Below are 144,179 nucleotides of genomic sequence, written 5' to 3' on the forward strand. Positions count from 1 at the left end.
GGACAAATGAAATCTGTCCCTTATTACAATGAAAGAGACTGTCTCATGCTCATGCATTTTCAGTTGATATCAGTTCATTGAGTCTTTATTAATATAGTCCATTGCTGTTTTCTCTCATTCAATTCTGGACTCTTTCATACTTTTACTCCAGACCCATCAGTAAGACAAACTAATAGGAAAACTACCATATGTGCAAAACAGAATGGAAAAAGAGTTGAAAGGAACAGAGTGAGGGGACAGACTGATAAAAACAAATATGTATTTCATTAAAATTGAGTGTAAATGTTGCAATCTTCCATACAGTATGTCCACCAGCATGTATTCTTGCTATTATGTGGTATGAATGTGATTCATGTCCAGAATGATTGATTTATAAAATATTCCAACATATTATGCCAACTCTCCACACAGTAATAGGTATGTGGGCTGTGGTCCATAATGCCCTGCTGCTTATTTTGCAAAAGGCTATCGCTTCCATTTTCAGTTCCTCTGATAATTGGCAGTGTTTGCAGAAGCAGCCAACACTTTACATTAGAGGTTCCGGAGGATGCATCATGTGCTGATTGCTTTCTCTGTCAATTTGTTTTGTTTGCACGGTAATGAAATAGAAATGAAACTATCAAAAATATTCAGCTCATAAAATTTGAAGGAAGATGGGCAGCCCATTCCAGCTGACTGGCAGTATTCCATCTTGATGGGATTAGTTCACTGCTTCCCAATATATCCCTCTAGTAACAAGACAAGATAAGAGGATGACATGAGACAAGACTGTGGGTGACCCTTTCATAATCTGAATGCTTCTGGGTGTTGGAATATTGTCCAGCAGATCAAGTGCTGGGATAAGTGTTAAATATTTTTTTGGTATAGAGGGCAGTTTTGCAAATACCAAGGTGCTTTACAAAATTATCAATATACACCCAATCCTGGAACTTTAACATTTTATCTTCCATGCAGAGTGCATTCCACTGAATAACACTGAGGGCCTGTAATAAAGACGCTCCCCCTTTGCTGAAGGACATTGACATTTTAAGGGTCCTGGAATGTGCAGAGACCACTTCATCTTGCATTGAAATGGAACCTGTGGGATACAGCAGCTAGAATGATGACACTAGTCACATTGCAACAGTTAAGGAAAAAAGAGGTGAAGAAGAGTAATTCTGTTGAAACAGCAAGGGGATTCTAAATGAACAGAAAATAATGATCAGAGTTGGAATCTGGTCAACACATTAGGTTCAGATTTACACTTTGTGTGAAAGGTGGCACATGAAGATGCACAGCACCTTCCCTAGGGCCAAGGCTCTGGTTCCATTCTGACTTAGAAAGAAAAATGTCATCTACTAAATCACCCATACCACTTGCTACAGAATCCTTGTTTTCCCCCTGGAAGAATCCCATGTCCTCACCTACTGACTTCAATTCTGGAGACTGTGATAGATTCCACCATTTCTTTCATGAAATGATTTCACATCCTAATAGATCTTGCTGTCATCATTGGCTGAGCCTCGCCGGCCAAAGAGATGTGATTTGAAAAAATCAAATTCATTTCTCAGCCCTGGAAACAGCGGTTAAATCTCGCCCTCCCCACACCCATCTCCCACAAAATACCTTAAAAAGAACACTGTTTCCTGCAAACACATCTGACTGAGTAGAGACATTGATCGACCTTGTTGGAAAGCAATAAAATGCAACACTATTCATGTTGGGGAGAAATTAACATTGTCATTAAACAGAATTGAGCACGTTAGAAGGTGTGGATTGTGAGCCAAAAGAGAATTTAAATATTCCCAGAGTTGCCTACACCTTCCTCTCCTCCAGGGATTTATTATCATTTGCTGTTGTGCTTCCATCCCTAATAAATTGAATAACAAGCTCACTAAATGCAGAGCAATCAGTTGCTCCAATTATTCATATGAAATGTTATCCTTCCAACAAAAGGATGTTGGCACTCTATTACTTGGCAAAGTTTGCTTTCACAGTGTTTTCTATTTTTTTTCCTACCTCAGTTTGAACTGAATTCAATCACTTAGCATGCTGCTTAAATGGGCCTGCTATATGAAGCAGTGAGAGTGCTTGCCTCCTGGAATGTCTCAGACTTGGCAAAACCAGTTCCAAAGACAGCACGTGAAGGCCATTCATCAACTTTATTATCATTCTGAAGCCTTGTCTACATTGGCAAGTTTCGGCACAGCAAAACAGCTTTGTGCGGTGTAACTCCTGAGGTGTACACATGGACAAGTCACATAGCATGCAGAAACTGCGCAGCTGCAACGCTGTAAAAAAACGCTCTAAAAAGAGAGGCGTACGGTTTTCTGCACAAGAGCTACAACCAGGAAGAGGAGGAACATGGATGGGGGAGGAACATGGATGGGGGACAGACACACCATTGCTGCACACAAGCAATTCGTTTAAGCCGCAGTCTTGGAGAAGACCTTCCCTTGATTCCCTGCTCACCCTCAGCAGCGAGATATCTTCCACAATGAACACAGCCTGTGGAAAACGTGGGGACAAGAATGATTATCAGGCCCACCATACAGTGCTGGCTCTCCCCAAGAGCCACATGCCCACTCTACAGTAGGGTCCAGGAATACTGATTTACCCTGACTCTGTGGCTACTCACCATTTTGGGGGTCTTGTGGCCCATGTGTGTTTGCCTGGGGTATCTGACAGTTAGTGACAGGTATGTGAATAGTGACTGTGTTTTAAAACACTGAATCAGTGTTATGTATGTTGCAAACAATACTGCTTCCATAAAATGTTGCATTTTGGCTTCACAGAGATGACTTTGGGAGCCCTGCCTCCCTCTTTGTTATCGCCACCTGATCATCTGCGCAGAATTAGAAAGTGGCCACAAAGAACTAAAGAGGACTTTCTACATGAGGTTATGATGCACTCCGCGGCTGAAAAACAGGAATTGAAGAAGTGATGGGACAGCGAGAAGAGGGACCTAAAGGAGAATGTGGCGTGCCAGAATGAAGCTATGAAGCAGCTCTTAAACATTATGGAGCGCCAAGAGGATATTAGCACTGCAAACTGGGCACCTCTGGGCCCACCCTCCCCTGAAGCTGCTGCCGCAAAACACTTTTCCATGTGCCCCCCCAGGCACCGCCAATACACTCTTATCAAACTCCTGGCTCCAGTATGTACCTGTGGCATTCCACTCCTCCCCCACCACAGCAGACTCCCAGTACCCACTGCACTCAACACCCATTCCTCTGAAGTTTAGCCCTGTTGAAGTACAGTACCCGCTGCACTGTACTCCAAAGAGAAGGTTGAATATGATTCCTGGACATACACAAATCTTTAACCATCCTGGGACCCCACCTCTTTCTGGGACCTTTGCTTCCCCCAGTCCTCTCAGTGCTGATGTGTTTTGTTTTTTCTGTCTCTCTCCTCCGGATCTTGTTTTTTAATAAAAGAATTGTTCTGGTTTGAAAACAATCTCTCTTCTATTAAGTGAAAGCAAACATAGCCCTGCAAAGCAACAGACAATTATCTTAAACCTTTATATTGCATCGTCTGCGCCTATCACAATCACCTCCTAGCATTACAAGAACTGCACTCCCAAGCATAGCAACAAATATTAGAGGCTTTCAGCTTCAAATTGCTGCCTCAAGGCATCCCTGATCCTTATGGCCCTGCGCTGAGCCCCTCTAATAGCCCTGGTCTCTGGCCGTTCAAATTCAGCCTCCAGGTGAGCTCCAGGTGAGCTTCAGCAGTTCAGCCCTGAATGAAGCGTTCACCCTTCCCTTCACAAATATTATGAAATGTACAGCACGTGGCTATAAGCATAGGAATATTGTCATTGGCTAGGTCCAGTTTCCTATATAGGCAGCGCCAGAGGGCCTTTAAACAGCAAAAAGCACACCCAACAGTCATTCTGCACTTGCTCAGCCTGTTGTTGAACTGCTCCTTGCTGTGTATGGCTTCATAAGCCATGGCATTATGGGGTAGGCGGAGTCTCCCAGGATCACAATGGGCATTTCAACTTCCCCTCTGGTGATCTACTGCTCCAGAAAGAAAGTCCCTGCTTGCAGCTTCCTGAACAGACCAGTATTCCAAAAGATGCATGCGTCATGCACCTTTCCAGACCATCTGCGTTAATGTCCGTGAAACGCCCACGGTGATCCACAAGCACCTGGAGAACCATAGAGAAATACCCTTCCAATTAATGTACTCAGTGGCTAGGTGGTCTGGTGCCAGAATTGGAATATGTGTGCCATCTATTGCCCCTCCACAGTTAGGGAAGCCCATTTGTGCAAAGCCATCTACAATGTCACGCACGTTGCCCAGAATCACAGTCTTTCAGAGCAGGATGCGATTAATGGTCCTACACACTTCTGTCAACACAAGCCCAACAGTCAACTTTCCCACTCCAAACTGGTTAGCAACTGATTGGTAGCAGTGTGGAATAGCCAGATTCCACACTGCAATCGCCATGTGCTTGTCCAATGGCAGGGCAGCTGTCATTCTTGTGTCCTTGCACCGCAGGGCTGGGGCGAGCTCATCATATGTCCCATGAATGTGGCTTTCCTCATCCTAAAGTTTATCCCATACATGCACAATGATGTGATCCCACCACTCAGTGCTTGTCTCCCGAGTCCAAAAGCAGCATTCCACTGGCACCTCCATGAATGCCACAAGCAATCTCATGTCATAGATTCTATGCATGGTAAGATCAAAGTCGCATTCCTCTTGCCCTTGTATTTTAAGGAATAACTCCACTGCCACTCGTGATGTGTTAGTCAAAGCAGGCAGCATAGTGGTCAACAGTTTGAGATCCATTCCTGAAGACTGAAGAGGCAGGGCGCACAATACACAAACTGTTGAAAGATGGCACCAAATGCGGATGAAAGCACAGGGATTGCTGGGATGCGAAGCAATGCATCACGGGGCATTGGGACAGAACCCAGGATGCTCCGCAACCCTCTCTGCCTTCCCACAACTCTTAGCGGCAGAAGAGGAAGAGATGCTCTGTGGGATGGCTGCCCAGAGTGCACCGTTCCGAATACCGCTGCAAGTGCCTCAAGTGTGAACACGCTATTGCACAGGCAGCTGACAGTGTGAACACACAACAGCGGTTTCCCTTCGGTGCTCGATGAGTGGCACTGTAACTCCCGGTGCCGTAACTCTGCCACTGTAGACATACCCTTAGATACAAGCTTCTTGCTCAGAGGGGTAGTCTTCATAGATACTATATTCAGTAATGCCAGGGCCCTGACATATGGCTCCCTTCTTTCAAGAAGGGCAGACATTCCGAGAAACATCATTCTCTTTTCCACATCCTCTCCGCATAAAGTAGAAACAGAGGAAGGAAGCCTTTCATGATGTAAACACCAAAGAAATTAACTTTGTGGGTTTTTTTTAAAGTTTTACTTACTGTACTAAAGATTGTAAAGATATTATTCCGCACAGCAAGCTAGACAAGTGGTCTATGTGGTGCTATACTGTGCCTCTGTTATAGTGATACTACATGCTTCAGAGTAAGATGGTGATTCCCTTTAATTCAGCAAGCAAATATTACAGTTTTCTGGCTGAAATCTGAGCTGAAAGAGAAAATATTGGAAAACGTTTGCAATAAGAAATTTGTAATTCATCTACTGTGCATATTCACACTGGAAACATGATTCCAGTAGTAATACTTATCCAATCAAGGAACAGAAACAATTCCATGTGACCTCTGAGCCCAATCCAAATTAAGCAAAAATCAGTCTGCAAATAATTTCAAATCAATATGTTCAAGAAAATACAAACCTACTTGCAGCCTACAGGTAGAAAAAAAAAGAGGTAAAGTTTGCTGAATAATTTCCTATGAATTATTTACCCAGCTCTTGTAATCACATTCTATTTGCCCATTACAATTGAAAGAGAAAACTACCAGGGCAAAACATAAATTAGCTCATCATGAAGAAGTACACGGTAAGGATTGAAAGTATCAATATTTTCTCCAGCACATGAATCTGGATTTTCCAATTATGAATTAAGCTGGGAAAAAATTGTAGTATGCAACAGTATGAAACTTCAGTGGCTTCACATTTCTCTGCAAACCTGAAACTCAGCCCTGCTTTTTCAAGTTTTGTGAAACGTCTGAGTAAAACTGGGCCCAGTTTCATACGAAGGTAGATCCAATTTATGGTTCTTTTATAAACTAGATGAGGCTCAGTAGTTTTGGCGGAATTTTCATTTTAATATGCATTTGTCTGAACCCCAGACTCCAAGTAAGCTTATGGGGTGCAAACATATAGCGATCAAAACTGGAAAAAAAAAGCCTAAAAACCCAATTTTGTCTAAAATTATTTGAATGAAACACACAGAGTTTTGAATGACAGTTATGCAAAATGTAACTGACGTCAGTGTTTAGTTCTGAGATTAACAGTGATGGGACTTACACCAATTTTCATTCTACTTTATCATAATACTGGTCCCAACCTGGCAAAGCACTCAAGAAGATGAAAAGGAGTACTTGTGGTACCTTAGAGACTAACCAATTTATTTGAGCATAAGCTTTCGTGAGCTACAGCTCACTTCATCGGGACTAACCAATTTATTTGAGCATAAGCTTTCGTGAGCTACAGCTCACTTCATCGGATATCTGATGAAGTGAGCTGTAGCTCACGAAAGCTTATGCTCAAATAAATTGGTTAGTCTCTAAGGTGCCACAAGTACTCCTTTTCTTTTTGCGAATACAGACTAACACGGCTGTTACTCTGAAACCTGTCAAGAAGATGAGTAATCTCATTGCATTCAATGGGACTATTCATGTACTTAAATTTAAGCATGGAGTTTGTTGGATCATAGTCACTAGTGCAAATGCTAGCTCTAGTAAATAGAGAATCTAGTAAATGGAGCAGAAGCCCAGGGTTTCCAGTAAAATCATCCATGCAATGATGCACCTGGAATAAATGAACAGTTCATACAGTCAGAGAGAGTAGGGATGGGAAAAGACCTATTAGATTATCAGGAATATTTTGCAATATTGTTATCTATAGCTACCTCCATTGCACAGACACAAATCAGTACAGCTGGCTGAATTTTTTCAAATGTTGATATTTCAGCAAAATTTCAAAACTAGAAAAAATACAAAAGGAAAATATTTTATTTTTTTTCCTTCCCTCCCCATCTACCCCTTTAATTTTGTGACCAGCTTCACAACTCAGGTACTTGTATGCACAGATATCCAGCCAGGCATCTTTACTCAAACATTATGTACGTGAACTTCTGGGAACTACACATATGTGTGTGTATTTCACCATTGACATCCAAGGACTTCTGACATCTGGAAAATCAAGCTCTATATCTACAATGATTTAAGATATTGTAAGGCAATAGACTATGACACTATCAGATCTTGGCACATTCTACAAATTGGAGCGCTTTAAGGGGCTTTCAGAAGTCTCAAATGATACAAATTAGTCTATGTGAAAAGGAATTTCAATTCTACTGCTAGACAGCCACACATCTGATGCATGAGATACAGAAAGAATTTATTTGGTCTTTCAAACCAAAGAGAATTCACAACACACTTGGAAAAGCAAAACCTTTAAAAACCAAACCAAACCAAGATAATCTCTTTGCCCAGAGAGTAGTTTAGAGGACTTAATATATTCATATTGTTTTCTGAGTCTGGATGAGAACCATACATTATTACCAAGGAGGCACCTTTGCTGCTTTAATTAATCCAAATGTTGTGCAGATGCTGGTAACATTAGGACATGAAATATTGTAATTGACAAATTTTGGAAGTATATCCCTAGATAGATGAAAGGGATCAATGTTAGTTGTTTCTCTCATGCCCGGCAAAGTGTGTGTATGTGTAACAAGTATGATGGGGACATGCCAGATGGCTACAGGAGAGTGATCCTATTGGGATCTGGGAAGTGGGTGGGCAAAGCTAAAGGATTCCCCCCCCAGCCTAAGAGGGGGATCTACAGGACCTGAACACCAAATAAATACGGGGGACAACTAATGGAATAACAGGGACAGGAGTGTGGTCAAAGGGTCAAACAAAGGGAACCAGATGGGGACACCGAGCAGAGAACCCTGGACAGCGCCCACTGCTCCTCAAAGGCGTCAAAGGAGTCAATGGACGCCATCCAGAGGAACTCTGCCGGATATGTGAATGGATGGAGGATCAAAAATAGGCCCCACAGTCACAGGAGACTCCATTGGCCAACCTCCTCACTCTGGTTTTATAGATGGCCATTTTAGCCAGGGCAAGGAGGAGGTTGACCCAGAGGTCCCGTGACTTTGTGGGGCCACGGATAGGGAGTGCATAAATAAGAAGGTTACAGGAGAGTGATAGAAGGCAGCTATATTAGCCCCAGGTTAAGTAGGTCCCTTTTCTGGGTAAGGTAACAGGGAAGGTTCCAGAACAGCCAGGAACTTTCTGGAAACAATTAAGGCAGACAGGCTGATTAGAACACCTGCAGCCAATCAAGAAGTTGCTAGAATCAATTAAGACAGGCAGGCTAATCACGGCACTGGGATTTAAAAAGGAGCTCACTTCAGTTTGTGGTGTGTATGCGAGGAACTGGGAGCAAGAGGCGCAAGAAGCTGAGTGTGAGAAGGCGTACTCCTGGAAGACTGAGAAGTATAAGCATTATCAGACATCAGGAGGAAGGTCCTGTGGTGAGAATAAAGAAGGTGTTGGGAGGAGGCCATGGGGAAGTAGCCTAGGGAGTTGTAGCTGTCACACAGCTGTTACAGGAACCACTGTAGACAGCTGCAATCCACGGGGCCGTGGGCTAGAACCCAGAGTAGAGGGCGGGCCTGGGTTCCCTCCATCTCCCCAACTCCCTACTTGATACCGGAGGAGTTGACCTGGATTGTGGGTTCCAACACAGGGGAAGGTCTCCGGCCTGTTCCCCGATCCACTAAGTGGATCAGCAGAGACTGCGGGGATTGTTCTTCTTCTTTTTCCCCATGCTGGCCAGTGATGAGGTTAGCTGAGTGAATGGCAGATTTGAGCCACGAAAGTGGCCAAACTGAGGGCTGCCGTGAACCTCTGAGGCGAGCAAATCCGCCAATAAGCGTAGGACCCACCAAGACAGAGGAGGAACTTTGTCACACAAGATATACACTGAAGATGATAGATGTGGGATGAATTTATTCCCTGATTGCTCATTTGCAATAGATTATTTATCCCAGCTGCCACTTGAGTTTTTAAGTGTCCTAATGATTTGTGTATATCTTTGATACAGATACTTTCAAAACAGAAACATCCACTCTGGAGACAGAAATAGCCATTGTCAGTTAGGCTTGTCTGATGCTATGAACTCCCGAGTCCAATGTGAATTTCAGTCAAGGCTAAAAAACAAACTCAGAAAGCGGAACAAGCCGGAAGGAATCTTACATGATTCCAAGTATCTAGATTTGCAGAATCAGGAAACTACAGTGATTTCTAAAGACATATGCTACCTGAGATATGACCTAGGCTTTTAGTGGAGGCAAAGCCCAAGCTTGTCATATTGATCTTCCTGTTTGTCATCATCTGGAAAAAGCCTATCGATTTTCATTTCCAGTTGCCCTTGAGATATTTAAGTTCTTTTGATTGATTTGGGTGCACTGTATTCATTTCTGAATTTCTTACAGCTAAACGCATTCTTCAGGAATGTAATATTTCAATATACTGGATCAAAGGAGGCCTGCAAAACTCATCAATTTAATGAGGACTAGTTTATTTTTGAGTTTGCTTCATTCCTATCAAAATGAGCAGGAGTGCCATAGATTCATAACAAAAAGGGGGAAGGGGAAAAAAAGGCAGGGCTAAACTAGTGGTAGAAATTAATTTAATCGCTAGTACCAGATCAAACTACGCACATCATTCAAAGAAAGAATTAATCATCAGCAATACTTTTGGTATTTAACCTTGAAATATGGACAAGTTATTTAAACAAATCCAGCAAGCAAATTCAATCATTATAAAGAATTCATTTAATGTAAGAGACCAGCCTATTACCCAAACCAAATATAAATGTCATTGCAAAAACTAAGCTTATAGCTGAAGCTCAACAGGAGTTCTAAAGTGTGTGTATGTGTGTGTGTGGGGGGGGGTGTCAATTAATGTTTGAAACAATTATGCCTAAGATTCAGAGATGAAAGCCATTAACAGTGAAAACCATTAACAACATAAACCTGCAGCTCACAACATGCAGAATTAAAAGTCAAGTCTTCAGGAAATGCTGCAATGAACTTCCTGCAGCCAATGTCTCAGGTTAAATTTGTGATTCAACATGGATGTTTGCAAAGCAAGATGTAAGTTTCTAATCAACATTCAGTTAGATGAGCCAATATCCAGCAGTTGAAACAATGCACAATACTGCCAACAGAAATAAAGAAGCAATGGACTTGCAACAACTTTTAGATTACTGTGGAAGATCTGCTAAATAGGGAAGCTCAGTAGTTGTATTTACTTGTGGTCAGAGTATGGACATGACAGTTGGCAATAGTGGATTTTAATCCCATGGTTACCACTGAATTGATCTGCAGGCCTGAGGTATATCACTTATGCCACATTTCAGCTATCTGCAAGTCTGAGATATTTTATTCACATGTGTTGTGAAGCTTAATTCATTAAGGTTAGTCACCTTCTTTAAGATGCTCAGAGGAATGGTGCTATAGCAGTGGCAACTGTTCACAGGATTACAGATGTCAGACGTGGGGAAGGGCTGGAGCTCAGAAGTTCAGATTAAGTTTCAGGGTGTCTGTATTTCAGGCTCCAGTTTATTGTGAATATATGCTCTACACGCACAGTATGGATCCAGATTTGGGTCCTAAATTCCCTTATGTTCTATGGGGCTCAGATCCCAGGATCCACTTCTAACTTTAGAAAGGATCAAATAAATAATTCAGTCCATCTCTGAGTCATTATGAGACTACTCCCTGCCATTTATTTTCTAGTGTTTAATGTTCCAACCAATAGGGAGACTATTGCAGAACATGGTAGATCTCACCGTTAAGATGTTTTGCCTGGTACTTTGGGCCTGACTGTCCAGAGCCTTGCACGGGTGTGTATGTGTTTTTGGTCATGGTGGTGTGGGGGGAGGGTTAGCACAAAATACCTCTCACTGCTCCTTATTTCCATACCCTATACAAGAGCCAGGGACAATCAGAGTCCTTGCATTCAGAGGAGGGCAGGAAGTGCACTCTCTCTCTCTCTCTTTCTTTGCCTCTTGAGACACAAATCATCGCAAAAGGGTCAAGGATGGGGGATCATGTCCCTACTCAATTCCACACCAACCCATGAAGCTTGTCCAGCATGCCAGGAGAGCAGGTTACAACACTCTAGGGTTTCCCAAGGAATGTTGCACTGTGTCTTATTCCCAGCACTGGCCCAAATCAGGGCTGCAACTAACTGGCACATTTCAGCCCTTGGTGTAATGCAGATGATGATAATGTCTTTCCCTTAGATTCCTTCTCCCTAACTCAATCCATCATTAAGATAAACTATACAGTATATATTTAGCTCTTTTAATCTTTGCTCATAAATCATTCCCTGCAGTCCCTAATCATTCTTGCTGCTCTTATCCACTTATTACATACTTTCTATTATCTGCCCCCACCATCTCATAGATTTTCAGGTTTCATCCTGAACAAATTCAGCAAATGGAAATGTATGTCACAAATCTGAGGATGTATACTTGACATGAATCTGGGAAGCAGAAATGCCGATTTTCCATCCCAACTGCAATCTGATAGCGGAAACGACACCTCAGGTCATGAACAAGGAGATCTTAACTGTATTAGCAGTACAGTAAAGATTAGAATCAAAATAGTCCATAACCATTCATGAGGTTTGTGGTTTGCAATAGAAAATAAATAGCCAGTCATTTACTTTTTATTAGTGTTATGAAAAGCCAGCTGACTGTAGCTGACAGGTATCAATAAAATGTGTGCCAGGTTCCTTCCACCAGTGATCTGTAAAATACAGAGTAGTAATTGTGGAATATCATGAAATGGTATTTGGTAGTCATTTGAATGAATCATAATAGTTAGCACTCCAACATGCTTTTTAAACATTAATTAATCTTTTTTAGGTTGTGAGCTACTCAGAGCAGGGGATGTGTTTCAACTTATATTTGAACAGCATCCAGAATATTGTTAGTGCAATTAATATAAAATAATCCTCACAGCACCACTCTGACACTGTCATTACCTACCTTTTAAAAAACAGACAAACGTAAACTGAGTCCCAGAGAGGTGAAGTTATTTGTTTCACAACAAAAAAAGAAACAGAGTTGGTTGCCATAGCCTTCAACTCCCCATATGATGCCCATATCTTCCAGCAAAAAGAGCATACAACTCAGCTTAATATGGGAGTGGTACCCTAAAAAGGAAGTCTTTGCACACACCCACCCATCTTAGCCTGGGCTAGCTGTTCATAGGATGGTCCCTTGGTGTACCTTAACTTAGCTTGGGGAGAAGAGGATGGAGGGAAAGTCCTCTTATAAGTAGCTGCTCCACTGAATTGCAATACAAATTTGAATGATGAAAACTTTGAATTAGGCAGATTCCAGTAAACAGGTCAGACAGAGCAGCTGCTTAATACAAATGTATGTATTTTGCCATATACAGACAGAAAGAGTTATAACAAAGGTTTAAGGGAAATTTCATAAGAAATCACTTATCTACTTGAATAGCTCATCTCTAGAAATTATGGTCAAAGGCATTTCAAAGTCCTGAATAAATGAACCCTTTAGTTCTTTTAAGACAGAACTTCCCTGATAAGATATACTTAGTGCTGGTGGAAAGTGAAAGACTAACAGCAGGAACAATGTCTGCATAAGCTTGTCCACATTACCTTGCTAATGCACCTGAGCAATCTGAAAGTGAGGGAAACTCAGGATGAATTGAGAAAGATTTCTTGAAAGAAAATTGTCGAGCTGCCAGTCAAAATCACCAGCTGAGTAGCCAATTATTTACACACAGAGATTATAATACGTGTTTGGAGATACAAAAAGCTGCCAATTTCAGGAACTGGAAGATTCTAGATGCAAGCATGTTGTAAAAGAAACAGAGGAAACTCTTAGGAAGCTGTGAATTGCAGCAGCAAGGACTGGAGTAGCTACTATTCTCCATTTGTGTAGTGACTAGCACAATGGGGACCCATTCTCCAATGGTTCCTAGGCATTACTGAAGTAAACACAAAAACCAGGGCTTTGGAGTGGAGCCCAGAGCTGTGGAGCTGCAGGTTTTTGCCTGGAGCTGGAGTGGAGCCGGAGCACAGCTCCAAAGCCCTGACAAAAACAAACAAACCAACAATAGTAATAAATAATTCTAATATGGTTTCAGGAAATTAAGAACTGAGTGAATTATGGTTATGGTACAAGTGCCAATCAGGGAAGATTATCTCTACAGAAAAATTGTGCAACTCGTGATAACATATTTTAGTGTAGAACTTTGTAATTTTATTTGATTATTTTTACTTTCTACACTTTTCCAATTATTAAAGTTCAGATTTAAGGTGTAGGATTCCTTCTCTGATTTTAGTCACAAAGGATATTTGAGCACTACCAGGGGGAAAAAAACCCACTAAGTCAAGGAGAAAGAGACTACAAACTGCTGGAGGGGTAAAGTTCAAATAGAAAAAAAATCTTTGAAATTAAAAAAATATGAAAAAAGTATTGATATTAGATTATATAACCCCATTGCCTTTTATTCTGTTACTCCACAAAACCTATATTTTAGGACTGACTATTTTATAGTGTGACTGAATCAGATAGAATTGTGTTCCTCCATCAAAGAAAGCTGCAAAGTTAAAAACTGACTGTATTACACTTGGTCATTTTTGTTTGGTTCAGTTTCACTAAAATCTACGCTAAGTAATGAAAGGGCTGAAGCTCCTACTCCAGTGCAGGCAGTGGATACATTTTCATAGCTTACAGAGATAATAATACATCATCTTAAAGTCCAGGTTTATTAGAAATGACTGAAATACATTACAGGGCAACAATAACTTCAATGGTTGGTTTACCAACCAGTGGGGTGGAATTAAAAACGCATTAAAATTTATACAAAGGAAAGTAAATAGCAGAGAGTTTAGATTGTCTTTGACATAGTTAAATGAACCATTATTTCTCTTTTTGTGGCTAATAAAATAAAACCCTATAAAATGGGAGAAACATTCTATTTTGGAAGCTGAGAGGTGCAAAAATCCATTATTAATTAAATTTACTACTTGTTCCCCCCCACTGCACATCAGTGATGCATTTCAGACAGGAGAGTCAGTGAAAGTTTCTTCTTTCTGCTCCCCTAGAGAATTAGCTATTCCCTTGGATTTCAGGAAATAGATTTTGTTCAGCCTTTTTAGGAGCAAGTGTAAAACAAAGAAACTCATCTGCACAGGAAAATGAGTTGACATACTGTAATAATAATGACATCTCACAATTATATAGCTCTTTGCTTCCCGAAGGATTTCAAAGTGTGTTTCAAACCACGGGCCACATTCTCTTTCACAGCCGGAGGTGCATAAGACAGAATGTAGAGAGTGAACTGAAGGAGTCAGAGATATTTTGACTGTGCAGGGAGAATATGTTAGGGAACACTGGAGACAAACTATTGCTCTCTAATAAACCTTTAAGTCCTAATCATCCTATTAGGCAAAGGCCCATATTGGAGGTGAAACTACACCATCTTTTGAGAGAACGATGGGATTCACTGTAGCTCAGAGAGCCTCCAATAGCTGTTCAGCACATAGAGGAAGCATATTAGTGTACCACTCCTTAGGAGGCTGTAGCATGCACTCTCTACTCCTCTGGAGATGCCTTGCAACTCAGAGATGCTATAAGACAGTATATTGGCTGCCTCATGTATGGGTATCCTATATGTGGGGAAAAGAAGCCATCTGTATCCTTTCCCCTGCCGGAGCATCTGCACATGTGTAGCCACACTTCAGCTCATTAGATTTTCAGGAGTTGTTTCAGCTGCCTCTGGGGTAGAACATGGAAACTGTTTAACACTTCACATCAGACAGCACTTAGGATAGAAAATGTGGGTCTGATTCTTCATTACCCTGCACCTAATGTAGTCACTTACACCAATGCAATGATAAAACACTACGCTTCTGATTTGGTAGCATTTCCACATTCACTTTGCACTGTGTAAATCACTACACAAAGTGCAGGGCAACAGAGAATCAGGCTCACTATATATAGTGGAAAGAGCACGGCAATTTAGAGCAGCGGAATGTAATTAGCCAGTTCAAATTTGGCCAGTACACTAAGGCATCATATAGCACCATATAGCACCAGTGGATCTGTAATGACCACAAGTTGTCAAGACCGTCTCTGTCTTCATTTCCAGCTGCACATCACCCTCTACCAATATGTTGGTGAGTTGGTTCATACAGATTCAAAAGGAAAAATGTTACCTATGACATCACCATTACCATATCTTCTAACAACCTGGGTTCCCTGGAAATCTCCCATCCAAGAATTGTTCAGGCTTGGGCTTATATTGCTTGCGAGATTAGGCCTGGTGTATAAGAAAACAATGTGTTGACTTTTTAAGCTCCAGAAGCCTGAATGAAAAACAGATTGCCAAATAATAAAAAATACACCATTTCCAACAAAAGTTATCCAGAGTGCAACAAACCCTTCTTGCAGGTAAAGAAATTGTTACAACTGAGTATAATAATGCATCTGTCAAAACTAGATCAGACTTTACTACTTAGCAGAGCCCCTTCTAATCCAAGTCAACATGTGTTTGTCCTCCAGGTTTCTGTAGCCAAGGCTCACTCAGGAAGCTGTAGGCAACAGCTCAATTAGGCGAGTTAAAAGGAAAGTGCCTTGCACAGGCTGAATTAATGAAAGCTATGCTTCCAAGCTTGTCAACAGTACTAAAGAGCATGGGATGCTTTTGCCAAGGGTCTGCCCTCCACAGAGTCCAATATATTTTCATTTTGTATCTCAGCTTAGATTCCAAACAGAGCAACTCCCATCCTTAGCACCAAATAGCAACACTTATATATTCCATGTTAATATCTAATGGGTGACTCACTAATTTTTTTCTCCCACTCTCTCTCTGACTTTCCTTTGGCAAATGAGCAAACACGGACAGTTGTGAAAATTCCGACACAAAACAAGACCTGTACCTTCCACTAATAAAACCAGCTCCACTGATGCAGAGGACAGTGTTTGATCAAGAGAATCAATGACGTGAATATTGATGGTGTGGAAGATAGGATCTTTTACCCAGAGAAAGAGTAATGGATGAGGTGAAAGCCTGCTTACTGTACATACACCTACATATATTAATACACACACCAGCATAAATACACACAAGAATTCGTTCTCTTCACTACTGGAATGCATCTACATAGTAGTGCCCAAAGAAATTCAGATAAGGCATGAAATGCTGCTACTGGTCAGCAGTACCCAGATCCTTAGAGATTGATTTAACATTGGGAATATAATCAAAAATAGTAACTGCATGTTTGTTTTGTTTTTGTTTAATTTCATTGCAAAATCTGTAAGTATAGCAACAATAAAAAGGCTATATTTAGAGACACAATTTGTAGTTGCCCTGCAGAATTCAGTCTCCTGAAACAGATCTACCAAACAAGGCTTCTGAATGGAATGTTTAAAAGAAACAGATAATTTAAAGACTTTTCATATGCCGGTAGCCATACTAATGAAGATAGTGATAAGGGTCTTCTGGCCACTGTTGGAAGACTGGATACTCGGCTAGATGGACGATAGATCTGACCCAAAATGGCCATTCTTATATTTTTAACTCATGTTTCAGGATATAAACTGATTAATCTGAGGAACTGTCTCAGATTGATATGTCAATAGAGGTGGTTTTGGAACAAATAAATAAACAGTAATAAGTCACCAGAACCAGATGGTATTCATCCAAGATTTCTGAACAAACTCAAATATGAAATTGCAGAAATACTAACTGGAGTATGTAACCTATCATATTTTGTATGTAACCTATCACATATCATAACCTATTTCTATTTCAGATAACTGGAGGATAGCTAATGTGACACCATTTTTTTTTTAAAAAAGGCTCCAGGAGCAATCCTAGAAATTACAGTCCAGTAAGCCTAGCATAAGTACCAGGCAAATCAGTTGAAACTATAGTAAAGAACAGAATTATCAGAAACATAGATGAACATTATATGTTGGGGAAGAGTCAACACTGTTTTTGTAAAGGGAAATCATGCCTCAGCAATCTATTAGAATTCTTTAAGGTTATTAACAAGCATGTGGGCAAGAGTGATCCAGTGTATATAGTGCACTTGAACAAAGTCCCACACCAAAGGCTCTTAAGCAAACTAAGCAATTATGGGATAAAAGGGGAGGTCCTCTTATGAATCAGCAACTGGTTAGAAGACCGAAAACAAAGGATAGGAATAAATGGTCAGTTTTCAGAATGGAGAGAGGTAAATAGTGGTGTTCCCCAGGGATCTGTATTGGGACCAGTATTCAACATATTAATTAACAATCTGGAAAAGGGATAAATAGTGAGGTGACAAAATTTGCAGATGATACAAAATTAATCAAGATAAGTTAAGTCCAAAGCTGACTGCGAAGAGTTGCAAAAGGAGCTCACAAAACTGGGTGAGTGGGCAACAAAATGGCAGATGAAATTCAATGCTGAGAAATGCAAAGTAATGCACATTGGAAAACATAATCCTGACTATATATTCAAAATGAAGCAGTCTAAATTAGCTGTCATCCCTCAAGAAAGAGAGCTGGGAGTCATTGTGGATAATTTTTTGAAAATGTGCAGTGTCAGTAAAAAAAAGCAAACAAAATGTTAGGAACTATTAGGAAAGGGATAAATAAGAAGACGAAAACCATCATAATGCCACTATATAAGTCCATGGTACACCCATACCTTGAGCGCTTCATATAATTCTGATCACCCCATCTCAAAAAAAGATATATTATAATTGGAAATGGTACACAGAAGGGCAACAAAATGATTAAGGTTATGGAACAGCTTCTGTATGAGGAGAGATTAAAAAGACTGGGACTTTTCAGCTTGGAAAAGAGATGACTAAGAGGGTATATGATAGAGATCTATAAAATCATGATTGGTCTGGAGAAAGTTAATAAGGAAGTGTTATTTACTCCTTCCCATAACAAAAGAACCAGAGGTCACCCAATGAAATTAATAGGCAGCAGGTGTTAAAGAAACAAAAGGAAGTACTTCTTCACACAAAGCACAGACAACCTGTGGAACTCATTGCCAGGTGATGTTGTGAGGGCCAAAACTATAACAGGGTTAAAAAAGAACTAGATAAGTTTACTGAGGATAGGTCCATAAATGGCTATTAGCCAAGATGGTCAGGGCTACAACCCCATGCTCTAGGTGTCCCTAGCAACTGACTGCTAGAAGCTAGGAGTGGACAACAGGGGCTGGATGACATGATTGCCTGTTCTGTTCATTCCCTCTGAAGTACCTGGCATTGGTCACTGTCGGAAGACAGGATATTCGGCTAGATGGACCACTGGTCTGACCCAGTATGGTCATTCTTATGTTTATGGTTTTTTTTATTAAATCAGTTGATGGTTTTAATCCAGTTGCATCTTAGCAAGAATCCACAAGACATCCAGCACTCTTATGGTTCAAGGGGTAACTATAACAGGACCGCTTGGAAATAGTGACCATAATATAACAACATTTAACATTCCTGTGGTAGGAAGAATACCTCAACAGCCCAACACTATGGCATTTAATTTCAGAAAGGGGAACTATGCAAAAATGAGGAGATTAGTTAAACAGAAATTAAAAGGTACAGTGACTAGAGTGAAATCACTGCAAGCTGCATGGATACTTTTCAAAGACAACATAATAGAGGCTCAAGTTAAATGTATACCCCAAATTAAAAAACACAGTAAAAGGACTAAAAAAGAGCCACCATGGCTTAACAACCACGTAAAAGAAGCAGTCAGAGATAAAAAGGCATCTTTTAAAAAGTGGAAGTCAAATCATAGTCAGGTAAACAGAAAGGAGCATAAACACTGCCAAATTAAATGTAATAAGAAAAGCCAAAAAGGAGTTTGAAGAACAGCTAGCCAAAAACTCAAAACGTAATAACAATTTTTTAAGTACATCAAAAGCAGGAAGCCTGCTAAACAACCAGTCGGGCCCCTGGACGATTGAGATACAAAAGGAGCACTTAAAGATGATAAAGTTATCGCAGAGAAACTAAAGGAATTCTTTGCTTCAGTCTTCACAGCTGAGGATGTTAGGGAAATTGCCAAACCTGAGCCGTCTTTTGTAGGTGACAAATCTGAGGAATTGTCACAGACTGAAGTGTCATTAGAGGTGGTTTGGGAATTGAGAAAGTTAACAGTAACAAGTCACCAGGACCAGATGGCATTCACCAAAGAGTTCTGAAAGAATTCAAATGTGAAATTGCGGAACTATTAACTTTGGTTTGTAACTTGTCCTTTAAATCAGCTACTGTACCCAATGACTGAAAGATAATTAATATAACGCCAATATTTAAGAAGGGCTCTAGAGGTGATCCCGGCAATTACAGACCAGTAAGTCTAACATCAGTATCGGGCAAATTAGATGAAACAATAGTAAAGAATAAAATTGTCAGACACATAGAAGAACTTAAATTGTTGCACAGAAGTCAACATGGTTTCTGTAAAGGGAGATCATGTCTTACTAATCTATTAGAGTTCTTTGAGGGGATCAACAAACATGTCAAGGGGGATCTAGTGGACATAGTGTACTTACATTTCCAGAAGCCTTTGACAAGGTCCCTCACCAAAGGCTCTTACGTAAATTAAGTTGTCATGGGATAAGAGGGAAGATCCTTTCATGGATTGAGAACTGGTTAAAATACAGGGAACAAAAGGTAGGAATAAATGGTAAATTTTCAGAATGGAGAGGGGTAACGAGTGGTGTTCCCCAAGGGTCAGTTCTAGGACCAATGCTATTCAACTTATTCATAAATGATCTGCAGAAAGGGGTAAACAGTGCGGTGGCAAAGTTTGCAGATGATACTAAACTGCTCAAGATAGTTAAGACGAAAGCAGACTGTGAAGAACTTCAAAAAGATCTCATAAAACTAAGTGATTGGGCAACAAAATGGCAAATGAAATTTAATGTGGATAAATGTAAAGTTATGCACAATGGAAAAAATAAACCCAACTATACATAAAATATGATGGGGGCTAATTTAGCTACAACTAATCAGAGAAAGATCTTGAAGTTATCATGGATAGTTCTCCGAAGACGTCCATGCAGCATGCAGCGGCAGTCAAAACAGCAAACAGGATGTTAGGAATAATTAAAAAAGGGATGGAGAATATCTTATTGCCCTTATATAAACCCATGGTATGCCCACATCTTGAATACTGCATACAGATGTGGTCCCCTCATCTCAGAAAAGATTGACTGGCATTAGAAAAGGTTCAGAAAAGGGCAACTAAATTGATTAGGGGTTTGGAACAGGTTCTATATGAGGAGAAATTAAAGAGACTAGGAAAAGAAAAGACTAAGGGGCATATGATAGAGGTATATAAAATCATGAGTGTTGTGGAGAAAGTGAATTAGGAAAAGTTATTTACTAGTTCCCATAATATAAGAACTAGGGGCCACCAAATGAAATTAATGGGCAGCAGGTTTAAAACAAATAAAAGGAAGCTCTTCTTCACTCAGCGCACAGTCAACCTGTGGAACTTCTTGCCTGAGGAAGTTGTGAAGGCTAAGACTATAACAGGGTTTAAAAGAGAACTGGATAAATTTATGGAGGTTAAGTTAATTAATGTCTATTAGCCAGGATGGGTAAGGAATGGTGTTCCTAGCCTCTGTTTGTCAGCGGGTGGAGATGGATGGCAGGCGAGAGATCGCTTGATCATTACCTGTTAGGTTCGTGCCTCTAGGGCACCTGGCATTGGCCACTGTCAGTAGACAGGATACTGGGCTGGATGGACCTTTGGTCTGACCCAGTATGGCCATCCTTATGTTCTTATGGGCAGTGTCAGAAGGCAGGGCTATCACTGAAATGGTTGTGAGGTCCCTGAGAGGTGGCTCCTCCAGGCCATAAATGAGGCTCAATTTTTTATTTGGCCCTTTTAACAATGTCTTTTTCACAAGAGTGATTTTTCCATCTCCGTCTCTCAGCATCCTTAATATTCCCAAATAAAAATGAGCATTTAACTTTTGATTGAATGGCAAGGTCAGAAAGAATAAATGACTCTATGAATAGTCATTACGTTTTCTGTTATCAGACCAATTAAGATTTCCAGCTGTCACTGTCTAACATTGCTGCTGTATTTAAAAAAAAATGGATACTAAGATGCACTGATCTGTGTGAGAACTATTTCAGATGGAAAAACTGGGCAGAAACAATGATAATTATCATAGAATGTCAAACCATTAAATAAAAATATAAAAGGAGGAAAAGTTAAGAATGTCCCCCGGTCAGAGTCACCTTTCTACCTACCTCATTAGAGCCAAACAAGCTAACGGTTGACATCACCTTCTATTACTTAGACCTCTAATCAGGTAACCCATCTTTGATCAGAAAAGGAAGACTTTGTAGAATAGCTAGAAAGCTCACAAATATGCCACCATACCAAATGACTAAAAGGATCTGGATGCAATGATGGTACACAGGAAGGTGGGTTCTTTCCCTTTTACATTATTTGAACAGAGACAAAGAAAATAAACAATCAAAAAACCCCAACACTGGAAAGTTGTTTGAAAAACTGCTTGAAAATATAAACTAGAAAATACTCTGAGGGACTGGGAGTTGAGGGTACTCAGCATTTTCCAGAATTAAGCAATAATAGATTATACAAATAAAATATCTAGGTAAAGTTCCCTCTGCAATCTTGCAATAAAATTATTTCATTTTATTTATTTATAAAATTATTTATATTTCATTTTACTTTATTTTGCAAACTTTGTAATCACCTTTAAAAGGACACCAGATTAAAAATCACATCTCTGTGCAACTATTATTAGTAAACCTAAAATTATTTAGACTAACGCATTTAAAAAAAAAAGACAATTTGCTTTCCTTTTCAGCTTGTTTAATTTACATATTTGATAGCGCTTTTTTGTGTTGTCAGTTTCACTTCCCTTCCCCCCCTACCACCCATATGTCAGTCGGTTGGTGAGTTTCCCCCTTGTTTATATGGATTTTTTTACAGGGAAAAGAAAGACAGGAGAATGTGGCTGTAAAACCACAAAATTTGTCCAGAAAACTTGGAGACAAGTGTAAAATCACTTAACTGTAACTACTGACTTACATAAAGACAATAGTGTCTTTTTAAATACTGGAAATAAATACATTTTAAAGCAAAACAGATCAAGATCGTGCCCAAGTCTTGAACTCACAAGTCGTTGTTTCCCCTACAACAGTTAATGCCATCACTACACTTCACCCAATTCAGAGCAGCACTCTCCAGTTTCTTTACATTCCTTAGCTACATAGCGAACAATGCTCAGGCAGGTTGAGAATTGAGAATACTGCTTTTTACATGAAACATCTGCATTGTACCATAACTTTGTCCTCCCACCCCTAACCTGAAGTTTGTCTGTTCTGGTGCATCTTGCCATAAACCTGGTTTATGAACTCTCTGATGCAGGGACTCATTTTCTATTACTTGTTTGTATAGTGTGTAGCACAAGGAGTCCCTGATCTTTAATTGAGGCCCCTAGGTATTACTATAATGCAAATAAAAAAAAAAATCCTGCATTCATTTAGCTGACTTTAAGAGTTAGGTAGCAACAATAGAAGACACTCCGAATGCTAAACTCTATATTTGCCAGGGGTAAACTTCTTGCACTTCAACTTGATTGAAATGGGAATAAGAGTTCAAATCATGGTTTTGACTTTAAATCAGAAAGAAATGTATTTTTGAGTACATTGAACAGTCTGAACATTAAAACATTCAATCCTAATTAATATAGTCTATTTTCTCTTTTTGGGGAAAAAAAACCCTGAGAATAAAAAGAGAACAATCATCATCATGTTCTTCTAAGCAATCCTTTGATGAATGCAGTAAAGTAAATCTTCAGTATCGCATGGGAATTGTCCGCAGGACTCTATCTTTGGTGAAAATGTATTAAAAATTTAGGTCTTTACAAGCCATGACAATTAAGGTTAAGAACAATCTTCGAAGGTTTAGAGTTCCAATAACCTAAGGAAACAGGACTGCCTACACCCAGAGCTCAAGCCAAAGGACTTCTTGCAGACAAGGGATAAACATTTCAAAACTGCTTAAGTGACTTAGGAGCATGCGTCCTATTTTCAAAACTGACGTAGACACTTAGGAGCCTAAGACCCATTGATTTTCAGTAAGACTTGGGCTGAACTAAGTGACTAAGGGCCAAATTTACGAATTATTTAGGCATCTAAAGATGCAAATAGGCACTTAGTGGGATAAACAAAAGCTCCAAAGATGGTTAGGCACCTAACTCCCATTGAAAGTCAATGGGAGTTAGGTGCTTAACTGATGTTTTTGCAAACCCTACTAGGAACCTATGTGCATCTTTAGGCCTCTCAATATTTATGTAACTCTGGGCCTAAGTCACTTCTGAAAACAACTTAAACTTCTACATAACTTAGGTACTTCTGAAATTTTCCCCCCAAGATTCAAAAGTTGGACTTTTCACAGCCAGGATTTACTCAAAGTCTATAATTGCTCCTCACAGCCTACATGTCCCCTCTTTTGGTTGGGTCTAGCTTAGTTTGGCCCACATCACAAGTTCTTGCCTATTGATCAGTAAAGCACTGAAAACCCCTCGGAGGCTATGTTAATTGTAATAACAAACAAATATGAATCCTGACACAGAATGTAGAGCATGTATTTAAAGTTTGTTGGATATGCTTTACTGAAAGAGGACAGGGAATTTCCTACTATGCCATAGTATTTTCTATTACTTCAGGATAGGTATCCTGGCTCTACTGTCAAAACAATAAGCTACAATGTACTAAGGCTCTGTCTCCTCATGTTTCTGCAATAGTTATCAAAGAGAATTTATTTTATCATGTTAGATGCACGCTAAACTTCACTTTGATGAGATAGATTTGAGAAGCTCACGGGGATGGTGGAGGATCCAAAGTTTCTGGGCTTGGTGGTGCTAGTGTAAGACTCCCAAGGTCCCTGCTACTCTTTCTAAGTAAAGGTTTTAAGGAGTGGGGAGTGATGCTCTCATTTTTGTGACACATGGTTCCCACTCCCTCTTTGTTTCTAAGTGGCTAAGCTACAAACCTGCAACCCCCCATGTTCACAAATGTTTAAGTAAATGTCTGTCACTCTCTGTTCCTTATTTGGCAGAATGGTCCTTTAATGAACCACTAATAATCCCTTGATAAGGAAATATTCTGTAATTTGTCCTTCCAAATACAGCAGCAGCATCAAGCACTGACACAGGTAACATAACTTCACTTCAAGTGAATTGCAACTGGATACGCTTGGCAACCAGACAAGAAGAAGCCCCGCAGCGCACACCTCTCTCCTCATCTGCCATGTATTTTTTCACGAGTAATGTCAGATATTTCAATATGTCTGCAAACATTGAATATTTAGAGTCTTTCTCCTGAAATCCAAGATATGAAGTTGTCATAAATATAAAGGGAAGGGTAAACCCCTTTGAAATCCTTCCTGGCCAGGGGAAAGCTCCTCTCACCTGTAAAGGGTTAAGAAGCTAAAGGTAACCTCGCTGGCACCTGACCAAAATGACCAATGAGGAGACAAGATACTTTCAAAAGCTGGGAGGAGGGAGAGAAACAAGGGGTCTGTGTGTCTGTCTATATGCTGGCTTCTGCCGGGGATAGACCAGGAATGGAGTCTTAGAACTTTTAGTAAGTAATCTAGCTAGGTATGTGTTAGATTATGATTTCTTTAAATGGCTGAGAAAAGAATTGTGCTGAATAGAATAACTATTTCTGTCTGTGTATCTTTTTTGTAACTTAAGGTTTTGCCTAGAGGGGTTCTCTATGTTTTTGAATCTAATTACCCTGTAAGATATCTACCATCCTGATTTTACAGGGGGGATTTCTTTATTTCTATTTTTATTAAAAGTCTTCTTGTAAGAAAACTGAATGCTTTTTCATTGTTCTCAGATCCAAGGGTTTGGGTCTGTGGTCACCTATGCAAATTGGTGAGGCTTTTTATCCAACATTTCCCAGGAAAGGGGGGGTGCAAGTGTTGGGAGGATTGTTCATTGTTCTTAAGATCCAAGGGTCTGGGTCTGTAGTCACCTAGGCAAATTGGTGAGGCTTTTTACCAAACCTTGTCCAGGAAGTGGGGTGCAAGGTTTTGGGAAGTATTTTGGGGGGAAGGACGCGTCCAAACAGCTCTTCCCCAGTAACCAGTATTAGTTTGGTGGTGGTAGCGGCCAGTCCAAGGACAACGGGTGGAATATTTTGTACCTTGGGGAAGTTTTGACCTAAGCTGGTAAAGATAAGCTTAGGAGGTTTTTCATGCAGGTCCCCACATCTGTACCCTAGAGTTCAGAGTGGGGGAGGAACCTTGACAGAAGTAAAAATAATTTCTGCTTCCATTCAGTCATTGCTAATTGGACTTGGGTTTTTTGGCAAATATGAAGATGGCAGCCAAGCTGAAATCAGATTTAGAAGACCTGGTCTGGTAAAAAAACCCTCACATCTTCATGGTAATATTACTGCTCTATGTGACACTCCACATAATACTCAATTCACTATGATAAACCTAGAAAACTTGCTGACTTGGTTATCTGACAGCAGGCTCTCTTTCATCATGATTAGACTTAGAGCTGGTTGGGAATTTTTCAACAATTTGTTTTTGTTAAAAATGTCTTTTGTTAAAGACTCACTCCAGAAGAGCCTGGTGGTCAGGGTACTCAGTGGGGATAAAGAAGGTTCAGGTTCAAGTTGTTGCTTTGTCTGATTTGGAGCAGGCACTTGAACCCTGGTCTCTCATATCCCTGGGGAGTACCCCAGCCAAGAGGCTGTGCAGTCAGTCTCTCTCAATGTCTCCTGTTGGAGCTGATCCACTTTGTATAATTAATTAAACATTCATTAGGCAAGAGACACTGACTTTGTAGCCTTTGTAGTTAGGACCCACATCTGGGATACAGAAGACCTGGTTTCAAGTCCCTACTTCAAATCAGGCAAAGAAGAGACTTGAAACTGCATCTCAACATCCCAGGTGAGTGCCCTAGTAGCTTTTGACTAATCTATGGTAGGTCTCTCTCTCTCTCTGTTTTCTTCACAAAAAGTTCTGAAAGGGCTTGGTTTCGTCCCAGTGTGGAATAGTGAATAAAACTGAAATCTCAATACTTTTCATGTGACAGAAAAAACATTTCCTGGTCAGCTCTAGTTGTGTTTTAAAATGCATTTAATGCTCTTAAAAAGATAGGATTTTGAGTGAAAGACCCTCAGGACAGGGACTTGGTCTTCATAAAAGAGTGCAAAGTGTCTAGAACTGCACTGGTGCTACACAAATAAAAACAATAACACTGAAAAAAATAATACTAAGCAGACTAATAGTAATAATAGATTTGGTGAAATGAACGGGTACAACATGGTTAACCATATAGTGAGCTTCTGTTATGCCTCAACCCTGCATTACATGTATGACATTTAGAGAGTGAAAAGATCTTTCAGTATCCATGGCCCATTTAGTTCTTGGTGGTTTCTGTGAGAAAGGTAGTATGATGCCACCTACAGATGTTAGGGAGAGCATCACTGGAGAGATTTGGTGAATAAGTCTATTTATTTTCTTTTTGTCCCGTTTTGGAAATCTGAACCTGATCACGGACCATCACACTGCTGTCAAACCCAACATATCAGCTGATTTCTATTAAATTTAAAACAAAAAAAACAAACAAAAAACAGACAGACAAACAAAAGACAACTTGTCTAAGTCTCACATTGGAGAGGATATATGCTATACAAATTAATGTAAAAAATATCGGGGTTGTCTATGTCTTTGTGAATGCACTGTTGGAATGTAGCACAATATAATGTATACATTTCACATAAATATAAAAAGCTACATAGTTCGTCCTCCAGGTTTTTTCCACATTTGTTCTTTGGACAAGCTGTAAAACCTAAATCCTGACAATTAGTAGTTTTTATCAAATTCCACAGTGCCTTTGGCAAAGCATAGCAACTAATGTCCTCACCGGTTTCTAGAATGGATGGATATATTTTGATAACCTATATTCTCTCCCTTCCCTTCAATTTTTTTTTTCAGCTGGAGACGTTATTCACTTCCCTTCCTAAACCTTGTTCTGTAGTTGAGTGGAATGTGGAATTTGTTTTACTGTGCCCAGCAGAAATAGTTGAGGTCCTGCTCCTTGCTATGGTCTGGCCATTTTGCACAGCTCAATACCAACAAATTGGCCCTGAACCCAAATGGCTATGGGAGGATCACAACTTTTGAGGCAATACCAGGCCATTCCCCATATCCCTGGGTTCTTCTGTTGCTATAAAAACCCACTGGGGCCTTTGACAGCCAGTACAAAATAAGGCATCCTCAAAGTTGCATTAATTTATACTGGCAGATCGGTCTAGTGCACAGCTAATCTAGGATCAAGCTAGTGCCTAAACTTTGCATGATCCCTAGTTGCCTGGATTATGCTCTGTGTTTGTCTTGGCCACCATGAGTACCTCTATACAGCAAACAGAAGCCCACAGCAGCGAGTCTCAGAGTCTGGGATCTGAAGTCCTGGGCTTGTGCTCTGGCATTAATAATAGCTGTGTAGACATTTGGGCTTGGGCTAGAGGTCAGACTCTCTGACATGGGCTGATGCTTGTTGTGTAGACATCCCGCATAACTATAATATGTGAAAGTCTCAGTCTTAAATGTATTTATTCTCATAACTTCCCTGTGAGGTAGGCAATATTGTTATCCATATTTCATAGAAGTGAGCCACAGAAAGACTAAGTGATTCACCCAAGGTCATACAAGAAGCTTTTGGCAGAGCACAGAATTGAATTTGGGTCTTTTAAGCCCTCAGACCCCAGCAGTTTAACCCTGGACGCACCTTCCTCTCCAATGCCATAGCCTCCTTGGCCTCAGTCAAGGTTCAGGGTCAGAGTCTGTCAAGTCACTCAGAGTAAGAGTGCTATAGTCAATATTATTATCCATAGCAATAATTACATTATTATATGTACTAATAAGAAGTTCTGTGGAATATAATGGACAAACCCATCTTTTTTGCTATTTGGCTTCTGTACCATAGTCAATAGCCAAGTTGACTTGTGGTTTTCAGCATTTCAAGGCCTTGTTTATTGCCAGACATACTCAGCATGCCATTATGGCTCTTACTATTTTTCAAGGTGGTGTGAAAACAAAAGGCAGCTGGATGATAGCAGTATTATTTGGTTTATTCATTTTTTCCACCTTCTGTAAAGGACATGAAGTGCTACCAAAGTAACCTGAAAGGATACTGACCATCTGTGCTAGTCTTTCCTCACAATTTTGCCCCAAAAATAACCGTAAAGGAGCAATTACATGAAACGGACACCTTCTTTTTATCTTACATGCTGAGCATGACAGAAGCTTTCATATCAGATGGAGATGTATTGTCCTGTGGGCATGCTGGCAGAAACCACATTAGCATAAAGCGGAGTCATCCCTACACTTTGGGAGGAGAAATTTCACAGCTTGACTGTGAGCATAAGATTGTTCTAATATAAGGGGTGCTGTTTTGGGGAAAGCAAAGGAGGTTTCAAAGATTATTTTAAAATAGTAATATGGGGAGACGAAGGGGGGTTAATTGGATATACTTTGCACCTCTTTTTCTCAAATGCAGAGCATCTGCCACTCCCATTGACTCCAGCTAGAGTTGTGGGTGCTCACCAACTATGCAAATAAGTGTGCCTGGGCACTTTTGAAAATCTGGACTTCGATCTCTTGTGGGGGAAAATTCAGCCCTGTGAAGAGGGCAAACGTAAGAAACTCATTCCACTTAAGTCCCAGTTGTGAGTTTGAGTGGTGCATAGTGCTTGTGTGGATACTTGTGTGTGAATTTCACCCATTGTGACACATTTGATCTGTGTGCAAATCAGGTGTAAATAATTACCTTGCTGGGCTGTGGTGAAGTTTCCTCCTTTAATGTAGAAGTGCTTTGAGGTTCTCACATAAAACAAGCTATCTAAATGCAAAGGATAATTATTAGCTATATACCTAGAAAATTAAGGCTCAGTTGTGGGTTTGCCATGAGCCTCGTGAGTGTGGCCACTGGTCCAGCAGCTGACCACCAGGTAAGATTCTGACTCAAGAGTCATGGAATTCCTTTTTTGTTAAAAAATAATCTTTGAAAATTCAAAGGTGGTTTATTATATTTTAGTAAAAAGTGTATCCTTCCTCCAATACCTCACTCTCATACCGCCCTCATATTAGTAATGAGTTCATAGCTGCATACATGATCATCAGTGGGGATAGAAATCAGGATCTTTTGGCCCAGGATCAAAAGCACTTGAGCTAAAGGACATTCACCATAACACCAGTCACTAGCTATCATAGTTCTAGGGCTTATATCGCCCATGAACTACAGCCACTACAGGGCATTATGATTTGATAGTGTTTTACTTCTACTTTAATTTCCTGGGCTCTGTGTTGCCCCCAACCCTCTTCAGTATGATGTTCTTCGCCATGCTTACAGATGCCTTTTTTTTTCCTGTGACACCAAGATTGGCATCAGATACCAGACTGATGGCCAGCTCTTCAATTTGAGGCGACTACAGGCAAAGACAAAGGCATGGAAAGTGACTGTTCATGATCTTCTGTTTGCTGATGACTGAGTCTGACGGGCAGCAGAGTATGGACTATTTATCTTCAGTTTGTGACAACTTTGGTCTCACAATTAACATCAAGGTGACAGAAGTGATGTATCAGCCTGCACCAGGAAAACTTTGCATAGAGCCTACTGTCACAGTATATGGTCAAACCCTCCAAGCAGTGAACAAGTTCACCTACCTCACCAGTACACTATCACATTCAGTTCACATCAATGATTCAAAGATTCATAGATATTAAGGTCAGAAGGGACCATTATGATCATCTAGTCTGACCTTCTGGACAATTCAGGCCACAGAATCTCAACCACCCACTCCTGCAATAAACTTCTCACCTATGTCTGAGCTATTGAAGTCCTCAGATCATGGTTTAAAGACTTCAAGGTGCAGAGAATCCCCCAGAAAGTGACCCATGCCGCATGCTACAGAGGAAGGCGAAAAAACCCCAGGGCCTCTTCCAATCTGCCCTGGAGGAAAATTCCTTCTCGACCTCAAATATGGCTATCAGCTGAACCCTAAGCATGTGGGCAAGATTCACCAGCCAGATACACAGGAAAGAATTCTCTGTAGTAACTCAGATCCCACCCCGTCTAACATCCCATCAGAGGCCATTGGGCCTATTTACCATGAATAATTAAAGATCAATTAATTACCAAAATCATGTTATCCCATCATACCATCTCCTCCATAAACTTATTGAGTTTAATCTTGAAGTCAGGTAGGTCTTTTGCCCCCACTGCTTCCCTTGGAAGGCTATTCCAGAACTTCACTCCTCTGATGGTTAGAAACCTTTGTCTAATTTCAAGTCTAAACTTCCCGATGGCCAATTTATATCCCATTTGTTCTTGTGTCCACGTTGGTACTGAGTTTAAATAATTCCTCTCCCTCTCCGGTATTTATCCCTCTGATATACTTATAGAGAGCAATCATATCTCTTCTCAACCTTCTTTTGGTTAGGCTAAACAAGCCAAGCTCCTTGAATCTCCTTCCATAAGACAGGTTTTCCATTCCTCGGATCATCCTAGTAGCCCTTCCCTGTACCTCTTCCAGTTTGAATTCATCCTTCTTAAACATGGGAGACCAGAACTGCACACACTATTCCACATGAGGTTTCACCAGTGCCTTGTACAATGGTACTAACACCTCCTTATCTCTACTGGAAATACCTCGCCTGATGCATCCCAAGACCACATTAGCTTTTTTCACAGCCATATCACATTGACAGCTCATAGTCATCCTGTGGACAACCAATACTCCAAGGTCCTTCTCCTCCTCCGTTACTTCTAATTGATGCGTCCCCAGCTTATAACTAAAATTCTTGTTATTAATCCCTAAATGCATGACCTTACACTTCTCACTATTAAATTTCATCCTATTACTCCAGTTTACAAGGTCATCCAGATCCTCCTGTATGATATCCCGGTCCTTCTCTAAATTGGCAATACCTCCCAGCTTTGTATCATCTGCAAACTTTATTAGCACACTTCCACTTTTTGTGCCGAGGTCAGTAATAAAAAGATTAAATAAGATTGGTCCCAAAACCGATCCCTGAGGAACTTCACTGGTAACCAACTGGTAATGGTAATGATGAACTGATAGTGATGAAACCAACACCAGAATTGCCAAAGCAAGCATGGCCTTTGGCAGACTATGTGCAAATGTGTGGGAGTGTAGAGGCATTAGTCATCAACAAAACTGAAGATCTACAAAGCCATTGTGTTGCCAACTCTGATGTATGCTTGCAAAACATGGACAGCATACAGACGCCAGGTTATGAAGCTGAATCACTTTCACATGGGCTATCTGAGGAAACTGAAGAGGATAAGATGGCAAGACAAGGTTCCAGACACTGAGATTCTCATATGGGCAGGCAATCTGAGCACTCACACTCTGTTGATGAAATCACAGATAAGATGGGCAGGCCATGTCACCAGAATGACAGATAAGCACCTGCCAAAGAAGATCTTTTAGGGTGAGCTAAAGGAGGGAAAGCGCTCCCAGGGAAGTCAGAAGACACATTTCAATGACTCCCTCAAGTTATCCTTGAGGCATTTCAACATTGACCTAGAGTGTTGGGAAGATCTCATTAATGATCGTTCTACCTGGTGAAGCCTTATCCATACTGGAACTACAATTTATGAGCAGAGAAGAACTGTCAAAGTAGTGGAGCAGCGCCAGCAGCGTAAATCTCACAACAGCACGTCTGCTGTTAATCAAGTAACCCATATCAGCGTCTCTTGTTTAGTGTGCCACCGACAGGTCAAAGCTCAAATTGTCCTGATCAGCCACTCACGTGTTCACAGAAACCAAACCAACCAGTGATCATCTTCAAACTCGAAGGACAAACAACAATTCATTTTACACTGGTAGAAAGGATTACAAAAAGTGTAGCCCAATAGAGAATAGGGAATGCAGAACCCCCTCTGGAGAGGCAAGGGTTGAGGAGCTGCTCTGGGCTCAGGCAATTCTGTCCTGCCACGTCTGCAATACATGCACAGGCTGGAGAGGAGCTTAATAGGGGAACAGAGTAGTTCATTTGTAGGCAGCCAGTAGAGATGATCAGATTTATGCTCTAAAGCTCTCCAAAAGGAGCACTATGGGAGGCCCAAATTCGGGGCCCTGTTTATTGATAATCTACCAGACCTGCTCAGGGAAAAACACTCTGGACTTCTGCAAGGCTGGAGACTCGTTCTTTGATTTATTTTGTTTACATGCCTTTGCTGTACTTTCTTGTATGGGGAGGGTGGTAGGAAGTGATCTAGGGAGACAGCTGCATAGCACTCCAAGGTACAGGACTTAGCTGCCTACCCTTTGGGTTCTGGATTGGAACCCGGTGGAGAGGGTGGGCCTAGGTTCCCCTACCTACCTCCTGATATGGTGAAAAGCCTATACTTGATATCAGAGACCCAGGGCTAGGAAGACCCCATATCACAGACAGTCCTGACATTGGAACTTTGGCCAGGTGAGGCCTGAAATGGAACTAGCCTTGGTTGGATTCTTTGGGTACCCTTGAATGGGTCGATGCAACTTGTGGCTCAGCTGGAGGGCTGAATCACAGAAAATGGGACCACTGCAGGGCAGGGATGACTGTCAACTGGTGGCATTAACACTGAAGAGCACCTAACACTTCCTTGCCTAATCACTTAGTGGTGCCAGAAGCCCTCCCCCTCCTTCACAGCCATATTCCACCAAAGTTGAAATACAGGCCAAACTTGGGTGAACAGCACACAGCAACACTAAAGAACCATTAAGGACCTAAAATGAAGCCATGTAGGTTTCCCACTGGAAAACACAGAAGAATTTTTTTTAGGATGTCAGAATATAACTATTAACCGAAATGGAATTTGGCCAGGACAGTCGGACTAACATTATTAAAAATGCCATAGAATCTTTAATGTGCTCAGATGGTGGTTCAAGGGCTTGGTTTTATGTCTCATCCAGGAGACACACATTTACTAATATTTAAAAGAGAAACTGTTTCATAAAACCACAGAATATTTCTTTTTAGTCATGTAATTTAACATTCCAGAGCATCAAATATGAATCAAACCTGCTTAATATCATGAATCTTCCACAGAATCTCATATGCTTGAAGGAAGGGCTCAATCAGAACGAATTTTCTGGTTAAAATATAAATAATTAAAATCTGAATACCTGGCAATCCAACCCCATATGTTGTAACAAAATGTCAAGGCCCATCAATCACCAGCCAGCTTTATTTATGCAGCACATTAATGGACAACTTCACTGTAGCCAGGCAGCAGATCAGCAACATATGCTGCCCGATTGCTGCCACATTGATGCCAGGATAGAATGCGGCATGCATACACACATGTAAGCTGTGTCCGATCTACTGATCAATATGTGCATCAAGTAATTAACCGATTAAGGTCACAGGGTTTTCTAAAAAGGAAATTATTCCACTTCTTATAAGGAAACCTGCAACATTCTTCTGTCTTTTTTTGGGGCGGGGGAGAAGGGGGAGGGAAGGAAGAGGTGGAATGTGTCTTATGGCTCTCAGTTCACTATTTAACCTCTTGCATGCTTTGAGGAATATACCGTATGCACTGTTCCTTTAAAAAAAAAAATAGTTGTGATCCTGGATGTGAAATAGCATGGTGCTTAGGTGCCTGATTTTGTAGCAGTCCCTCTCTGGTATCATGATTAACTTAATGTTTTTTTAATTATTATTATTTCTACAGAACAACATTTTCCTGCCTGAACAGCTAAGTGAATGTTTTCGAAGACTTTGAAGACTCGGGGACCTCTTAGAGAGGTCATAGGGTTAAGATTGTACAAGATGAGCTTTGAGGTGTATGAGAGAGCAGAGATGACAGAGTAGATAAGAGTGAGAAGGAGACTCAGACGTCATATTTGCCCTCTTGAAAAATATAGTATTGGAGGTGGAGGGAAACTGGGATATTGTCATATTTGAGCAAGGATATCTAAGTTACAATTGAGACTTTGCCAACACAAGTAATAGCATCTAGGCCAATTAGATAAGAGAAGAATAGAAAAATGGAAACCATTAATATAATCTAACTTTGAACACAACTTTGTTCTCAATTGTAGGAATCTAAATCCTGTTGCAGCTAAAGGAGGGTAAAACATGAATGGAAGGGGCAGGGCATGAGGAGTCAGGAACTAAAAATGGTCTTTTTTTCCCCAATGCCTCAGTGAAGCTAAGAGAAGAGGACAAGACAACTTTTAAAGCGTGGTTATAATCCATAAAAATGACTTTGAGTCTGATCCAACTCCCAGCGGAGTCAATGGAAAGCTTTCAATAGGAGCTCAATCAAACCCACTGTGAGCTTCTATATTATAAGTATTCTCTCCCAATGAATCCCACTAAAAAGTCTGCTCAGTTTTCAAGTGGGAAGATGATTTCTCTACCTGTAATTATTACAAATCCCACCTATGATCTGAAAATCTGTGCTCACCTGTGTTCTTTCTACTACTTACTACTTCCCTGGTACCAAATATTCTGCAATATGAATTTAATGGATACTTTTCTTAGTACATCAGATAGAATAGAGCCCAGTTCACTGTCAAATAACTATTTGCTATGCAGAACTAGCAAGAATGAAGACTTGCATCAGTAAAATGCTGACAAAGAGAGATGACTTCAAGATGCACTTGGAACAGTTTAGTTGAGCAAAGAAAGTTTCATTTTTACATATTCTTTTAACAATAACCATGTTTTACTTGGCTCCGTTCTTTTAGCATCAAAAAGGTGGAGGAACAGCATGGACAAAGCAATGTGTTGTTCACAACCTTCCTTCACAACCTCCAGTTTTTGACTATTTACTCAGTTTGGCTTGTATTGAATTTACTGAAACGGAGTTAATCTGTATATGTCTTTAATTTGGTCTTTCAGATTTGAACTAGATATGCTAGATGGGGGGGGGGGGCACAAACAAGATTCAAACCAAAATGGGCTTCCCCATCAAGAAGCAATTTTCCCTTCTTTTTATTACATACTTGTTTTCAACAACATTTCCAACACAAGAGAATGCCCTGAGTCTGACCAAGTGGAAGCTGTTCTTTAATAACATATAAAACACCTGACTATCATTAGTTCACCAATACCATTACAAAGAATCATCAAAAAGCTACACAATTCACTACTATCCTGCAATGGGATGCTGGAATTACTCTGATTTTAAAGATGCTGGAAAAATAACATAAATAATTCTGGATTTATAGTTTCTAGACTTGTATATAATTTCTTCCAGGATATATCCTCTGTCTTCCCCAAGCCTCAATAAAAGCCCATAAATAGGATATGATTTATTATTATTTAGTACAATATTTTGGGGGTGATACACGCTTGTTTAGCATACTTTAAACAGTTCTTAATCTGTGGAGTAAAATATCCCAGAGTCACCACTATTTATCTGAGGGATTCCCAGCCAGATCCAATACCCTTGTCTCTGATATGCTGTTGAAGAGGTCTTGCTGAGCCACTTGACACAGTCATCCTCAGAATAACTTATCTCCTCATATATCAAATCACCAGGTCCTACAAAAGACTCCTAGGAAATACTGCAAGAACTAATGGTAAGGGTTCTGAGGTCACTCTGAGGAGGAGCTGATTGTAAGTGGTTGAACTTGATGCCTTGGAATGAAAATGTTTATGAACCTTTAAGATTCAGCAATCAATAGCATTATGGATTCAATAGTAGTTCAGTCTCCATGTGTATGAAATAGGCTCACTTATTTGGGGGGTAATAGAGGCCAAACAGGGACTTGTTAAGATGCAGAGCCAAAATAAGAAGGTACAAAAGAAAAAATGTTACAAGTGCATGAATTGAATATTATATACATGCAAAAGCATGTGTCACTTCCACATTGACCAGGATTAACTGAAAAAGGAGAAAGAAGGCATAGCTTTTCTACTTAAAAGAAGCACAGTAATGATGGATGACTTGCATTAACATATGATTTTCATCTGAATCCTAGAATGTCCTGCTGAGCCAATTGATTTGAAATGTTCTTCCTGCCTTCAGTCTAGCACTGACATCAAAGAAAAGGGCAATAACCTTTGGCCTGAAGAAGATGACATCCTGATAAAAGGTCTTGGCTGCTCCTTAGATTCAAATGCCTTTTCTAGACAGACAGTACAAGAATGCCATGAGTCCCCACTGAAGAGACACTTTGACCTACCGCAACATTGCTATGCAGTGAGGTTATCTCTCCAGTTAGCAGAGGGTAAAGGAGAGGAAGGAAATCTCAGAGGGGAAAAATGTTATGAGAACTTTAGCTTCCTTTCCTTCAGGAAACTCCCCCTTAGCTCCCCATCAAAGAAACTGGAGCATAACTGGCTGCTCAGTGTTGAGGTCTGTTAGATAACCAAACTCAGTAGAAAGGAGACCAACATTTACACTAAGGTATCAAGATAAAGGAGGGATAAGCTGAAAAAAAATTCTCCTGCTTTACTCCTGTGGGGATGGCAGAGTAATAATAGGGCCTTTTAATAATTCAGCAGCTTTCTTGTGCTATTTAGTAGCTGGCTACATCTCTGCTAGTTTCTAAGGCTCATTCTCTTTCCCACACAGGTCCTTGAGTATCAAGACTTTGCTTCAATTCTCTCTATTCCAACATCATTAAAACAATAGAAATCTTTCAGGGGAAACAAAATCTAAATCCAAACATATTAGAGCTTTGCAGTGAAAATTAGAGCAACAAGTTTATTTTTGATTTACTGGTAGGTAGTCTAAGTATACAGTTGTGTATATACCTGGCAGAATACAAGGTGAATACAAATGACCACCACAGTTTTGTTTTTAACTTAGCAGAAGAAAGCTATAGGCTGACAAACTGAAGACCTCCTGTTTATCTTGCACGGATACAGTACAGGCAGTTACAGTGCCTCCTTTCGGGACAAGAAAGTTTATTCATTGTCCGTGGATCAATCAATCCAGGTCTTTCAAATGATAATGACAAGAAGGGTGCCAGTTATGACTGAAATGTATGTTTGTGTGTGCATACGGTGTAAGTGTTGTTTTTTTGTTTTGTTTTAATTTTGCAACGTGGATACCAGTCCACTACAAACTGAACTGCAATCACCAAATCACTACACATACTGTATGACATGAGTCGGCTATCAAATGATGCTTTTTGGTTACTCTACACCTGGATGAGATTTGAACTAGTGGCACGTAAGTAAAAATCTCCATATAGCCCATTCCCTACCTTTGAGCATTTATCCTACAAACCCCTTCGCTTACATACCTTTATACCCATATTTCAAAAAGTACATTGGCCTCCCATATGACATTAAGTTGAAATTGAAGGTGATGGTTTTAATATATAAAGCCACATGGAAAGACCTAACTACATTAGTGACTATCACTCTTCCTGTTACAGAGATAGAGTGAGGAATTTTTTTTATTAATTAGAAATGTGCTCTGAAATATTTAGTGGAATATCCCTGACTGTGAGCCTCCTCAGAGTCATCAGAATCTATTTGTTTATTTTCAAAGTTTGTCATGAGGCACATCTTTTTGGTTGTTTGACTATGACTCATAGGTAAGGACAGGCCATAAATAGAAGTGTTTATTTGGGGGATTTCAATTGTTACATTTTTATGATTTAAAGTGATTAAAGGATTGAAATGGATTCTAAATATTCAGTGACAGAAGTTAAGCCATGAGGTTTTGAACACGTGGCTTTCTCCAGAAAAGATCCTTTAAGGAAAAAAGTTATAGAAGAGGTGTTCAATTGCTGGGTCATGTTCTACTGACAAAGAACCCTAAAATGAAAAACACGTTTTCTTAATTTTGTTGTATCACATTACCTGATACAGACACTGTACTTTTTTGACTGGGGTTCCTAGTTATTACCACAATATAAAAAAAAATAATTATAATAATCGTAGAAACCATCCTTATTTCCACTTTAACTGCTTCTAAAAGCTTATTCTAAATGGAAAAGAATGAGAAAATAAATGAAGAACAATGGCTATGTAGCAGACGTGATGAGTTCCATAGTGTGATGAAAGTCAGGCTCAGAGAACCCTCATAACAAAGAATCTAGGTACAATGATTAGCTCTTTCAGATCCCAGTTCTCAGTATAACATTATGTCCTACCCACTGTGAGCAGTGTGCACTTGTGATTATTACCACCTCTGAGCTAGAGTTCCATGCCACTGGATTGTGGACAAGGAACAAAGCTACAGGGTAAACCAAAGAAAGGTACTATATAGTGATGTATTTAGATGCTCCTGAGGGAATTCTGCACCAAAAAATAAAAATTGTGTGTACAATATTTTAAAATTCTGCAAATTTTATTTGTAAATAAACAAATGTGGCTCCAGCATTGTAGTGATGAGCACAGGCCACTGACTGCATTGAGATAGGAGATTACCATGAAGCCCCCCACCTCACCTGGTACAGGGACTTGCAATGAGGCTGCACCTGACCCTGACACAGGCTGGTCCTGCCCCAGAAACACCCTGGGGCCCTGCCCCTCTGTACCAAGTGCACCAGATGTGGGTGGGCAGGCTCAGCCCATCAGGATCCAAGTATGGAGGGGTTTAATGTTGGGGGATCCAGTATGGGGCGAGAGGTTTCTGTGTGGGGCAATCTGCGTGCAGGCAGCTCAGTGGGAGATCTGGATGTCCAGGGGCTCACTGGGGGATTCTGAGTGCGGGGGCAATGGGACTCTTCAGGGGATCCAGATGAAGGTGGTTGGGGCTCAGCAGGGGTGGGTCTGGGTTGTCTGAGTGCTGGAGGAGTGGGGCTTGATGGGGCAAGGATAAAGATGGAGCTGGTTGGGGATCAGTAGGGTGGGGGTCTGGCTGTGGAGGGCTCATCAGAGAGGTCCAAGTGTAGATGGGTACAGTTACTCAGGATGAGGGTTTGATGGGCCTGCTTAAGGGCTGCCAAGGGGATTCTGCATGCCGGGCTCCCACTTCCCCCACAATTCCCTTGTCCCCTTTTCTTCTCCATCCCATCCCACCCACTTCCCTCATTTCCTCTGCCCCCCCGCCCCACCGTGGACACTCACTGTTGCACCAAAACCAGGAAGGCTCCCAGCACACAGAAGGGGAACACGACCAGCACTACGACCCAGAAGGTGTCGTTCAGCTGCAGAGTCAGCAGAGCCCAGATGCAGCTGGGCAGCTCTGCGCTTGCAGAAATGAGGGGGGGCAGTAGCACGTAACCAGTGGTGAACCGGTTGTTTTTAACTTTTGAAGCAGTTTTAAAACCGGTTGTTAACCCGCTTCCCTGCAGGGGGCGCTGAGGCTTTGATGGGCTCCGGCCGGGAAGTGATGTAATTCCTCCTCCGGCCGCCGGGGGCGCTGTGCTGCGGGAGCCATGTGGGCTGCCGCCTGGCCCTGAGCACGAGCCCTGGTGCTGCTGCTGCTCCCCCGACCCCTGGCCCTGGGGCTCCCGCTGCTGCCTGGTGGGTCCCCGGCTGCTCTGCTGGGCCTGGGCTGCGTCCTGCTGCTCGGGCTGCTCCGAGCTGTTCTCCCCGTGAGCACCCACCACCCTGCCTGCAGCCAGCCCCTGTCTCCAGCCACCCACGCACCTCATGCCTGCAGCCAGCCCCCGTCTCCAGCCACCCCTGCTCCCCCTGCCTGCAACCAGCCCCTGCCGCACCCCCTGCCCTGCCCGCACCAGCCCCTGCCTCCAGCCACCCCCGCACACCCTGCCCGCACCAGCCCCGTCTCCAGCCACCCCCTGCACCCTGCCTGCTGCCAGCCCGTCTCCAGCCAGCCCCGTACCCCCTGCCTCCAGCTAGCCCTGCCCCGCTCCCCTGTCTGCAGCTGGCCCCACGTCCTCTGGTGCCCTGCAGTTCCCAGGGCATTAACCCTGCACACCTGCTTCAATGGGGGGGGGGGGGGGGGGGGCATGGAGCAGCTGGGACCCACACATGTGCACACCCTAGGGTGACCAGACAGCAAATGTGAAAAATCAGGACACAGGGTGGGGGGTAATAGGAGCCTATATAAGAAAAAGACCGCAAAATCCGGACTGTCCCTATAAAATCGGGACATCTGGTCACCCGAACACACCCCCAGGGAGTGGCGGGGACCCACACATGTGAAACGGAGCTCATTTCTAGTTCAGGTCCATCTTTTTAAAAAAGAACTTTAGGCAGGGTTAACATACATCCGTATTTTCCCAGACAGGTCAGGCTTTTTGGTTCTTAAATCGCCGTCCAGGAAAATACGGACGTATGGTAACCCTGTTGGTACAAAAAATACATACTGGGGCACATCCCTTAAATCAGAGCTTTTTATAGGGAACCGGTTGTTAAGATTTTGGCAGCTCATCACTGGGGGTATCCCATTCAAGACCAGAAACTCAGATGGTATGACACATCATAACTCTGTTACTACAGTAGCTTCCTTTAATGTCAGTATTTTGTGTTTATGATATCAGACGCCAAAACTAATAGTTTGGTTATAATGCATTGTTTTTCAGTCTCTATTTGGTATCAGCTAGGAGGTGGAGTTGGACTTTCTTCCTTTTCTTTCTAACCTCTTTTTTTTTTTTAAGGCAAAGTTACAATCAAATGTTAACAAACTACATCTTGCATACATTACTTATTCGGGATCAAGTTAACATTCAGAGAACCTGACTAAAGATTCTGGCTTGTTAGCAGGGGAGCCCGTCTCCTCTGAATATGCTAGAAAGGGAGACCAAATTTCTAAACACCCCTTCCCCCCATTCTGGCACTTCTCTTGTGTATGTATTTAGTGTGAAGGCTTTTCCATTACATAGATGGTCTGACTGTGGGTTTCTTAAATATTTGGTCCTATTTAACGCTTTGGTTATATTTAACATTCTTCATTTCAGTGTCCAAGTCCCATCCCAACTCTAACAGAAGTTCAGAACGTGCATGGCAGCCACCTTCCAAACATCCTATTTACAGTGTGAATTCAATTAGCATACATCTAAGGAGTATCAATAGTCTACATACACCCACATACATTCCTTTTGATTCAATACTGTTGTCTGTAGTCTAGAAAGAATCATCACACCTGATTACACACCATTGACATAATGATCTTCGGGAATCTGTAAGTCCTTAAAGTACCTCTCCACCCAGTAGGCCTTGTTCTCCATTGCCCTGCATTATGTAGAGTCATTTGTAATTGGACACAAAATATCTTCTCCTCCACTCCGTTATATCAGTTTTATGCTAGTCTAACTTTACTTTTAGTATTACATTAAGATATGGAGTAATTGTGAGTGCAAAATAGGTGCAAATCCCTACTACTGGTGCAAGTGAGTAGAGAATTTTGGTTTGGTAGCATTTTACACCCAGTCTGCACTCACCTTGCTATGTTTAGATGACAACACATGGTTAAGTGGACAGAGATTTAAGCCCAGAATAACCATTTGAGATAGGAAGAAAGAGTGGTCTAGTGGTTATGGCAGAAGTCTGGGAGTGAGTCCTATTCCTTGTTCTACCAAAATTCAGGGTGATGACTTTAGCAACTTGAGGGTTCTAGCCCACGAAAGCTTATGCCCAAATAAATTTGTTAGTCTCAACGGTGCCACAAGGACTCCTCATTGTTTTTTCTCCATTACTAAGTTTTCCTATAAGCAAAATGGGGATAATACCATCTATTTTGCAGGGATATTCTGAGTCTTAATTAAGCATTTCAAAATCAGTGCAGAAAAGATACTATATGTGTGTAATGTTGACCCATAGGTCAGATTTGTAGTAGTCATAAAGCCTACTGGTGAACCAAACTCCCAAGATGTTTTTAAGAAGGCTGTTGATTGCTGTAAGATGTGGAAATGCCAGATTGTGAAACCTTTAGTCCAGTACCCTGTTGTTTGAGTTACAAAATGATTTTGCAAGGAATGTACTAATCACAAAAACGCACAACTAATACACTAATGGTAAAGATTATGATTAAGCAACAGATGTGTGATCACAAACTTGGAAATTTATTAAATATACCAGACAAACATATATTTTTATTCTTATGACAGGAAAGAGGAAGTTGTAAATGGTAAACAAGCAAGCTATAAGAAGTCCAAGAAATATGCAAGCAGCTGAACTAGACAGAACCGAGATCAGTCTGTCATCTTTGCCATTGTCTACAAGTTTTGTTTCCACAGACTTGGTAATGTATATACCTTTCTGTTATGTGCTGTACTAATAATTGATTAATAAATATCATTCAAGCATAGGTATCAGAGGTCTCCTTAATCATGAAACAAGATTAAACCTGAACTGGTAAAACATAGGCACCCTTAGTGGGCCTCATATCCATGCTATTGACTGAAACCTGACAGAGCAGGGTTACAATCTACCTATCAGGGGAAAAAGCTAACAGTGCAGAGGTCTGGACTCTGGCTGGGACAATTCAGATGTATAAAGCACCACAGAGCCCTTACAGCGTGGGGGAGAGCTGGAAAATAAGAATGCTAAAAAACAAAACTTGAATAAGAAATGCAAGAACACAGAGAAAAATACTACTGAATAAGTAATATAAGAAAAATATAATAAACTGAAGTGCTAATTAGACTAAACACCATAAAGAATAAATTCCTTGCTAATAAGAGTAATACTAATAAATAAATAAACAATAATAATAATAAAGAGAGTATTGAATTGTTTGTAAATATACAGTTGAACAAAGAAGGGGTTCAATTGTGCTGGTCACGGTCCAAGGATCTGTCCCGTGGAGTCATATGTGTTTACTGTTTGCATCCAAGGTAGGAAAAAAGTCAAGGACAAAGATAAAAGGTATGACTGTCCAATGTTTGTTTATTGCCTGTGATGCCTTAGATTATACAGTTACAGATATGGAAAAGGGTCTCAAGGAAATAAAAGAGAACCTTGAAAGGGAGAAAGAACAGAATGTGGAATTAAGATTACAGTTTGAAAATGCAAGTGGGTTAAATGCATCTCTAGCACATAGTTTTAAAGAAGAAAATAGTAAAGAAAATAAAGGAGCCAGATCTGATACAGCAAAGAGAACAGACAGAGATTGACCTGGCAGAAGCAAGCAGAAGAGTACAAGGGGGCTTACCTGGTCGCCAGGGAGGAGTTGAACAAGGCAAATCACTGCATACACCATGTAGAAAGGAAGAGAAGATTATAAAAGAGAAGTCTCATGCATTTAAGAGACAGATGGTGGCACTGAAGCTTTAAAATACATGACCTTCCATGCCTCCTTCCCCAAATTCTCCTTATGAGGATGACAAGGAACATGTCTATGAATAGGATGAACCCTGGTTAGATAATAAAGAGCCAAACAAAAAAGAGGAAAAAGAGGTTAAAATTCCTGTAGCTCCATTAAATAGGAGGCAAAGGGCAGCAATAAGTGAGGCAGAGAAAAGAGGAGGGAACTACATGCCAGGAGGGGTACTGAAAATCCAGGAGCGGATGATAGGAATAGCACTGACTTGGATGACGAGGACTCCCCTCCAAAAAAACCCTGACTTTGCCCCAGATAAGGAACAAGAACAGGGAGATACACTTGCATCCACTGATATAAAGAAGTTGGGTTTAGTACCAAAAAAGGCGAGGATAATAAAAAGGGTGATCTAATGGCAGTGCACAGGACTAGGACTGCTCAACAGGCACAGCTGTTTGATTTAGAGGATCCAGACTTCATTAAGGTAGTGCAGATGACAAGAGACAAAACCACCTGGAATGCTCTTCCTCATGTCTACAAAATAATAGAGATGAGTTTTAGTGGCACCATATCTCAGCTCCAAAACGTATTGCAGTCTGGACACGTATGCATTACCTTAGTGGACAAGCTCAAACAAAAGCCAGGAGAAGTCCCTGTGAGTTATCATGAATGGTCAGCTTCAGTGTGGATAAGAAATGGTATGGACAATAGAGCAAATGATATTCACTATATTATCCTGTTAGTAAAGAATTTAATTACTGCCACAAAGAACTGGGTGGAGCTTTTGTTTTGACTGGATTTCAAAGTAAATGATGTTTTGGAATTAATGACTCAGACATATCACAGCATAATAGCAGGAAAGGCCAAAGTAGAAAGAAAAAAGGTAGTGGCAGCTGCTGCTGCGGTTACACTTGAAAGTCCTGGGAGAACATCAAGATGGCAGGCATTTCCCAGCTGAGGGAAATATAGTTGTGATAGCTGTCAAAATAAAAACTTCCAGGCTATGGTAGAAGACAAGGATTTTTCAATTATGGCTCAAATAGAGGACAACATTTTGGTTGGTCTGGCAAAGGACCACTATCATTCTCTAACCCTCCTTGCTACCCATAGCCAGCTCATACATTTCTTCCTCCCTACCCCAAGTCACTGATTCCACAAGACTATCATGAATTGGAGTGATTATCTGCCCAACTTAATGCTGTCACTGAAAAAAAAAATATTGGAAGGTAGGAGACCAGGTCATGCTTCTCTCATATGCTGTATCAGAGCATAACTTATGTCACAAATAGCTTGGTCCATGCTATATCAGGGCTAAACCAAGCTCATCAGTGTATAACATTAGAATTATGAGAAATAAAGAGGTTGATAAAATCTATTATGCCAATCAGCTTACTCTGTTCAAAAGACATAATGTCCATATGCAGAAATCATGTGGAGGCTTCTGTTTGGGAGCAGCATTCTCCAGTGCTGCCCAGGACAAGGCATTCTCCCACTGGACAGATAAATCAATCAAAGAAACCAAATGAAAACTGCTCTTGTGTGTACTTTTATGATATACTATAAAAATGCTCTATACTATACGGTACTATAGGGTAAAAGCATACAAAAGTACAACAGCTTTTCTGAGACTGGGGGTTCTCAACCCAAAAGAGGGTTGCAAGGCTACTGTAGAGGGGTGACAGTATTGCCATCCTGTGCTGCTGCTGCTGGCGCCAGTGCTGCTTTCAGAGCCGGACACCTAGCCAGCAGCTGCTGCTCCCTGGCCGCCCAGCTCTGGAGGCAGCACAGAAGTAAGGGTGGCAATACCAGGTCCCCCCCGACAATAGCCTTGGAACCCCCTTTTTGGGTCAAGACCCCCCGTTTGAGAAATCCTAAGTCTTAAAGGCTTTATAGTTTATATTTTGCCATTTTAAAATATATATTCATGTTTATTACAACACCATGAAATTTAAGATTTCAATATCTGAAAACATGAAATTCAAAATCTGTAAAATGCTATGACAGTGAAATTTATGAAAATAGACTGTGAATTTGGTAGGGGCCTAGGTATAATGTCATTATGGCCTGGAGATGCACCCCAAAGAATGTTACCTGCAGGAAGATCATCCATACAAATGAGTTCATGAACTTCACAGGCTGGACTAATGACACTACTGTAATCATACAAGATGTCGCACCCAAGACACAAGAATTGTACCAACCAGGTATCAGAATGGACACTGGGGAACAAAAATGATTTGTAATGTTTAACCATATATGGTAAATGTGATCTCACATGCCCACCTGTTGAAGGAAACCTGCATAAAGGCACTGGAGTCACAGGTAACCAGAGGGAAAAGGAGTACTATTGACCACTTCAGTGTTCCCTAATCCTTTGTAGTAAGTTATGTGGCAGAAATGTTACTTTAGAGGGGTATTTTTTATGTAACATGGGACCTCAACCCATTGTATTATGGTATAGATTACCAGGACAACAGGATAGGCTGCCGTATCACGTAGTTGGACAGGTTCTGTTTAAAAAAGGGACAGAAAGATAAGGATTGGGAGAATAGTAACATTGAGGTACCTGCTTGAATGGTCAAGTAAAAAGTAATGTTGCCTTGATGCAGCCAAAAATCACTGACCCCAGAAACTATGTGACCTGTGATTAATTTATTACTATTGTTGTTGCAGTCCCATCTAATCACAAGCCTATGATTCTGGTCTTAGATATATTAATTCTGGTGCTCTTTTTGCTAGCTTCATTCCATCAGTTTCTGTACTATTTCATTTCTTCTGTGATTTGAAAGGATTGGCACAGACTTCAACACACAGAAGTGAAAGTTCACTTTATTTGACACCTATTTATAACTGTACGGTGGAGGTTGTATCCCTCACAGCCTGCTTTTATTGCTTACAACTGGGACTGGTTTTTGATCAGGTGACTAACTGCCAGTCTTTCTGTCAATCTCCAGCTGATCAGCTACCTTCAACTCTGCACTATTTTAGAAAAGCCATACCCAACTTCTAAACCATCATTGTCTGACTTCTCATACTAGATTCTCAGTTCTTGCTCTCTATTTACTGCAGGCATTTTTAATACACCAATTACTGTAGTTTCTAGACACCAATATTTATATAGTCTTACTAGATACATCGGATGGTAAATACGACAGTACATTTTCCAGTTAAACATTACTGTAGTGTTCTTTTTATCTTTTACTTGGCCTGTTTGTATTCTAATTCTTTATATATACACCTTTTATACAATATTAATTAACCAGCAATCTGGTAAACATATGATGAGATAACTGGCTCTGTGGATGAGGGGAAAGCAGTGGATGTGTTATTCCTTGACTTTAGCAAAGCTTTTGATACTGTCTCCCTCAGTATTCTTGCCAACAAGTTAAAGAAGTATGGGCTGGATGCATGGACTATAAGGTGGATAGAAAAGCTGGCTAGATCGTTGGACTCAATGGGTAGTGATCAATGGCTCCATGTCTAGTTGGCAGCCAGTATCAAGTGGAGTGCCCCAAGGGTCGGTCCTGGAGCTGGTTTTGTTCAATATCTTCATTAATTATCTGGAGGATGGCATGGATTGCACCCTCAGCAAGTCTGCAGATGACACTAAACTGGGAGGAGTGGTAGATACACTGGAAGGCAGGGATAGGACACAGAGGAACCGAGACAAATTAGAGGATTGGGCCAAAAGAAATCTGATGATGTTCAGCAAGGACAAGTGCAGAGTCCTGCACTTAGGAAGGAAGAATCCCATGTACTGCTACAGACGAGGGACCACTGTTCCCTCTAAGCTGTGCGCGCACACACACAGATCCTAAACCCTGCGCACACGGCAAAACTCCGCGTACACAAAAATTTGCACAGAAGCAAAACAATTTGCACAGAAGAAGTTTTTTGCGCACACAGCTTGTCAAAAATTAGAGGGAACATTGCTAGGGACTGAATGGCTAGGCAGCAGTTCCTCTTAAAAGGATCTAGAGATTACAGTGGACGAGAAACTGGATATGAGTCAACAGTGGGACCTTGTTGCCAAGATGGCTAACGGCACTTTGGGCTGTATAAGTAGGGGCATTGCTAGCAGATCTAGGGACGTGATCATTCCCCTCTATTCGACATTGGTGAGGCCTCATCTGAAGTACTGTGTCCAGTTTTGGGCCCCATACTACAAGAATGATGTGGAAAAATTGGAAAGAGTCCAGTGGAGGGCAACAAAAATGATTAGGGGGCTGGAGCACATGACTTATGAGGAGAGGCTGAGGGAACTGGGATTGTTTAGTATGCAGAAGAATGAGGGGGGATTTGATAGCTGCTTTCAACTACCTGAAGAGGGGTTCCAAAGAATCATAGAATCATAGACTTTAACGTCAGAATGGACCGTTATGATCATCTAGTCTGACCTCCTGCACAATGCAGGCCACGGAATCTCAGCCACCAACTCCTGTAACAACCCCCTAACTTATGTCTGAGCTATTGAAGTCCTCAAATTGTGGTTTAAAGACTTAAAGATGCAGAGAATCCTCCAGCAAGTGACCCGATCTAGAGGATGGATCTAGTAGTACCAGATGACAGAACAAGTAGTAATGGTCTCAAGTTGCAGTGGAGGAGGTTTAGCTTGGATGTTAGGAAAAACCTTTCCACTAGGAGGGTGGTGAAGCACTGGAATGGGTTACCTAGGGAGGTGGTGGAATCTCCTTCCTTAGAGGTTTTCAAGGTGAGGCCTGACAAAGCCCTGGCTGGGATGATTTAGTTGGAGATTGGTCCTGCTTTGAGCAGGGGGTTGGACTAGATGACCTCCTGAGGTTCCTTCCAACCCTGATATTCTATGATTCTGTGATTAACATTCAGTTTGTAGCATTAGCACCCTCTGTAATCTATACCGATTAAAAGTGGTACAATGAAACACACTTATGTAGTCAGTAGGAGGGAGTGGTGCACATTGTGACCCTATGTCCCATATTCTTCAGAGAGATATGCTTAGATATGAATATGGCATAACTAAGATATGTTTTATGCAAAATGGGGCATGCGAGGTATCATTGAAAAGGTTATGATTTACTGTATGTGATTATCCAATTTATATGCATGAATCATTTCTGTATCTGAAGTTAGAAATATTGACTATGTAATAATTACAACTGTGTTTTCACCTGGGGAATGCCCACCAGACAGTAGGCAATCAGCCTGCAATGGGCCATGAGGAAGAACAACAGGACTTTGAAGATACTAATCTCCCTCCTTCCTGAGAAGTTTCCTGGGATTCTGCTTAGACACTGCAGTGTCCGGTGATTGTGTCACCTGGTACTAGACCCCATCTTGGATGTTTAGTGTTTTTCCATTAAGAGGGGGTGACGGTCAAACTATGAAACAAAGGATTCCCACCATTTGCAAATCCTATTGAAGGCTGAGAAGTGAGTTAAGTCTTGACTACAATGCTACTTTACAGCACCGAAAATTTCTTGCTCAGGGGTGTGAAAAAACAGCCCCCCGAGTGATGCACGTTTGAGCACTGTAAAGTGGCAGTGTAGACAGTGCAACAGTGCTGGGAGCTACTCCCCTCGTGGGGGTGGGTTTTTTACAGCACTGGGAGAGCTCTCTCCCAGTGCTGGTGCCACGACTACACAGCCACGTTAAAACGCTGTCGGGGCAGCGCTTTAACGCTGGTAGTGAAGACATACCCTTAATCTTGGCTCTTCTTACTGCCTCCCTGCTCAAGAGGGAAGACTGCTGAAAACACCTGAAAAAACAAAGGAACTAAGCTGGGGGGAAGGGGACAGGGGCTGAGCCCAGGCGAGAAAGGTCAGCCTGTGAAGGATATCCCTGGAGATTTCAGCTGCAAGCAGTACAGTTTACCTTCCAGAAACTCTGCAATCTGCATAAAACAACATTTACGGTGAGAAATTATTATTTGTAGCAAATTTCTTTAATGTATTAAGCCTAGTTTGTGTTTGTTTGCTCAGTAATCTGCTTTAATCTGTTTGCTATCCCTTATAATCACTTAAAATCTACCTGTTGTAGTTAATAAACTTATTTTTTGTTTATTCTAAAACCCAGTTTGTGCAATTCATAACTGGGGGGCGGGGGTGTGTGGGGGGGTGGGGAACTGTGCACATCTTCCTCCACATTGAGGGAGGGAGTGAATTTCATGAGCTTATGCTGTATATCTCTATACAGAGGAAGACAATATAATTTTGGGTTTACACTCCAGAGGGTGTGTGCACCTGAGTGCTGGGAAATTCCCTGAGCTGAGTTTTCCCACACACAGCTGATTGCAGACTCTGCGTGATTCTATAGCTGGGTGTATCCGTACCTTTGTGTGTGTGTGTGTGCACGCACAGCGGGACAGGGTGAGGGAGCCCAGGCTGGTGTAACGGGCGGACTTAGTGGGACCCCAATACATCAGGTGGTACCCCGAAAGGGGATCCAATCTGTCCCATGCATATACCTTGTAGGAGGCGAAAGACCCACATAGTTTACTATTAGAGAGATTTTTCATATAAATAGAATTCTTCACTCCAAAGGAACCAAAGCATTTAGAAAATGGTGTACTACGTATACAGCATCACTGAAATATAGCCAATTATGAGTTGGAAGGCAGTGACTAACCATGGATTCATACATTTAGGCAAATGTGGGAACCACATCCCACCAATTTCTTCTTATCCTACTGAAACTGAAATCCCTCTGTGATGCTGCAGGATTCATTTTCACTCTTTAGCCATCCTTCCACTCACCAACACCCCCAGTGTAACTGCACCTTTACAAGTATCCATTACATCGCACACAGTATAAGACTAGGGAGAAAGAGAATATTATCCTTTATGTTTACAAAAAATGCCAAGACAACTTTAATGCCCCTGTAGAGAAGACAGAACTTCATTTTGCCACTTCTCATCAGAAATACCCACACTCTGTGTAGAATTTGGATTATCTACCTCAGGAGAATGAAAAGCTGAGTCTGATCCACCTAGATTTGAACCTGTGGTTATACAGAATCTAGGAGTGAGATCCTCACGCTGCTCTGGCCTCCTTTATGTCAGGTTAAAAGGCCACAGTGGTGAAAAGGGACTCTAAAAGACCTGGAATCAAGGTGAAGGAGGATTCCCCACCCCGATTTCTGAGGACCCACCTTGCAAGCCCAGATGTAAAGGGGACATAGCAGAGACAGAGCTTAGGTTACAGTCACAAACACAGCACTGCAGAGATTCTGGGACCATGGGCTGCTAGATACAGGGACAGATCTTTCACAGGGAAATGACTGACATCAAAGGAAGCTAGAGATAAGTGCTATACCTTAGACAGGTCCCCAGAGCTGTGTAAATTCTGCTGGGGGCCCTGGAGCAGACCAGCATCTGGAGGACACACAGATGGATTAAAGAGCTACATGAGTGCTGCCTCCCTCCTCTCAACTTCCTTCTGAGCTTGGAGTCACAGTGCAGAATTTCGCCCTGAGGTTTCCCGTCTGATGCTTTGATTGCTAAGCTTTTGCTTGTTGCTGTTGCTTTTTGCTCTCACCAGCCAAAAGCATATGGAACACTTGATGCCTCTGGTAAATGGTTTAGGGGTTATAAAGAAAGTCAAGGCTATGTAACATAGCTTTGGGTAATTTTGCTGAACTTATTGCACATTATGTAGCCTGAACCTTCATAGACTGGAACAGTGAGATGGTGCCGCAGAGTTGGGCTTCCAGCTTTACTGCCTTTTAAAACCGATGGACTTACTACAGCAGGCAAGGAGTGGGCTCATGGAGAAACAAGTTGTAAAGAAGAGCCCTGCACTCCTAAAACCTTCCTAGATGTTTTCTGCTGCCCTACTACATTCCCTTGAACACGGGAGCTAACAGGCTGACAGTGCTGTATGATGAGGCTGATGTTGTGTTGATAGTCTTCACATTCGGTTCACAATTTTCTTATGGCTATACCCTGAATACAGGCCACTCTGAATCAGTTTCCACTAACTGTTATCCTAATTTCAGATACAGAATATGTCCTACAGAGAACCACACCGAGGCTATACTTGTGCCAACCAGAAACCACAGCCAAAAGTGTGGACTCCATCAAAATCACTGAATGTGTTTGTCCCCAGGCAACTAGCAGTCAGAGTGTAATTACAGCTGGCTGCTTTTCTTGGATACAGAGTAGGAGAGATTTCCTAGCAGTTCTTTTCTATGTTACTCTTTAAAAAAAATACAAAGAGGAGTGGGTTTTGTTTTAGTTTTAGTTTTTAACTGTTTTAATCTGCATGGTTTATTTATTTAGTTAGTTTTTGGTGTAGATAAGATCAGGGGCATGAACGAAAGTGGAGTGAAAACAGAAATAAAAAAAATGGGGAAAGTAGAAAAAAGGTTGAGAGGTAAATGCCAAAAGAGGAGAGAGAATTAAAAAGTTACAAAGACCCTCCAAACAACATTATATTTGACTGAGTTTGTAACCAGCTAGCAATATAGGCAAGTCTAAACCTTTGTTTCTACATACACAGTTAACGTGTTAGTCTGTAAATACATAGTTTACCTGTAGCTAGTATCCATAGTGGGTAAAAATGTTTTACCGATGCTATTAGCATAGCAAGGTATATAAATGGTTTGGCACAGTGCTTTAAAAACAAAAACAAAACCCCCCAAATAAACAACAAAGTAGATAAAACCCTAGAACAATATCTTTTACTATTTCTTCTTCCAGTGCAGCAGGACATTTCAAAATGCCACATAGGATGCATATACCAGTTTGTGGCTCTGAACGAGAAAAGCACTTAAGTATGTGCTTAACTTTAAGCTTGTGAGTACTCATATTGACTTCAAAGGTTCTAATCATGTACATAATTTTAATCATGTGCTTAAGTGCTTTGTTGGATTGGGGTCAGAGTACATGTCCTCTGATCACTTCATTGAGGCACTATGAGAAACCTGCTCGGTTCTTCCAGAGCACATTCAAACAAATTGAGGTAGTATGGTAGCTATAGATGCACAAATGTAGCTGGCACATGGCTGCACTAGGAATAAAGATGCTATGTGGGAAATTTTAAGAAAAATACTAATGTGTCCAAGGTCCAATTTTGTGACTACAAGGCTGGGCTGAAATTCTCATACAGACAGGATGGAGGCCTCTCTGCATTGGGAACCCAGACACCCAAAGACGCATAAAAATGACACATAAATGTTTTTAAAATTGAAAATTTCCAACCTCAGAAAGATTAGGTAAATTCTTATTTAATCAAAACCACCATTGCTACTGAAAACATGACACAGTTTAGACCCTTTGTGTCTTTAAAATTCTTGACTCACCTGGGCCTCTAAGATGGATAGTGCTACATTAAGATCCTGGTGTACATTAAGAACATGAACGAGGTTGAATTTTACCTGCACAGCTACAGATACAGAATGTTCCACATAGCTCCACTGAAAACTAGCCACTTCCATATTCACCTCCCACCCAGAACTTCCATAAAGGAGCTAGTGCCTATCCTGTGTGAAATTAGTTAGGGAAGGATGGTTTCAAACTCAGCTGCATGAGCTTTTGTAGAGTGAGATCTAGTCACACGTATTACATTGGCACACTTGTGCCCTCTGATTTCTTTGTTGTTCCCATTTCTCTTTATGCTCCTATCAAGCTGTTAAGTCTTTTCTCCAGTTTACCACAAAATGTTACTCTGCTTACACTTTTTAGGTGTAATTTGGAGAAAACTAGAGACATTAACTAAAATCAGGCATTGAAGTAGACTGTGTAGCAGTGTACTGTGTTCCTGTGCATGTACGGGTGGATAGATAGATAACTACAATTAAGTCCTTTGACACATCCAATCCCTGTTTGGGACAGTTATATGCTACTGTAATAATAATAATAAATAAATAAATAAATAATGATAATTGAAACTCCCTTTGAAAATGTGTCCATATTTGAAGGCAAAATTGAGCCCACTGTCTTTCAAAATATTTCATATGGAGGATAATTTTCAAAAGCACCCTAGGGAGTTAGGAGCAAAAATCCCATTGAAAGTCAGTAGAATTTGTAAACCTAAATTCTTTAGGTGCTTTTGAAAATCTCCCCATATGTGCAGTGTGGGCAACTTAAAGATATCTGTACACTTAGATTACCTCTTTAGGGCAGAGACCATCAGTTTGGTATGCTTGGACAGCACTTTGCACAATGGAGTTGAAGATGCTACATGCTTCTGCAATACAAATAATACATAATCATCAGCATCATCCCAGGAGCCTTACTTTTTGAATTTCTCGACTCCTTAATGGAAACTTTTCACTAGAATAAGCTGATACATCCCAAATCCTTGCCTAAATTCACATACAGATATTAGCTGCCTATGAAGTGCGGACAGAGTGGAGGTGGAAAGAGGCAGTACATAGCAACCCGACAGAAAACTTTTAAGAAATAAATGCAGAAGAATGCTGTATTCATCTAAAAACTATGGAAGGAATTTAGGAAGGCAGAATGTTTTACCTAAATTGGAATTTGGCAAGGGTTTGAGATGCAACAACTTACCCTAGTGAAAAGCTGTGCACAATGTGGGAAAATTAAAGTTATCTTTGTACTTAGATAATCTCTTTAGGGCAGGGACCATCACTTTATTACCCTTGTACAGCACCTTGCACAGTAGGGTGAAAGTAGTCTGATTTCCAGAGGTGCTGAAGACTTGTGCTCCCATGAACTTCAATAAGATTTGTGGTTTCTGAGAACTTCAGAGATGTGAAGCAGGACATCCAGTATTCCCTGCCTGACTACAAAGTTTTATAGAGATACACATGACTGTAAGCTTACAAAGAAATCAAAGTATCTTATATCCTTAGGTTTAGTGATTCAGCAGAAGGCTGATGCTATGGTACATAGGCACGAATGGACATTATTTTAAACATGTCAGATGAGTCAGGAAGCTTCTCATTCTCTTTTCACTCTCCTCTCTGTGTGGGCTAATGTCATGTCCTAAAATACAGCAAGTTGTCTTATCACTACCATTTTTGGAGGAATTGCATCTACAGGCAAAGTGCTACAATCAATGGGAATGAGACATGTTGCATTTGTGGCGAAGGAGCTTTTTCCATATTTACCTTGCTACTATTCTTCATCATGTAAGTACTGGTGCCCTTATTAAGCCATTCTTAGAATCAACCAGTATGCTAGTTTCTCACGGTATAGACAGAAGTATGTTCTGCAATTTATTCAGCAAATAGAAACTCTTCAATCACTGCTTAGTGTAAATATAACTATAGATTTTCATTTTTTTAAATTTAAACCTTGCTTCAAAATATGATCCAATTAATATCTCGGTACAGTAAAGAGAAATTTCTTTGCATTTAACTTTATATCATGTATCAAAGGGTCTCATTCTGTTGTCACTTACATTGGTTTTATACTGGTGTAGCTCTATGGATTTCTGTGGAGTTACTCTTGGTTTGCACCACCATGTAAGTGAAAAGAGAATCTGATTGTGGTAAGTATTTCAAAAGTGATGAGAGTCACAAGCCATACTGGGATGAATCACAGGCCAGGGTAAGAGTTTTGGCATCACCTGAACTCTTTTAAGAATAAGAGGATGAAACTCAGAAAAATGAAAATAGGGTGAAATCTTGGCCACATTGAAGTCAATGGTAAAACTCGCATTGATTTCAGTATGTCCAGGATTTCATCCCAAGCCTCCATATCAGGGAAGTTTATGCTGAATATCAGGAAAAATTCCAAATAATGGGCAAAAACAATGGTGTAAATCAGCAGTAATTCAACTGACATCAATGGAGTCAAAATGAAGTTAAAGGAGAGGAATATCAGGTGTAGTTCAATCTAATTAGAATGTAGAATAGTTTCCCAAGTCTTAATTCCTATTATTTGTGTGATTTAGAAGGAGACTGGGCAAAGTGCTGGAAGATGTGTATTTCTATGGAGAAATCCTGTCCTAACAGGAAGATAAATTGCCTTATAAGTACAGTGAGTCTAGAATTTTTCAACAGAAAATGTTCTTTTTGCAAAATTAGAGTTTTCCATCGGAAAACTGGAAGTGGAATTGACAAGAGCTACCTAGGCAGGAAGCCAAAGAGCTGCAGCTGGGCTGCAGGACTGGGAGCTGGGCAGGCTGAGCACCCCGGCTCTCTGCCTGCTCTGCAACCCAGCTGCTTCTTCAGCAGCTGAGCTGGGCAGGAGGAGGGAAGCCTAGGTGCACAACCCACAGCAACCCATCTGGAAGGCTCTCGTTAAATTTCACTATCTTTCTGCAGGGAGAAAGTAAAATTGACAAAAACCTTCCAGAAGGGCAGCCAGCAACTCGAAAAATACTGTTTTGATTCTCCTAAAATAGAATGTTTATGGAAATCCATTCGGGGGGTGCAGGAACAGACACATTTGTGACTTTTTTCCCCAATTCAGGAAAGAAAAGAAAAATTTAAAATGGATTTTTTTTTTCACACAGGAAGGGATTTCCATTTTCTGGCCAGCTCTACTTAAAATCTTCCCCATCTCTGCCGCCTATGATAAACATTTTATAAGAGATAGATGGTTGGCTATTAACAAAATATCTTAATCATAACAATGTTACCAAGTGCCACAGTAATATAAGACCTTGATAGGTTAAAATCCTTATTAAACAATACATTTCACTTCCGCTGAGAGTTAAAGACATATTTTGCATGGTGCTCTCAGCAAGCACGGTTGGAATTTTACAGTTAAAGATGTGAAGAAGAAAGAGGCTTTAGAAATACATCTTGTGGTCTTGTTGTTGCTGCTTTGTACTGCAACTAGAGATATGTACACAGGTCATATATTCATCACGAGGAACTGAAAGACTTATGTTTAAAAAGACCATATTTTTGTGTCTGATTCTACATCCACAAATAATACCACTTATAACATAGTACATGTTTGATGACAATTAAATACATAACTCCCTGAATTATAATTGAAATCAGGTAGTTAAGATGTCTAAATGCTAGCATTTGCACCTTCAGTTAATTTTTGGTACAAAGTTGCAACCACAATAATTAAAGCTTGTTTCTGAAAAATCAGGCCTTAATGGTGAAGTGAAAAATTTTGTATTTGTTATGGTCTGAGTTTGTGGTTATGTGTTTCCCCTCTAACAGCTGTTATCAATAAGCAACACTGAAAATCAGGGCAAGGGAAGTATATCCTTTACAGTGCCTTAAGTAATTAGCGATGACATAAACCTGTTAAAGGGAAAGCAGAGAATCCTAGACACTGCAAAGAAAAAAAATGAAGATCTGGACTTTCAACTGATTTGCTTTACCATGAAGGAAATTGCAGAGGTATCTAAAGCATGTAATCTACAGCACTAGATCTAGTCTGGAAATCACATCCTGTGAAATTTACAGTACTTTCTGCTTATCTTGCTTCTGACTGGACTGTAAATACCAGGTGTCCAGCCTCTGCTATGGTGTTTCAGCTGCTCTTATCCTGATCAGAGCCCAGAAGTGCAGAAGAGTAGGAGAATAAGCAACAGTGGGGAAACATTTACTCTATACTTTAGAACCTGTTTCGGTGTTCAGATATTGAAATGGGCAAAGTTTCTAGTGGAAAGAGGGTTGTTGTTTCTTTGGAACCATTTTACCTATCCCTAATCTACCTCACAATACATGACTGGCAGTTTGGGGAAAATCCGATGTGAACGAAGGATACCAGGAAACGGTCTGTCACTCAGGCTCATCATCTGGATGTTATCATTGACTCAGCCCTCTCCATAGCTGACTGGAGGATGACAATTCTGTTTCGTAGAAAGACAAGGTGGGTGAGGGAATATCTTTATTCAAGGCATCTTTATTAAATATCTTTTATTAAAGATAGTACCTCATCCACCTTGTCTCTCCAATATTCTGGGACCAACATGGCTACAACAGCACTGCATACAATTCTGCTTCGCTGCAACTGGAATTAAATCAAAACTTTTAGAATGTTTTCATGAAAAAGAAAATACGTGTACACATCACGCTATAGCCTGGCAGTTAAGATACTGGTCTGGGGTACGGAAGACCCACATTCAAGTTCCTGTTCTATCTGATTAAGAGCAGTGCTTCCATCCTAGATGACTCCAAATCAGGGGCTTGCAGCTGTCTCTCCCACCTCCCACACACTACGCTAGCTACCTAGCTATAATGTCTCTCTCTCCTTACCTTTCTCAAAATCTTCCCATTTCAGTTTCAATGAAACAGCATACGCTGGCAAAATTTCATTTTGTCAAAAATGTTTTCACTGGCTTTAGCCCTCACCCCCGGATATCAGACTGTCTCTATATCTTGCTGCTTCTTCCTCTAGAGCATCTCAAAGATCTGGCTGTTTGTGTCTACATGGGCTATTAACACTTTTATCTAGGCCCTTATCTCATACCTTGATCGCAGTAATCTCTTCCTCTCTGGTCTGGATGCTTCCAACCTTGCCACTAAGTCCATTCAAAATGTATTCCTTCAAGAATCAACTCCCTGGCTTTTTGTTTTGACTACTTCATTCCCCCAGCCTTAGTATATCTCCACTGTCACCTGATTTTACACTGCATCAAGCGCAAGCTCTTCATTCTCACATTTTAGCGCTCCCCACCACCACAAAGCCCTCCCTGTCTTTCAGATATAACTTCTTATCACAAAGTCAGCACCTGATTTTGTTCCCCCAATCATGCTGGCTTTGATCACGCCTTTCCCACAAACACCCTCATGATTTTTCCCAATTAACCCTTTATACTTGGGAAAAACTCCCTCTCAGAATTCACAAAGCCACAACCTTATCCTCTTTTAAATCCTTCTTTAAAACCCACCTCTGTCTGGCATGGTGCCTATAGATCACTACCATCTGGCACTGCCTAGGCTGGTGCCACCTGTGCCTATTGAGATCATTGTTATGAGTAATTTATGAATACACTCCTGTCACTATTATAATTTCTTCTCCTCTTTCCTATCCACTTGTTTGTCTGTTTATTCACCCACCGTGTTTTGCCTAAATCTTAGATTACGAGTTCTCTGGTGCAGGGACTGTTTTTGTGTTATTTGTCTGTATGGTAACCAGTACAATGGGGCCCTGATCCCTAATTGGTATTTTTAGTCAGTATTGCAATCGGAATAATAATAATGGCTCTTCTAAAATAGTTGTGAATAAGAACTTAATGCTTAATTCATCATAATGTATTTATAATCATGAAAAGTGTGGAGAAAGTGAATAAGGAAATATTATTTACTCATTCACATAACACATGAACCTGAGGTCACCCAATGAAATTAATAGGGAGCAGGTTTAAAACAAACATAAGGAAGTACTTTGTCACACAATACACAGTCAACCAATGGAGAATAGGTCCATTTGTGGCTATTAGCCAAGATGATCAGGGATGCAACCCTATGCCCACGGTGTCCCTAAGCCTCTGACTGCCAGAAGGTAGGACTGGACAACAGAGGTTGGCTCACTCTATAATTGCCCTGTTCCATTCACTACATCTGAACCATCTGGCACGGGCCACTGTGGATGAGAGGATACTGGGCTAGATGACCAAGTATGGCCATTCCTATGTTCTTATACATTTAGTCTCTTAGGCTAGGTGCCTTCACTGTTTAGGTGATCCTTTATAAGATTTGTCAATAAAAAGCAAATCATAGTGCTTCCAGATGGGAGGCAATTAAATGTAATAATTAATTCTGCTTGATGCCAGCATTACCAAAGATGCAAACTCTGAAACAGGTGCTGAGAGTTGAGATATGAAGAAATTGCAGTAATCTCCAGCATGGAATCTAGAGACTGCTTGCAAGGAAGGATTAAATAAATAGTCCCCGAACTTATTCAACATCATCACAAGGATCAAAGGAAGCAACTGGAGCAGGGAGGAGAACCACCCACTAAAAACGTGTCCAAAGGGCTCAACTACCCCACTCTTGGAATGATGAGGAGCTGCTCCACCCCAGACAATCAAGATTGTTTCAGAGCTCCCTAGCATGCCCCCAGAGCATGTTCACCATTCTATCCCATAGAATGGTACAGAATGTGCTCCCCTGCATATGCAGCCAATTCTGATATTCAGCTCTAGGATGGTGCTATTGCACCTTATCCTCCCAGCACTCTCTGGAGTGGCTAAAGGTTGTGGTGATGCTGAGCGGCAGAGATAACAGGGACTAATATGGTGCAGAGCCACTGCATTGTGGGTGCAAAAGGATGATGAAATCTTTCAAGTTTACATTCCCTTGTGTGTGGAGTGTGGTGGCTGGAGCCCAAAATGAGTTCTGATCAAATGGATGTAGCAAGATCCTACTCTGACTGTAAAAAGCAAATTGTAGTTTCCTTGTATTGTATTATATCACTGCAGACATTAGATATGGAGAAGAGCTATTTGATCATGCAGTCCATTTCCCTGAAAACACAGGATTGTTCCCTAGTGTATATTTTAAAGTGTTTTGTTCACCCGAACACTTTTGAATTTCTTTTCTAATAGGAAAAAAAGAGAAAGAGAGAGAGAGATTCAAACTAGATCAAAGATTCAAGTCAGAAAAATGCAGCTTGGTAACACAAAGTTGTGGATACATTTTTCTCTCTCCCTTTCAGCAGTGTTTGGCCAAACTCCCATTGATCTCCCGGTTATTATTAGATAAAACATTCATCTGCCTTTTCACCACTCCTACAGCCACAGGCATCACCTTAAATAAGCTGCAATTGAACATGACATTTAATGTCAAGCTCAGCACTGCTAATGCAATTGCAATTGTCTCTGGGACAACCTGTAGCCTGACCTCCTTTTCTGATGTATGTGTGCCACACATCCCCCTTTCTATCCTCATTCTGCATTACGGTCTCAGACATTCTACATGGCTAATGCTGAACATTTTTATCCCCCCCTTTTTCCCCCAAACTAGGTTTTCTTCTATTACCTCACCAGCTCCTTCTCCCTCTACAGTGTTTGACAAAAATAGACCATGTTTGCAGAATCTCAGGTGAGATCATCATGCACCCAGGGTGCGCTTCATCAGTTCCACTGCGGAATCCGACAACTGGGGTGAAGTTTATTCCAGGCTTGCTGAGACTTTCAATTTATTTATTTATTTATTTAAGAGGAGAATGAAGCAGACTTCATCCTGCCCCCATGAATGCTTCATATTACGTTACAAATATACATTATATATTACGCTACATATATATAAATTCACTTCAATCTGGCAATAGTACTGAGTGTGTTTCAGTGCATACAAAGGAGATGGATTACACAAATGAAGGGCAAAAAGCAAAATAATGAGTTCACTGCACAGCAGCAGCTCTATGACTCCTGTTTCACAGGCACACACAAGCAAACCTTACTGAACCAATATCTTATGTCCGAGTGGATTTGTCTTTATGAAATTATGAACTCCATTTTGCAGTGTGTGTTGAACACATGACTAAACTTGCCTGAGGACAGCTTATTGCATTGCATTCCAGAGAGTTGCCTTACCTGGGAAAGGCGCTTAAAATCTCCTCAAAAGACTGTACCGGAAAAGCCATCGAGATTGCAATCTTGGGTCATTGACTTTGATTGTTTTTCAACTACTGGCAACCTCATGGAACCATTTTTTTTTCTACAGAGGAGCCAGAACATCTGAATGGAGCACATGAAGAGCTGGATTAACCCATCACTGGCAAACATACACCTATTGGTCCCTATCCTCTAATTTGAAGGAGGATAGATGGAAGGAAAGATGGGGGGGAATGCATTTCAGTTATGTTCCTCCCATACTTGTCACTGCAGCAAATTCCCATCCCAGCCTGTTCTCTTACTGCTGTTGGAGAAGAAAGTGGTTTCTTTACCCAGTGTCCTCCTTTATCAGTGGCTCTGCTGGGAATGGCAAAGTGAGTCTCAGCTGGGTCTGAGGACTACCTCTGCCCTTTTATCCACTGGTGTGAATTTACACAAAAACTGAAAGAACTTCACTCATCGAGTGAGTGGCATTGCAATCTGGCACATAAGATCACAGCACCTCTTACATTTGGCCCAGCCACTCTTACATCACTAGGAAGGGGTGTGCTGGGCAAATTTGAGTGGCATTGAAACCCTATGCACCAGATTGCAATGCCACTCACACCAGTGAGTGGAATTGTTTCCCACATCAATAAAAATAGATACAATGAAATTTGGCCCTGGACATGTGCCTCCTTTGTCTATGCATTGAACCAGCCCTGAGAACATGGCAAAAGAGAGAGACTATTTAAGAGCCTGGTGCTGCTCTGAGAAGAGACCAACCATTGCCACACATAAGGAGGACATGGAAAAGAGAGCGCGTAGGAGGCACACTGCCCAGTCTGCAATTCTGACAAATCTCTGACTCATAGAAGAGGTGAGATCAGTCATGAAGAGGGCGCATCTCAAGAATTTTGTTGTTTTCAAAGATCTATAACTCTCAAGCACTTAAAAAAGAAAGTCAGTATGGTTAAGAAATTCCTTTGCTAAATCTGTGTCCTTTCTTTCCTGACACATTGTCCCCATCAGAAGTTAAACTAGAAGGGCAAATTGGAGATGTGGTGAAGCATGTGTAAGCAACCGGGGGGGCTTGTGAGGACTCAGACATCGGTTTTCAGGGTCTATGCTGGGAAGTGGCACCTGACATCCCAAGGAAAGGCATCAGTAAAAGAGATCTGGACCTGGGAGTGTTCCCTAAAGCCCCAAAGCCAGATACAGTGACTAGACTTTATCCACACCTAGTTGGCTTGCAAGCATGTGGGATCCAACGACTGGGTCCATTTGTAATAGACTGACCACTGTACAGAGTACCCAGGCCAGGTTGTGACACACTGTTTTTATTAACATATATAGTAAATAACTTTGTGAGCAAAACTAAACCAATATGGGGTTTGATCCTAAGCCCAGTAAAGTAAGCAGAAGTACACCAACCAATTTCATTGGGCTTTGGATCAGGCCCACAGTGAATATGATTAAAACCTTTTAATTATTGAAACTATACAAAAATAATTATAAACTAAGCTCAAATAATGTTCAAGGTCTCACTAACATCAATAGATGCAGAGAAATTTCAGAGCTATAGTTAAAATGTAACTCCTCTCACTGATAGCAGTGCTCACTTTGAGCCATATGGTCCAGTAGGTAAAAACACCCTTAGGCAATATGTAAAAAAAGAATCAAGAAGTTCAGGACCCAAATGTAAACTAACATAAATGTCAGGGTTTTTTAAGATTGAAAATATGTTCCCTGATTTAATTAGCGTTGGGAACCTAGTGTATGAGCTACAAAAAGTAAAACTGGCTAGGAACAGGAAATAGATCATCATATTTACAGATAATTCCAATTATGTATCTCATTGTCTCAATATTTTATAGGTCAGATTTTGCCAATTTTATTCATGAGGAGTGGTACCTCACTTTTTGAGTAGTTCCATTGAAATCAACGTGATTACTTGAAGACTAGGGTACTAGTCATTGTAAGTAAGGTTGGCAAAAATCTGGTCCTATATTTCTATTATACTAGGGATAAATATCTGCATGGAAACAAACCACTCAAATCTCTTCTGTTACAATACAGGTGCATATGAAACACTATCTTTGGCCCAGTAGTGGCAGATTCCCAGAATTCTAGTGGAGACAGGAGAGACAAATCCATGATTCACCTTCTCTTGCCAATGTCCTTGCTGGCTGGCAGGGAGGCACAGGTGGCCTGGCACTGTCCATGCTGACTTATTCCAGCGTAGAGCTGAACTAAGTGATGCTCATTCCTGGTGAAAAAGTACCCATGTACAAAAGGCTAATACCATGCCTATATGCACCATTTAAATTACACTTAAGTACTATTTGGGTACTTAGGTGGCATATAGACCTCATGCTGGGTGAATTGCACCCTACACATGTAGGACTTCTGCCATTTTAGAAGAGCACTGGACAGAAAGCTGATGAATAAGTGTAACACACTTACTTTCCCTGGGGCATGTCCCTATTCTGTTCTATCTATCTTAGGGTTTTATACTGCTACCCATCACTCTAATGGCTCTTTTCTGCACCCTCTCCAATTTATCAACATCCTTCTTGAATTGTGGCCCCCAGAAATGGACACAGTATTCCAGCAGCAGTCACACCAGTGCCAAATATAGAGGTAAAATAACCTCTTTACTCCTAGTCAAGATTCCCCTATTTATGCATTCAAGGATTGCATTAGCCCTTTTAGCCACAACACTGCTCTGGGAGCTCATGTTCAGCTGATTATCTAGTAATGACCCCCAAATCTTTTGCAGTTACTGCTTTCTAGGATAGAGACCCCCATCCTGTAAATCTGGCCTACATTCTTTGTTCTTGGATGTATACATTTATATCTAGCCATATTAAAAAGTATATTGTTTGCTTTCATCCTGTTTACCAAGCAATCCAGGTCACGCTGTACTAGTGACCTGTACTCTTTGTTTTTTACCTCTCCCACAATTTTTGCATCATCTGCAAACTTCATCAGAGAAGATTTTATTTTTTCTTCCAGGCCATTAACAAAAATGTTACAGTGCTTTGAGCCAAGAACCATAGGGAGAGGGGAGGGTTGTGACCAATAAACTTGTTTGACTGTTAATCTAAACCAACAGGGCTGTGTTTGCTGTAAACTGTATGTCAGCTTCAGATAATGTGATAAATTGTTATGTATTGTCTCCGTAAAGGAGCAAATGAACCATATTATTTCTCTGAACTGCCCAGGAGATGGCTGAACATTGTAGAGCAGAAGGGTTTGGGAAAATTTGGGACTGGGAGCGTGTTGGGGGTCACTCTGCAAATAGTGTCAAGACTGGTGGAACCCAGAGTTGGGCTGTGGAGCTGCAGATGGGTGGCTGGGATCAGAGCTGCTGAACCAGGACTGCCGAGCACACAGACACTCAGGGTGCGATCTGAATGCTGGTAGTCTGGTTGTGAGTTGTCCAGTTGGGAGCTACAACAACAAAGCATTGTGAGGCACCCAAGATTACAGGGTAGGCAGTGTGACAATCCCTCACTGTCTGGATTGCACTCCAGACAATAACAGGGGTCGATAGGGTTTGGGAATAGAAAGGGTATTTATACTGTGAAAGTTCTGGTGGAAAAACACTCTCATTTCTCAGGTTTTAACCATCCTTACAAAAGTTACGATCCTAGATTCAGCTGTTTTCCTCAGGAAGATTAAGGGGATCCAGCTGTGGAACTGAGAACATTTTTCCCCCAGCACTCACGCACACTTACTTTCATAGACTGAAGTTTATACTGGGCTTTGTGATATTCATTGTCCCAGAGGAATGGAGCTGTTGCAGTGATTCATATATTGAAACTTGGTCTTTGATGTAGCTATGACATGGACCATTAATTACTTTTATATTAATACTAAGACCTTAAACAGGCATCAGAAGCTGACCAGGAGGCAGTGGAGGGCTGTCTGTGGGGTATGTACCCCACACTGGCACACAGTCCAAAGGGTTAAATACAGACATGGCCAGCCACTGTTGATAGAATGCCTCATAGCATCTGGGAGTATAAAAGGGCTGAGAAGCAGAGGGATGGGCTGGCTACCAGAGGAAAAAGAAGGCTACAGAAAGGAGCTCCTGCCAGCAAACTACTTAAAGAGCTGCCCAGCGGCAACAGCCCAGGAAGAGATGAACTTACCAATAGGCTGGAGAGCCTGCACAAATCCAGGGGAAGGTAGGAAGAAACTCAGGGCGCTGTTAGAGTTGAAGAACCCTGACCCTGCTTACCTAACTTGAGGGCCCAGAGCTGGAAACCAGTGGAGTCGGTGGGCCTGGGTTCCTCCACCAACCCCCTAATGGACTTTGGAGAAAGTGTTTTCAGACTCCTGGGACCAAGAATAGACGGAGAGCCCTACTGGGTTATGTGAGCCCACGGGTTACACCATGCTTGGCCAGAGGAGGGTGCTGTTATACTGACACCCCACTCCACCAGGGCTTAGAGCATAGGCCTGATATGCTCCCAGTGGTCTAAGCCACTGAGAAGATGGGCATTCTGTATCAGCTGGAGTCTGTGTATTGTCTTCAGATTCAGATACAGTGAGTTACAGTAATCCAGCCCAGGGGCAAAAACACATGGATTGTTCTTGTCCAGAGCTGAAAGAAGGCATTTTTGAAACTGATGTTACCTGGTCACTCAAGCTTAGTGAGGAGTCAAACAGGATTCTGAAACTTGGACAAATAGGGACTATATGCCTTCAATGGGAGAAGAGGACAATATCTTGGACAATTCTTTGAAGAGTTTCTTCTTTTTGATCAGCATCACTTTGTTCTTGCCTAGGTTCAGTGTGAGCCAGCTGCTCTTCATCTAAGAGCTAATTTCTTGTAAGTATTCTGTTCTACCCCTGAATCACAGAAAGCCAGTGAAGGTAGTGACCTGATAGTTTAGTCAATTACAGTGAACTGAAGCACATTCCTGAATGTCCATAGTTTGAAGTAGTGTTCAGCTTTTTTCTCTACCTCTCCTCTCTCCTTGTTTGCTTTGTTTATGGCACAGGACAAGAGAGAAGGTATTCCAGGATCTTTGTTTCCAAGAACATACCTTGTGCTCCTGCTGATTCCCACTCCTGAAATCAGAGTCCTCTGTTTGTAATTTTCCTTGCTGAATGCAGTAGAAAGGACTGAAATCACTAACAGAATGACAGGGTTTCAGAGTAGCAGCCATGTTAGTCTGTATCTGCAAAAAGAACAGGAGTACTTGTGGCACCTTAGAAACTAACAGATTTATCTGAGCTCAAATACATTTGTTATTCTCTAAGGTGCCACAAGTACTCCTGTTCTTTTTACTAACAGAATGGTCTTCCATATTCAGTGTTTTTGTAGTCACACTGGTCTCAGGATATTAGAGACAAAAGGTGGCTGAGGTAACCTATTGTACTGGACCAACTTCTGTTAGTGAAAGACAAGCTTTTGAGCTACACAGAGCTCTTCTTCAGGTCTTGAAAGCAAAATCCTCTTTCTATGCAGGTACCCATTAAACAAAAGAGAGGGGGAGAATATATCACATAGGCACGAGCTGTTTCTGAGTACAATGGTTCTCAAAAGTTTTCTGGGAAGGATCAGAAAAGGCTTTAAATATTTTATCAAGTTAAAAATTGCAAAACAAAAGATGATTTTTAAAATTGTTCCTGAGTTAAGATATTGGATGTCAACTTTCACCCTCAGGGAATTTTCATGGCTTAGTTATAAACCTTGAAAACTGCAGGGTGGGGGAACTTATAATGAAAATACCAACAGAGCCATTAACAATGGCAACTTTAGCAGCAGCCTCTACCATTAGTTTTACTATTGTCTACTATTGTCCTCCTTCATGTTATTGTAGTTATCATTTTATTCAGTCAACAAGGCAAACTGAATGTATCAGTGATGCTACGGTATAATGAGCACCTGATGCCTGAACGTTTTGCAGTAATGTAGCCAATGGGTTCATTTTATCATTAATTTATTGTATATTGTGTGATGTTATGATTAACTCATATGGTATGCCATATATAATCATTGTATGCTAAATAGATTCAAGAAGTATAAAATGAATAACTATTTAGAAGTGATAAGTATACATTAGGTATCTAAGTAAAAGCAGGGCTGAAAAGCAAAGCCTACAGGCTGAGGCCTGTAAAACATCAGCTTAGCTATACTAGGCCATAGGCTTAAGAAATGCTTGACATAAGTAAATGGCCAAAGAATGACCCTATGCCACAAGATCATGAGAAAGATGTGCTAATGGGTGGTGATATGAAAAACGGATTGCAATGTACCATTCAAAAATTGTGAGATACTTTGCTGTAATGTCTTTTTCTAATGTGTCCTCATCACAGGGTACATGTTATACGTAGATGCTAATGAGAATAAAAGGAACTATAAACAACCTATGAAAAATGGTGCATATTCTTACGGAGTGCAATACAGATAAGGAAAAAGAGGGCTGGCAGCTTCATACACATGCACAGAGTGTTAGGTGTAGTTAGAATCACAAGATAAAAGAGGGCTCCTGGATGGGGTAAAATGGGCTACCGACGGGAAACTCCAGCAGGCACCATCCCTCTACTGATGATCAATTGGCAAGACATCCATCAGACCCTAAGAATATTGTTAAGAATGTGAGTATAACTATATTGGTTACTTGTGCATAGGTCTTTATAGGATTTTGATATGCATGGTAATCATAACCTTAATTGCAACTTTAATAAATCTTGTAAAAGAGATTAGGCCTAGTACTTGTGAATGCATGTGTGGTCACTATCCTTGATCGTCATGTGTTCCTATAGGCACTAAATCTGAAGCAAGTAGCAGAGGAAACTTGCACTCTGAACTTGAAACTGAAGCCATCAAAGCCAAACATGGTGGTATAATACACCATTACTAAATTCACTTTAAATAAAAGGCTACAATAAGGTACAGGATGTCGCATGGCATATCTTTTAGCACTGTGGTAAATTTTGGAATAACTAATATTTATCCCTTAGCACAGCCACAGCTAGACCTATTCTGTTGCACAGTACTTTTTCCTCTGGAAAGGTATTGGCTGTTACTAGTTTCCCAGTGCCCTTTGTCCTCTCCCCTCTTCTCAAGGGGAACCCAAATTCCTTTTTGGTATACACATACACACTTGATTTTACCAGTTCTCATCTGATATAAACTGGAAGTCAATGGAGCTAACTAACATCGTTCCAGTGACTTCCGTGGAGCTATGCTGACTTCTACCAGATGAGGAACTATCTCTACATTTACTCATAAGAAAACGTTGCTGCCTGGGAGGAAGATACCCCAGAGAGTAGGGTGGAAAGAAGACCATCCACCAGGATATCTTAAGGCCCACAAGATTTACAGACGTCTACCATCTGGAAGGCCAAAACCCCATTTCCTTGATCGTGAGAATGTTCAAATGCAGGAAGTGAACCTCATGCCTTATATTATTTTCTTCCATCTGTAGGTTCTTCTGAAAAAGGGAAGCTTTGGGGCAAGTGTAAAAAGATTATCCATTATCCAAGGGACAATCCTGACACCATTGGGTATACTCAAGTCTAAATCTTGAAACGTCTTCATGGAGAAGCACCATAACTTCCCAAACATCACAGTACCATAATGCAACAGATTTGCCATCTGTAATGGCAACAGGAAAATTTAGGTGCTTAGACAACAAAATGATGTGCATGGGATATATAGGTAAAACATTGACTGAACTCCGATCTCTACAAGACATAGAAACAGCATGGTCTCTGATCAGAGAAGCTTGCAGTGTAAGGCAGTGACACATCATCTGACTTTGTGGGAGCACGAGGAAAGGCAAGATGTGCATGCTAAAAAGAAATCTTGCAAGTACAGGTTTAATGGAGGAAAATTTCCACATACATACATACACACACACACACACACACACACACCCTCTGAACACTGAACGGAGAATATAACTGGGGAAGCACAAACTGGCTTAGACAAAATAAATAGCAGCATTGTACAACTGGCTGCATGCAGTGTGATTTCAGTTTGCCACCTAGTGAAGCACCAGATATTAGACTCTCCCTCATTCTTGGCTTGAAACTCAGCAATGGGAAATCATGACACCTGCTAGCACAGAGTTAAGATGTAAACCACTCACACCATAAGCTATTTTTATGCAAGCTTGGCACTGGAGTCTCCCTTCTGGAAAGAAAGGGGGAAAATGAGAAGTCAGGCCCCAGCAGAGGCAATATACATTTGATGCAGAATCTGACAATAGTTAGGTGAACAGTGCCTTTTGGCTTTACTGTCAAGAGAAGTAACCTGTCAAAGTTCCTGATGCAACTGAGACAATGTCTCAAATTGGCCTCCGGACACCAGGAAAAAAAATGCTCTTGGAATATTTTGTTCTACACAGTGGAAGAAATGGAGTGGCATGTTTTATTTTTGCATCTACCAGTGGTTTCAATCCCAATGGTATCCATTCCCAACTGCAGCAAGATCTCTTAAATACAGAGGTACTAACTACCTGCCTTAATTAGGTGATGCAGGGCAGCAGCCAGGTGCTTCTAAACTTAGATCTAGTTGATCCTAAGGAGTGGGACAAGGAATTACCAAGGCCCTTGCATGGCTGTACAGAACTTTAAATACTAGACTACAAAGCCTGAGACGGCTACATACACCTAAAGATGAAAGAAATCACACCCAGGTTAGTTTTCATTGAAAGTAAAGTGATAACACAAAACAAAAATATGTCTATTTACTTTACATCAGTTTTTGTAAATTCTCTTTTTCCCTCTAAATGTCCTAATTTTGGTGCCTAATTTTCCTTCGACTCGAACAACACTTGCAGGGTTCTGTTAATATCAGTGATACAGGTGCACCAAGAGACATGTTTACCACTAGGATATGGGGGGGAGTCAACCAATACCTAGATATACCTGTAATCTATGAAGACAAAAAACTGAACTCAGGTTGCCTGTGGGGCAGCACAAAGAACCAGGTATTGAACAGATTTTTAACTGGTCCATTAGATTAATGAAGAAACAAATTATTTTTGTGAAGGGAATTTATGGTTAATTACTTCTTCCCAGCAGAGGATTTGAAAAGGATTGGCTGTGGCTCTGTAAAATTAGAAGCCAGGACTCCTGAGTTCCCTTTCCAGCACTGGGAGAGAGTGAGCTTATGGTTAGAATCAGGGGACAGTGAGTCAGGCATTCTATTCCCTCCTCAGCCTTCATTTATTTGATGACCATCAGTGAGTCACTTCAGCTCTTGTAGCTAGGTGTCATCACGGGGAAAATAATACTACAGTATATGCGTGTAACTGTTGCCATAAAGTGCCCTATGGCTAGAAGAGGCAGCTTCAGAAACCTCAAGGTGAGTAGCAGGTGGTGCAGTTGGAATAACAAATTAGAAGATTTTGTAGTTGACAATAGTCCTAACTGTGCATTTTAGTGTGTGATTAAATCTGAATCATTGCAAGTTATTTAAATAATTATCAAAGGCAGTTATTAATGTTTGTCAACGCTGTAACAGGTACCTGCTTCACTTGTCAGATGCAAGAGATTGCTTCTCTCCCCCCCAAATTCAAGGCCACCTAATTTAATACTACAAAATTTACTCACAACCCTTGTTAATGAAATATCATTTAACAGAGTAATTAGATGTGCCATCAAATTATTTTAAAGAGTCTGGGAAAATAAGAACTAGGTACAAGTGGCTGCAACTCCATTGACTTCAGTGGACTTCCATGCCTGTTAGTTCAAAATAAATCGGTTGGAGCCTCAGGCTTGAGGAAAAGCAAATTAGCTCATATATTATGTGATGTAATATATATTACTTCTGGGCTATTTGTTCTCATATATTACCCCCCTTTCCCCTTTCATGGCAGTAGTGCTCTACAGGAAGAAGCTCTGAAAACTTCTCCTATTCTGCATCTTGACCTTAATCAGATGGTGAATGCATTTCTTGGAATAAAAGGATAGCTTAGTCTCCATGACCCACTGATTTCTTGGCTTCTTTACTGAGGCTGACAATTAGTGTAAAATGTGATGGTGGTATGTGTTCGTTACAGGGCTTATTCCTTCACCCTCTCACTTCCCTGGTCCTTCTCGCATGAACAGAGAGCAACAATACCCGAAGTCCAATGGTGCAAACAATTCAGTGTTTATTGGGGTGAACTTCCAGAAAGCAATGATTCCAATTTCCTTCCTCAGTGTCCCCCTTCCCAGCTCTGATGCCACAGAGCCTTGCCTGTGTCCCTGTTCCCATTTCCCCCCTTAGCAAAACATGATTCCATTTCCCGTCCCGCCCCCCCGCCTGCCACTTACTTCCTGATTGACTGCAGGCTATACAGTAAAACTTGAGTTCTGCTTAGCTATACCTTAACCAATCATTTTACTGAAATTTACCTAACCAATCCTAACATACTATAACATAATTCTCTAACCAATTATATCCCACTACCCTAATTAACTTACACCTAGCAAATTAATTATACAGCAGACATGTTAGACAATTAGAAAACCAGACAGATTAACAATAGAAAAGTGGGGGCCATAAAGATAAAACATACAGAAATGAGAGTTTCACAACCACAACCATTGATAAGTCATTTCTTGCCAGACAGGATGCTATCAAAGTAAGTTTTCTTTAACCATCTTTCTCTGGTGGTGCTAGGCATAATCAGGACAGGATTGTATTCCTAACAGCCCAATAACACCTTATTTCAATGTGACTAGTTTGGAATGTGAGGATGTGACCGGTCGCTTCCCAGTTTATGGCTGCCTCTGCTGCTTAGCCAAAGGCCTTAGCTTAAGAACAGGGCCTCAGACTGTCACAGTGAGAGAAGGACCTTACACAGGCAGACAGTAATTTTGATTCTTTCTTTTATACCTCTATAACGAGCTAAATGATAAACATATCCCTAAATTCTTAAAGTATAGGCCTGCATATCTATATCCTAACAGTGTTGTGTGGATCTTTGCCCATTAGAAAATTGACTAAGACCATCATATTCATTTCCCACTGGACAACAAACATAATATAGTGGGTAATTACTCTGGGATGGACTTGAACTGGTGATTAAGAAGTGAAAGGCTTCATTTCCAGGAAGTCAGACTAGACAATCATCATGAATTCTTGAATTATATCTATGAATTTATACTCTTATTCCAGGTCCCTGGGGCACCCATTACCTTCTTCCAAGCTACTCTGAAAGCCATTTTGAGGAAATGTTTTACCTATGTAGACTAAGGCTATGTCTACACTGCGAACCTTACAGCGGCACAGCTGTGCTGCTGTAAGGTATGCAATATAACCGCTCATTGTCAGCAAGAAAGCTCTCCTGCTGACAAAATAAAGCAACCCCAATGAGGGGTGGTAGCTTTGTTGGCGGGAGAGTGTCTCCTGCCAACAAAGCACTGTCCGCACCAGTGCTTTTCGTCGGTAAAACTTTTGTCGGTTGGGGGTGTGTTTTGTTCGCACCCTTGACTGACAAAAGTGCAGTGTAGACATTGCTTAAGATTCCTTGTTAAGTACAGGTTTACTATGGAACTGTCTAGCTGCTTGGAGCACGCAGGTTATGTGAATCATTCTGACTTTCATTGGTGTTTAATCTTAAAACAAGAAAAGACGAAGACAGGTTGAATAACTCTATGTTTTACATAACTGAATTAGCCCATTTCACTCAAAGTAAATTCCTACTGATTACTGAAACACCCACTAAGGAAAACAACTGTAAGCAATCAGAGGCAGCAAGTTGCTTGAGTCTAGAGTATTTGCGTGCTTCCAGCAGCCAGAAGGAATATGGCCAGTGACAACATTAACCATTGTCTTCCTGCTTCATCCACAGAGCAAAGGTCTGTTTGAAATGCAGTATTCATTCTGAAATTAATATCGTATGATATACAAACTGTGGTAGCTAGTCAACTAGCCATAGATTAATTGGGAGGCAATGTGGTGTGGTGAAGTTAAGAGATTATTGGTCTAATTTGCCGCAGAAGTTGAGGTGATATGTAATAATGTTATGAATGCTGAGATGTAACAATTTTATGAACATTGTATGTGAATGGGTCAGGGAGGGGAAGTTATTGTATAAGAATTTCCTGTGTAACTGTACTGATCTAACTTATATTGAGGGGCCTGGGAAGGATAGGGAAACAACACAATGGCTTTCCGATATGAACACCCAGCATGCATTTGAAAGTCAATGGCCAAGCTACTATATTCAAAGATCTTGTCTCCATCAAAGAAGCAAACCTTGTTTTGCCAGAGCTGGGAGTTATCAAATCAAAGGTCTGTAAGCAGTTAAAAAGTGACTTGATTTCTGTGAAGGGGGGTTAGTTGCCAAGGGCTGGCCACGGAGTTGTCAGTGAGTTCTGATGGGGAGACAAACTGACACATAGAGTGATGCTTTGTGGAAGAGTCTGTAGGCAGTTAGTGCTTCCAGGGTCCCCACGTGGTAGACAGTTAAACACCTGAAAAGCAGACATACTTATAGGCTGGTTTATTGTTCTTAAGATATTTTTCTGTTCAATTATTTTGTTGAATAAATGATAATTTGCTTGAAAGAGGCTTTTTGGTCTAATTGACCCAGAGGGTTTAGAATTGCAGGGTCCAGTCCTACCTCAAACCTGTTGAGGTAAATCAGTTTTAGCATTGACAGACTACAACCTTGGGCCTGGGCTGAGAGTGGGAGCCAAGTTACAGCTGGTGGCCTGAGACCTAAGAGAAGGGTGCATTCAGTGAGGCCAGGAGGGATCAGAGGTGAATTTCCCCTGATAACTGTGACATTGTTTCCACCCAGCTCTGCCACGGTCTCTCTATGAGATCTTGGGCAAGCAGTGTAACCTCTCTGTGCTTCAAAGGGAATAATATTTACCCTCTATAGAAAGCTCTATGACAGTGATATCAGTGCTATAAAATTATTACAGTGCTATGGAATTATTATTATTCTCTAGGAGGCAGCCAAATTCATATTCATGACCCATAATCAGGCTGTGCTTCTAAGATCTAAAATCAACACTGTTAGCTTTGGTACTAACAACAGCGATACTCTCTTAAAACTAATATTGTGTCTTTTCATCCTGAAGGAATCCACAGCTGCTTTTCAAGACTGACATAACATTTAATCACTTCTCCCACCACTGGGGTGGACCACAGCAGCTGCATAATAGTATCACACAATAGTTATGAGGTTATAAATAATACTTTATCAACCTACTGAAGCTTAGGGGAAAAAATACCATGGGATGTCTAACATATGGCCAGGGCCCCAATTTCAATTCTCATCTGAATGACGGAGTCCATTATATTTGATGAAGCCAGCATAGGCCAGTGGTACAAAAGGGCTCATCACTAATATTTTTCAGCTCTAATATGTTTCAAGCAAAATAGTACAGTTGCTCATCCAAACTAAATGAGGAACCTAAAGTAACTTGACTCAAAAGAATATCCAGACACAGCCTCTCTCAATGAAGAACCACTTTCTCAGCTCCGGAAGCACACCAATTCTCTAGCACCCCTTCCCCAACTCCTCCCTGCAAAATCCAGCTCCTTCATAAAATGCAAATCCATGGTCCAATACCTGCACAGAAACTGTAGGCTGCGACCAGCCACAAATGTGAAACACCAGAACTAAAGCTCAGGAGTATGTCTGGGACCCAAAACCCACAGGTGTCTACTTAGAGAGCAAAAAGAGCAACTTTAGAGGACAATGGTATATATGAAGAGATAAAGTTTATGAATACAAAGAATCAGTGATCCATCAAGAGGTCAGTCAGTCAGTCACCTTTAATCAGTCATCCTCTATCCTAGAGCAGATTCATTTAATTTCAACAGGAAGTCAAGACCTCCTTGGTTCTTACTACTCCCATTTCTGCAGGTGACCTACAGAAATGTGGATCAAATCATGTAACCCAGGGGTCTCAAACTCAATTTACCTTAGGGCCAGTGCCAGTCCTCAAATCCTCCCAGTGGGCCAATAATGTCACTCATGCTGCCCAGAACCGCCCCCCAAAACTCTGCCCCCCCACCTGACTAAGGCTCTGGGATAGGGTGAACAGATGTCCCATTTTTATAGGGACAGTCCCGTTTTTCTAGACTTTGGCTTATATAGGCGCCAATTACCTGCCACCCCCTGTCCCATTTTTTCACAGTTGCTATCTGGTCACCCTACCCTGGGAGGGAATTTGGGTGGGGAAGGAGGTCTGGGGTAGGGGATTAGGGTGCAGGCTCTGGGAGGGAGTTTGGGCACAGAAGGGGTGAGAGGTTGGGCTCTGGGAGGGAGCCTGCGGTGCAGATTCTGGGATGGAGTTTGGAGGCTGGGTGCAGGCTCTGCGCTGGGGCAGGGGTGTGGGTGCAGGAGGAGGGGGTGGGGTTGCAGGCTCTGGAAGAGCATTTGGGGGCAGGAGGGTTGTGTGGGAAAGGGGAGGGGTTGCAGGCTCGGGGAGGGGGGTGGGGGATGTGACACTTACCTGGGGCTCCAAGGTGGGGCAGGTCGGGGGACCTCCACAGGCTGCTGCCCCCACAGCTTCCCATTGGCTGCAGGGGCGCTCAGGGTGGGGCAGCATGCAGAAGCACAGCCCCACCCCGGGGCTGCAGGAAGGGGCTGTCAGACACGTGGCGCGAGCAGGCAGAAGCCGGTGGTGAGTGGGGCTCTGGGCCATTTTAAATTGCTGGAGCCCCACAGGCCACATTGGGGAGGTTCTTGGGCCACAGATGGCCCACAGGCCACAAGTTTGAGACCTCTGATGTAACTTTCCATGCCTAACTTTATCCAGGAGTAAAAGTGCAATAACATTATCATCTACCCCAAGGAAGTGTGAAACTTAGTAGCCTTGGGATCCATCACTGAAAGTTGTAAATATGAACTAATTGGGTACTATGAGCCAACCCACTACACTACAGCAGGAGCGTCTTGTTGAAGCACTCTACAAATGAAGGAAATGTGGGGCGCTCCCATGATATTAATCCTTCCTTAATATATTTTCTTCCCACTTTTTTAGCTGTGCTGACAGTTTTGGTGTGTGTTTGGTTTTTTTGCCCTTTGACCAGCCAATAGGGCAGCTCACTTAAGACCCAATTAGATGAGGAACCAAACAGAGCAGTATTTATTTTCCACCATTGGTTTGCAGTAGTTTAATTTGTTTTGTTTGCCTTGGTACAAAGTATTTCTAAACCCACAGAAATGTTAACCCAACACACACAGACTTTAATGCTCTTCCCTGCGCTGTTTGCACCAGGATCAGAAGTGAAAGGCCATTGCCTCAGTAGTGCACTCAGATTTCATTAGAGAGAGAGACAGGAGCACACACACAGCTGTCCCTAAGTAAGCTCAATAAATTGTTTGAAATTATGTTTTATGCCAGAAGCTGTATCTCTCCAAATCTGCAGAGACTGGTTTACAAAAATGCCAGTGATCTTCTGGGTCCGATAGCAGAATGTTTACTGTTTACATTTCATTTTCATTGTACCAGAGGCAGGGACAGTCAGAGGAAAAAGAGCAACTTTGCTATCCCTATGTGTCTTTTGCAATCAACCTTATCATTGATTTAGTCATAATTTGCTTTTAAACTTCTTGAGAGATCATTTATTTGTTGCGGCAACCTGCCTGCAGGTGTAATACATGCATCTCAAATACATACAAGCATTTTTATTCTCAAAAACACAGCAAGACCTTTTCATTGACACTTCTTGTCATGTGAATGAGATACAGACACATACACACACACACGCCACTGCAAAGCTGAGCTGCAACTAAGACTCATACACATAACACCACCAACCATATGAGCATTAATTTGATGGGTACAAGGATGCCAAACAAACCCCTTCCAGCATATATAACCTCACAGCTCCAAGTTATCCAGGGAAATTGCATTCTCTTTTGTTCTTTTCATAAATTACTGTAACCGAAGTATTGTACTGACCTTTCTACTAGTCTCAGATAAATATTCGTGTGAATACCTGCCCCACACAGTACATTAAGAACTTGTTTGCACCATCAGTCCTAATAGAGGATGTGCATAGGCTTTTATTTACAGAATTCTCATTTATTTTGTCCTTGGTCTCTTGTGCATCTGTTCCACACCAACACTCCAATATTCTTGTCCACAGTTCGTCCAATGCTCTTCTGGCCCTGCACATGCTCTTATAGCATCATCTACTGCTGCTTTGCTCTTTGAGTCCTTGCGCAACCTTTTCCTGTGTTTAAGAACCCTAGATGAAAGTTCCTTAGCTTTTGCCAGTTTCAGTTAAGCTTTATTATGATACTGTTTTTTCAACAGGAGATAGAGAATGTTTAAAAGTTATCAGTGACTTCCATGGATGTGGCTATCTCCAAACCTGCATTAAAAGGGGAGAGAAGGCCATTGTGGAGGGACAGCCCCTGTCTGTATTAAATTTAAGGGGAAAATTATGCAGGGAGCAAGGAAAATGATATACATCCAGCCCAGGCCACCTTCTTTTCTTTTGGTCACGTCTCACTATAATCTATATGGATACCTACAGGATCTATGAAAGGGAGTGGAAGCTTTCATAGATGAAATGAATCATAAAGCCATGATCTATTCTAGATCTTCACTTTTTATTATTTTACAGTTCCTAAAAGTTTGCTAGATATCTCACAGTACAGATAAGTGTCACATGGTCCTTTCTTTAAAGAGCTTCTAATGTAAATTCTACAATGATGAGAATAGTTTAAATACATAAATAATCAGACAGAAAGTGTTTGGTGTCTCATAAAGAGATATCAAAAATTCTTCCATCTTAAGCCTTGCCCATATCCCACAAAGCCCTAGCTGGGATGATTTAATTGGGGATGGTCCTGCTTTGAGCAGGGGGTTGGACTAGATGACCTCCTGAGGTCCCTTCCAACCCTGATATTCTATGATTCTATGATATCCCATGGCGATAGTTGCAAAATAAATTAAATTAAAAAAAATATTAATAGTAGTCAGTTTCACTTTCAATGTCGGTGCAAAATGCTGCAAGATGAGAGTCCAACTCAGTAGGAAAATGTTTCTCTCTTTCACACACATACACACAAGCATGCATGTTCACATACACACTCCACCCCTTCACTGAGATCAAAGTAAAACAAGAACAAAACCCAGAAACCTGAAAATATTTCTCATGATCTCAGATTTTGTAAATCCTTCCCTTCCCCACTAATCTCCCCCACACCCCCCAAAGAAAAAAAAAAGCTACAAAAATAAAAATACAGCTACCTAATTTGGGGGCCAAAATTATTTGAGATTTTCTTATGAACTGGCAGCATTCTTTTCTGGTCTGTGACCAAATCACTGATACAGGTACATAAACAAAGATATCTTGGTACAACAAGGGGATATACAGTTAATGCTAGGTTTCAGAGTAGCAGCCTTGTTAGTCTGTATCCGTAAAAAGAAAAGGAGTACGTGTGGCACCTTAGAGATTAACCAATTTATTAGAGCATAAGCTTTCGTGAGCTACAGCTCACTTCATCGGATGCATACTGTGGAAAATATAGTGCGGAGATTTTATATACACAGAGAACATGAAACAATGGGTGTTACCATACAGACTGTAACAAGAGTGATCAGGAATGGTGAGCTATTACCAGCAGGAGAGCCGAGCAGGGGGGACGGGGACCATTTGTAGTGATAATCAAGGTGGGCCATTTCCAGCACTTTACAAGAACAGTAGAAGGGGAAATAGTTTTACTTTGTGTAATGACACATCCACTCCCAGTCTTTATTCAAGCCTAAGTTAATTGTATCCAGTTTGCAAATTAATTCCAATTCAGCAGTCTCTCCTTGGAGTCTGTTTTTGAAGTTCTTCAACAAAAAAAATGCCACTTTTAGGTCTGTAATCGAGTGACCAAAGAGATTGAAGTGCATAACTACTTCACATTTGGGGACAATGTATACCTTCAAATCAGTGGCACTGCTATGGGTACCCGCATGGCCCCACGGTATGCCAACATTTTTATGGCTGACTTAGAACAACGCTTCCTCAGCTCTCGTCCTCTAATGCCCCTACTCTACTTGTGCTACATTGATGACATCATCATCTGGACCCACGGAAAAGAAGCCCTTGAGGAATTCCACCATGATTTCAACAATTTCCATCCCACCATCAACCTCAGCCAGGACCAGTCCACACAAGAGATCCACTTCCTGGACACTATAGTGCTAATAAGCAATGGTCACATAAACACCACCCTATACCGGAAACCTACTGACCGCTATGCTTACCTACATGCCTCCAGCTTTCATCCAAACCACACCACACAATCCATCGTCTACAGCCAAGCTCTATGATACAACTGCATTTGCTCCAACCCCTCAGACAGAGACATACACCTACAAGATCTCTATCAAGCATTCTTACAATTACAATACCCACCTGCTGAAGTGAAGAAACAGATTGACAGAGCCAGAAGAGTACCCAGAAGTCACCTACTACAGGACAGGCCCAACAAAGAAAATAACAGAACACCACTAGCTATCACCTTCAGCCCCCAACTAAAACCTCTCCAACGCATCATCAAGGATCTACAACCTATCCTGAAGGACGACCCATCACTCTCACAGATCTTGGGAGACAGGCCAATCCTTGCCTACAGACAGCCCCCAACCTGAAGCAAATACTCACCAGCAACCACACACACCACTAACCCAGGAACCCATCCTTGCAACAAAGCCCGTTGCCAACTGTGTCCACATATCTATTCAGGGGACACCATCATAGGGCCGAATCACATCAGCCACACTATCAGAGGCTCGTTCACCTTTGCCCCTACCAATGTGATATATGCCATCATGTGCCAGCAATGCCCTTCTGCCATGTACATTGGCCAAACTGGACAGTCTCTACGTAAAAGCATAAATGGACACAAATCAGACGTCAAGACTTATAACATTCAAAAACCAGTCGGAGAACACTTCAATCTCTTTGGTCACTCAATTACAGACCTAAAAGTGGCAATTCTTCAACAAAAAAACTTCAAAAACGGACTCCAAGGAGAGACTGCTGAATTGGAATTAATTTGCAAACTGGATACAATTAACTTAGGCTTGAATAGAGACTGGGAGTGGATGTGTCATTACACAAAGTAAAACTATTTCCCCTCCTACTGTTCTTGTAAAGTGCTGGAAATGGCCCACCTTGATTATCACTACAAATGGTCCCCTGTCCCCCCTGCTCGGCTCTCCTGCTGGTAATAGCTCACCTTTCCTGATCACTCTTGTTACAGTCTGTATGGTAACACCCATTGTTTCATGTTCTCTGTGTATATAAAATCTCCGCACTATATTTTCCACTGTATTCATCCGATGAAGTGAGCTGTTGGTCATGAAAGCTTATGCTCTAATAAATTTGTTAGTCTCCAAGGTACCACAAGTACTCCTTTTCTTTTTATTTAATGCTGTAGACATTGTGGTTGCAGCTTTGTTAATTTTGGATAGCCTCAAATCATAAGGAGGAAAGAAAAAAAGCAACCCATGAATGCGAATGGAAAAATGCCTCAACTGACCAGGGGAAACCATAAATACAGTCACAGGTTTCCATTTATACAGGGAAGCTAAAATAAAAAATTAACAACTGTTGTTTAAAAAAGAGAGTATCTCAGTCAAAGACAGTGATGGCATTCTACAAACGTGCCAGTTATTCTTTTCTCAGCAGAAACACAAATCCTCTCAACGCTAAAAACACCACAGTTTGTTGCATGTAAATATGTCTCCAAGGGTGCCTAGTGCTTAAGATGGATCTGATTACATTTTTTATGAAGTCCATCACACCTTTGAATGTACTTTGAGGATAGTGCATTAATATTTTATATTCTGAAAACAAAACTACAATTACTTTCTATGTGGTATTTTGTTTTATCTGAGTCCTGCAGTGCATAAGGTTGTCTTGTAAGATTTAATTAGTATGTCAGAATAGAACCTTCTCCTTCTTTTCTTTCTTTTCACAGTTTATTTATTCATAGCTGGAAAAAAGGTGACATAAAAAAAAAGTGCAGTTCCCTATGCACAAGCATAGAATTTCCTGCTGGCTGCTGCTAAATTATAGCAAAGAAAAGAAAACTAAGTAGATAGGTAAGGTGAATTCACAAGTTTGCAGACTGGTTAGGGATCTGTTTGCTGGAAAAGGCTGCAGATAAGCACAGTATAGGTCTGACATTCAGAGGTGCTGAGTCACTGGGAGTTATGGGTGCTCAGCACCTCTGAATATCAATGAGACTTTCTAAAGACAAAAGACTTGAATGTGATCTCCCATAGATTTTACACCAGGGTAACCTTACTGATTTCAGTGGAATTACTCCTGATTTACACTGGTGAGAAAGCAGAATACTTTGGAGTAAGGACAATGTGCATACAGTAGGTACACTATTTCTGTGGGGTGGATTTGTTTGCTTATATATAATGAGAAGAACATCTGAAAATGTTCCTGAAATTGCATATGAATTCTTATTTGAATTATCCCAAAAAAGTGCCCCTCCCTAAACTATTTAGAAAAGCTGGACGAGCACAAGTCCATGGGGCCGGATGCGCTGCATCCGAGAGTGCTAAAGGAGTTGGCGGATGTGATTGCAGAGCCATTGGCCATTATCTTTGAAAACTCATGGCGATTGGGGGAAGTCCCAGACGACGGGAAAAAGACTAATGTAGTGCCCATCTTTAAAAAACGGAAGAAGGAGGATCCTGGGAACTACAGGCCAGTCAGCCTCACCTCAGTCCCTGGAAAAATCATGGAGCAGGTCCTCAAGGAATCAATTCTGAAGCACTTAGAGGAGAGGAAAGTGATCAGGAACAGTCAGCATGGATTCACCAAGGGCAAGTCATGCCTGACTAATCTAATTGCCTTCTATGACGAGATAACTGGCTCTGTGGATGAGGGGAAAGCGGTGGACGTGTTGTTCCTTGAATTTAGCAAAGCTTTTGACACGGTCTCCCACAGTATTCTTGCCAGCAAGTTAAAGAAGTATGGGCCGGATGAATGGACTATAAGGTGGATAGAAAGCTGGCTAGATTGTCGGGCTCAGCAGGTAGTGATCAATGGCTCCATGTCTAGTTGGCAGCCGGTATCAAGTGGAGTGCCCCAAGGGTCAGTCCTGGGGCCGGTTTTGTTCAATATCTTCATAAATGATCTGGAGGATGGTGTGGATTGCACCCTCAGCAAGTTTGCAGATGACACTAAACTGGGAGGAGAGGTAGATACGCTGGAGGGTAGGGATAGGATACAGAGGGCCCTAGACAAATTGGAGGATTGGGCCAAAAGAAATCTGATGAGGTTCAACAAGGACAAGTGCAGAGTCCTGCACTTAGGACGGAAGAATCCCATGCACCGTTACAGACTAGGGACCGAATGGCTCGGCAGCAGTTCTGCAGAAAAGGACCTAGGGGTTACAGTGGACGAGAAGCTGGATATGAGTCAACAGTGTGCCCTTGTTGCCAAGAAGGCCAATGGCATTTTGGGATGTATAAGTAGGTGCATTGCCAGCAGATCTAGGGACGTGATCGTTCCCCTCTATTCGACATTGGTGAGGCCTCATCTGGAGTACTGTGTCCAGTTTTGGGCCCCACACTACAAGAAGGATGTGGAAAAATTGGAAAGAGTTCAGCGGAGGGCAAAAAAATGATTAGGAGACTGGAACACCTGACTTATGAGGAGGGGCTGAGGGAACTGGGATTGTTTAGTCTGCGGAAGAGAAGAATGAGGGGGGATTTGATAGCTGCTTTCAACTACCTGAAAGGGGGTTCCAAAGAGGATGGCGCCAGACTGTTCTCAGTGGTAGCTGATGACAGAACAAGGAGTAATGGTCTCAAGTTGCAGTGGGGGAGGTTTAGGTTGGATATTAGGAAAATCTTTTTCACTAGGAGGATGGGGAAACACTGGAATGCGTTACCTAGGGAGGTGGTAGAATCTCCTTCCTTAGAACTTTTTAAGGTCAGGCTTGACAAAGCCCTGGCTGGGATGATTTAGTTGGGGATTGGTCCTGCTTTGAGCAGGGGGTTGGACTAGATGACCTTCTGAGGTCCCTTCCAACCCTGATATTCTATGCCTGACTCCCTCCATGAGAGTCATATTACCATCTTGGTGTAGGAATAACTTTGTAGGAATTCTTTTTCTTCAGATCGAGTTAGTTTCCCACATGAAGAGATGACAAGGAGAGGTGTCTCACTCCCCCTGCAAAGGAGCAGGCTTTTAGAGCCCTCTTTCTGTCATGTAATTACTACTATGCTGTTACAGTTGATATTGCTGGAGATTTCTCAAGGCCAGATCAGACCTTTCAGAGTAGAGGGTAGGCAGGGCCATCCTGAGCCATTTTGGTGCCCTATGCAGCCCCCCCAGGCCTCTGTAGTGGCCCCAGCCGTCCGTGGGAGGGGCTGGGGGCAGGGGGAAACCACCCTCTAACCCCAGCCTGCTCCGCTCTACTCCCCTGACTCCCAGCCTCCGGAGGCAGGGGCAAACCGCCCTCCAACACTCACCAGCGGAGCAGCTGGGAGCCAGGGGAGTGGAGCAGGCTGGAGCCAGGTCGCTCCACTTACCATGCGGTGAGTGCAGGCCCGACCTCTGCAGCAGTCCTTAGGGGAGTGGGGGCGGAGCAGGGGTGGGAAGAAGCGGGGCTGGGTCAGAGCAGGGGCTGGAGTAGCACGCAGCTCTGCAGGGCACCAGGAAATGTGGTGCCCCAAATTTCCTGGTGCCCTCTGCAGCTGCGTACTTTGCGAATGGGTAGGGACAGCCCTGGGAGTAGGGGAGTAGGGAGGAGGAAATAAGGGAGGGAACCAGTGAGAAATATCTATGGGGTAAGCCTCACAGAATTTTCTAAGAATCTCTCTAGGGATAGGGATTTGCAGACCCACAGAGATGGCAGAGAACAAGACCTCTCAATCCCACAAAACCTGGAGATCCATGGAGAAGGTGGTAGAGGATGAAGCTGTCTGTATTGTCAGGTGCCCTCCCACGCTGCTCTAGTGACCTTCCTCCCCTTGGCAGTTTCAAGAACCGTAAAGACATTACTATGTCCAGGGGCGGCTCTACCAATTTTGGCACCCCAAGCAGTCGCCGCCGAATTGCCACTGCCCCTGGAAGAGTGGGGAGCTGCAGCACAAAAGCCGCTACAGCAGGAGGAGTGGCGGAGCTGCCGCAGGACACAGACTGCCTCCCCATTCTGATTGCCGCCCCAAGCACCTGCTTGGAAAGCTGGTGCCTGGAGCGGGCCCTGACTGTGTCCCCCTGAAGCTGCTCCACTGGAGTCAGTGCTTACTCAAGCAATGTTGTCTCCCACTAGGGTATCTACTTGCACATTAGAGGGTGTAAATAGGGGGGAGATGTGACACTCTGTGCCTCAAAGCAGCACTCTGGAACACCCATATTCATCATTCATATATGGCTGTGATGTTTCATACAAAGCATGCCATGTAAGATATCAGATGAAAAGTTGTGATCTGCTGAAACCTGTTGTTCTGTCCAGATATGTATATCATTAGCGTGTGTAAAGTTATGAGATTTTGCTAAATAGTTATTACTGAAATATTCTGCAAATTTGCTAGTGGGATACATAGGACCCCAGCCCATGACCATTAATCAGCAGAGGAGTTGTAAACAAGAGATTTACAATTCAGTGACAGTTGTTCAAACTCAACTCTATGACTCAGACCACAAGACCACACCAGGGGGATTGCCCAGCACAGTGAGTCAGCAAAGCGCACCAGGACGTGTCTCAGCAAGTGTCTTCTAGGCACATGGCCCAGAGACTGTGGCAGCATGTTTTGGCCTTTCTCCTCCCCCACCTAAACTGGAAGCAACTGGAGCACTAAGAAAACAAAGGTCATCTGAGGAGACTGGTCCAGACTTAAGGGGAAGCCTGTGTATTAAGAACAGTTACATCCAGTGGGGTGAGAAAATTGCTGATCTGAATACTGCCGAATGTAATATGGTTTAAAAGTTAGATTATACTTTTTTTGCCTACCACTTATAACAACTTAAAATCTATCTTTCTGTAGTTAATAAATCTGTTTTATACCTAAGACAGTGTATTTTGATTGAAGTGCTTGGGAAACCTCAGCTCAAGTACAAAGCTGGTGCACGTCCTCTCCACATTGAGGGAGGGGCAGACTGGGTTATAAACTTACACTGGCCAGGCTTCTAACCAGGGCAGAACGGTGCAGCTCAGGAGGGGTAGACTGAGGTATTGGCTGGAGCCTATCTATTGTTAGTTCCTGAGTGGCTGGGAGGAGCATTCAGGTAACTCATGTGTCCCTTCCTGTGGATGTCTGTGTAAGTGCAGTACCTGCCAGAACTTTGCAGCTTGTCACAGCATCACAGTGAGAGAAGGAGCTCACGCTAGAGGGACAGAGAGCTCAGTGATACCCCAGTTCTAGGTTGCACCTTGGGTACCTGTCACAGTAGGTGCCAGGCAACCCAGCAATTTTCCTGCTCCAGCCTCTCTGAACTCCACTGAGCCTCATCCACATGGGGGTGATTCTATGGGGAGCAAGGGGGGCGGGGATGGATGGAGTTACAGAGATAGTTTTCACCACTTTATGTGGTAAGAGCTGAAATGCTGCAGCCTTGTTGATTACAGTAAGAACATCCAAAAGTAATTGCCTTCAGTCTGCTAGGAAGAAATATTCCAGCTCTGTTTTCTGTCGTTAGCTGCATAGCATTCTTCCCTACATCTTCAAAAGATTCCCAATATTCCACTTGAAAGATGCAACATATACATTAAAAACTAATAAACTCATTGGTTTCTTTAACTAATATCATGCAGGTTTAGACTGGGTGATTCTGCTACATCAAAATATATCAGCTGCACTTTGCATCGAGCGGACCCTGATGCTAATTTACAAGGGGATTCTTGGGGAAATATCACAACTAATGATACACAGAATACTTGAATTAGTGATTTACTGCTTGCTGCAAAGCGCTGCCAAATGTTGCAAGGTTTGTACGAATCACATCTAGTGTTAGCTGTTTGCAGTAGCTCAGGCTCTGCCACCTTTGGAAAACAGGACAGTGATGTATAGTAACACAGTGCATCAGTATCTGAATAATCAACTAATGTTCTTTTCACATTCACAGATTCAGAGACACAAAATGTGCAGGCATACAGTGTGCCTGTGTGTCATGGAAAGGCTGTTCTGAGCTTTAATTGTCATGTTATTTTAAAATAGCATCTAGATACTATAGGGTTGGGCACGTTACATAGATCAATAGAACTGAGAAAAGGTAACATGGGGTTAGATATCAGGAAATATTTCTTAACAGTGAGGGTTATAAACGGTGGAATAGCCTCCCCCAAGGGAAGGGGTGAAAAACTCGTCATTTGGGACATTTCAAACTACACTAAACACAGACTACTGCACTGGGCTGCACAGCATAGGGAGGAGGTGACCAGCCCTCTGTGGAGAAAGAAGTGGTTCAGGACTATTTAGAAAAGCTGGACATGCACAAGTCCATGGGGCCGGATGCGCTGCATCCGAGAGTGCCAAAGGAGTTGGCGGATGTGATTGCAGAGCCATTAGCCATTATCTTTGAAAACTCGTGGCGATCAGGGGAAGTCCCGGACGACGGGAAAAAGGCTAATGTAGTGCCCATCTTTAAAAAAGGGAAGAAGGAGGATCCTGGGAACTACAGGCCAGTCAGCCTCACCTCAGTCCCTGGAACAATCATGGAGCAGGTCCTCAAGGAATCAATTCTGAAGCACTTAGAGGAGAGGAAAGTGGTCAGGAACAGTCAGTATGGATTCACCAAGGGCAAGTCATGCCTGACTAATCTAATTGCCTTCCATGATGAGATAACTGGCTCTGTGGATGAAGGGAAAGCAGTGGACGTGTTGTTCCTTGACTTTAGCAAAGCTTTTGACACGGTCTCCCATACTATTCTTGCCAGCAAGTTAAAGAAGTATGGGCCGGATGAATGGACTATAAGGTGGATAGAAAGCTGGCTAGATTGTCGGGCTCAGCAGGTAGTGATCAATGGCTCCATGTCTAGTTGGCAGCCGGTATCAAGTGGAGTGCCCCAAGGGTCAGTCCTGGGGCCAGTTTTGTTCAATATCTTCATAAATGATCTGGAGGATGGTGTGGATTGCACCCTCAGCAAGTTTGCAGATGACACTAAACTGGGAGGAGAGGTAGATACGCTGGAGGGTAGGGATAGGATACAGAGGGCCCTAGACAAATTGGAGGATTGGGCCAAAAGAAATCTGATGAGGTTCAACAAGGACAAGTGCAGAGTCCTGCACTTAGAATGGAAGAATCCTATGCACCGCTACAGACTAGGGACCGAATGGCTCGGCAGCAGTTCTGCAGAAAAGGACCTAGGGGTTACAGTGGACGAGAAGCTGGATATGAGTCAACAGTGTGCCCTTGTTGCCAAGAAGGCCAATGGCATTTTGGGATGTATAAGTAGGGGCATTGCCAGCAGATCGAGGGACGTGATCGTTCCCCTCTATTCAACATTGGTGAGGCCTCATCTGGAGTACTGTGTCCAGTTTTGGGCCCCACACTACAAGAAGGATGTGGAAAAATTGGAGAGAGTCCAGCGGAGGGCAACAAAAATGATTAGGAGACTGGAACACCTGACTTATGAGAAGGGGCTGAGGGAACTGGGATTGTTTAGTCTGCGGAAGAGAAGAATGAGGGGGGATTTGATAGCTGCTTTCAACTACCTGAAAGGGGGTTCCAAAGAGGATGGCGCCAGACTGTTCTCAGTGGTAGCTGATGACAGAACAAGGAGTAGTGGTCTCAAGTTGCAGTGGGGGGAGATTTAGGTTGGATATGAGGAAAAACTTTTTCACTAGGAGGTGGTGAAACACTGGAATGTGTTACCTAGGGAGGTGGTGGAATCTCCTTCCTTAGAAGTTTTTAAGGTCAGGCTTGACAAAGCCCTGGCTGGGATTTAATTGGTGATCGGTCCTGCTTTGAGCAGGGGGTTGGACTAGATGACCTCCTGAGGTCCCTTCCAACCCTGATATTCTATGATTCTATGATTCAAGTATAAACTAGAAGGAAAAAATCCTGCACTGGCTCTTTAGGGATGGAGAAGATGACCTAATGGAACTTTTGCAATTGTAAAATATATGATGGTATGTTGAAGCTGACTAGACAGGAAGAAAAAAAGAACTGCTGACTGCAGGGGGAAAAGGAGAGGGGGGAAAAGTGGGACACTGGAAAAGTAAATAGAAAAAAAATACCTCTTGCCATGGTCACTTTAGGTTCATCATCAATAATGGAAGTATACAAGATGTTAAGTTATTTATGTGGTTGAAAAGTATTCTGCATTATAAGAAGAATGTATTTTTCGGATAACAAAAAAGTTTTGAATTTAACAAGTCACTGGGCCACTCAGAGGCTATCTTGGTAAATCCCGGAAGGATGACAGTCCTGAAATGCTGCTGCTCAGGGTTCTCTAGCTGCACCATTCACTGGCTTCTTAAAGAAGCCATATGTGTCACTTAGATCAACAGGATTTTCGCAAGATTGAAACTTCGAACACATGGAAGTATGCAAGGAGTGAAGTAGACTACAAGTTCTCTTCCCCCTTAGCAACACTGTTGGAGGTGGGGAGAGATCTAGTAGACAGTTGTCTTCCCCTCCAGTAGCCTCCTACTCTTCCAATTCAGCTCCACAGAGCAGTTTTTCCCCCTCTGGACTGCCTTTCTAGCAGTGGAGATGGAGACTGAACTGATCTGTGAGTTACTGCATCTCCATGGGGCCTCCAGTCCAGGAAGCTGGAACATAATTTAAATGAATTTTTCACTAATACAATGAGCCAAACTCCAAAAATGACATCATCCAGAAGTTTTACCTCCTCCTTTATCAAATTCTGTCCCTGGACTATATAAATTTTGTATTTACAGTCAATATACTGCTTTGTCAACTGTACCCTGGAGAAAGGCCCTCAATCTTTTATCCTCAGACTGGGTTAGGAGGGCATGGAAACCCAGGTGCAGGAAGCTGAAAAACAGAAGTGGCAACAACAAAACACAAATATAACTACAGTTATATAGCTGCTTTTGTCTGAAGATATTAAAGCTCTTTATGAACATCACAGTACCCTGTGAGAAATTCAGTGTTATCATTGTTTTTTTAAGATGGAAAAACTCAGGAAAATGGTCCCAGATTCACACAGTGAGTCAGTGGCAGCACCTGGGAAAGGATTTACTGGTCTCCTGCTCTAACTAGACCATTGTGATTTATTTTACTATGGTGCCATGCTATTTATACCTGATACACAAAGTAGTACCGGTACTTATTGCTACAGAGCCATTAACTTGCTTCCCTTCCTCACACACACACAGTGACAGGCCTGAATCACATCAGTTGCCTTGGAGTCAGTTTAAATCCCTGAGAACTCCACCTGTTCATTCCACCTGGGACTCTAAGGTTCGCAAGCCTACAACACTGCAGCAGCACTCAGCCAGATGTTTTATTAGGCGGGGATTGTTGTGCAAATACTAGCAGACTAATGCTCAGAAACAGTTTCTTCTCTGCCCCAGCCCCAGCCCCCAGTGCCCTTTGCATTGCACTGGTGGCTCTGACACAAATGTGAGGAGGTAAGTGCAAACAAACAAACAAATAAATAAATAAATCAAAACTCCAGATTAAGGCATAGAAAACAATGAGTAAATGTTCCTATTCACCCCAGTTGTGAAATCCAGTGAAAAATGTCACTTGTTGCCCAGTGAAATTCCTTCACATTTTGCTGTAAGTGGAAAGCAATTTTTGTTCTGGGGCGTGGTGGTGGGCATAGGGGAAAGATTATGATTTATCATCAGGCAAGGAAGGAATTGAAATATTCAGATTCTTTGTGCAACAGTCACTAGATCTCAGTCAGAACCTTCCCACACATTAATCCCTTGGGATCAGCAGCATTCATCATGCTAGTGAAATAGAAGAGAAATGGAGGAAGGTCATTGTAGCATGAGAGTTAATGGGGAAAGGATACACAGGAGAGTACAGAACTGTGGTGTGAGGAGAAGAGAGGACTGATGAAAAGATTGGAGAGGCAAAGAGAAGGATTTGAGGGACAGGATGCTGTGAAAAGGTGAGGAGTCCTATGATAAAGGGGCACTGTTGAGAAGCAAAGAGGATGTCCATGTCAGGAGTAAAGAGGACTTCCAAGAAAGTAAGGCAAATGGTAGAAGGATAGAAGAATTGCATGTTGGAGAAATAAACCACAAGGAGAGGACATGACTGTGGAGAGAGACTGTGTGAGAAGTGGGGGGAAATGCAGAAGGAAAGAAACATATTGTGTATGTGGGACACTGAAATTGACTGGGGAAGACTGTAGGGGGTTCTACAGAGGAAGAGAGGGAAAAAATAGGAGGGGTGACTGAAGAGAAGTGAGGCGAATTTCCAAGGGAATGAAGGAAAGTTAAAATAATGCCACAAAGTGAAAAATGATAAAGTAGGAGAAGCAGCTATAAAAGGAATGAAACCAAAAAGTGAGAAAATAGCAATGTTCCCCACCCCCAAATATCCTTCTATCATTATCTACCCATCTTTTCGAGTGGAGCCATTATCTCTGACCACTCAGTCTCTGTGCTGAAAGGTAAAGAATTTGATTACTACAATGACCAGTGATGGTCTGCTGACTCTTGCATTGTACTCATATCCTGGCTGCTTCCAAAGAGCCACATTGACTGTGAAGACTAGTGTGTTGGAATTTTCAGACAACAATGAGCAAGGACAAAGTATATTCCAGGTCCAAGGTCATGGTCCTTTATCTTGATGGATACCTATGTTTGGACACTACCTGCCTTCTAGAGGGTCTTGTTACCAAGCCTTTGATGTGATGGCCCATAGGGTGTTTAATTCACTCATGGAACATCGTCCCTCAGACTCTATTAAAAATACTTTATTTTGGAAGGTTAATGTTTGCAAATGGTAACTGCAATCTTTTTAAAAAATGTTGTTAATAGAAATGTAGCACTCAAAGGGACTTCAAGAGGTTATAAAGTCGAGCCTTCTACACTGAGGCAGGAGCTAGTATACCTAGACCATCCATGACATGTATTTGTCTAATATGTTCTTCCTTCAATGATCGAGATTCCACAACCTCCTTTGGAAGCCTATTCCAGTGCTTACCTAGCCTTATCATTAGGAAGTTTTTTCCTAATATGTAACCTAAATCTCCCTTGCTGAAGATTAAGCTCATTTCTTCTTGTCCTACCTTCACTGGAAGAGGAAAACAATTGATCACTATTCTCTTTCTAACAGCCCTTAATGTAGTTTAAGACTTATCTCTGACCACTCAGTCTCTGTGCTGAAAGGTAAAGAATTTGATTACTACAATGACCAGTGATGGTCTGCTGACTCTTGCATTGTACTCATATCCTGGCTGCTTCCAAAGAGCCACATTGACTGTGAAGACTAGTGTGTTGGAATTTTCAGACAACAATGAGCAAGGACAAAGTATATTCCAGGTCCAAGGTCATGGTCCTTTATCTTGATGGATACCTATGTTTGGACACTACCTGCCTTCTAGAGGGTCTTGTTACCAAGCCTTTGATGTGATGGCCCATAGGGTGTTTAATTCACTCATGGAACATCGTCCCTCAGACTCTATTAAAAATACTTTATTTTGGAAGGTTAATGTTTGCAAATGGTAACTGCAATCTTTTTAAAAAATGTTGTTAATAGAAATGTAGCACTCAAAGGGACTTCAAGAGGTTATAAAGTCGAGCCTTCTACACTGAGGCAGGAGCTAGTATACCTAGACCATCCATGACATGTATTTGTCTAATATGTTCTTCCTTCAATGATCGAGATTCCACAACCTCCTTTGGAAGCCTATTCCAGTGCTTACCTAGCCTTATCATTAGGAAGTTTTTTCCTAATATGTAACCTAAATCTCCCTTGCTGAAGATTAAGCTCATTTCTTCTTGTCCTACCTTCACTGGAAGAGGAAAACAATTGATCACTATTCTCTTTCTAACAGCCCTTAATGTAGTTTAAGACTTATCAGGTCTCCATGAGTCTTTGTTTCTCAAAATCATGTACAGTTTTTTTAAACTTTCCTAATGGGTCAGGTTCTCTAACCTATTTAATATTGTTGTTGTTCTCCCCGCCAGTTTGTCCACATCTTTCCTAAAGTGTGGCACCCAAAACTGGACAAAATACTCAAACTGAGGCCTCAACAGTGCTGAGTGGAGCAGGATCATTACCTCTTGTGTCTTACATACAACATTCTTGTACATACATCCCCAAAAGATATTAGTCATTTTCACAACTGCATCACATTGTTGGCTCATATTCAATTTGTGATCTATTATAACCCCCAGATCCTTTTCAGCAGTACTACCATCTACCCAGTTATCCCCCATTTTGTAGTTATGCATTTGATTTTTCTTTTCTATGTGTAGTACTCTGCACTTGTTTCTACTGATTTCATCTTGTTGATTTCAGACCATTCCTCCAATTTTTCAAGGCTGTTTTGAATTCTAATGCTGTCCTCCAACGTTCTTGCAAACCACCCCCCCCAAACTTGGTGTCACCCATAAATTTTATAAGCATACTCTCCACTCCATTATCCAAGTCATAAATGAAAATATTTAATAGTACTAGGACTGACCCCTGTGGGATCCCATCAGATACGTGCTCCCAAGTTTGACAGAGAACCATTGATAAGTACTCTTTGAATACAGTTTTTTAACCTGTTATGCACCCATCTTATAGTAATTTCATCTAGACCAAATTGCTCTAATTTGATGTTTTAGGGAGGGCAGCTGTGGTATGAATCTTTAGAGAAGGGTACTAATAATCCATACTCAAGGATTCTATTGCTGTCTATGCCAAAATTGACTGCAAGTGATTTCTCCTCTTTGTGTTTAGTTTTGGTTTAAAATGGGGATAACAACATTTACTTACCTCAGGGGATGTTTTGAGGCTTAATTGTTTGTAGAGTGCTTTGAGGTTCTTAGATGGCAGATATAGGTATAAAGTATTTTCATGAATGTTTTCAACTCACAATTATTTGTAACTGTTTGCGTGTGGAAAAGGGGTGGTTATGAATTCTTGTTGAGACCCTAAATAAATCCTCATTTCTCAATAATTGTGTAGTGCTGAATTACTGCAATTATATGTTTGCATGTTTTCCCACTGGCTTTTCTTGCCCCAGACAGCCATTTGTAAGGACTAAAATGAATTGAGATCTATTCTTCAGTCATGGTGTTCCCACTGTTCATAAACTGAAATACCACAAGGTAACAAGAACCATGTTATTTTAGCTTCTACATAAGTGCCTTTTGAGACATGAAAAAGCCCCCCTGAAGAATGTAAACCTCAGTGCACTCAGCTCCCAGTGCTAGCCAAAGGTGGGATGGCCCCCACTATGCATTTTGTATTCACAATTTGTTAGAATCCTTGTGTCACATTATCCATCACAGACACAAAAAAGCAACTGAGTTTAAAAAAAAACTACCAACAACAACAGAGAAGAAAAAGCTATCAGGAGTGCTGCCTGAGGCCATGCATTTACTAACCTGAGCTTTTTGTTGAGTTCAATGAACTGGTTCACCTTTCATGGTTGACTTACCTGCGTGACTACATTGGGGTGGAGGGGTGGGAAAGGAAGGAAAAATATTGGTGTGCTTTGTAGAGGCTAAGTAGCCAATAACACTTACAGTCTGCAAACAGGAGGGCAAACACCACAGTAGGTGGGAGCAATCAGCCAAACCTCCGTCCATGGGTCATGCTGCATGTATGCTCACCTTGAACATTTTCTCAACTGGGACTTGAACCAGGACACTTGAGGAAGGGAAAAAGCAGCTCTGCCAAGTGAGCCAAAGGAGCCTGCACCTAGATGGACTCAGTAGGCGTTATGCAAAGCTGGAAATGGTTCGCTGCAGATTTTATTGTGACAGTAGCTGACCATTTGTTTTATGGATATTTGAACTCATTTCTATAGCTACACATGGATAATTATCTCTGTCTTTCCTCAAGATCCTTTCTCCCTCTTTCTCTTCTTCACCACAGTTGATAATTGCAGTATCCTCCCTATAACCAGGCAGTGCAATCTCAATGTCACATTATCTCCTGTCTGTTGTTTTCCTTGTTTCCACATCCCACATCTAGGATGTTGCTGACTTCAGTCAATTGTTTCTCTGCAACGTCTTTCAGATGCATTGTTTCTATTTATCCTTACTTCTGAAACCTGTTTCCAAACTTTGATCTTCTCCTACCTCATCTGTCTCAAAGTCCTCTTCTCTGCTTCTCTCCTCACTTAGCTCTAGTCCATCCACAAGGCCACTGCAGAAATCATCATAGTTCTCTTACCACTCCTGTCACATTCTTGCTGTATTCTATTACGTTCATTGCAGCCTACTCACCCTCCATATCAAGGGTGATTTTCTGGAGGATCTTCCCAATTTTCCTTCTGCCCTGCAGTTCTGCTATTTCTCCACTGTTTTGTGATTCAGAAGTCCATGGTCCTGTCTTCTGAATATGCCACGGAGAATAACAGCTTAATACTGCTACTAGCCAAGGGAAAGATTCATTTAGCTCACTTGTAGAGATTTGTTCTATGGTGCTGAAAGTTTTTGGTTCATACCATGCCAGATAGGTGAGAATCTTTGAAAAATTAATGCCTGAATTCTGGTAGCCCTTTTGTTATTACTTATATTACACTAGCATTTACAGTCCCCCAAATTAGACTAGGACACAAATGTGCTAAGTATTGCACATAGAAAAAGACAGCTTTTGCCAAGAAAAGTTTAAAATCAAATAGACAAAAGATGGAAGAAAACCTGTATTATATACCTATTGTATAGATGGGGAATTGAGTGATTTGCTCAAGGTCAAACAGGAAGCTTGTGGCAGAGTTGGGGAAATAACCCTGATCTCCTAAGTAGCAGACTAGTGGCTTAACCACAGGGTCATCATTCTTCTGCGAGCATCTGATGTCAGGAGGAGCATGTACCCAATTGGTTCTATGTTACATTACCCCTGTCTAGTTGATAAATTTACAGATAACATTGCTGCCAGGTAGGTTCAAACCCTAATGATGCAGGATAGTGTTGCTTTTTTTCAAGAGGCAATTCCTATCGCCACCACCACCCTGCTGAAAGAAAAAGGAAGAAGTGCCAGGAAGGGTACTTCACAGAGACTTTCACCTTTCCTTACACTTTTCAAAGTATCCATCTGGATGACATGCAGCCATTTGGGTGAGAGTTATTACAAGTTCTATTCTATTCAGATTTTCATACTGTGCCCATGACATTAGTAACTTTAGAAATAAGCTAATGGGATACACCCACTGATATTCCCCATACATGATATGATCAGAATTACTGTTATAATACCGGGCATTTGAGATTATCATATATTTATAATTGTCAATGTTAATGTCATTCCATGGAGAGAAAATAAGACAATATTCCCAGGCACAGAACAATTCCGTTTTTTCTTATGCACAACAAGTTCTTATGGGAAAACCAATATACTAACCTAATCATGCTTACTGTAATGAAATGCTAAGAGGCATCACAGAGTGGAGAATGACAAAACACGTTTGCACTTCATGTTTGATTTAATTTAGAAAGAGAGGCCTGTGAGGCTTAAGGCATTGTCAAAAACTGCAAGGTCCTTTTGCTATCTTTTTAATGTATAGCAAGTACTAAGTAAAAAGTCCTTTGGATTCAGAGCTAAAGCCAATCTAATGAAGTCAGGCTTCACAGTGTTGAGTTCCAATGTTTGGAGGAAAGTTCTGGTGTGATTAAAGTATACTGCCATGGAAATAGTCTTATCAGTTGATTCATTAGAAGAAATGAACAACTCATTCTGCTAATGTGGCTTTTGATCACTTAAATCCAATTTCAGGATTGCAACCAACCACAACCATATGTGACTACCTACTCTTAAGGCATAAAATAAATACATACATGCAACAAAATGATATGTTCAATTTGCCCACTTAGAGTCAAGTTCCAACAACTCAGAAAAAAAATTTCAGATTATTAGAAACCAAGCATTTTTTCCAGAATTTTTTCTTTATGTGATTTTTAAAAGTACAGTGTCCATAGAAGCTGCACTTCTATGAATCTTAACATATCAAATCTGAAAGTAAATTCAAAATGTGAAAACGATTTGCTCAGAGAAACCTAGAAACAAGAGGTGGAAAGACTTATTAGGTAATAAATATCCTCTCTGCCACCGTGGCCAACACAATTGTCTCTCTGCCATATATTCTCATATGCTTTGAATTTCTAGGAATCTGTTTAGCTTTTTGTTGTTGTAAACAAGACCATAGCATCTCAGTGCCTTCTTAGGCAAAATCCTATAATTAATATGTATATTTCAGCAGCACCTAAGCATCCCATTGTGCTAGGCACTGTGAAAACATATAAGGTGACATGCTGTATGAGGATATAGGAAGTTTACAACGATTATTCAGAAGGTCTGTAACTCCAAGCCAAACCTTAAGCATGCTAGTCCTATTAAAGTCAGATAGAGAAGACAATAGACAGAGACAACATAAGTCCTTAGCAGTGTTGCCACCTACACTGATGCCGAGAACTTACCCAACAGAGACTGCAGTGATATAGCCACCAAAGATTAGGTGACCCTCATTCAATCAACGAAAGAAATCTCTTAGCAACCATCTTTGTACCTCGGAACAACGTATAAATGTACCAGTGTACTGCCTGGGATAAATAAAATAGCCTTAGAAGTTGATTTGACTTAGCTCTACTGAAAACCTTTGGACCTAACATTGGAAACAACAATAATGCTTTGTGCTTTTATCTAAGGATAATAATGTGTTTTTAAAAGATGGGGAAGTTATATTATCCCCACTGGGAAAAGTGAGGTGCAGAGACTTGCTCTTAGTTTTCACAGGGAACTAGGAACAGAACACAGATCTGCTGATTCCTAATCCCACTCAAACTGGTAGTAGGGTTGCTCCCTCTCTGATCCATCGCTACACACCTGTGATTTCCATCTCTTGCTTTATTTTATCTTCCCATTTCTTTTCTCCATTTCAAGTCTGAACATTTCCATTCTTTCTCTTGGCCTCAAATGCTAGTTTGAACGTTTAATGTAAGATTTGTCATCTCAGGAACATATATACTTAGACCAGCTCAGTGTTGTAACTGGAAATGGAGATTTGTGTATGGAACAGGCTTTTCCCTTCAGTAGACAGGGAGCATCCATACACTCCTAGGTGTGAGTGCAAGCATCTTTTTCCTGTAATTGTTTGCACTGTAACCTACTGACAGCAAATAAGCAATTATAAAAGGATAAGATATGAAAAACAAATTTCCTTTCACTCTACCCCATTTCTCCACCCTCCAGGACTGAATTTATTAGATGTCAGATTATTATTGTAGCCCTGGCAGTTCTTACTTTCAAAAGAACAATCAAAGAACCCCTTAAGAAAGCTGATCCACCTAAGTCTGTCAAGTCTTTGCATCTTTACCCTTTCACAGCCTGTCAGTCTCATGTTTCAAGTGCTTTTTTGTTTGACACTATCAACACAGATCTTGGTTTTAACAGGTAGAGAATCATTGATGTGTTGTCAGTAATATGGCCTTGTTTAAATATTTAATCAAATCCAAGGTGACCTGATGGTAGCTGAGAACCATTCCAGATCCTGCAAGCACTACACATACATATAACACACAATTCATTGGCTTCATGTATACAAGAGCTGGCTAGTACAAACAGATACTAAGTTGTCCATGTGTTGTGTATGGATCTGGTGGGAAACTTCTGACCAAATGGTTTTTCATTGGAATATGCAAATTCATCAAAAACAAAACTGTTTTGATAAAATTTTCAGTATAAACCATAAGTCACAGCAGAGGTGGTGTTGCTACTATAAGCAGTCCCCCTGAAACCAGTGGACCTGATCCTTGAGTCCAACCAAGCTACATTCAGTGCAGGGCTTGGGGTGGTGTGACAAACACAGCTCAAAGTCACCACTGCACTCAGAATAATGCCCAGAAGTACTAGGGGCTGGTTCCTCATGGCTGTGTTACCTTAAATAGTGCAGGTGCAGGTTGTTGTACACATCCCCTGCTGGGTTCAAATACTATCTGAACAAGCTATTGTCTCAGCTATGGAAAAAATCCTTCCAATGCCTTTGTGATTAATAAAATGATGAGCTAAATGATATAATAAATATACTGAATAAAAATATAACATTGATAGCACACATTTTATACATAGAGAAGGAATGCCAGTTTCTTTAAAGAAAAAAATAAGTTTCTCATGTTTCAGTTATTACATTAAAGTCCACCACAAGAGCATAAAACAAATATATTGTCTTGAATACCTAAAATAAACTGCTGCACAGTCCTTTTGACTGTCCATAGGAAGAAGCAGTTCCCAAAAAGTCTTTCCAGTTATCCTTTATGGTGGGACAATCTGGAACTGCCTCTGGCAGTGGCAGTACCGGGACAGCAGGTCACAGAGTGGCAAGAATACACTTTTTTTAGAGCCTATGTCCATTGAGACCATTGCCTCATACACAGGTCCAAAGGCTCCCCCTGAAATATAGTTATTCCCTGTCTCTAACTGTCACTCCACACTATTTAACACGCTCATTTTTCTGAGCACGGTAACTTTCGTGTGCGCTGTCTAAGGCTCTGCCAGATCCCTTTCCTTACAGCTCAATGCAGGGAGCTGGTATTACATCAGTTGGTATTGGATCTATAGGGGCTATGCCGTTTCCCCTGGCACCTCCCCAAATACCTGCTACGCTGAGAATGGAGGAAGACCAAGCGGTGACAGGGTAAAACTCCCTGTCAGCTCTACACTGGCAGGGAATTCCCCCACTCCAGAGCTGTCTCCTTAAGGCAGATTTAGGGATCCTGTGGCACAGCTGTGACCAAAACAGGTCCAATCTATCTCTGGAGGTAAGTATTTGCAGAATCAGGCTGTTTGTTTAGAAGTGGTGCTCCCTATCTGAGCACCGACTGTATAAAGTGTATACTAATTTCTAAGCGTAAGTTCTACTAACTGAATTTCTCCTTGTTGCAAATGTCCTCAGCTGCCCTTCACGCCAGCATTTTTTTCCTTTGGAATTGGTTTATTATTATTTAAATATTCTTCTGAGATGAGAATGCCCACTGGTCTGGATATTTCTTCTGAGCCCCTTTTTCAACAAATGCCCTTCTCCTCAGGGGACACATCAGCAAGTGACTCTTTGTGTTAAGCGATCACTGCATTAATGAATTACTTTGCAATTCAGTCCCCTTGGGTTTTTCGTTTTGTATGAAGGAGCTGCAGAAAATCTGCTAATTTCTCTAAAATCTTTGCTGAAGAATGCTGCATAAGGTGCTGGAAGAGTTCTCCATACCAACTTATGTGGGAATGAAAAAGGAGGGGGGGGGAAAGAAAGGTATTATTTTAGTGATTCTTATTACCAACTGAATCTAAAACGAATGTTTTAAACTGCTGACACAACTGTAATTAGATCACAGATTGGAGCTATGAGAGTTCTGAAATGCCCAGTATTATTTTACTACTCATATTCTGACCTTAACATTCTCATCTGCCTTCCTCTGATGTTGCCTAAGAGACTATTTCAGCTACTAAAAATAAAAGTGATAAGTACAAAACACACACACCACCCTTGAACTTTGGTTTTTTGTACATATGTTCCATCTGAATAACAATCTCATCTAATATGTATATTACTCAATATACTGTCAGGCAGGTGTTCTCTCTCTCTCTCTTTCTCCCCGCACCCTCCCCACAGCCTGATTATCTCATTCTGATGAGCAGACAGATGACTGTCTTTCCTCTGAGTGTGTTTCTCACCCCAACACTTCCAGATGTGTAATTTATCTTAACCACTAATTTTATTCACTCTAATGAAGGGTAGTGTCTTCAGTACTTACTTAGGATAACCCTCTTTTGATTTCATTAGGAGTTTTATCTTGAGGGCTACAGCATTGACTGTTTCGGGACTAGATGGTGCCATTAGACAATGGCACATGTCAGAGGTGAGGCACATATGCACCCACCAAGAGGAGCTCCAGGATAGAATGCTCCTCACTGAATCATCTCCATACTAGTGCAAACCACTTCAAAGAAGAGATCAAGGGCCATTGGCCCTGCTTCTCCTTCTACACAAGGTCAACGAGCTGGTGAAGAATGTTGGGGGATCAGACTGCACAATTCAAAGAGAAGGTGCAGAATATTCACTTTCCCTGGGCTTTTGCCACAGGATGTTTAGGTAGTTCATACGTGATATTTAAACCATGGAACCATCCCCTCATGGTACAGCTATACAAAATAAAAAAAGTGGTACAAAGAAGGCAAAGTGTATGTTCATATTTACCTTTCTAGTAGTATAAGACCAGGGACACGTTCAATTATAAATGGAAAGGCAACAAGTTTTAAATTGACGAAACCTTTTTTTGAAGAGGCATTGTATTTAAATTAAATCTGTGGAACTCACTGCTACACGAGGTAAGTGAGGCCAAGAGGTTAGTAATAGTCTAAAAAAGATTAGACATGTATGTACTAAATGAGAACATTAACAGTTACATGAAGTAGGGTAATTTTTTAAAAGAGGGATTTAAACTCTCATACCTCTGGGCATAAACCAGCCACTAACTGATGGAGGATAACAATAAGTTTTGGTTTGTTTTTCATAAGTGTCCACCTCAGATCTTCTTGCACCTTCCTCTGAAGTAACTGATACTGGGCACTATCGGAGACAGGTTACTGGACCAGACTGATAATAGGTCTGATCCAGTTTGAAAATTCCTGTGTTCCTCTGGTAATTTTTCTGCTATGTCTAAACACTCATATAAACAATAGGAACAAATTCCGCCCTCAGATACACATATGCAAACCCACTGATTTCTAAACTGGATGATTGGAGAAAGGCAAATATAGTACCCATCTTTAAAAAAGTAAGAAGGAGAATCTAGGAAACTACAGACTGGTCAGCCTCTCCTCAGTCCCTGTAAAAATCATGTAGCGGGTCCTCAAGGGATCCATTTTGAAGCACTTGGAGGAGAGGAAGGTGATCAGGAACAGTCAACATGGATTCACCAAGGGCAAGTCATGCCTGACCAACCTGATTGCCTTCTAGGATGAGATAACTGGCTCTGTGGATATGGGGAAAGCAGTGGACGTGATATATCTTGACTTTAGCAAAACTTTTGATACGATCTCCCACAATATTCGTGTCAGCCAGTTAAAGAAGTATGGATTGGATGAATGGATGACTATAAGGTGGATAGAAACCTGGCTAGATCGTCGGGCTCAACAGGGAGTGATCAACGGCTCGATGTCTAGTTGGCAGCCAATGTAAAGTGGAGTGCCCCGGGGTTGGTCCTGGGACTTGTTTTGTTCAACAACTTCATTAATGATCTGGAAGATTGGATGGATTGCACTCTCAGCAAGTTCACTGATGAAACTAAGCTGGGGGGAGAGGTAGATAAGCTGGAGGGTAGGGATATGGTCTAGAGTGATCTAGACAAATTGGAGGGTTGGGCCAAAAAAATTTGCTGCGGTTCAACAAGGACAAGTGCAGAGTCCTGCACTGAAGATGGAAGAATCCCATGCACCGCTACAGACTGGGGACCGACTGACTAAGTGGCAGTTCTGCAGAAAAGGATCTAGGGGTTTACAGTAGACAAAAAGCTGGATATGAGTCAGCAGTGTGTCCTGTTGCCAAGAAGGCTAATGTCATGTTGAGCTGCATTAGTAGGAGCATTGTCAGCAGATCGAGGGAAGTGATTATTCTCCTCTATTCAGCACTGCTGAGGCCACATCTAGAGTATTGCATCCAGTTTTGGGCCCCCCACTACAGAAAGGATGTGGACAAATTGGACAGAGTCCAGTGGAGGGAAACAAAAATGATTAGGGGGTTGGGGCACAAGACTTATGAGGATTGGATGAGGGAACTGGTCTTATTTAGTCTGCAGAAGAGAAGAGTGAGGGGGGATTTGATAACAGCCTTTAACTACCTGAAGGGGGGTTCCAAAGAGGATGGAGCTAGGGTACTCTCAGTGGTGGTGGATGACAGTACAAGGAGCAATGGTTTCAAGTTGCAGTGGGAGATGTCTCGGTTGGATATTAGGAAAAACTATTTCACTAGGAGGGTTGTGAAGCACAGGAATGGGTTGCCTAGGGAGGTTGTGGAATCTCCATCCTTAGAGGTTTTTAAGGCCCAGCTTGACAAAGCCCTGGCTGGGATGATTTAGTTGTGGTTGATCCTGCTTTGAGCAGGGGATTGGGCTAGATGATCTCCTGTGGTCTCTTCCAACCCTAATCTTCTATGATTCTATGAAGCCTATGCTGAAATCCATCCATAATATGCCTTTTTATATATATATATATTAACATTATATAAGAGAAAAAGTCATGGTGAGGAGAAATTTTTAATTGGTACTAGAAATCAATGCTATGTAGATGTAACAGGGGCACAGAGAATATGCATATGCAGACAGTACGTGTATTTGATTACACATATGGAGACAGAAAAATAAGGAGAACTCATGATTTAGCCTGTTTGTTGGAAATAGAAATACAGGTTCTTGTTGAACATGAAATCTGAAGTTACAGTAGCACAGACAAAGACAAACCCTAGCAGGGGGAATAATTCTCCTTTACACGTGTACAGCACATTTAAGTCATCCAAGGATCTCTCAAAATGCTTTATGAGCATTAATAAAACCTCATAGCACTTCTTCTGAAATAAGTGGGCATTATTAACTCCATTTGACCTATGAGGAAATTGAGATACTGGCCAGGCAAAGTTACTTGGTTTAGGTTTTGGAGAAAGGATTGTCCAGTGCTCAGAGTGCTAGCCTTGGACTTGGGATACCTAGGTTTATGTCCCTACTCTACCACAGATGTTGGGCAAGTCACTTATTCTCGCTTTGCCTCAGCTCCCTATCTGTAAAATGGGGATAACACTTTACTATCTCACAAGTATTTTAAATACATTAAAGGTTGTGAGGCACTGAAGTATTATGGCAATAAGGGGCATATAAATACCTAACATTCAGTCACAACAAATCAGGGCTGGGATTAGGACTCAAGTGAAGCATGTCCTGATTCCCTTGTCACTCTCTCTCCTCTCATGTACTTCCCCACCTAAAAACAGAAAGGCTTATAATCCTCAACAAGGGCATTCGGATCAGGGAAGCGTAAAGTGCTTGAATTTAAGAAGCTATCAGATAAGCCTGGATGTGACTGCAAGGTACCATAACAGAGTGGCCTTGATCCTGTGTTAACCCCATCAACAGCCTTCGTGGTCTGCTTTATAATGAGTTCCTCATCTTATTTCACTGATCCAAACCCTTGCAGCAATACACCTGATACATTCCTGGCACATTTCACATAAACCTTTGATATAGATCATTCCAAAGAACTGATGCTAGATGTTATTTATGTTTTCATAGTCAGTGTTAAGCCATGTAGGAGCCTTCTAACTAAGGAAATAAAAAGTGTGTGTTTGCAACACATTTGTATAAAAGACCCTTATTGGTCTGCCAGCCTCTAGATTAATTGATAGTCTTATTTGCATAAATAGAGAAGCTGGAATTGCAAAAAGACAGATGGGTGAATATTAATTAATGATCATGAAGCTGAAAAAATAATTTGAAATATCCCATACCTCATGTCCCAAACAAGCCCACATTATTTACATGATGGTTTAATGCTGGCAGAGGAACACACTAAATGCATAAGAAACTACAAGATTTAACCTGAACTGTAAGAATTACTTTAAAATAAGCACAGAGGTGCATGTTTAGACTAGTTCAGTACAGCTCCAATGGACTGGGCCAGGAGGGAGGTTCATTTCTCACATGGTGGACTATGGATCCAGTCCCAGCTGCATGCAAACTCACTGACAGTGGGTCTATGGGACAAGGAGAATCCACTCATTGGTTAAATCCAAGATAAAGATTGGACAACCATGCCAGCCATCACCCGGCAAAACAACATTTCTTTCACAAATAACTTCAGGTCATCTCCTGGTCCCACTGAAGTCATAGAATACCAGGGTTGGAAGGGACCTCAGGAGGCCATCTAGTCCAACCCCCTGCTCAAAGCAGGACCAATCCCCAATTTTTGCCCCAAATCCCAAATGGCCCCCTCAAGGATTGAGCTCACAATCCTGGGTTTAGCAGGCCAATGCTCAAACCACTGAGCTATCTCTCCCCCCTTTCACTGACACAAACTTTCACTGACTTCACTGGGACAAGATTTTTGCTCCTACATTTGTTAAAACAATAAAGAACTATGTTCATTTGTATTGGTATTAGCCAGGTTATTGACTTAAATTCATTAAAGAACAGAAATTCAATCTTTGACATCTCCCCTTATCCCTGTATACTGCAGGTGATATCACTTAATGCTTAGAAACTGGGGAGATATTCAAGAACAATGGTAAAGTTTAAAGTATCATCCTTAAGTTTTAATTTCCTTCATTTTCTGGACATAAGCCACATTCTAAACAGTATATTTACCTATGGGTGGGTGTACAAATAACTCTCATTACAGCCATCCTCTTTCTAACTGTTATATTAGGTAGAGCAAGTGGTTGTGATACTGGATGTATCATATACAGTCATGCAGAACACAACTGCTGTATATATCAAGTATTTCCAGGTAGAATGCACTTACTGTGGTCCTGAACAGCAGATGTATCCAGGCAGGACAAGGCTATTATGCTACTGAATGTACCAGGACACAAGTATACCTGCTGTGTTTTTTAGTGAGCTATGTTTGTCCAGCTGCTGAACTACTAACTGTACTAGCTACATCCATGTGTATACCACTTACTAGTAGCTCCTAATGCTTACTGATATCATTGTATGTTGTTATTTATATGTATATGACATTCTTCACCATGCAGTGTTAACTCATGAGTCATAAGCACTTATTGTGCTAGAAGAATGAAAAATGCAGTGTTGAAAGGGTTGAAGTTTGACAGCAGTAGATGGGTTGGTGAAAGACTAGTTATAGAAAGACTTGAATTACAACTGTGCAGATCACTTCAGTACTATGAAAACATACCTTTTTCAGGTTTAATTGCATATGGAATAGAGAAGAATGTGGTTTAAGTCTTTAAAAAAAGGATAAGAAGTTGTGCCATTGATAAGCAATGAGATACTGACCTTATTCACACCCAATATCAGATCAGTGGAGCTGTCCAGCCTTAGCTACATCTGCACTAGGAATTAAGGGTGTGATTCTCAGCTCTCAGAGACATATTCATCCTAGCTGTGGTCAAGCTAGTATACTAAAAATAGTAATGTAGCCACAGTAATCATGGGCAGTAATGAGTGGTGGTATGGGCTAGCCACCACGTGCAAATGCGCTGGTCCTCCTGGGACAGCTAGCCCAAGCTCCTGTTCACCAGTATCTGTGCTATCATTGCTACACTACTACTTTTAGCACACTAGCTTGATGAGAGCAAACAGAGGTATGTCTAGGTGAACTCAGAATCACACCCCTAGCTCCAACTGCAGACACAGCCAACAGATGAATTAGGTCTACAGCTCTACTAATTTTAATATGAATGCATTCACAGCAAGTCTAGTAATGAGTCTGAAACGCTGGGGGAAGTGTATTAACAGCTTCAGAACATTTGCAAATCATCTTTCCATTATATAGTTTAGAATGTGAAATAAAAATGCTTTATGGTGATAATTAATATACACCTATGTAGCACATCTTTTCTTTGGAGGGATCCCAAAGTACTTTACAGGAATTACTTTATCCACCACTGAAATGCTGCCACCTTTATGGCACAATGCAGTAGCTGATTAAGGGTTTGATAATGCCCTAATTAAATTTAATAGTAAAATCCCATTTATTTCAGTTGGAGTAGAAACAGGTCCTAAAAATGCACAGCAATCCTACAAAATACTTTAGGACTGAAAATGAAGCAGAATACTTTACCTAACTGAAACTAGATGGGGATTTGTGGGAGGCACAATCATATTACCTCCAGGACATCCAGGTCAATACTCTTCCAAAAAAGTGCTAGGCACATATGTGTTAGTAGCCTTTAAACCCTGAAAATTATGCCGTTCAATTGTTTTGTTCTTTCTTCATTTTTTAAGGAATTGGGCGACTTTGAAATGCCACTAAAAAGAATAGAGCTGACTTTTAAGCTACAAGAGTACACAGAGAAAATATTTAATAATTTACAATTCTATAAATTATATATTCATAATTTATTGTGCTTTATATATATATATATATAGATGGAAAGCTATATATCTAGAAGAGATCGCTATAGCAATAATAAAAATATTTTTGTGGTTCTCTGCTTGATATATTAAACAACCATGACATTAGTTGAAGACCTTTGAAAACACTGTACTAGTAAGTAATTATAAAGGTTGCATGCCGGGGCTCACATACACCTAGTCAAGTTACAAGCTCATGAGAATTATATATCATCCCCACGTGCACTACAGGGATCTGTAAAGGAATCAATGATCACTCACTCTGGATGCACTAGCAGACACAAGCTTTCATATGGACTGCTTCCTACAATATATAGGAGATATGAGATTTCCCATAATGGACAGCAAAACCAAAAAGAAAAGTGAAAAAAAAAAAGAGCAAGAAATGGGAATAAATCTTGAACTGCCATCATTCACTGGAGTAAGAATACAGCTGGTCTACTCTCCGGAAGATTATCAGTTTATCTGTCCCAATGGCATAAATCACAAGTAAAATTAGGTTTTGCAAATGTCTCAATAGGTGCTGGAGCCAAATTGATCATCCAACAGCTGTAGTGGCTGGGAGTGTAAATCAGAGGATGCCCAGTGAAGCTGGGATTTGAAATTGAATCGGAGCAACTCAAAGGAAGGAACAGTCAAGTTTCCTTTGGGGTGCATGAATCTGCATGAGTAAAATGGAGGAGGGGAAGGTAGTGAAAAAGAGAGATAAAGAATGAAAATAAGACCAAGGTAACGTGTGACATAGAAAGAGTTTAACGTACTAGTGCTGGAATTGTGGGTTAAGCTAAATGACAAAGAAAGAGGAGCTGCATTTCCCTCTGCTCCCTCAGCTATAATGAAGTCAGGAGTGGACTCTGTTTGATGGTAATGTATATTAGTTAATTGCAGCTCATTTTGGAGGGTTGTTTTAATCTCTCAGCCTTCTATTAAGACTGCTCACTGTATGATTAACACAGGAGCTGGAAAGAGCAGGATAGTTGTTATAAGAGGAGATTAGCAGTAGGATTTGTAGATTCTGTTCCCCATTTGCCACTGACATGAGACAAGCCACAATTACTATGGGCTAGATTCACAAGGGGGACTTAGGCTGAGCACTGTAGTACCTAACTTTTATCCATCCTCCTGCCAAATGGAATTCATAATCCCCAAGTTAGGTGCCCAGGATCACATTACTATGTTGGGAAGATTTAGGTGCCTAAAAACGGGATTCACAGAAGACAGAGTGCTAAGTGGGGAGTAGCTTCCGTTAGCTAATAGGATACGCCAAGGAGAGGAGTATGGCTTAAGTACCACCATTCAGAAGTAGGTGCCTTGCTCTAGTTGTGATTCACAGCAGTGAACCCTCTCCTGGAGTTTGGAATCTAAGCCAGTTGAGCCCTTTTTCAAGAAATCCTGAGAGCAGGTGGTGGTACCACCCCTTATAATAATAACCCACTAGTTAGATCTCTCTCTTAGGCTGTGGGAGACCACTTTAAATCCCTCCTCTGCCTGGTGGGGAGCAGAGATTGGAACATAGGTCTCCTGTCTCCCAATTATGTGCCAAAACCACTGAGCTTTGGGGTATCAACAGAGAAAGAAACTCTATATCCCAATGGTTAGGGCACATCCTTCGGAGACCCAAGTTAAAGTTTCTGCCCGAATAATTATTTAAGTATTCTATACAAAGAGGACCAGCTTCAACAGGAGAGATTGAGAGAGACCCACTCCAGAATACCTCTAAGCGCAGTGGTTAGAGCTCTCACATGGGCGGTAGGGGAGCTGGGTTACAGACCTTACTCCACATCCGGTTGAGTGGGGATTTGAGCCCCATGTGGGGCGAGTGCTCTAACTATTGGGTGTAAGGGTGGCACTGGCACTACCAACTGTTTTATGGGGGATTGATCTGATATGCTCTGAAGTGGCCTCTGAGTTTGTCTACAAGATCAGGCCCTGCAGGTGAGGTAGTTGGGGGAATGCCTTGTTTGTGAATCTCAATGGGGCTGAGGCATGAGTTAGGTGCCGAGGTGCTCCGTGATGTCAGAATTGAAGTAGCTGTACACACGCCCAGAGGCAGAAATTAGAGTCCCACTGAGACTTCACTGGTGGAAATTAAGATGCTAGCAATGTTAGGTATCTACAGGGTTAAGCAGCAGGTGACCACAGGTTCTGGACTTAGGTGTCTAAAGTGGAAATTAGTTGCTTACGCCCCCCCTTGTGAATCCCAATTTATATGCCTGTATCCACATCTGTAAAATGGAACACAGTCGCTGACAAGTACTTTCAGTTTCCACATAGTCATGCCTAGAATAGGAAACAACTGGTACTTCAGCTATCCCAGTATGGTAATTGTGGGTAAATGTTAAATTTCAATGGAAGCCATCACACCTATCTCACACGGGCCCTTTGAGGTTTCATTCATTATCATAAAGCACTATAAGATGGGTAGCTGAAGGCACTATAGGACAAAAGAAATGCTCAGAACCTTGATCTCCTGAAGTAGCCCAAGATCACATCATCAGTGTGGCTGCTAAAATACAAGGTACCGACATTTGTTTTTTCCACTATGAAGGTAATGTATTTAACTATCTTTGGGGGTCAATAAATAACAAACCAGTGAATGGGAAAGGAATAAAACTTTAATAAAACAAACTGGAGAGTATCTCTGGTGAATTGCTACATGCAGTCATGGGCTTTTTCCAACCACTGCCTCCAGGGCACATCTCTAAACTTCCGCACTCACAACACAGTCCCTTATGAGGGAGCATCTCCAAATCACAATCTTCCATAAACGTGTCTCTACAACGCATAGAACCCTTATCACTGAGTAGCAGTAAATGGCAAGATTGTAATTATGCCACTGACTTCTACCCTAAAGGTGAATGCATTCTGAAGGTGTAATAAAGTAAGAGCTTGCATAGGCAGCCTATACACTTCCCTCAGTAAGGGTGAAAGTTTCCACATGAAAGTAAGGAATTATTTTGCTGATCTGAAATGAGCCAAGAAAGACAACAGTTGGTCCCATTTAGGAAACAGAATGCTAGGAACTGAGAGAGGTTTTGGGCTGTGTGAACTTTGATTAAAGCACTATTATTTGATGAGGCATTTGATCCTAAATGGCACCACTGAAGAGATTAATGAGCCAGGAGACCCTATTAAAGTTAAATTATAATTATTAAAAACTTAAAATATATCCTGATTAATATTAATTAATGCACAGAAAGTATGATAAGAGAACGCTAAAAGGTCTGGCATAACCCAACATCTTTATTGATCATTTTATTACAGAGACCATAACGTTACAAAATATATGTCCTTTTATAGGCCCACCAGCTATTTGTACTGTTCAACTTTTAGATCCTTCCATATTCCGAAATATTGATGGTCTCCATCTGCAATATCGACTAAAGAACATTTATTTAGTGTTTGGATCCATCATCCTCTCCCATGTGAAAAAAATGAGGAGGGAGAAAGTTGCTGTGAGTGAAGATTCTGATGTGATTTTCTCACAGGTATGCAGGGTGGGTGGTCTCATGAAAGGGAAAGTTAAGCTGGGTATCTTCTGGAAATACAATCCTACCCTGCAGATCCTGATAAGACCTGTGCAACAAAACACCCTCACAGTATACTCTGCCAGCCTTGTGCCAGAACTAGTAGCAATGGATGGCTCTTATACGTTGGCTCACCAGCTACAACTCCCTCTACAGTCATTAATGCCATGGTGGGGTACCTTACAAGATAATGTCCAGGGGAAAATACTGCAGATTTAAGTATTTCTGCACAACGTAGCATGCCTCCTACAGCAGCCACTCTTCTACCCTGTTACACCCCTCCAAACACTCAGATCTCCAATGACACGGTGTCCACACAGAGGCTCTTCCATCCTCAGAGCTGCTGCTTTCCTCTAGTACTCCTCTCCTCATGGGAGGGGAAGGGACCCCCTAGCCTATGGTTTTTGAGCAACATGAGGCTCAAACAAGCATCACAAATTGATAAGACTCATTTTGTCACTGCTCTGTGTAAATTATAATGATAAAATCCAAAGCAAATTTTGAAAATGTGTTCATGGCTGTGAAAGAAGTTCAAATGGTGCTCAGAAACTACAGTGATGGGACATAAATATACCTAGATAACTGATTCCCCTTAAAGTTGCCAAAGCTTAGAAATGCTACATACCAACTCAAGCTATGCCAGACACCAATCAGCTAGGCCTGAGAAAATGGCCCTCTAATTCCCCTGTCTCTTGGCGAAGCCTTATGTGAGTACCCAGCACAACTCCCACTCAGATCAAGCTTCTTTAGGACATGTCTGTGCTGTAAGCACTATAGTGGCATAACTAGGGCACTACAGCTGTGCCACTGTAGCTCTATAGTCTAGACTGGGGTCGGCAACCTTTCAGAAGTGGTGTGCCGAGTCTTCATTTATTCACTCTACTTTAAGGTTTCGCGTGCCAGTAATACATTTTGAAGTTTTTAGAAGGTCTTTTGCCATAAAAGTCTATAATATACAACTAAACTATTGTTGTATGTAAAGTAAATAAGGTTTTCAAAATGTTTAAGCAGCTTCATTTAAAATTAAATTAAAATGCTGATCTTATCAGTTTAGTGTGATCCTTGCCCTTGCTTTTGCTTGCTGAGTTTTCCAATGTCTGGAACGTATTTGGATACTTTAAGCTGCACACAGGCTTCTGAGTGATCAGTTGTTAACTGGCTCCAAGAGGGACAGAGGATAGATTTCATGTATGAAAATACCTGTTCACACAGATATGTAGATCCAAATGCTGAAAGCACGGCAAACACAATTTTCTTCAAACAGTTAAATTTCACTGGCAGGGACGTCCAGCAGGTCAGAATAGAGGCCCCATGAGCTCTCTCGGTAGCTTCAAGTGCACTCCACAGATCTCCGAACTTTGATGCCCACAATACTGAGCTTTTTAACTAAATGAGCTGTACTTTGAAATCTTCAACACCCATCCACTGAAATACAGACAAATCTAAGTCGCTTTTGTTGAACTTTTCAGGTTTAATTAGAAAAGAAAGCATTGGGCCAAATCGCTGGAAATCTTGAAATCTGTCAGAAAATTCTGATTCCAGTTCTTACATGTACATTCTAATCTCAACGTCAAACGCAGTGCGCTGTTCCACGTGGTGTGATAGTAATGTAAGCAGCAAATCAGGAATTAAAAATATCCCAGTACAGTGGTGCTGGAACAATTTTTAAGGGTGCTGAGCTGTGCACCCTCTTCCCCCTGTCTGCACCCCTCACTCCCCCAGGCTGGGGCCAGTGGGCCACAGCTGGGGGTGGCTGCAGAGCCCCAGGCTAGAGCTGAGAGCCCCCCAGATCAGCGGCCAAGACCCAGGGCCAGCAGTGGCTGAGCAGAGCTGGCGGACAGAACCTTGGCTGGCAGGGGGCCAGCGGCCGGTACCCCAGGCCAGCAGCAGAGCCCCCGGGACCGGTGCCCAGGACCCAGGCAGTGTGAGTGCCACTGAAAATCAACTTGCATGCCAGAGGTTGCCTATCCCTGGTCCAGACACTTCCTACAGCAATGCTCTCTGTAATATATCAAGGAGGTAAATACCAGGGAGGGAGAGGAGTTACTTAAGTTAAGCGCCAATGTGGACACAAGAACTAATGGGCATCAACTGGCTATCAACAAGTTTAGGCTCGAAATTAGACCAAGGTTTCCTAACCATCAGAGGACTGAAGTTCTGGAACAGCCTTCCAAGGGGAGCAGTGGGGGGAAAAAAACCCGAACTGTCTTCAAGACTGAGCTTGATAAATTTATGGAGGGGAGGAGATGATGAGATTGCCTTTTTGACCTGTGGCCCATTGGTGACTGTAAATTCAAAAATCCCCAATGGCTGGAGACGGGACACTAGTCAGGGAGGGCTCTCAGTTACTACAGAGAATTCTTTCCCAGGTATCTGCTGGGTGGGTCTTGCCCACATGCTCAGGATCTAACTGATCACCATATTTGGGGTCGGGAAGGAATTTTCCCCTGGGTCAGATTGGCAGAGACCCTGGGGTTTTTTCACCTTCCTTTGGAACATGGGTCACTTACAGGTTTAAACTACTGTCAGTAGTGAATTCTCTGTCACTTGAAGTCTTTAAACAATTATTTGAGGACTTCGGTAACTCAAGTAGAGGTTATGGGCCTACTACAGGAGTGGGTGAGGTTCTGTGGCCTATAATGTGCAGGAGGTCAGACTAGGTGTTCAGAATGGTCCCTTCTGACCTTAAAATCTATGAGTCTACGTGGGAGGAAATCTGTATGAACACTCACATTCTTCTCTCTTCTTAAAGTGGACGTAAGCTACTCCTGACAAACATGTGCCACATAAGAGAATTTCTCCACTTGTGATTGAATTCCTTTGTCTATCCATCCATCCCTCCTTCATCAAAGAGATACTAGCTTACTTACAATAGCATTACAAGCTTCCCCCTCACCTCACCTGCCTCCACTAGGTTTCACTAGGGTCATGTCTAGAGCAGCCCAGGTGCTGCTTACTAGCTTATAGGAACTTAAGATAACACAACTCAATGTGGTCCAGCTGTAGGCTAGCAGTTCATTTGTGGAAAATAAACAACATGCTATTATGCGTCAGCATTAGGGGTTGCCAAGCAGTAGGCATGACCAGTAGCTGCCTGATTTGATACCTATCATGGTAGAATGCTTTCCTCCCTTTGAGAGGAGACATATATTTGAGGATGGGGGCTAAGAGATATGAATGTCAGCTATACAGAGGCACATTAGAAACTGAAAGTCACAATCTGTGTGTGCACAAAATTGTGCTTATACTTTGCAGGCACAACAGCTGCCAACACTTGAATATGCAAATGTTAAATAGTGTACCTTTGTCAGAAGTATCAGTATTCATACCGACTGGGGGCAATGGGTGCTGGACAAAATGTTCAGAGATAGAAGTTATGAGAGTGGAATTACTTCTGTGAAGTTTCACAGCTCTTTTTGCTGCCCTTATTTAGGATAAAGGAAGGAACCTTTGAGTGCTTAATTGGTTCACGTTCCTATTCCTCATGCTGGCACTGTGCATGGGTTGAATTTCAGTCAGAATGAATAAAATAGACAAGGAAAAAATGCCCTTTGTCTCTATTCATGCAGCTTTTTCCCGGGATGGATTAACACATTCCTTCATGGCTCGGGATACACTGAAGGAGATACATTGAAGGATACATTGCAGATACATTGAAGGAGACAATTGTGCATTAGGGGAAGGTGGATGGACCATGTAACAAAACTGGCCCTATTTCTCTGCTCTGTCTGAATCTAGGTACACATTCAATACATGTACAATTGCCTATTATCTGGAGTATGTAGCCATGTTTCTGAATTGAAAGAAATTGACACGACCCTTGGGTAAGAGAATGTACATGCATACCCTAGTTTAAGTAACCCTTGTGGAGATAGATATTTCACTAAGAGAGCTTAATCTCCTTGTAAAACATATTCTTTTTGTTAAGAGAGTCCATGGACAAAAACACCACCAACACGGGCATGGCATAGGATAAGGAGCAAATCTTTTGCCCTGGAGCTGCACCACTGTTGCTTTACAGGTGGAGGACTGACCAATGGATCCTTGGAATAATGAATTGTAGGGTTCTGCCCCACACTTCCACAAACCCTGTCCTATATGGTGGTATGGCATACGAGCATACACACCACATGTGGGCTCCAGGTGTTCTGCTCCCTCAGCCCAGAAGAACCAGACTGATTGTGCTACAGACACTGAGCACAGAAGCAGGATTTGCCCATTACTGAACAGATGTCTCCTTGTGCAAAATTACAATATGTGTGGGTACAATACACAGACGTGATCCACAGATATGCTAAACACAGAAGCCAATAGACTGGCATAACGCAAAACAAGATTTGATTTTTCTGGGCATGCAAAGGTGAGATCAGCAGCTTCTGCTTAGGGAACACAAGATTCATGTTTTAAGACAGACATACCAGGGGGAGAAACATTTTTTCTTCTCTTTATACTCCACCACTGCTCAACAGCCTAGTTACATTATGAGGGAAATAGGGTTGACCTTCCTCTGAACCATCAGGTACTGGGGCACTGACAGAAGCAGAGTGTACAGGACTAGACAGAGCTTTGGTCTGATCTGGTATGGAAGCTACTAGAAAGACAGAGTAGACACATGGATATATTGCTGTGGCTTTAACAATACATTATGTGGTACGACTTTGCACTGCAAATTAATGCAACTAATGAGTTTTATGATGGGCTTATGCCATGCAAATAATGAGAAGACTCCAGCCCAAAGCTCAGACAATTGAACTCCGTTGCCCTCTGTACCCCACTTTTTAATGCACTCAGCTTCCTGATCCAAGCTTTTCATTATGGTATATAAAACAGATTAATGAAAAGAGGGTCAAAATGATTGTATAGGTTTTGAGATAAAGAAAACCCAAATTTTTTATGCCCATTTATTAACGATAATAGGATCTTATGGTTGGAGAACTTCTCTGTAACCTTGCCTACTCTGCATACCATTGGGGCAATAGTGAGAGGTACACAGTATACACTCTGCAAAAAGTATAGTAACTCAAAGCAATATGCTAATTATCCCCAGTGTCCCTGTAATATTCTTCCTTCTGCTTGTACTAGCATAATGCCTCCATCCATCTCAGTTCAGGTAGAGCGTCAATTGTTTTTCCCCGCATCATCAGTGTGTTTCTCACTCAAAGAGCCATCATTTGAGTCCTATATTATTAATTTTTATTTATATTGCAGTAGCACCTAGGAATCCTAGACATAAAACAGGACCCCATTGTACTAGGCCCTCACAAACGGGGGGGGAGGGAGTGGGGGGACACGACAGGAATGACTTAATCCATCACCAGAGAAACAACGTAGGAGAGAATATCTTATTGGTCCAAATTCTGTTGGTGGACTGGAGAAGCTTTCGAGCTTCACAGAGCTCTTCTTCAACTCTAGGGAAGGTAAGCAGACTATCTAAGCTAAATACAAGGTGGAATAGGTTGTAAAGCATAAAGGGTTCACACATGCTGTAGGATACCACTTAAAATGAAATGAGCAATTAAGGTCAGTATCCCAGTAGAGTGGGGTTGTAATGAGCCATAAAACCAGCGTTTCTCTTAAGTCCACTGTTTTTAGTGTCTAACAGAGCTATTAATTTAAGTACCCAAGCTCAACTTTTGAAGGTGTTTTGCAGATTTCTTTTGAGGACGAGGACATATTTATACTGAAACCGTTAGTGAAGGAAATCTGCTTTTAAGCACACACAATTTTAGGCTTGGTCAAAAAATGGAAAAAAAAAACAAGTGGGGAAAAAAATTGGAATTTCAGTGTTTTCATTTTTCAGTTTTTGAAACTGACTTATTTTTTGTTCTTTCAAAATTAGTTGTGAATTTTTAATTGAAATGCTATAAAATCACTACATAGATTTTTCATTTACTGATCAATAAATGAAAAATTACACAAATTCTTAAACTTAATTAAATGAAAACTTTCAAAAAATGTAAAATGTCTAAAAAGTCAGAAGGAAGGTCTTAAAAAATTAACCAGCTGTACAAAATACTTTAATGGACACAAAAATATGTAATGTTTTTGTTGAATTAATAACTTGAGTGGTATGGCTCTGACACAGATTACATCCATGTGAACCAATAAACTTGATGCTTTTGGTCCAACAGCTGAAAAAAATAGGAAGGTCTGCTCGACTAGATGTCAGATGTCCTAATAAGGAACAGACCCCTGTGACATTTGTGAAGGAGGAGTCATTAGCTTGTCCCTCTATTTTGGGTTACACAATGTGCATACATAAGAACACATTCTCCATGATTGGCAAATGCACAGTTTGAAAGTCCTACCATAATATCAAATTAACTTCTCGGTGTGTGCTTCACATCCTCGTCACCCCACAAATCATCCTAGTAATATATTCTGATGACTCTCAGGAGGCTTACTAATTTGGGGAGTGATGCTCGAGTGAAAGTGGGGTGCTGAAAATGTGCCAACAGAGGCAACAAAAGAGCTAGCTTAAAGCCAGGACATCATTCCGGCACTTCAGCCTTCTACTGTGATTGCATTGGCTCCATTCCTAGTTTACAAGTGAGTTTAATTTTCAGCAGTGGTATATGGAAGGTGTGCAGATATGAAACTCAAATTTTAATGCAAAATATTTTGGATAATTTTCAAGACAGTCATGGAAATTAGCGAAGCTCATACACACTTGGCTGCCTCTAAAATCTCAAAGTGCTTATAGTTCTATGTGAAGAATTAGCAATTCACAAAATGAATGACCCTCTTGTGGACATAAGGAAGTCCTAGTGTATTAGTGATTTCAGGCATAGGAGACACACATAGAATTGTAGCAAAACTTGAGACTTTTTTATTCAAAGCCAAACCACACCCAGTGCTCAACAGAAGACTTAACAACACTGACAGGATGAGTGCAAACTTCCTCCACATTGCTTTACCTAATTCAAAGTGTTCCAGTGTGCCTATCACCATGGTATCCGGTCATCCAACCAGGGTGATAGGTGCACTAAACTTAACTCTTACCTAGAATAGATCAATTTTATGGACTATATATCCTTGGCCAGTCTCCCTTTTAAGGCTATGGTGGGAAAAAGGGTGGATAGAAATGTAGAAATTAATCTGAGATTCAGAATAGCCCTATCTGTCCATGTTCACTCTTACAAATCCCCTCCCCATGCTCTATTTTGAGCAATGCCTAACAGGCTGCTACACTACACAAGTGCCCTCACTCTCCTATTTTCAGTTTAAGCACAAATCTTGTCCTCCAAAGATCTTAAAACATGCTACAAACATTATTCATGACTCACAAAACCACCTGTGAGGAGAATATACCTGTGAGGTAGAAAATTCTATTATACCCACACTACAGATAGATAAACAGCGGCATGGCCATATTAAGCAGTTTATTTGGAGCCACAGAGTCAGTAAAGGAGCCAGAAAGAGAGACCAACATTCCTAAATCCTCACATCAAATGCTCTGCTCTAGCCTCCTGGACCAACTTCACTCATTTAAAACTATTAATAAGCCAGTTGGCATAAAAGTCAGGCATTGGTAACCTTGAACAGATCAAGGCACAACACACTCTCAACTTTGTAGGTTTCAGCACTCACCTCCAAAAACAACTTTGATTCATCCCAAACCAGACCTAGAACATTCCAGGCCCACACTGCTCTGCCAACGCAATCCAATCCTGTCCTGGCCCGCTCAATTCCAACCAGGTAGACTGCTCTGTCAATGTGCCTTAATCTCCAGCTGCAACTGCAACTGTTTTTTTCTTAAACAGAGATAGGTGACTGGCAACCATGCTAAATAGTGCAGCAGTTGGTGATGTGTACAAACAGTGTGTTACGTTGAGGTTTCACAAGTGTCCTAGACCAGAATCAGGTCTCTAGAGGTCAAAGGTCATTGTGCTAACTCACTGCATCACTCCTAGTTCCCTAGGATACTTTTTTTCTAACCACCCTCCATTTAGAACCATTAGAATACTGAGACACATCCATCCTATTACAGCCCAAGTTGTTAATAGTGAATAACTCCTTTTATCCTCAGAACAATTCACTCTGTCCTGTGAAATGGAGTTGAGAGTGATAGGGGTCACATAATGATAAATAGCTAGCTAGATGATGCTCAGCATCGCACACAATAAATTCCTAATGCCCCAGCAGAAAATCCCCATGAGTGAAGAGGCTGTGCATGTATTTATGTCTTGTTACTTTCTCTCTCTTCTACATGGAAACCAGAATCTCAGCAAAAGCAGAGGGAGGGTATATGTGCATGTGCGTGTGTGTGTGTGTGTGTTTGTTTAAAATGAAAGAAAATGCTAGGTTATCAGCCTGGATATGCCACGCTCCATCTGATATTACCAGATGTGAGCAACAAAAACAGAGTTAATGTTCCATAGTGAAAGCAGAAGTGACAGTAATGCCCAGGAATGGACTTGAAGACAAAGAACTCACTGGAAAAGCTCAAATGTCAAGTGTAACAGAAGTTTACATTACTTCGGGTTTTTGACTTCTGCCCCATGAGATTCCTTTCTCCCACCCCTCATATATCCAGAGTAACAGGCCCAGCAAACTGGCCTTAGTATAACACTTTTTTTTTTTTTTTTTTTAGCAATAATCAATGGAGGGAATCAGCAGAATCCCCAATGCTTGTGTGAAAACTCCTTGCAGTTGGAGAAAGCAATCATTTCTCTGTTACCCTCGTGCACAATACGTGTCCAGGGGATGGATAGATTATAGCATGGGCAAAATTCAATTGGACTTGACGTTTGTTAATGCTACTTCTCTGCACTAGAAAGAACCCAAGCTCCGAAATAGTTTGCTTCCAGTGCAAGGGAATTGGCATTCAAACTCCACTGCCCCCCCCACCCCCGCAGCAAACATCTTATTCAGTCCCCCCCAAACTCTTCAAAGTCATCAGCCAACCCCTTTCTACTGAACCCTGTCTTCCTTCTCCAGACACAGCCTGTCACAAAAATAGGTTCAAGCCCAGGGAATACAAAAGGATGTGATAGACTGAAATGTACAAATTTTATCTGAGAACAAAACAAACGTCTTCGGAATAAACCTGGAAAACAAATGGGATTTACTCAGACTATAAACCACATTATTCCTGGATATACCATCCAGTCACAAAACCCCAGTGGGTACAGTGGGGTTGCAGAGAGTCAGAGCAGAATTTAACCCTATGTTTATACACAGCACTCACCTATTAGAAGTCAAAGACCTGATTTTCAGAGATTGCTGATGAACCCTCATTATCCTTTACCTGGATATGTGAGTGCTCAGCTTTCCTGGAAATCAAGTCCCAGGAGCTTAACAGTAGAATGCAATACAAATGCAGTTTTAATGACACAGGTAGGATTCTCAGCTGGTGTAATGGGCACAGACTTCAATGGAGCAACACTAATTTATTGACTTACAGTAGCTGAGAACATGGCCCACAAACTGTGCTCCTGACTCTCCATTAGCCCCTGCCCATTCACATAGGGATTGGGTAGAGATCAGATAATGTCACTGGGTCAATTTAATGTAAATTCTTTGATTTGCTATGTTTACACGAGGGAACAATTTGGCCCAGTGTTTGGTCCATGTGGTAGCATTAATAAAATAAAACAACAGTAATAAATTATAAATAGTACCTTCCACTTATAACGTTTTTCCATCTGAAAATTCCCAGTGTGCTTCACAAAGGGGTTGACAATATAATTATTTGCATTTTACAGCCGTAGAACTGAGGGCTAGATTCACAAGGGTGATCTAGGTATCCGATTACTACTTTAGGCATCCGAGTCCAAAATGTAGATCCTCAAAATCCCTGCTGAGGTGCACCTAACCCTGCTGGTGCCTACATTTTCATTGATGAAGTTCTCTAGATGCCAAAATTTCTCCTTGTGGGATATAAGCACAGCTGCCTCAGTCCTGACACTACCGAGCAACTCACCGACTAATTCACATCTCAGCCCTGCTCTCCCCTATCTATTTCACCTGATCACATTGACATGATCACTGTAGCAAAAACTGGAACCTTGGTCTACCACATCCCAGGTGAATGCCCTAATCACTGGGCTAAAGAGTAACTCCCATGCTTACTAAATATTGAAATATTGTATAACAAATGGAACAGCTTTAACAGGAGAGATTGACGGAGAACTCACCTGGAAACTAGGAGAGTTGGGTTCAAGGCCCTGATCCACATCAGACAAAGTGAGGATTTGAACCTGTCTCGCACGACCTGTGTGAGTGCTGTAACCACTGGGTGATTGAGTAAAAGGAGGCCACCACCAACTCCTTTTTGACTTTTCTCAAAAAAAGATGGGCCTTCGGCACTTACCTCCAGGAGAGGGTTCACCGCTGTAAATACTGAATGGAGGGAGGCACCAGACTTACGCAACTAACTCCCTTTGGGAGGTGGGGCTTAGGCCACACCCTTCTCCTGGCATTTCCTTCTGGATAACTCAGGCAACTCTCCACTCAGCATCTGGCTTCTGTGGATCCCTTTTTGAAGCACCTAAATCTCCCCAGCAACATATATGGATCCTGTGTGCATAACTTGGGGTTGTGACTTTCACTAGTGGCAGGGTGCCTAAAGGTTAGGTTTTGTAATGAACAGGCGAAATCCCCCTTGTGAATCTGGCCCTGAGAGCTTAAAGAGCTGCCATCTGACAAGAGCCGGCACTGGAACCCAAGTCTCCTGACTCCCAGGCGTTCTCTGCTAACCATGAGGTCACACTGCCTCCCTAAATGTACCACGAACACCATATCCTGTGGGACTCACTCAGCCCCCAGCAATAGGGTTTGGTATTTTCAACAGCACTAACAGTTGGCCTAGCACCAATAGGAGCAGTTAGGCCAATGCTGAGTGCTTTTGAAAATCCCATGCATGGTATATATGATGTGTTATACTGGCCACAGTGACCTCTAGGTTATCAGATAGGTATTGCATTTGAGTTTTTTGCTCACAATGGCAGGACCATCCAAAACTATTTTCCTTTCTTATTCCCTCCTTCCTGAGTAGGAATGTTTGGCTGCCTTTAGAGGTGAACATACCAGGGAGAAAAATATTAATTGACTATTTTATTTGAAAATGTTCATAATATTAGTTGAACAAGTTATTTGCATAACTCATCAGCAAATTATTTCACCATCTGGTTATAACAGGAGTGAAATCTGACCCCCACTGAAATAATGAGAATTTTGTCATTGACTTCAGTGGAGTTAGAATTTCACCCTATGTGAACCATGAAATAAAAGTTCTCTCAAATAATTTGAAAAAAATGCCAAGTTTGTTAAATAATATTCCAGCTGTAGTCACAGTGTAATGAGGGTAGATTTAGCTTTCTATCACATGACATCACCTTGAGGTAGTGCTTTGAACACCCAGTTATGAGGAGTCCGAACCTGATAATGAGGTGACATGGTTAGCTAATAACATGACACCATTAGCAACTTGATGTGACTTACTTTGACCACAAACTGCTGGCGTGACAAATTACCCAAGAGCTCAGAAGAGGCACAGTCTGAAAATGTGCCATTGCTGTATGAAAGCCATTATTATGCTTTCCTGAATTGCACAACCCAAGGGAAGGCAGGCAGTGATACTTCAAATAAGAGGTTTTAGCTGGGTGGGTTTGAATTCTTAATCCTAGTTTGGATTTATTGTGCTGGCTCCTGGAAAGAAGAGATAGACACAGACACAAACTCTTGTCAAAGTGCATGCCAGGAAATGCTGTTGCTCCTGCACTCCAGAATACAAGTGCCCTTGTGTATTGGAGCAAGATGTGTTTTTATTGGATGGACAACTGCTTATTCTGCTAAATAAATTCTGCATAGTTGCCCTGCAAGAGTTGTACATGGTGGTTTCAGATACAAACTTGTATGTGTAGGGAATGCTTTTAGGACTGCGTAGATCCACTTTCCTAAGTGAGAAAGTGGAGAACACAGACTCTTGTGATGTTTTCAATCTCTTGACATTTAATATTGGCACAGTAAACCTCACCTTGTCAATCCCCCTCTGCTCCCCGCCCCACTCTGTCTCTGCAGCCATAAATAAAGATAAAGAGTTAACCATTCATAACTTAACATAAGAATGGTCATACTAGGTCAGACCAACAGTCCATCTAATCCAGTATCCTCTCTTTTGACTGTGACCATTGCCAAATGCTTCAAAGGGAATGAACAGAACAGGGTAATTATCAAGTGATTCATTCTGTGTTGTCCAGTCTCAGCTGCTAGCATTCAGAGGTTTAGGGACACTCAGAGTATGGGGTTGCATCCCTGGCCATCTTGGCTAACAGCCATTGATGGACCTATCCTCCACGAATTTATCTAATTCTTTTTTGCACCCAGTTATACATCCCCTGGCACCCACAACATCCCCTGGCAATGAATTCCACAGGCTGACTGCACATTGTCTGAAGAAGTGCTTTCTTTTTTTAAAAAAAACCTTGCTTCCTATTAATTTCATTGGGTGACTCCTGGTTCTTGTGTTAGCTGAAGGGGTAAATAGCACTTCCTTATTCACTTTCTCCGCATGATAGAGGTCTATAAATTCATGAATATCTCCCCTTAGTCATTTGTTTTCCAAGATGAACACTCCCAATCTTTTATTTCTCCTCATATGGAAGCTGTTCCATGCCCTTAATAATTTTTGTTGCCCTTCTGTATACTTTTTCCATTTCTAATGCATCTTTTTGGAGATGGGGTGACTGAGCTGCATGCAGTATTCAAGTTGTGGGCATACCATGGATTTATATAGTGGCATTATGATATTTTTTCTGTCTTATCTATCCCTTTCCTAATGTTTCCTAACAATGGTAGCTTTTTAGACTGCCACTGCACATTGATCAGATGTTTTCAGAGAACTATCCACTATGACTTCAAGATCTCTTTCTTGAGTGGCAATAGCTAATTTAGACCCCATCTCTTTGTATATATAGTTGGGATTATGTTTTCCAATATGTATTATTTTGTGTTTATCAGCACTGCGTTTCATCTGCCATTTTGTTGCCCAGTTACCCAGTTTTGTTTTGTTTTTTTTCAGAAAATACCAAAACAGATTAATCAGCCACTTGAATTTCTTCTTCTCCTCACCCACTAGATCTATTGCTTTCCATCCATCCACTCATCCTACAAGAGTGATTATATGCATGAGACATCAGATTTCACAGATGTATCTGCCATAGTGTGTGTCTTTGAACATCCCCCAGCTGTGTCCAGTCCTATTTCTTGGCTCCCATTGGCCACTGCTAGCTATATGCCTCAGATTCCACTGGCCATGTCTGCCTAGCCCTGATGAGATCTACATATATATTTCCAACCTTATTACTGGATAATCTCCAATAGCTATGTCCAATGTTCCCTCTAATTTTTTACAGGCTATGTGCGCAAAAAATTTCTTCTGTGCAAATTGTTGTGCTTCTGTGAAAATTTTTGTGCGCACGGTGTTTCGCGGTGTGCACGGAGTTTAGGATCTGTGTGCGTGCGCACACACGCACAGCTTAGAGGGAACAGTGGCTATGTCTACCCAGTTCTTATACTACACTGACCTCTCACTTTTCCACATCTCTCACCATCCACCGCCTCCATCCCGGACATCCTCAGCTAGGTTACTTGTCTTATGCCTAGTCTGTCTCCATTTCTTCCAGCCATATCCAGCCTCTTTCATCTTCATATTCCAATATACTCTGATTTAACACTCAACCAATACATACATGTGTTTGGAGGTGTCAGATTTGCTGAACCAACTCAGCTAATCTGTACTGGGTACTGCCTATCTAATATACCTCACACTGCACACAAAATCTAATGCCTCTGTGTGTTGTCTGCTGAAAAAAAAAAAATTAAAAAAGCAAGCTGTGTTTTCAGAAGCTGAGTGACTCAGTGCTGTGGAAGTAGGAAGGGGAAATGGCATGTCCTTTTATACAGCCTGAAATTACAACAGGAAGCAATTTGGTAAGGGATCTGTTTAACATTTGTATTTTCATTGTAAAGGTTTTATAAAGTTAATCCTTGAACTAAATTAGCCCTTTTGAGTCTGCTAAACCAGTAATTTAAACAAATGTAGCTCTGAATATATATCTCTGTTCTAAGGGCTGATATACATATGGGCATGATCTTCACCAGTTGCTCTTCAATGCTGTTTTAGCTGATGACTCATTTATTCTGTAAGCAGGAATCAGTATAGATGTTGAGATCATAGAAACTGTCTGACAGCTTTGATCTGAGTACAAACCTTATATTAAGAATGGTGAATTTTTTCTCACTTGTTATTTGAAATAAGTTTGATAGATCTTAGCCCAGTTCTTGGCAAACTGGGGTTCATAATCACCAGCATAGCCACTAGAATTAGACTGGCACCATTGCTGGCACTCCTAGCAGAAGCCACGGATTGATAGTCATGGAGACTCTTTTAATTATTATTACTATTGGCCAAATTACATAGATCAAACTTGCGATATATTACCTGAAGGGGCAGTATGCTTGGAAGTTCGGAACCATATTGTCCTGTTCTGTGCACTGAAAGGGTTATCAATCTAGCATGTTTCCTTACAAATAATTTCATTTTAAAAAGTACGTGGCTCAAAACCTGTATATAAGTTGGTGCTGATTCACTGTCTTCAGTGGAGCTATGCCAATTTACACCAGATAAGGGTATGGCCCTATCTGTTTTTGAAATGTGTCATGATATTTTTCTTAAATAAATAAATAAATGGGCAAGTAAACAAACAGAATTAAATCATGTCTTTGTGCATATATAGTTATATGGAATACAGAACATTCAGTGTCTTATCCACAGGCCAGTCAAACTAAACCTTAGCTTCTCTTTTCCACATAGGGTTTTTCCCGGGTCAATAGAACCAGAAGCAGCCACTTGCATGCAATGGCAGCTTCTCATGGCTAGTTCCAGGCAAGGCTGGGGTTAGAACAAGTGGGAAGCAATTGGCCCACATATTCTCCATGTTGTGCTATATGGAGAGAGGCAAATTTGTGAAAGCACAGAAAAAGTGACTTCCACACACATACATTCTATACAGACAATATATATATTTTTTCCCTCCACAAAATACCAGAGCAGTACTTATACTGCATCTGGGCCTTTCTTGGATGTGGAGGTGAGGGAGGGTTCCAAGCAGGGAAAGCCTTGTGGAATGTTATTCCCACATGCTTCAAGGTGCAATGAAGGGTCAAGCATACAAGTAAAAAGTTTAGTGACGTTCAAACCCTTTGCAGTTTGGGATTAATCAAAAACAAATCATTCTCCTCGGCGCCAGTAACCCTCCCATCTCTTCATGCATGGGATCTGAAACAAAGAAAGATTTTTTTTTCTTGTTTGTAGATTTGAGAGTTTTCAAGACACACCTCATCATTCATTTTTCGGCATCTACACAGTGATGACACCAAGTCAAAAACAGTTTCCATCAACAGACAGAGGCAGAGAGGAGCCAGCCTCCAGCTCTCTCCAGAATGACAGACCTGGGAGTGGGGCTGAGGATACCGTAGGCAAATTCCATATTAAACAGACAGACTGATCAGCTCAAGACAAGATGCTGCTTTTGTCTGCCTCTTCCTTACATTCAGAGCCAGTTTGATAGTATGATACCTAGAAGTCATTACTGCAGTCTGTACAATGATCCAGCTTGCACACTGTTTTGTTTTTTTTCCCTTTTTGCTTCGGCTTTTGCTTTGGGATTTCATCACTCTTTGCAACATTAGAATGTCAAGTAATTTGTACCACAAACTACTATTTATTCCAGTGCCCAGGACCCTTCAGTGTCAGTGAGTAGCACGAACATGCAGCGAGGACTTGATCCTGTCCAGATTGGGTGCAAAGTGCTGCCTGCATGAATAAAAGTCAAGTAAAAAATGATGAGCAATGGTGGAAGTGCAGGGGACTAAGATCCTGTATTAATGGGACTGCTGCTGTGTGGTATCAAGTTGCAGCTGCCTAGTAGCAGGCGAGAGAGCTAGGAGGGTGACCAGATACCTTATTACTATAAGCATTACATCTAAATCCATGTCTCCCCATTCAAGCCAATTTACACCTAAACCTTGCCCCGTTTTATCCTGTATTCTTGTGCACAAAGGGAGTAGGTGTGTAAGGCACTTGAGATGTACTAACACTTAGCAAAGGACACACCTAGTGCCGTACCTTTCTGATACCCATACTATGCCTCCACTTGCACTGGGCAAGAGCTGGGAGGTTCAGAGCCTGAATGGCATTCTCTTGTCCCTTCCTTCCCAGCATACCTGCTTGCTATACTGAATGGGAGTTTTGAAATTAAAAATCTGATTCTCTCTCTCACACCCCCCCCCCCCGTGACTACACTCAATTTCACAGTGGGTTCCTTACTTCCTCGAATCAATGGATGCTAGATAATTGAAGGCATTCTGTTTCAATGAAAGAGCAATTCCTCAAAGCACTAAAATGATAATAAACAAACAGCCAACCAACCAACCCTGACTTGACTCCATCTGGAGAATAGCGGAAAAGACGCTCGATTCTCTAATCTGCCTGTGCAATCCCTCAAGTGAAACTCCACAGTGACGGGAGCACGCTGCTAATACTGCAAACTCTCTTCCAGAAAGGAGCTGAAATATCTCTTGCAGAATCTTATGCTAGATATTTTCCTCCTCCTCCTCCTCTCTGCTCTGCTCAAGATGGGCTAGAGCTGACTGAGTTTTAACAAGCCTCAGGATGTGCAGAGGACTCAATGAAATGCAACGTGAGCATGCATGCAATCGGCACATGGTCTAAAACAAGCCATGGATTTACCCTGCTAAACCACTGAGGAGGGAAAATGTTACAAGAGCACCCCCTGCGATCAGATGGAGTGGTTTGATTTGTTTTCTTAAGTGGAATCTTGAAACTAATATCTTGTGTTGACCAAGAAAGCAGTGGAAAATCTTTAATCACTATGCCTCTACTCCACAAAAATCATGGCACTAAGACATAGGCTAATTTTTTCTCTTTAGCCCCACTGTCCATCCTCTCACTGTATGCTCGGCAGAGTCCTGTGGCACCTTATAGACTAACAGACATATTGGCGCATAAGCTTTCGTGGGTGAATACCCACTTCGTCGGATGCATGTAGTGGAAATTTCCAGAGGCAGGTATAAATATTCAAGAAAGAATCAGGCAAGGGATAACGAGGTTAGTTCAATCAGGGAGGATGAGGCCCTCTTCTAGCAGTTGAGGTGTGTACACTGTCTATCGTCACTGTAAGCTTTTCAAGGCACAGATCTTATCTCCATACACGTCTGTTCAGCACTTAGCACACTATTTCTATTGTATAAATATCTTTGTAAAAACAACCTATCGAATAATAAAACCTTACATTTTACATAGCACTTGTGTTCTAGATTTCTATAGGTTAACAATGCAGTGAATGAGATCTCAGCCTTAGCGAGGTGTCTGGTGCAAGACAGCTCAGTGCATACCTGGGTCACAAAGTTCATCTTTGGTTTACTTAAATATAAAGTTTTTAACAGCCAAACAATATAAGCTTTTGCTCCATTCATAAGAGACAGCAATTGCAAGGACTGTGCAACATCCTGTGAGCGCATCTCAACCCTCGTCTACACGGAACCCAGTTAAGGATGAAAAAGTGGTTCAGCTTCCATATCCTATTTATCCCGAGGCTTCTTTGATGAGTCCTCCAATGAGGGTCCCACTTAGTGTCACCTGTGATGTGGACATGTGTCCATTAGAAGCTGGAGTGAGACCAGGGACTCATTTCACATAAGCCACTAAATATCCAGCAGAGTGTAATGACTGCGTCAGTCACAAGTTGGAATGTGTAGCATTGTTCGTGGTACAGAAAAGACAGGAAGCAATCAGTTGTAATGTGTATTACTGGCCATCAGGAAGTTTAGACTTGAAATTAGATGAAGGTTTCTAACCATCAGAGGAGTGAAGTTCTGGAATAGCCTTCCAAGGGAAGCAGTGGGGGCAAAAGACCTATCTGGTTTCAAGATTAAACTCGATAAGTTTATGGAGGAGATGGTATGATGGGATTACATGATTTTGGCAATTAATTGATCTTTAAATATTCACGGTAAATAGGCCCAATGGCCTGTGATGGGATGTGATGTTAGACGGGGTGGGATCTGAGTTACTACAGAGAATTCTTTCCTGGGTATCTGGCTGGTTAATCTTGTCCACATGCTCAGGGTTCAGCTGATCGCCATATTTGGGGTCGGGAAGGAATTTTCCTCCAGGGCAGATTAGCAAAGGCCCTGGGTTTTTTTTTTTTTTTTTGCCTTTCTCTCCAGCATGGGGCACAGGTCACTTGCTGGAGCATTCTCTGCACCTTGAAGTCTTTAAACCATGATTTGAGGACTTCAATAGCTCAGACATAGGTGAGAAGTTTTTCGCAGGAGTGGGTGGGTGAGATTCTGTTGCCTGCATTGTGCAGGAGGTCAGACTAGATGCTCATAATGGTCCCTTCTGACCTTAATATCTATGAGTCCTGTTTTAAACTATTAGATAAACACGAATTCTGTAATTCTTCTAAGGCTCTGCATTTCTCAGTCTAACCATACAGACTGTCTCCCTAAGTTCTGGTTTAAGAAGTCATGAAAGGGACTGCTCATTTCATTACAGGCTGGATGTGAACAAATAAAAAGCTTCATGACCCATTACCGGTCTCCTAAGAAATGTAGGTTCCCATTAGAGAATATATGGACTACTGACAAAATTATAGTACTGGGAGATACGAGATGGGTTCTATCCTCACCTCTGCCATATCAACTGTGTGACTTACTATTTAACATTTGGAAATCATTTCACATTTCTCTATTTCTAAAATGAGGATTATAATGCTTACCCTTTGAAAATGTGCATTTAAAGGTTTAATTATTTAAACTATGGAAAGTGCATTGAACTGTTCAAATAAAAAGCAAAATGTTGCTATAAAAGCCTCTGAGGACTTTATTTGGAGGACCCCAGATTCCCAAAGAAAGTCTTGTGATTAAAAGATCAAAGGAAAGTCAAAGGTAAAAAGATGTTATATATAAAGAACAGCTTCCATTATTGCATAACATGTAGGATTCTACAGAAGAAAAAAAGTAACATTGGGAAGCCATAGTAACTTTTGATGGATAAACTATTAAACCAAGACATATTGGGCAACACCAAGAGAGGAAAGTACTTCTAGAATAGGATTCAGAGTAGCAGCCGTGTTAGTCTGTATTCTCAAAAAGAAAAGGAGTACTTGTGGCACCTTAGAGACTAACCAATTTATTTGAGCATAAGCTTTCGTGAGCTACAGCTCACTTCATCAGATACACCCGATGATGCACCCGATGTTGCACCCGATGAAGTGAGCTGCAGCTCACGAAAGCTTATGCTCACATAAATTGGTTAGTCTCTAAGGTGCCACAAGTACTCCTTTTCTTTCTAGAATAGAAGTTACAAATGCAACTAGCAGACACTACCTGTCCCAGGGAAAAGCCTGCACATCAAGATCTAAATTGAGCCCACAAGATATTGCTGGGTCAGCTATATCTCACACAAACAACAACTGATAATGAAGAAACAGAATCACAACTTTTTGGATGCCATCACATGCAAATACACAGAGTGCTGCATTTGACTAGGGGTAAAGGAAGAGAATCATTCCCCTTCCCCCCCCCCCCAAGAATCTGTTTCTTTGTCATAGTTTAGAAGTTTAAAGTATGAGACTTAGTAGTATTATTCCAATACTATGGTTACTGAATCAATCTCATGAGTGATTTTCAGTGTCACATAGATATCATCCAATAGCATTGACAGTATACCAAAAATATATTATACAAGATCAGCTTTAATTGCTTTATCTGCTTTAGCACACCTGTAAGCAAAAGTATCTTATGGCCAAATCCTATAAGATGCTCAGCAACTGAGAAATACTGAACACTTTTAACACCCATTAATAGAGCTTCTAAAGAACCATAGAATTGTATAATAGCAACCAACTATTTTTAACAAGGAGTCTTAAATACAGTGAGTTAGAAGAAACTCCCTTCATTGGTCAAGAGACAGGATGAACAATATAGGTTAACGTAATAAAGTAAAATATAACATTCTATTTATATAGTAGTATGAAATTGGCAATGACTTTGTCAGTGCTTCACAAACACAAGTAATATAGAGATACACAGATTAAACCTAAGGGTTTAGGTTGGGTATTGGTACTATACAAAACCCTAAAACAGAGAAATGACTGAAAGGATAGTTAGATATAATTTTACAGAAAGACTTCCATTGACTTCAGTGGGAGTTAGATAAGGCCCTGAAAGCCCTTGCTAACAATAATTTGTTACTACTGTTCCATTAGATGGTCCAGTAAAGATCATATCTATCAAAATTCCAAGCTTTCTGATTCCTATATTGACAGATTGAGATACAACTTTATGGTATGTACCAACGGATATTTCATCCCCCTCCAGCATTCAGACATAGTTTAGTTTGACAGATGATACTTTTTTTTTTTTTTTGTCTAGATGGTTCAGAAGATTCTTTGGGAATATCAAAGAGCTTTAATTGACAGCCTGGGTTTTCTTTTTGTGATTTATATTGGAGGTACTCTCCTCTAAGATAAGCTATCTGCATTTAATTGTATCCCCAAAACACAGGCAATCTTCACATCCTATCAGAGAACAACAAATAAGACGTGTCTGCCATTATTGTTATTATTGTTACTACTACTACTTGTATTACCATGATGCCTACGAGTGCTAATCATGGCTCAGGACCCTATTGTGCTAGGCTCTGTACAAACCATACAAAAAGACTGTCCTTGCCCCGAAGAGCTTACAACTAATTGTAAGAAAAGAGAGAGCAGATGGATACTGTCAGGAGGAGAGCACGAGAAAACAATAATGGTCAGTGTTCTCAACACACCAGTGGCCTAATCATTGTCAAGTTTTTTTTTGTAGACATCACAGCAAAAGAGAGTTTTAAGGAGGATAATGAGGTAGCTTTGCAGAAGTTTATGTGGAGCTCCTCCCAAGCACAAGGAGCAGCCTGGGGGAAATCACAAAGGTGCTTGTTTGAAAATTTAACAAGTGGATGGTACAGCATCATGAGCCAATAACAGATTTATAGATTCCAAGGTCAAAAGGCACTCCTGTGATCATCTAGACTGACCTCCTTTATAACACAGACCATAGAAGTTCCCCAAAATAATTCCTAGAGCATAGCTTTAAAAAAATCTGAGAATCCAGCACAACCCTTAGTAAATTGTTCCAATGGTTAAGAGGTGGGAGTTAAGAAATGAGACATGATGGTAGGTCGGCTGTAGACCATGAAGGGCCTTGAAAGTGAAGACAAGTAGATTATGTTTGACGCAATAGAGGGAGCAAGTGGAGGGATTCAAAGAGGGGGGTGACATGGTCAAAGCAACAAGCTAGAGAAATGATCTTTGCAGCAGCATTCTAAATGGATATGAATGGGACAATATTGCATTTTTCAAGGCCAGAGAGAAGGATGTTGCAGTAATGGAGATTGACATGAAGACAGTCTGGATGGAAGCAGATAGGAAAGATTGTTATCTTAGAGATGTTATCCAGCCATCATCTCATGACCTGGAGGAGAAAAAACAAACAAACAACGTTCCACCGTAGGTCAGGTTTTTGAGAGCAAGGAAATTCTGCTCAAAATCAAGGCACAAATACTTTAGAAAAGATTTCTATAAAGGAGAATGTAAAGATATTGGTTAGATTTAGATGAACCCTTGACAAATGGAAATTTCAGATTGAAAAAGAATTTGGTCATCAAAACTGAAAGCAGAGGTTAATGGTTTTCTGATAGTAATGATATGTTTTGCATACACACAAACATGAACAGAAGCATTCACATATGTCTGTATAAAAGTAATGGTGTATATGTCAATCAATATGTTTACAAGAGCAATGAGGGTAGCTGGGCTATTTATAGTTATCATGAAAGGTGCTGGATTGACAGCCTTGGTCACTGAAATTCTCTATTTATCCAAGCACAGCATAGGCAACGACACTGCTAATTTCTCTTGTGCCAATATGGCTCAACACTTATGTGTAAGCACGAACACTGGGAAGAAGATATTACCTCACTATCCATTCCTCCATTGGGCCTCTCTGATGAGACTAGCAGCAAGGGCCAAACTCGTGCCAATTATGTATGGTGGTTATTTTTGTGATGTGAACATCCACTCATCTGAAACTGGAGTGAGCCCTACTAACTCTTTAACAAAGGTCACTGAATAACTGTCAAAAACTAACTTTCTTTTATTACTATTTTGCTGGAGGCAATAGGGTGATCGAATGGGAAAAGTTTCTGTATCCATACCTTTCCCTTGGGCAATCCAGTGTCTCAGAACAATTTTAAATACATGGCCAGTTTAAAACGTATGTCCCTAAAATAGCATATAACATAAGAATGGATTTTCAAAAGGTACTGAGCACCTACAGCTCCTGTTGACCATAGCTGTATTTGTGGATGATCAGCACCTCTGCAAATCAGGCCAATTACTCTGCAATTACAAAGAAAAACCAGTGATAAAACTGAACTTCCTAACCGAAAACGTCCTCCTAGAAGACCAAGCTATATTAGCTCAGGCCAGAAAAACATTTGTTTGCACTTTACCTTCAATTCCTTATATTCCCTGTCCCACACTCTTGCAAAGCTCAAGAAATACCTAAGTCTACCAAGGTTTTACTGACCGACGAGGCTCTAAAAAAATCCATGATTATTTCTTGGCATTTGCTATTGTATGTGACCTTTACTTCCCAGGTAGGGATATTATTACCTGGCTACACTGTACATTTCCCCACAGGATATTACCATTCATATGTCAGTCTTGCTCAGAGGTCTGCCTTATACAGGTCGTACAGTTCATCACAGACCTCCAATATTAAGTGAGAATGGTATAGCTTGTATTTATATGGGGTTTTGTTTCTTATTTTCTTTACAATAAATTTCCTCAAGCCTAACTTCAGTGTTCAAAAATATAATATGTATTAGATAATTTAGATCAGTGATATCTGTAAATTAAGAAAAAAGTCTAAACCACATTTATTAAATCAAATATAGGAACCAAGCCAGTTAAAGTAATCTTCCAGAAAGGCCCTTCCCACCCTTACAACAACATAGATCATATGTGGTCACTTTTACATGATAAAGTGTATTTATCATGCACCTTTAAACCCCTCACCTACGTTTTGCCCAGTAATCTCTCTTTACAATGTCTACTACTAACCTTCTGAGTAGCCTCAAACCATTGTATTTTAAAACAACATGCCAGAAAAAGTTTCATGCTCTTCCCCTTAACTGTGGAATTTCTCCCTAACCTTATAGCTATCCAAGGTCCTAGCTTGGAAATCAGCAATCGTGTATTCAGGAGATTTACATCCCATAACTCTGCAGAGCTAGAAATGTGGGGAAGAGGAGATTCCCTTCCTTCAACTGAACACATTTGCTCTCTATATCCCTGGGTAGGCCCAAGATATTGCACCTGAATAGATAATCTATTTCCAGTTATTTTTAGAGGATTATAAAACAAGTGAATTAGAATTTCCCTCTCCCTCCAGGGCCTGTACACTTGCACTCATGGTAACAAAGGCAACCTGTAGGCAGCCATGTATGAAAGGTAGTCACAACAAATGAATGAACAAACAAACAATGCTCAAAAATATTTAGAAAAATAGTTTTGCTGTAGAATGTGGCACACAGACTATAGGAGTTGTGTGGTGTCGTATGAAGCTTGAAGTGACACTTGTTTGAAGTGACCTGCACAACTGGTTTTTAGATGCTAATATTGTGTGTGTGTGCAATCTAGATGAAATAGAGTTTGAGTCACCCAGAAACAAAAATGGAAGGCATTAGTAACTATTTTTTCTATTCACAATATTTGAAATTTTCTTATCTCTTGTACAGTGACAACAGTTCTGAGTAGTAATCTCTTTGGTGCAAAGACTGTGTCTTCATATATGTTTGTACATCATCTAACACTTTGGAGGCCAGACAGTGATTCCAGATCTTACTGCAATATCAATTTTAAATAATTATTGTCACCTGTTAACGGCAAACACTCAGGGATAGAAATATCTTAGTGAAAGTTGCTAGTTGCATCATGCAGTGTCTACTGTGATGACTTGGAAACACATTAAGCCCACCACTGAACTACTCAGGCATGGCATAGACGTCAGTGGAATTTCATCCACTCATACTAAGGCTGCCTTTTCCAACACAAAACCAAAAATATCAAAGATTACTGCAACATGCCACCATGGTTTGGAAAATACCAAGGCAGCCAGAAGAAAAGCAACAACTTTAGAGGACAGAACCTCAGAATGGGAATGAAAGTGGGAAGAATAGCTGGAAGAATCCAGAGGAGCTTTCATGTATTTATATATTTTTAATTAATAGTATTTATTTTCTAATGTTACAAAAGTAAAAGTGAATAATTATTACTTGGTTTACCTTAACAGTCTATGATTTTCTTCTTCCATACACTGTACCATATGGATGGCGAGCTAACTAGCTAACTAACTAACTAGCTAACAAACAAAAACAAAACAAAACAAAACAAAGTCCTCTTGCTGACTATTAAGAGGGTTCACCATTTCATCCCTTTATCAAATATGTTAGTAAATGGCTTCCTGCGGTTATGAGGTTTCTCCTGTCCTGTGCAAACTGGAAAACATCCATCCCACAGTACACCACCATGAAAATATTTTGCATCACAGGCTGGATTGCCACTGTAAGAAATTCTCAGTGTGTCACTATATTGTGATGTTTGCCAAGCCACACAGAAAAGTAAATTTCAGTTTAAGTTATTTTGGGGTTACAGAGCTCAGCACCCATATTATGTCTTCTCTACAATTTCCCTTTTATGGTGAGTCCTATTGATGTTCCTAATTACTAGCCATTAAAGGTACATTCATGCCATGTCTTAGAACTGAAACCACTAAAATGGTGGTAAAAGCCACCCAGGAGTTTTAGACTCACAGAGTCCATTAATTTGTATTGTACTATGAAAATCTCACCTTCATGACATAAAAAAAAATCTAGTTTATTTGAAGAGGGCACACTGCAATGTTAAAAAAAGACAGAATATATCTCTATTGGGCTACTGCTCTTGTGGATATTTTGTCAGCGAAAGGATTACTTTAGATATTTCTTAAAGTAAGGCTTCTGATGTGACATAACTGAGGGACATCTGAAGCATCTTCAGGATATTTCATTTTTTTCAGCCATAATCTGAATTTGAGAGTTAAATAAGAGTTCAGAATTTAAAGAAAGAAAGAAAGATCTGTAACAAACCAAAACATGAAAAGCTCAACTGTTGTCAAGATTAATTATGAACCCAAAACATAGGCAAGGTTTGCCAGAGGTTTTCAAACTATATAGGTGAACATGGTCTCATTACTGAATGATCTCTCTCCCAGGGAAGAGGGTGCAAGGGAGGCAGTTATGGTTCCAGGTGAAACTAGGGAAAACATGATGGCTCTGGCAACACTTTGGATTTGTTTGATAATGTTTGAATCAAATGCCTCCAAAAGAAACTCAAAAGATGTGAGCTCAAGAGAACTCACACTAAAGAATGTTTGCACAATCCCCCTTGAAATTTAAAGTGCTGAGTTTCAAAGTGACACTGATTGAGTTTAGCTTGGAATATGTATTGAGAATTTATCCCAAAAATGAAGCTGAATTTCTGCTTTCATTTACACTGATTATATAAAGAGTAGCTTCACTGAGCTAGAGAGTTGAATGTTGATCTGGAATTAAGTTATACTAGTATAAATTATGAGCAGATTTTGGCTTCAAGCATTTAGACTCTCAACCTCCTACTTCCTGTTTTCGCTTTACCTTTTTCTTCCTTCAAAGTCAATAGCACTATGGCTTTTTCTGTCTCAGACATCTACAATTCAGTAACCACTGAGGCACCACAAAAAAATAAAAAGGTTTACACTAGCTCTGAGAACTGGGAGCTGTTGCTAAAATAGTCTTCTTAACTCCACTGGCTGGAAAGGGCTTTATATTCATGGCCAGGTAAGTTTCCCTATTCAGAGTATATTCTGCTCGGGGTAATGAATTCCTAATGGATAAAGACAAATAGTTCCAGAACCAATTTAGAATAATCTAACAGATGAATCCCTAGGCCATCCAAAGTAAATTAATTCAGCAATGTGATCAATGTGTTTCTTAGAGAGTATCTGTAATTCTTTTTTTTAGTGTTTCATTGAAGATTTTGGGGCTATATTAGCTGGGTTACAGTGCCAATAAATAGAGAATAATTAGTTTGAACTAACAATTAGCATTTGTAGTATACCTGAAACTACTGGCATAAGTTCTGCTTGTCTCACAATGCAATACTCACATGGAGCCTAATCCTCAGATCCTTACTCACTCAAAATTCTCAAACAAATTCACTGCAATTTTGCCTAAGTAAAGAGAGGGTGAAATATGATAACATCTTTAGGACTTGGGCAGAGTAGGTTCAATTAATTTTCCAGGCATGACATAAAATGTATTGAAAATTAAATGTATTGATACATTGTACAAGGGAGTGAGTGTGTGTGTGTGTGTGTGTGTGTGTGTGTGTGTGTGTGTGTGTGTGTGTGTGTGTGTGTGTGTGTATTTGGAGTTTTAGCCCTTTCTTCCCTGGAGAAAGGTAATTTACCCAGACTTTTGAGAGTCAATGCTAAATACGACCGCTCAGAGAAAAATGCCTACAGTACACCTCTTCATCTTCTGAGATGATGGAACAGACTGATACAACTCACCCTAAGGGCTCTCTGAAACATTTCTGAGATGGAGGAAATCTTGCCAAGTGACTGATAGGTGGGCCAATTCTTAAAAGGAAGAGTTTATTGTTTCATTTTTTAGGGGAACTTATAATGGCCTTGCTTTTCTTTTCAAAAGATATGAAAATTCTCTAGAAAGGGAGTTTTAAAACTTTTATTTCCCCTAGGATAGCCCACATAAGGAGAATAATACCGTGTGTGTGTGTGTGTGTGAAAATTGTTATGAAGGAATGCGTTTAAAACCATACTGGAGTAGCACTGACTAACTGATGGATGTAAACATCAGTTCATAGTTGTATTTTTTTTAAAATTAAAATGTGTTACAAGTCCAAGTTTTCTTCGTAATTACAGTGGAACCTGCTTAGAATGAATAAGGATATGGGGAACTTCATTTAGAGCGATGATAGTCCATGGAACAACGGCTTCATTATAAGAGTGTTTATTTCTTTCTATCTTAAATATTGTAAGTGCAACCAGTTTGTTGTCACCATTTTGTTGTCACCAGTTGTTGTTACAGTTGTTACTATGGCCCCTCAAAACTTCTTAGTGGTTGAGGGATAGGTTATGATGTCCCTTTTCTAAAAGCTTAGGACCCTACTACCTGAGCTGAAGAAGAATCTCCCTTAATGTTAGCAATATACAACACACCTCCCTTAGGAATCTCAACTTCCTTAGGCACCTCAAGAAATATTGCCTTGGAATCATGGACTTATTAAAAGCCATTAAAAGTCTGAGAGGTTCCACCCTTAGAGGTGCTCATCACCCTCCAACAGCCACGCAGTTCCATGATATGTTGAGGTTAGCATAGAAATTTTCATGGTGAGGTCAAGGCCACTGGTTTCCCATTCTTTATATTTTACAGCCAGAGTGTGTTACCCATAAAAAAATAGCTCATGCAGGGAAGAATTCTTGGGAGAAGAGAGCAGGCAACTGACTGAAGTAGCAAAGCACACAAATAGAAAAGCAAGGCTCCACCATAGCAGGAAGGTGACAAGCATTTTGCCTGAGGCATTTTCTCAGGAGAAAAAGAACTGGAAATATTACAGTGCACAGCAGATTTTTATTTATTTTTTTCTCCACAGGAGTGGAAAGAACCACACACAAAAATCAGTCCACTCTCCGTTACCATCCTCATTCATTCTTCTCACTTCTTTAGCTTTGGGAATTATCTTTAAAAGTTCATCATTCTTAGGGGTTCATTTACTGTACCTAAACTCCAAGCCAGTTGATATAAAACAAATATTTACTCAGCTTCATCCCTACCACCAGCACTGAAAAGTCCTTGATTTCATTGTGTTAAAACACTAATTGATGTTTCCAAAGAGTCTCTTACCACAGTCGGAAATATGTGAGAGTCACTATTGTACTCAGTGGGATACTTTGCCAGAAATATAACGTATAAACATTCAACAGCATTGCATGCTCCATAACTAAACTACTTATCTTCCTTTGCTCTCAGCTTCATTGCTATGTAATTATGCGCCTATGATGTGAGGTGTGTATATATATGTGGATGGCAGAACTTTATTTAAGAAACCTATGGGACATAAAACTGATTCCAAACAGGGTGGTGGTGGTGGTTGTTTATTTCAAAGTATTCCTTTACTAGCCTGTTGCCAATAGTGCTCTGTCATGGTTTATAGTGACTTCTTACTTTTCATTAATTACTTTAAAATATTTCTCCATTAGTCTCTTTATTTCTATTTATTCCCACGTTTCTGAAATCCTTTAGTTAAGGGAGAGGACTGTGGAGCTCACTATCTCAGGCTTCTTCGTCTTGCTTAGTGAACACACACACAAAACAAACTCATAAGCACTGAGGGCTCCCTCTAATAAAAGCAAACACTAATTGTGCCTGATCCTCCCCTGCCTTAAAGTTTGAATAGTCATTTATCTCTGTGCAAAGTAAATATAAATTGCTACTATTCTGACCTGGAGTTACAGCTGTGAAAAGTGGGTGCAGTGTAAATGATTATACAAGCTGCTTGATGAGTGGTTCCCAAACTTGTTCCGCTGCTTGTGCAGGGAAAGCCCCTGGTGGGCCGGGCCGGTTTGTTTACCTGCCGCATCCGCAGGTTTGGCCGATCGCGGCTCCCAGTGGCTGCGGTTCGCTGCTCCAGGCCAATGGGAGCTGCCGGAAGTGGTGGCCAGTACATCCTTCAGCCTGCGCCGCTTCCAGAAGCTCCCATTGGCCTGGAGCAGTGAACCACGGCCACTGGGAGCCGCAATCGGCCGAACCTGCGGATACGGCAGGTAAACAAATCAGCCCAGCACCCAGGGCTTTCCCTGCACAAGCGGCGGAACAAGTCTGGGAACCACTGATAGTGAAGTGTCAGGTATACTGTCTTTAAGAGGTTTCTGTAGTCAAAGGATGAAACATCTACTATATTATTTTTATTTATTTGTATTACCATAGCACCTAGAAACCCTAGTCATGGACCATGACCCCGTTATTCTAGATGCTATACAAACCCAGAACAGCAGAGTGTCCTAAAATCATCATATTATGTTTGTTCTGATACCATGCCCCACACCCTACCCAAAAACTACATACAAGTTTGCATTAATTCTGTTGAATAATATTCATATTTACTGAATGAAGAACTCTGGTTAGGACCAAACTGAAAACCATTCTCATTAGCGATGGGTAATATTGGTTATGACAGATCTAGCACGAAACAAAGTTGAGAAATTCTGGTTTGTAGACTCCCGTAGTCTACAGGGATGTGTGTGTTATTTCTCTCGACACAGCATATATGAGTGCATGTTTCTGAGGTCACCACAGATCTCAGAGGAAGTCATGTGATTTGAAAACTCCACATATGACTTTGAATTACCTCCCCGTCTTGATTAGAATGCAGCAGCCTCTATGTCAGCCTAACAGAAAACATCTTCATTTCACTGCAGCACTGAGCTGCCAAAGCCAGCCTCTCAAAAAAAAAAAAAAAAAAGATGGCTTTCCAAAATACTTTGTTCCATGGTAATGATACAATTGGCACCCAGACACAGAACACAGAATGCTGTCAGCAAAACAGAGCACATTTGCAAGATTTATGCAGATGAATCCTAAGCACTTCAACCTCTTGTTGTTTCAGCTCCCAGTGAGATGCTTAAAAATATCACATTGAGGGTCAATTGGACACCCATAACAGGAATAAATCACCAACACCACCATCATTTTTCACTTCTTGAAAATAAGAAAAAAATATGGTTGCAGTGATCAAAACTTTAGGTAAATACAGTGATGTGTGGGATGGAGATGTCAGATCTAATTAAACATACAACATCTTAAGGGTGTATGAAAGAAGACGACTTTCAGTTTACCTGTAGTTGATCATTCATTGGACAATTCTCTTCTTTGCCAAAGTGGATTCCACTTCCTTTCTCATTGGCATGTCATGTTGTTAGGATATTTCCTAGCAACAAATTTCACGGTCCATTCCTGCTCCCTTGGTGACCTGTGTGAAAAAGGGGATAATAAAAATAAATAAGAATTGCACTTTATGTATACAGAGCTTTTCATCCTGATGGACCCCAGAATACTTTACAATCTGTAAGTGTGAAAATCTCCTAACCCACTACTGAAATGCAGATGCCTCTGGAATGAAATCAGCAAGATTACTTTGACATCAGCTGTATCTAACTTCTTTTCAGGATAGGAAATGAAAAATAACTCCTTCAATTTGAAGTATAGTTTTTATGTTTATTGATTAGTTTTCTTAAAAGCAGAGCTGGATCAAGGTTTCCTGCAAATCCCGCCCCCCCTGCCTGCAGTCCCGCCCCTGTTCCACCCATGATCGTACCACATTCCTCTCCACATTGTGGCCCAGCAACCTGTTTGCTCCTTTCTGCCCCTCCACCCCTACTATGGCCCCAAGACTGGAGAAACTCTGTCCCCCCACCACAGCCCCAGGGCCACAGCTCCCCAGCCCTGAGATCACGCAGGGAGCGAGAACTCCTCAAATCTCAGAGCCACAGCTGATGTCCAGGCATTGGGGCTTCCTGTGCCACCCCCACACTTCTGCCAGAGAGTGGGGGCTTCCCCTGCCCTGCCCAGCGCTTCTGGCAGGACTCCAGGCTTCTGCCACTTTGCAGCAGATTTCAGCTGTGGGCGGGGTGCCAGTTTTTCCAAGGCTCCTGGGAATGAGCCCCGTCTGTCCATTGGATAATCTGCTACTGCTTAAAAGGTGACAAACTTGTGCTGTATGGAGCTTGGCAAGAAGGGCTATGCACTTGGCAATGGCAGGTGGCTCTTACACGTGTGTATTTTTGGCAGGAAATCATATCGGATACGTCATACAATACAGCTGCAGAAAGAGACTTAAAGAACAGACTTCTTCATTCTATTGACAGTGTATAAATTACAGGTCTGTAGCATATTCCCACCCCCTACCCTAATCTTTTCAAAGTGTTTTATTGTTGTTGTTTTTTGCCTAAGAATGAGAAATTCCAGAGAAACTACAGTTGAACTGACCAAATCAGCTTTTCTCTAGGGCAGCCTTTGCACTACCCCAACGGCTGGAGACAGGACACTAGATGAGGAGGGCTCTGAGTTACTACAGATAATTTGCTCCTGGGTATCTGCCTGACAGGTCTTGCCCACATGCACAGGGTCTAATTGATCACCATATTTGGAGATGGCAAGGAATTTTTCCCTACTTCAGATTGGCAGAGACCCTGGGTGGGGGGCGTCACCTTCCTTTGCAGCATGGGGCACGGTTCATTTGCAGGTTTAAACTAATGTCAGTGGTGAATTCTCTGTAACTTGAAGTCTTTAAACCATGATTTGAGGACTTCAGTAACTCAGCCAGAGGCTAGGGATCTATTTCAGCAGTGGGTGGGTGAAGTTCTGTGGCCTGTAATGGGCCTAGAGGATCACAATGGTCCTTTCTGACCTTAAAGTCTATGGGACCACATTAACACAGATTTGTTCACATTATCCAAGATACTCTATATTTGCTTTGTTTTCCTTGGAAAGATAAAAAATTGCCATGCTGGTTCTCATTACTGGCATATCACAGCTCAAACAGTAGCCAATACCTAGTATTTTCAGGGAAGCAGAAAATGCATCTACCTAATGTGCAAGGCTTAACATGGAAAAAATATTTTCTGATCACACTAACAACCCTCTTTTCTACAGATCATCAGTTTATATCATGGAGAATCAGGTTTGATCATTGACTGACCTTATTATCATAGCTTGCTCTAGTGGAAATATTTATGAACTCTATTAGGATTCTTCATTCAGTTTCCTCTATTCATTGTTGATTGCTACTGACACTTTGTAGTTTCTACTGGAAGAGCTGTATCCCCTGTACCCATTGCTCTAAAACCTGGTTGCCAAATGGAACTCACAGGAACCAGTTTATTATTTGCAACAGGCATTTCCACTAAGGTATAGCTTAAAAAATATGTTACCTGTTAAATTTACTCAGTTGCCTACTTGGGCAGCCACTCTTCTAGTCACAATGGGAGAAATCATCCGCCATAAAAAACAAGGAAGATTTATGGTGGGAAAATAGCTCAGTGAGGAAGGGGATATGTCCGAGTGTATCCATGATTACAACAATTCATAGGCCACACCACATGCTACCCTATCCTACCCATATATACAGAGCAGCTGCTGCAAAGTTTACTGACATTCTAAGGCTTTGGGGACAAGATTCTCCCAAAAACTGCCCCTACAGACAACCAGTTTACTCAGGCTCTGCACATGGTCCAAGATTTGGTCCCATGTTAGTATTAACATTTCAAACATTCCACTTACATTTGAAACCAAAGCAAAAAGTGAAGCCAAGGAAAGGTTATTAGAAAATGATCCTGTAACATATATTATGTTTAAGAGAAAATTATGAGCGCCAACCTTCCAGCAGGGAACAGGAAGGTATATTTCATCTTTCAATATTGTTTTATTAAAGCATAAATGAATTTCAAATATTTTATTACATGTATCTGCCATCAGTATTTCATCTCCCGCAAGGATGTTACACAGCATCTCTGACAAATGCACACAAATGAAGGATAGAAATAGATCAGATGCAGTCCTGACTTCCAAACAAAATCACAGATTTTTCTTTCCTAGAGTAAGATATTAAATCCTGGTATAAAGATATTCATCATTGTCCCTTGATATTAAGAATGCCAAAGTGATGGGGAGATGATACTTTCTTTGCTTGAATGAAAACAAAGAAACCTCCTTTTAGTTTGAGATTTTCAGGTCTGGTCTCCAGTAAACAATTCCTGTCCTCAATCTCTTAATTAATGCATATCACCAAGATAAATAGCACCTAACATTTTGGAGTTAACAATATGTTAAATAATAATGCTAACTTTGTAACATGAACTCGTTAGTTGAGCTATTGTGCCATTATGATAAGCTTTTCATTATTTTTTATACTTCATGTGTATAGTGGTCACTATTAAGTCATCTTGTATCCACAGTTATCATGCCTTTGCCCAAAAATTAAGAGGCGGGATGGTCTAGTGGTTAAGGGACTGTGCTGGGACTCAGAAAATCTGTGTTCAGTTCCTAGTTTTGTCACTGATTTCCTATGTGACTTTGGGAAAGTTGCTTAGTTTTTTTATGCTTCAGTTCAACACCTGTAAAATGGGAATAGTAATACTTCCTTTCACCCATCCGTTGTCCAACTTCTGCATTTAGACTGTAAACGCTTTGGGGTAGGGCCTGTGCGTTAAAATGGATTTGTAAAATGCCTGGCACAACAGTGGCCTCTAGACGACACCACCACCACCACCACCACCACCAACAAATCCTTCTTATGGTTACTCAGGTATTACTTGATCAATGTAACTTAGCACATGTAACTAAGCACTCAGCAATAGTGTATAGCTGCAAGTTCATTTACTAGATAATTTGAACTATTAGTAAAGGATTACTAAACCCAGGCAGTGAAGATTACCAGCAAGTGGGAATTGTTGACTTTTTAATGGCCACGTATAAACATATGCCTATTTTAAAAAACAAATCAAGATCAAATCTAGTTTTTGGGAGGGGGGTTTCTTGCTTTACTACATTTCATATTTGTGAAGAGTATATGGGACCTTCTTTCAAGGAATGAGTAAAATCCAAATTCAATATCAATCTTCCAAAACATCTGAAAATACTACATAGTGATCCTAATACTACAAGAACCCACTAACCAGACTTCCAAACTATCAGGTTACGGGTAAGAATAGCTCAGATAATAGTAATTTTAAATTGGACTAACTAACTGTAGCTAGATAATCGATTGCAGCCTGTATGCATTTTATATTTGGGAATAAAAAACATAACCTCAAAACTATCTTGGTTTGTAGGGTAGGGGTAGCTTTGATTATGTAGAAGGGGGATAACATTTCATATTCTGCAGGGCAGGGTTGGAACACCTGAGGCTTTTCAGGGTATGACAGGGACCATGTACTTCCTTTTATAGGAAGGGAAGGGACTCTATACCCAATTGTCTTGCTTTGAAAACCAGATTATTCCATACTTTCTTTCCAGTTTCTAAAGATAGAATGTTATTCTTAAGAAAGGTACTGTGCATTCTGGGTTTCAATCTCTTGCTCATACTTCCTGTTCTGTTTATTTTAGAAATGTTTTCAGCCTCAAGAAAATCACAAAGCCAGTTTCCATTGTTGTTTATATCCCCTTTTAATTGTCAAACAAACTTATTTTGAGATACATAGAGAAAATACAATTGAATTTAAAGTCTCTATAGCAAATTTCCTGAAACTGGCTTTCAATGTCACTTATATTACACTTGGAAAGTGCTACTAAAGTGAGCACTTAAATATCCTTAACCTCAAAACAGATACTTCATGGCTCATTTCTCCTTCCGTTGCATTCCCAGAAACTCAGCTCCTGATCCTGCTTTTCCAGCTGGTCAAGTGTAGCAGTCTTTGAGGAAAGACTGACCTTTCATCCATCAGCAGCACACACACGGTTTCTTATTTTTTTTTAATGGAAGGGGGTTTATAACACATACCACTCTCTGCTGTATTTCAATCAAAACCTGTCATCCAAATCACTTCAGCTCACTTTGTGGCC

This window comes from Eretmochelys imbricata, chromosome 6 (genome assembly GCF_965152235.1).
Source record: "Eretmochelys imbricata isolate rEreImb1 chromosome 6, rEreImb1.hap1, whole genome shotgun sequence".
Taxonomy (NCBI): domain Eukaryota; kingdom Metazoa; phylum Chordata; order Testudines; family Cheloniidae; genus Eretmochelys; species Eretmochelys imbricata.